Here is a 144179-nt window from a genome sequence, read left to right on the forward strand (position 1 = left end):
ATTTGGTTTTATTAACCTTAGCTTGGCAGTCTGCATTTAAGTGTAGACTGTTTTCACATAGCCTTGTGTTGCTGTAAACAGTACTGCTGTTAGCAAAGTGATAATGACAGAATCACTGTCTCGAATATGCAGGACCTCTTCCAACGCCTTAACTGTCTGGAGTAAGCTGCCCAAGTGTTATCTCTCTGCACCAACCCTGTTATCGATGGTGGCTGTGTAGCAAAAAAAATGTAGTTTCCATTTCAGCTGCTAAGAGCAGTCTGTGGGTGGGGGTGGGATTGGAATGGTCAGACTATACCACGCCATACATTTCTTCACTACTTGGATGGGTATGTGGTGTTTAATGTTGTGCAAGTTTGTCAGTAGTTCCCAGTCTCTCTCAATATTCCCCGACAGAATGAATTTAAGGGTGCTTGACTACTAGCAAGTCTGTGAAATATCTGCGTGTCATTTTACATAGTAGATCAAATCTGCGTTTTCTTTAACTTGTCTTCTGATTTTGCTTTGGGATTTTGCTGTCTTAGTAAAAATTGTGCTTGTACGACAGAATTTGGAGGGTTGCATTTACTAAATAATGTCTGTTAAACAGTCTTCCTTATAACTATGAGTGACTGATGACACATTTGTTTATGATATCCCTAGCATCTGTGAATAATCAACTGTCTCTGCTTGTTAGGTCTGTTCTAAACTTTTCCTCTTAAGTTGATGCAAACCATTTTTAAACCTTTCTATGTGACAGATCATGTAAAATAATATGACACCTTCTGGCTTCACCTACTAATATAGTATTTTTTTTTTGTTCTCATGATATGCACTGTAAAATCAGTTTACATAGAATGTCAATGTATTATTAATAACGATATGTGTTATTTAAAATCATTTTTTTCTGTTATAATCAGTATTCTTTAAATGTATTCTATGAGACTGGTTTTCTTATAAATGTGGATATGCTGACTTCCTTTACATAGTTGGTATGTGTAGTTAATTCTTTGAAATATGTTCTGTTTTCTTGTTGAAGGTTTTCTTCCCTGAGTCCACTGTTTTCATGGGCTTACTTCCAGTAGGGCCAACCTGGTAACCAAAGCATTCGTAAATAAATTATTAAATAAGAGTGCATACCACAAATTGTTCTAGTCTGTGTGTGTGTGTGTGTGTGTGTGTGTGTGTGTGTGTGTGTCTCTGCCACTTAACACTGACCTAGCCCCTTTGCCTACCCTTCTTTATCTTGCATGCATTCCCTATTTCCTTTCTTTCTGTATAAAGAAAAATGAGATCCCTGCCTCCTCACTCCCCGCCAAAAAATGTTGCTCCGGTTTCCTGCTAGCCTGCACATTCTTCTATGTCATTACTGGTTCATGCATTTTGTTTCATTGCCTACTGGAAAAATGTTCAAACTATAAATTTAAAATGCGCTCTAACTTAAGTCTAACAAGTGTGCTGTATTGTACAAGGAATATAATTTAATAAAGTCAGGAAGGTGTATCAAAGAACGCATGTATGTTTTTTTTTTTTGTGTGTACAAGGGGCCTATGATTTGAAAACAGCCCAAAGGTAAACTTTATCCAACACTGGCCAGATGCATTTCCTTTGGATGTGGTATGGGTTTCAATGCTGTTTCAATGAATGTGAGTTTCAAGGGCAGAGTCTATTTTCATTGTGAGACAGTATTGCTTTGTTTAGAAGATACTTATTCCTGTTTGTGCATTGTGCTATAAAATGTAAAAATAAAATCCAAATAGTCATTGTAGAAGTAAAGCAATATGCACACAAGTGTTTATGGTAAATGGGGTGAAATAGCCAGGTAACTGGCCATTGGAATGGCTTCAGGGGGACTCTGGTGCCATATTTTGGTAGTCTGTTCTTCAGTTTGCATTTGAAAGTTATTATCCCACAATTCCATTGGAGTGGGAGGGGTTATGTAATTATGTATGCAAATTTTACATCAATCAGTGTACAGATTTGTACCTATTTTTCATGGGCCTTGTCCAGATTTTTGATGATTCCGGGTTGAGAGGTATGGGTGGATGTAATTTCTAGAATGTTGTAAAAGAGCAGAATGGTTCAAAAAACAAAAGTACATTTACAGAATGTAAGCTTGTAGTGAATTAAGAAGTAATTAATATATTTTTTCAGAGTGTTTGTTCCGTGACTTTGATTGTTTTGTAATTTCACAAGTACTGTCAGGGCACCACTGGAAATCACATTGACAAAGTACTGGTTCATGTGACCCTGAGCAACATAAAATGTAAACTTTAGTACAATATAGCAAAAGCACACATTATGGCACAGGTTGCTTCCCCACCCCCCAAAGAATAAGTCATCATGACACTGTACATACTCTGACATCAGAAAGATTGAGAAAAAGACATGTGACAAGACAGATTCCTAAAAGTGCTATTTTTGCAATGTGTTATGTCGTGCGTATCAGAAAATTACATTATATGTGGTTTCTATATTGGGTATATGCTATTCCCCAAGACGAGTATGCGATTCAAAAATACATCTCCTTACATGACAAACTGTAAGCCTCCACATCCATATATGTTTGTGTGTACAGTTATTGCATATATGGAGTGACATAACTGCGGAGAAAAACTGTACTGATACTGGCTAGAGGCTTTACTAGGGGATTATTGTGTCAATGCAGTGGGCTTACAGCAGCATCTGTGGGGTGTCCCGAGTTGACATGTTGCAATAGTTTCTGTACCTCTTAGCCATTACAGCACTGTTTTAAAGAGAGGGAGTCAAAGCCCCACTGTTCACTAACATGTATAATGTGTGTGTGTGTGTGTGTGTGTGTGTGTCTGCTAGTCAAAGTCCAATGAACAGCAAGATTTGCAGCTGTGGACTGACATGCTGACAAGGTGATGGGTAGCAGGTATCATAAGACTTGGTTTGGAGACAAGTGTAGTGACATTGAACAGATTTGCCAACGTGTGTGTGTGTGTGTGTGTGTGTGTGTGTGTGTGTGTGTGTGTGTGTGTGTGTGTGTGTCTGTGTGTGTGTATTGTAAAAGAACTATGGAGCAAATCTGTACTGACACATGCTTGCTGCCTTGCTGAGGGGTCACTTGTGTAAGTGCAGTGGACTGGCTCCAATAGGTAGGGATGGGAGTCCTGAGCTGACATCCATCAATTGTTTTTGTTTGTCAGAGCCATTACATCAGTGTTTTGCAGAAAGTTGGGAAAAGCCTCATAGCTGACTGGTTTGTTCTATGGGTGTGAGTGGCTTTGGGTTTGTGGGGATTGGCGGTGTGCCTCTGTAAGTATGGTGTGAATGTTATGCACTGTAAAATGGATGGATTATGAGTAAAACTGCTCATTGTTGTTCGTAGCAATTTCATCATTGCTTGATTAAGGCACATTTGTCAATACATTGTTTGGGTGCCCTGTTTAGAGCATATCACTGCTACAGCAGCTGGTACTGTTTCAATACATGTGTCATGAAGTATGTACATACCTGTGCAATTTGTGGTAGTTGCAATGGAGAACAGTGCTGGATCTCTTATCAGCATACCATACAATTGTCAATAATTTTGGCTTATACTTTTTCTGTGACATACTACAATCCATAATGCTTTTTGAAAAAGGTATTGGATTCTCATGAAAAAAATAATTAAATTTATTGCAATTAAATACTTCTTTTTTCAGAAAATGAATGCTAATACATGTCTTATTTTTTGAACTTACTGTATCAGCACTATTGCTATTTTTTTTTCAAAAGTATCTGATTTGTAATCTTTCTCCATGAGTCTGTTGCTGAGAGGATGAGCAATGTACTATACTACAAGTATACAACTAAGACAAGCTACATAAAGCAATATTAACAGAAAGTACTGGGTCACATCAGGGGCTTGGGAGGTCACTATTAAGAAGAAACTGAGAACTGTTTCACTGTTATGTAAAGCTTAGCATTAAACACCATAATTCAGATTATGCTATAACAGAATAACTATACAAAGATAACCACGTGAACAGCCAGAATGCAATTCCAATCAAATATTTTACTGTGCACGTTTTAAGAAATGGATAGATTGAGCCAAACTCTGGACTAATGTGTGTGCTTTTTTGGAAATAATTCCTGACAAATGCTATTCAGAAGTGTAGAGACATATGAGGGAACAGTTTTGCTTGATGTCCATTGTCATGAAAAGTTGACTAATTAGTTGAATCTAGCCAAGCTGGAAATGTGAGACTCTAGCCCACTGAAGGAGGGGAAATGGGAAGAGTAACTTGGCCAGGAAATGACATTTGCAAAACTGCTCTTTTTAACAAGACTTTTTTATCTCAGTAATTTGTTGACACATTTGCAAGCTTCTTTCATGGAATGTGCAATACATCAGTAGGAAGAACATTTGTAAAACCCAGTGCAGACCAGTCAATGGCACATGATCATCAGACTCTCAAACTTGGCAGTTTTTTCAGGTGTTCCATTCTAAGTAAATGGAAGTCTAGTTCATAGGTTCATAGGTTCATAGGTTGGTACTAGGCTATCAGCCCTAGGGTCTATACAAGCCTAGCCATAACAATTCCCTGGCTATTTTTTCCCCACACTATTTACTTCCCTGGACCCCTGTCTAGCAGGCGACTGACGTGATCCCCAGGGTGAATTTCCTTTCTCCCATCCAATCGTCAAGGTTCTTTTTGAAGAGGGCCAAAGAGGCACTCTGCTTGACATGTATTGGCAGTCTATTCCAGAGGCTGGGGAGTCTCTGGGTCAGGATCCTATCCCTCCAGCATGTTTTGTTTATTGTGATGACAAGGTTTAGATCCCTGGAGCGTGTGGCTCTGAGGGATTGGGATTTCTTTAAGTGTTGCATGTCCAATAGCTCTGGGTTTGACATGGCCTTGTATGTTAAGCAGAGATCGCCTCTGAGTAGACGTCTGACAACAAATGATAGGGCTACTTGTTCTCAGAATCTATGGGACAGATTAAGATTTCCATAGGAATCAGGAATCAGGATGTCTGCCACCATGAGGGCAGACAAGGATGAAAAATAATAATAACATTTGGAATGAGTACTTATTGTTACAGGCAGCTTTGGGAGGTGCAGTGATTCATGGCAAAATAAAAAAAAAAAAATATATATATATATATATATATATATATTTTTTTTTTTTTTTTTTTTTCTTTTGCCTCTAGTGGTCCTTTAAGAAACACCAATGCTGTATCTTGGAATTAGAAAGGGAAGGGACTAAATATATTTACATAAACACAATAAATAGTAATATGTGGGATGGATTTATAAAGAATAGTGAAAAACTGAAGCAACTGGAATCATAAATAAAACAGTGAAGGGGGGTTGCATACTGAGTTACAATGTGTGAACAATAAATCGGAGAATATGCATTAACAATGATTTACTGGTTTAAGAAAATTACTGCAGACAACATAGATAAATCCTCCACTTGCCAGAGACAAATTACAAGGAGCAAACACAGATAACAGTACAATAAGAGGTAAATGGCCCAAGACCATGCATCTCAAATGCCCTTGATTTTGCAGAATGCTCATGATTTTTAAATCTTACTTTTGACCTGTCCCTCACAACGTCTCAGGTAAGCAATGGTAATTACTGTTAAGTCAATAACGAGATAGTTTATGCTTGCATTGCTATTTTTTAGAAAATGCACATTGATGCAAAAAGTCTTCTTTTAAGTACATCACAATGCTATATAAAAACAAAATGTTTTATTTTTGTGGTCTTTGTGACACAGTTATTTAAGAATTTTGCTTTCTCAGGAATCCCTGAAAAATGAAGTTGGAAAGTTTGCCAAACAATGTGTTACCAACTATTAGGTAGTAAGGAATAAACTTTGAGGATAGAAAGAAGCTATCGTGCTGCAAAAATAAGTGCCCTACTGTAAGTAGGTGGCTATTTAAAAGTACACAGTACATGAACTTTGTCTCCTACTGTGAGATATTAATCACAGCAGCAAACAGCTCAAATTAACATTGCCACTTTGACAGATACGAAGGAGAGGTGTTTAGGGGAAGGGGAGATGAGTTTAGGGATTACAACTCAGGCATAACAATAAAATGAAAACTAGACACTTTAGAAAGAAAAAGAAGTAGCAGATACTGAGAATACTGTTCTGTGTAATTATCCCTGTTTGTCTTTTAAGTAGTCATTGAAAAGCAATAAATGGTAATTAAACCTGAATAACTAAAAGAAAGCAGGGTATATGTGAACACGCATGTAAAGTCAATGCTAAGAGCTTAGGGGCTATGATATAATATTTTAAAGCCAAACACTGCATTATGGAATACCTAGAGGTAGACTAAAAATCAAGATGCTGAACCCCATGTTGGCAGACTCTGGAATAATATTTAAAAATATTTAAAAAAAGCATATACAGTCCAAAAGTGGTGTTTGAATGTAGGAAACATCAAGACACAATGAAATAAACATTTTTTTTCAGTCTGTGGGTGCAGTTCTCCTTTATGATTAGGGAAGGGGTGGAGTTTTAGGATTAGGGTTGGTAGGAGTTTTGGGGTTAATGAAAGATTTTAAGATTGTTTAGTAATGGGGTTTTATGGTCAAGGAAGGAGATCTAGGGTTTGGCTTTAGTACATTTCAATGCCATTGGTTACTTACAGCAAGCAAGTGTAACTCAAGTTTGCATTTTAGGAACTAGCATATGCAAGCAAGTTGCACCTGCACAAAAAAATAACACCCATAAATCATGCTTCTTAATGAAACATGATCCCAGAATGCTGATTATGTTAAATTTGCTCCTTCCAGCTGCCTGTGGTTTTAGTTACCTTGAAAAAAAAACAATGACAGTATTGCCAGGTCATAACAATTGGAATAGTTGGTGCAGTTTCTAGCCTTGCATCCACTGTGCACTATAATAGGGTTCTGTTCTGTTATGACTCTATAAATGATAAAGCAGATACTCGCAGAATGAAAAAAATGCACAGTAAGGGACTCTGTGTCTTTTGTCGCTCGTCTTGTGTATCTAAATAAGATGATGAGGCTTGGGTGTTCATTTAAGTAGTTTATTACACACAAACACATCAGAAGGGATGACAGGAACATTAAACTTAAGCAAACTAACTGACTGCTACATACATGCATGCATTCATTCTGGCTGCTCACTCAAAATGGCATTCTAGCTTGCACATGCTCAGTACTTATATGTACGTGCCCTTAGACTGGAATGGTTCTTAAAGGTACAACACACACTCTGATCTACATCCTCTCTCTTTGGCTATTCTGTCATACAAAAGAAAAATGACAATTGAATAGGCATGCAAATTATACAAACATATATAAACAAAACAATCATGTCAAGATTGCCGTGTATCTAGGATTAGGTCTTGAGATATGACCTGACCTCGTAATGTAATAATTACTACTGGGTTTAGCAACAGGGACAGTCACTGGGGAATGTTCTATGTCAGGATTTTCAAGGATACTTTCAGGAACAGGAACAGATGATGAAATGTTCCCTGGAACAGGAGCATTGGACAAATCACTCTGAGAATTAGAGTGTCCATTACAGGTAAGATGCTGTAACACTGGCTCGGACACCACTAATAAATGTTTCCAATTCCACCTAAATTCCATCCCTTGTGATTCCACTATGTATGATATCGGTTCTTCACACAAATGTTTCACAAGTCCAATCCAATCAAATCCTTTTGCTGTCTGCATCATCACTATCTATCCTTCTTTCAATGGATTTAGAGGTTTGCTCTTTTTTTTTTTTTTTTTTTGTAGTAGGACTTTTGGGACAAATGCTTTTTCAGAAGTTGAGCTTTTACTGCTTTGCTGTTTTTAGCACTCAGAACCAACAAATTCTTACTGATTGATAGTGTGGTTCTGGTTTGTCTCAACATAAGTCTATGAGCAGGTGAACCAAGTAAATTATCACCTAAAACTATATAATAGAAGGAGGAAGCTACTACATGATGGAGCAAAATCCCAAAAAGGGAAGGCATCATTGATCAGTATTATCAAAAAACTACGGGCACTCATAAAATCGTCTAAGGCCAGCTTCGAGAGAAAAATTGCACAGGACACTAAGGATAATCACAAGGCTTTCTTTAGTTATGTTAGGAACCTAGGTGGGAATTCCCAGATATGCTCAGAATTAGTCCAAAATGACAAAAAATACACCGAACCCACAGACATTGCCAACATCCTAGCTGACAGGTTCAGCGCAAACTTCTCCCTCGCCACCAAAAGGGCAAATATCTATCCCAGCAGAGTGCTGCCCCCCTGACATCTCAGATGCTCAGGTAAGAGCCACCCTCTCCAAAGCAAAAAACACAGCATCAATGGGACCAGGCGGTGTCCCGGCTGTCCTACATGAACTCCAAGAAGAGCTAAACCCAAACATAAAACTACTGTTCAATCTCAGCCTTACTACAGGATATGTACCCAAAGAGTGGCGTACAGCAACAGTGGTCCCTCTCCACAAAGGCGGTGCCTCAACAGATCCTGAAAACTATCGCCCCATAAACCTGACTAGCTTGGTCTGCAAAGCTATGGAAAGGATCATCAGGACCTCATAAATAAAGATATTGGGGACCTATAGACACTGGATCCTACCCAGTTTGGCTTTGTTAAGGGCAGATCCTGCCTCTTAAACCTGGTCGATTTCTTTGAAACAGTCACCAAGGCCATTGACGAGGGGAAGGTGGTCCACACAGCCTACCTGGACCTCGCAAAAGCCTTCGATACAATACCCCACTTGGGCATTATAGATAAGCTCACCAGCTTAAATATAAACCCCTATGTCACTAGATGGGTTGCAAACTGGCTCAAGGACAGAACCCACATGGTTAGAATTGCTGGAGCCATGTCAGACTCCAAACCAGTTACAAGTGGCGTCCCACAAGGCTCAGTCCTGGGACCTCTCCTGTTTGGTATATACTTCTCGGAGGTACAGGCCAACACGGAAGGACTGTGGCTGACCAAGTTTGCAGATGACTGCAAACTAGGCGCCATAATCGACTCTCCAGCCGACACAAGCATCCTGCAAAAGGACGTCACAGAAACAGACAACTGGTGCCAGAGCCATGGCCTCAAGCTAAATGCCAAAAAGTGTATAGTCATCCCCTTTGGCAAAAACAAAGTGCCCACAAATTACCACATAGGTGGTAATTTATTAAGTACGGAAGAAGTAATTAGGGACCTGGGGACCCAAGTTGATAGCAATCTCTCATTTGACAACCATGTGGCCAAAGTGGTTAGAAGAACATTTTATATAGCCCACCTAATCATGAAGGGATTCACATCTAGATCAGGGGAGGTCATCGTGCCTCTTTACTCATCCCTCATCAGGCCCATAATTGAGTACAATGCCCCTTTTGGGATGTACCTTACCAGACACCTGCAGCAACTGGAAAGACCCCAAAAGTACCTCACCAAGAGGATCAAAGGGCTCAAACAGATGCTATATGCTGCCCGGTTAAAGAAACTCCAGCTCTACTCAGTGGCATACCGCCTGCTCAGAGACGATCTGTACCTGACGTATAAAGCCATGTCCAACCCGGAATTAATGGACATGCTACACCTCAGAAAATCCAAATCCCATCGAGCTATGCGCTTGAGAGACTTGAACCTCAGCACTGAAATAAATAGGACATGCTGGAGGGACAGATTCATAACCCAGAGGCTCCCTTCACTCTGGAATAAAATCCCAGTCCAGGTTAGGCAGAGTCCCTCATTGACTCTCTTCAAGAGGAATCTTGATGAGTGGATGGGAGATCATAGGTTTACCCCGGGTATCACTTCTGTGTCACTGTTAGACAGAGGCACAGTATACTAACCTCGAAAAAGGGCATAGCAAAATTAATTTAAAATGGGTGGCGAAAGCCAAACACACTCTGGCTAGGCTTATAAATGCCCTAAGGCAGATAGCCTAGTATGAACCTATGAACCTATGAATGTTTCTGAGATTAAGCAAGTTTAGAAAAGCATCAGTATTGTCATGTGTGGATTTCTCTAACAGCTGTTTTGCACTTTGGAACTGCATGTTCAGTCAAGCTATTTGATCGTGGGTAATCAGGACTACTAGTAACATGTTTCACATTTCAGCAAATCTTTTGAACTGCTGACTTGTAAACTGTACACCATTGTCAGAAATGACTTTGTGTGGACTACCATGGACAGAAAAATGTTTCTTCAACTTTGTAATGACAGTACTGGACATTAGGTTAGGAAGTAGGTTAATCTCGAACCAATATGAATAAGAGTCTACTAATACCAAGTAATGTTGACTATTCCATTCAAAAATATCTGTAGCTACTGTTGACCAAGGTAGTTCAGGCATTTGGCTTAAATGAAGTGGTTCTTGTTGATGTGGTTTAGACTATTACAAACAAAACAAGATGAAAGCACCTTTTCAATATCTTTTGACATAGAAGGCCAAAATACTAGTCCTCTCACCCTTCTTTTGGTAGAATCAGTTCCTGGGTGGTCATGCTACAACATTTTAATATACTCTTGTTGCAAAGATTTTGGAACAATCACTTTTGGATCATTCATGATGATACCATCTTCCATCAAAATCTCATCTCTGTAAGGAAAATACTGCTACACATCTAGTGGCAAACAAGATTGCTTTGAAGGCCGTCCTTGTCTAATAAGGTGGATGAGCTTCTGGAGAGCTGAATCTGAAGTTGTGTGAGATCTAAGCTCATCAACACGCGTGGAAGAAAACATTTTCACTTATATGACTTCAAAATCAGGTTTCTCATTGTCATGCTTTTCAGAGGGTTTTCTGGGAGATCAGGATAAAGTATCAGCAAGATAAAGAAGTTTGCATTTTGTATAGACCATTTTGAAATTGTACTTTTGCAATTTTAACATCATGCATTGCAATCTTGCAGGAGCTGTGTGCATTGGCATTTTCAAAATAGCAACCAAAGGTTGGTGGTCAGTTTCGATTTGAATATGTCAGCCATAAATATAATCATGGAGCTTCAAACATGCAAACACAATTGCCAAAAGTTCTTTTTCAATTTGAGCATACTGCATCTTGGTTTGGGTTAGAGTTCTCGATGCATAAGCTACTGGTCTACCCTTTTGAAGAATGACTGTACCAAGACCAAACTTTGAGGCATCACAGGAAAGAGTTACTGGTTTGTGAACATCGTAATATTTCAAAGTGTGTGGACTGGCAATTTTCTATTTCAGGACATCAAATGCTCTTTGGTGTTGTTCTGACCAGGAGCAGGTTACATCTCTGCATGTCAGCTCTTAGCAGTGCTGAAAGTGGACTTAAACCTGGAATAAAATTTTCCAAATAGTTAACCATGCCAAGAAAACCTTGTAAGACTTGAACATTGTCTGGAGCTGGCATCTCAAGAATTGCTGTTTGCTTGGAAGGATCTGGTCTTAAGCCTGAACTGGTAAACAAATTACCAACATAAGTAACTTCTTTCAGCCTGAATTTACACTTCTGCAGATTCAGCTTAAGATTCACTTCACAAGCATGTTCCAGAACTTTCCTGAGGTTTCTATCATGTTTGACTTCACCATTGCCTCCTACAAGTATACCATCTACTATAATAGCACATGGATAGCCAGAAAAAAAATTGTTCTATTGCAGGTTGAAAGACTTCATTGGCAGAATTTATTCCAAATGGCATTCTCAGAAAACTGTACCTTCCAAATGGTGTACTGAAAGTGGTTAGCAATGAAGATTTTTGATCAAGCATAATTTGTCAAAATGAACTTTTTTCATCTAAGACAGAAAAAAAACAGTGGCATTTGGCATAAGAACAGCAACTTCTTCAATTGTAAGCATTGGATGATGAGGTTATTTTAATGCTTTGTTCAAATCTCTTGGATCAATACATATTCTAATATCATCTGAGCTTTCTTATGAGGTACTACCATAGAAGATACCCATTCAGTTGGGTCTTCTACAGGACAAATTACTCCTAGCTGCACCATTCTGTCTAGCTCAGCTTTGACTCAGTTTTGCATAGCTACTAGAACTTTCTGTGCTGGTCTAATAACTGGGCTGACCTCATGGTCTAATTTCATGGAGTACACAACTGGGAGTTTGCCTAGTTCATCTTTAAAAATATCAACATAGTCAGAAAAAACGGTTTGGACAAAATCAGAGCTGTTCTCACTCATGCTTACATGGTGGACGTCTTTATTAAATGAAAGCAGTCCCATTTCCAAACTGTCTCCGAAGGCTAATAATGACTGCACATGTCTCTTGACTACTTAAAACTGCAAGTCATAGCTGTTCCCAGCAGAATAACATGAAAGCACTACTGAGCCTTCAGGTTGAATCTCTTCACCACCGTAAGCAACAAGCTTTGCACACTTTGCCAAATCAAGTTTCTGACTAGCTTTTACTCTTGCAAACATATCAACTTTGAGCTGTATGGGTCTCCCATTAATCCAAATAGTACAAAATATTTCATTCTTTGCCCACAAATATACTGCATTGACTGTTTCACCAAGGACAGACACATCATCAACATAAAAAGTAGGGTCGGAGCTTTCTAATTGATGAACTTGCCTCTTTGAATGCTCTGTTTTAATAAATGAAAGTGCCGCTTTAGATTTACAGAAACTTTTGAAATGATTCCACTTTTTACATGTGTGAGACTGCTGACCAAAAGCTAAGCACTTTTTTCATTTAGGCTCATGAGTACCTCCGCAATTACAATAGTTGACTATGAGGTTTGTCACAGATTTTGCTGAGTCACCCCTGTGCTGTACTGTGTGTGTCCTGGGTCTTACTGTAGCTGCTCTGGGTTTTGCTGAAGTGACCCCACCCTTAGGCGTGTATCTTTTAACCTTGTGCTGCATACTATCAACATTAGCACTGGAAGAAGCTGCTTGCATGCTTTTCTCATTTGAAAGCATATTTGTGTGCTTTTCTGTGAGCTCATATATCTGAAAAGTCTCTATGGCCTTATTCAAAGTTAAATCACTGTCTCGAAGCAAAATCTTTCTCACTGTATCATTATTAACACCACACACAAGCCTGTCTTTTATCAACTCATCTTTCAGATCACCAAATCTGCACGTTTTAGGTTCATAGGTAGGTACTAGGCTATCGGCCCAAGTGCCTATGTAAGCCTAGCCAACAAGGTTCCCTGGCTTACGCCACCCAAGAAAGTTATTTTCCTGTGCCACTATCGAGCAGAGACACAGAAGTGATCCCCAGAGTGTATTTCCTATTTCCCATCCACTCATCAAGATTTTTCTTGAAGAATGCTAATGAAAAACTTTGCTTGACATAGATGGGTAGCCTGTTCCAGAGTATGGGAAGTCTCTGGGACAGGAATCTATCCCTCCAGCATGTCCTGTTTATTGTGGTGACAAGGTTTAGGTCCTCAGAGCATGTAGCTTGGTGGGATTGGGATTTCTTTAGGTACAGCATAGCCAACAACTCTGGGTTTGACATAGCTTTATACGTTAGGCAGAGATCACCTCGGAGTAGGCGATATGCTACGGAGTAAAGCTGGAGTTTTTTGATACAGTCAGTGTAGGGCATTTGTTTGAGGTCAGTAATCCTCTTTGTCAGGTACTTCTGTGGCCTTTCCAGCTGCTGCAGATGTCTTGTGAGGTACATTCCAAAAGGGGCGTTGTACTCTATAATGGGTCTAATGAGTGTCGAGTAGAGAGGAACAAGTACCTCTTTTTTCCTGGATGAGAACCCTTTTATGATTAGGTGTGCCACGTAGAAGGACTTCCTGACTACTGTGGCAATGTGAATATCAAAGGAGAGACTACTGTCCACCTGGGTCCCAAGGTCTCTTATCACACATTCGGTGTTAAGTAGATTGCTGCCTATGTGGTAGTTCATGGGTACAGAGTTTTTACCAAAGGGAATGACACTGCACTTTTTGGCACTGAGCTTGAGGCCATGGCTTTGACACCAGGCATCTGTCTCAGTGAGGCCCTTCTGTAGGATGTCCACATCATTTGGGGACTTGACTATGGCTCCTAGTTTGCAGTCATCTGTGAACTTCATTAGCCAGAGGCCTTCTGTGTTAGCCTGTACTTCAGAGAAGTAGATACCAAACAGGAGAGGTCCCAGGACGGAACCCTGTGGTACTCCACTTGTCACTGCTTTGAGGTCAGATTTGGAGTCTGCAACTTTTACAGTGTGGGTTCTGTCAGTGAGACAGTTGGCAACCCATCTTGTGACGTAGGGATTTATACCTAGTTTAGTGAGTTTAGCTATAATTCCAGAATGGGGGATGGTGTTGAAAGCCTTGGCGAGGTCAAGATAGGCTGTGTGAACCACCTTACCCTCATCTATGGCTTTGGTGACTGCCTCAAAGAAGTCGATCAGGTTCAGGAGGTATGATCTGCCTTTCACAAACCCACACCGGGTGGGATCCAGAGTTTGGAGGTTACCAATGTCTTTGTTAATAAGTTCCATGATGATACATTCTATGGCCTTGCAGACCAGGCTCATCAGGCTAATAGGTCGATAGTTCCCGGGATCAGTGGTGACTCCCCCTTTGTGGAGTGGGATAACTGTTGCTGTGTGCCATTCAGTGGGCACAAAGCCTGATGCAAGGCTATTATTGAACATGGAGCTTAAGTGGGGAGCCAGTTTGTTTTGAAGTTCATGTAAAATGCAGCCTGGGATGTTGCCCGGTCCAATGGATGCTGTGCTCATAGGTTCATACTAAGCAAACTGCCCTTGGAAACCACTTTAAGCCTAGCCAATTATCCCTTGTGAGTCTCAAACCCTGCACCTTGTGTTTGTATGGCAAACACCTTAACCATTAGGCCACCCTCCCAACCCCTGCTTTAGAGAGTGCAGCTTTTACCTGCGTAGTTGTGATTACAGGGACTCTGCATTCTTCCTGTATAGATATGGTCCCTTTAGGGGGTGAGGGGGGTAAAGTTAGCACTGAACCTATCTGCCAAGATGTTGACAATATCAGTTGGTTCTATAATTTTTGTACTGTTGTGCTGTAACTCAAAGCAGATCTGGGTGTTGCCATCAAGATTCTTGACATAGCTATAGAATGCTTTGTGGTTGTCCTTAGAATTAGTGGTGATTTTGTTTTCGTAGCTAGCTTTGGAGGATCTTATAAGGGATCTCAGCTTCTTACTGTGGCTGACCAGGGAACTCCTCCACTCATGGGATTTTACTCTCTTTTGCAACAGTTTCTTCCTTCTGTTGAACAGTTTGTTTATGGCAGGGGACCACCAAATTGGCTTCCTTTTTTTGGAGGATAGTGCCTTGGTTCTGTTTGGAATAGCATGATCCATGCACTCATGTAAGTGCTTATAGAGTGCATTTGTGTAGGATTCAGCAGTCATAACTGTATTGTCCATCTGCATGGGTGTCATGAAGTTCACCACTTCTGTCTTAAGAAGCATGAAGTTGGCTTTGGAGAAATTTTTTACCGTGGTTTCCTTAATGGGGGGTGGGGGCGGGATGTGGATATCAAGGGTGATTAGCTTATGGTCAGATCGGTCCAAATGAGGAGTTGACTTCAGGTGTGGAACTCATGTTGGTAATGACTAGGTCTAGGATATTGTTGCCCCTGGTGGGGGTGTGGATAAGTTGATCCAGGGCATTGGAGTTTATGAATTCCAGAAAGCGTTGAGCTAAGGAGTTGGTACATGAGTAGTTTTCCCAATTAATGGTGGGGTAGTTGAAGTCACCCCGTTATTAGGGTGTTTGGTTGAACCTTAATATTTTCCAGTACATCAAGAAAAGAGGAGTGGGAATCCTGGGGCATGGTGGGGGATCTGTAGCAAGCTACAATTTGGATTGCAGTTTTGCCTAGAGTTAGTCACACTTGGATAACCTTGGATGCATTATGCTGAACAACCAGCCTGGAGGTGTGGATATCCTTAATGAATATGGCCACACCTGTGCCTTTGGTGTTTTGGTTCAGTTTACATGGCCGAAAAGTGTGGTATGAGTTATAGCCTGGTACTGCAGGGGTGCTCTCTGGAGTCTTGAACCAGGTCTCAGTCACTGCACAGATATCAATGTTCTCCATTTTAAGGAGTGCCTCAAGTGAGTGCATTTTGAGATTTAGACTTCTAGCATTGAGTAGTATTACCCTCAGTTTTTGCTTACCTGTTCCTGCTATGGTGGTGAATTTGTCATTTGAACCTTGCCTAAAAAAGGCACTATAGGGGCAGCAAGAGCCTTAGCCAGTATCCGGAATCCCAGGGGCGACAGGTGCAGGCCATCTGTGGCAAAGCATCGTGGTCTATCGACCATGTCATCCCAAGCAGACAGATACTGGATCCCTTTAGAATGACACCAGAAGCTTAGCCAATTGTTGAAGTCAATCATTTTGTCCTTGTACTGCGGTATCATTCTGGATGATGGCAGAATGCTACTCAGGGAAAGGGTCATACCTGCCTGGGCTACAAGATTGGAGAGCTCTTTCATGTCTCTTTTCATGTAGTCCAGGGAGGAACGTCTCAGGTCATTCACACCAACATGGACAATGACGGAGTCATATTTGTACTTGTTGTGGAGTGACCTGAGTGCGTGGGTTATGTGGCGGATCCTAGCACCCGACAGGCAGCTGACAGTAACCTTCTCCTTGTTTAGCCTGGTGAGTGGGACATCAGTGTGCCTGACTATAGAGTCACCTATAACTAGTGTGGTGGGTACGTTGTTTTGCCTTATTGGCTGTGGTTGAGTGGCACACTGAGTCTGTGGGTTATGTGTCATTTGGGTTGTGTTGGGGGGTGGAGGTTGCTTGCGATTCTGCTTTGGAGGTCTCAGTTGCTTAGATAGATTATTATTGAGAGCCTCCACAAATGTTTTTGTGTTACTATGTGTGGATTTTGGTGGTGTAGATTTAGCGAGACTATGTGATGAGTGTGGTGTGGTGCAAATGTTTACCTTCTCCTTATGACTGTCAAGTTCAGTCTTGGTTGGAGAGAGCTTTACCTCCAGTTTGGCTAGATAAGTGCATCTCTTACAGGTTGTAGTGTTGGGTGGTAGGAGGAGAGGGTTTTCTGTGTACATGAGGCAATTTCTACATTGCCTCAAGATGCCCAGATTCATCAGATAGCCAGGAGAGAACACTGGGAGCTGACCCTTGGACATGCCTGAATAAAAAACTATTTTCCTCTAGATAAGTGAGGAAAGTGAGTACAAGAGCTATTTTTCTCTAAGCAAATGAAAAAAGTAAGTACAAGAACTGTTTTCTTCTAGGTAATGAGGAAGGTTGAGTGCTATAGTAATTAGTAGCAGGTTCCAGCAGTTAAATGCAGGCTGTTACTAACAGGTCTAATTTTATGCAAGTGATCCTTGAGTTAGATAACACACAAGCTGTAAAAAACAATTATACCAACTGAAGACACGGCAGAAAATAGGAGGAGGTGGGACAAACCAGTTTCAACAGAGATCTAAGCAACAATTAACAGTACAAACTCTAAAACCAAAAAAATATACTCAGCTCTGTGTATTTGCAGATAGATTGGAAAACAGTCTCTCAGAACAGGGAGACAACAGTTTCAACAGAGATCTAAGCAACAATTAACAGTACAAACTCTAAAACCAAAAAAAATAGCCTTAGCTTTAGTTTTAGCCTTATTTCTCAATTTAGTTATATATGCTGCAAAAGTTTCACCAGGCTTTTGATCTCATGTGTAAAGTATGTGCCTTTCCATTGTAATATTTGTTTGGCATTGCACATATCTCTAAATTTATGTTTTAAGCACTCAGGGTCTGCCCGCTTTTCAGCCTGTACCATAGCATGGCGGTCTTCCCCCTCCTCTACAAACACAGCAGATGCATACACAAATGAATGCTCACTTTTAATGGCTTTTAAACCAGGTAAATTAAGCAGAATAAATACCTTTGTACATGTGTCTTTGTCAGAAAAAACAGCCTGTATGAAAATATCATATTCTTGCTCAAACACTCTCCAATTTTCTGCAACGTTATTATCAAACACAAGTGGACTGGGTCAGTGAAATCCTTCTGCCATGCCAACAAATTGCTTTTAGACACAGCACAAACCAGGCCCTTGTAATTATGTTCAAAGATACACCAGGTACTTGTAATAATATTCAAATGCACAAATAGTCTCTTTGAAATGACTGTACTTTATGAAATAACTGCACTGTAATACTGCACACACATGCCAACACTTGGCATACTTTGTATATTTCGAATAGCTTTATTTAATGTAAAAAAGTAGCATGTAGTGAAAAATACTGTCATTTTCCATTTTTATACATTTTATGTGATTCAGAAGTTATTTTAAGCATTTTTGTAAGTATTTCGAGTACTTTAATCAATATGTCTCAGTTTCAAACATTTCATTTAATTAGAAATTCGTTCTGAATATTTTGAATGCCTCATTTTATATTTGTTGCAAAAAAAAAATAATTTAAGTGAGTTTTTGTACCTGGAAATTAATTTCAGACCTGTTTGCAAGTTGTTTGAGCTTTGGATGATTCACCCGTGCATATTCCTCCATTACTGACTAGGTGCCTCATGGTTTTGACTCTGGATCCCATTCTGACACCATGTCACTCATCTTGTGTATCTAAGTAAGACGATGAGGCTTGGGTGTTCGTTTAAGTAGTTTATTACACACAAACACATCAGGATAGGTGACATTAAACTTAAACGAACTAACTAAATGACTGACTGCTACACACATACATGCTTTCACTCTGCCTGCTCACTCAAAATGGCACTCTTGCTTGCTGATGCTCAGTACTTAGATGCACGTGCCCATAGACTGGAATGCTTCTTAAAGGTATAGCACACACTCTGAGCTACACCTTTCTTGACTGGGGGTGGGGTGGAGTGTTGTGTCTGAAAAAAAATCTTCTGTCTAACAGTCAAAAAAAAGAATAGTTAAGTAATTATCTTTCAAAACTAACACATACAGTTAAACATATCTGCACTCTTACAGCTTGTGAAGCCTGGCATCCTATTGACTCCTACCTGTATTGGAGGAATTATATTCAGGCTCAGTGGGAAGCACATCCTGAGCTTCTGTCCAGCATGCTGCCTAGTTTAAAATCAGCCTTATTCACAGAGACAGATGTAGCAGAAAGATCAAGAAGGACAAGAACAGAGTAACAACACTGGTCTGTGGTTATTTAGAGTTTATTCACCACTCTAGTAAGTGTGGTTTCAGCGCTATGATGAAAGTGAAAGCCTGACTGGTATAACTCCATGAGTCCACTGACCATAAGATAGCTCAAGCTGTGCTTGGACAACTTTCTTAATAACCTTACTCAGAGCAGAAAGGTTTGAGGTAGGGCTGATGTTGTCAGACATTAGGGTCCAAGAGTGATTTGCTGAGAACAGAAGGTAACAATAGTCTTCTTCAAAGTACTTGGAAAAAAACATACCTCAAGGAGGACTTCAATATCTTGTAGATTATTGGGTCTAACACATCCAGGCTAGTGATAATTAGTCTAAAGGAGCAAGGAAAACTCCTAAGATCACATACCTGAAATCACAGTCAAAAGCTCACCCTTAATTAGGAATATGAAACAATAACCAAGGAGAAGAGTGAGCCCTGTCACAAAACAATGAAGTTTACTTTGCTACTGGTTTCCCATTCTTTGTGTCTGTCACAGCCAATACTGATACATTAAGCTAAAGTTTCTGAAAGTCTAGCACACCTGGGGTCACTGACCTGTAGCCCAAGTCATAGAACTAGAGCTCCGATATTGGCTTTAATTGACTGGATCCTTTTCTAGCTAGTCTGCTTCTTACAACTTGATTTTCCCAACCATCCCACCTTTTTCATGTTGTGGTTTTAAAATACTGGGTCTCTGGCTTCTGCCTTTTTTGGTAATCTGACTTCCAAAGTGCCTCCCTCCCCTCTTTCACTGCTATTGTCTCTTCTGTAAGCTATTTAAATACTTTTACCACTCATTGCTAATGAGTGCTCACCCTGCAAAACAGTATTGCTCCTGAGGAAAGCTCTCTTACTACAAATTGTCTCCTCTCATTTTTCCAGAGCTGCTATCTGCTTGGCATGGCACCCTTGCCACACTCTGAGAGGGTCCTGAAATAATCCTGTTCCATTCTTGGCAGATAAGTGATTTATTTTATTGTTTTGCACTTCAGTTAACTGTTTTAGAGTGTCATTGTTTTATTTTTGCTTTATTTGTTGATTTTGCAATTTAAATCATTTTAATGGTCCCTAAAACTTGAAATCACCTTGTCCAGGTAGTTTAATTTGTTTTGTGATAGCATTATACTTTCAAGAAATCTTTTTTTGGTGTTTTTATATTAAGAGGACTGGGATATTTGATCTAGTGGCAGTAGGCTGTGACCTTGTCTATCAGAATTGGGAAACATATAAGAAAGCTGTAAATATAGTCAGTTTTTTTGGCCAAAGGCCTTAGAAGCCCATTCCCTGCGTTTTAAGTGCCTGTGTAAATATGGCACATTTGCCTGCCCACGGATGATCATGCAGCAGTGGTTAGTAGTGCCCTTTATAGACCCAGACTGTTAGAAACCAAACTTTCACTATAAAACCACCTCTGAAACTGTACCAGTAACTGACTGTAGAGCACCTGCTTTGCTTGTTGAATAGCACAGAGTACCTACTCTGCATGTTGAGGAGCACTGCCTCCTGAATTTAGTATTATATAGCCCAGTCAGGTCTTTGGCCCTAAAAGCACCCTTAGTCAACCCACTATTAATCCCTCGTACACTGCACCCTAGTAGTTCAATGAATAAAGGACCTGACATAATGGACATGCACTTTCCCAATTACTTGAAAGCCAGTTTGGTGGGTATGGAAATATTGAGACAATATAACCATTGTCTAATGTTCACTGACAACCATTTAATCCTCAAAGAAACAAATATATTATGCAAGAGATGTATATACACAATGGACTGGAGTCAAAGTGTACACTAAGTGTACACTATTCTGAGTGAACAGACAACACAGAGATAGCACACACCTTCTTCCTCCTAATTTTAGTTTTCCTACTGATATTTTTGCTGCTCTAAATATTGACTGGGATTCATAAAGGTTACCACAGAGTGCAGACTACATGTGCACTTAGCGTCATCTTTCTGAGTGACTAGAAAACACAAAAAATGAGATAAGAATTTTATGGAATGCATATCATGTACAATTAGTGTAGGCTTTATTAAATCCCGGGGATTGTCTCTGGAGCAAAACTCTCACATACACTCATAAAAACAATCTGGTTGTCAGAGACACACATGTTACACCCACCACACATAATATGCACCTCTCAGATAGACCTACTTATGCTGAAGCACTTAACTGCAATCTTTCCAAACTCCAAAGACCTCCCAGACATTCCCCCTACAAAAACTATCCTCAGTAAACCTGAAAGAACTCAAATGAAACAATACCTCACACTACTCATATAGGCACACACCCAGTGGAGCCTTAACTACCAAAACCATAAGGCATGTAAATACACTACCAAGAACTCTAGTCATGAGGTAATCAATTGTATGACATACCGATACCTCACTCACCAGGCTGAACATACAGCCCATCAGGGGCCAGGATCTCCCAATTTACTCATGCACTCAAGTCAATGCACCACAAGTGCCAGGTGATTCAGTCATAGTCCACATATGTGTAAATGACCTGAGACATACCTCCCTAGACTATATGAAGCGAGAAATTATGGAGCTCTCGGACTATGTGCCTAGCACTGAGCAACATTCTACCTTCACCAAGGATGATGCTACAATATGAACAGAAGAGGATTGACTTTAATCATTGGATTAGTTTTTAGTGTCATTCTAGGGGGATACAATTTTTGTCTGCATAGGTGGACATGGTTAACATTGCTTTGCCAAGGATGGTCTACACCTGCCCCCTCTAGGCGTTTCAATATTGCTTAAAACATTGTCATCCCCATGGAACTTTTTTAGGCAATACCCAACTGACAAACCTTCCAACATAGAAAAATCTACCCAAGGAAATCTAAAGGTGTTACTGCTCAATGCCAGGAGTTTAAACAAGAAGCTCCACTCCCTCCAAGCTCTCCTCAGTTATATAATGCAGACATCTGTGCAGTTACCAATACATGGTTTAAAGCTGCAGAGAGTACCCCAGCAGTGTAAGTCTTCAGTGCCTTCCGCACTTTTAGACCAGCAATTGCGTGGACAGGAACTAAAGGTGGAGGTGTCACAATCTACATCAACAACAAGCATACCTCCGGACAGAATGATGCACTGGAGATCCTCCACATCCAAATTACCATAGACAAACTCCCATACCACATCCTAACAAGCTATGAGTCACCATCTATGTCCCATGAAACCCATATCTCAGACTTAGACCTTATGGAGACATTCACCATTCAACCAAATACCATACTCATGGGGAGCTTTAATTATCACTGTACAAACTGTGAATCCAGCACAACCCCAAATTTGCAGGTGCTGAGATTCTTAGACTTTATACACACAACCCCCCTTGACTAGTTAGTACATATAACATATTGGACATGGTACTCACAAATATAGGATAATGCTGCACTCTCTCCAGTGTCAAGTCCTGTCTGGTAAGGTCAGACCACAAAGTAAACACTGTAGCATTTAGAAACTACTCTAAGGCAAACTACCTTTTATAAAGTGATAAGACCTGTTAAAATTGCAAGCCCCTCCAAACCCAGACAACACAGCAGCCTATGCAGCATTATTCACAGAAGGTCTGTACAACCATGTCAATGACTGTATAGAGGCTGCTTTGCCTGCCAGAAATAACACCAACACTAACTCAAAAAGCAAACCAACCTGGTTAAATCCAAAATCAAACAGGTTGTATAACAAAAGAAAAAAAAAGTCATAGCTAAAATTAGGAAGTATAACATGAAAAAAGATTAAAAACTCTCCCATCAAACTGAACAGACAACTAAGAAGACTAATTAAGTCTAACAAAGGAAATTTTGGGGTAAAGATAGTGTCACAGGCCAAGGACAATGAGAAGGCCTTCTTTAGCTATGTCTGAAACATCAAAGAAAGTAGTGTGCTGAACTGTTGGTAAACGGAGGCACATTCACTGGTATAGCAAATCTCCTGGATGACAAATTCAGCTCTAACTTTACCCTCTTCTCACCCCCAGCTGCACCTCAGGAGATACTATCTAATATAACCCTTCCAACTATCAGTAGTGATCAGTTCTTGATGCACTCTCTAAGCCAAGAATACAGCCTCAGTGGGCTCAGATAATATCCCAGGATACCTTCTAAATAGACTGAAATATGTCTTATCAGGACTACTGGAGTCACTATCCAACCATATCCTCTACACAGGCTTCATGCCACACAAATGAAGGACTGCAACAGTTACTGCTCTACACAAGAGCAGACTATCAAGGGATCGAAGTATTTACAGACTCATTATTCTAACTAGTCTCATATGCAAAGCCATGGAAGGAATTATCATGGAAATGATTAGCAATGACATAGGAAATCTTCAGACACTGGACCCAACCCAGTTTGGTTTTGTCCAAGACAGGTCATGCCTACTGAACCTGGTGGACCTCTAAGAAGGTCACCAGTGCAACAGATGAGAGTAAAATGGTACATAAGGCTTACCTTGACATAGCTAAGGCATTTGATACAATACCCCACTTGGGCATTGTAAGCAAACTCAAGGAATTAGGCATAAACCCCTATGTAACTGACTGAATAGTCAGCTGGCTCACACACAGGACCCAGAAAGCTAGGATTTGAAAGACCACCTCTACAAAGAGGGCAGTTACCAGTGGAATCCCCCATGGCTCTATGCTGGGTCCGCTACTCTTTGGCATCTATTTTTGGAAGTCAAAGTCAATGTAAAAGGCCTCTGGCTTACCAAGTTTCCAAATGTTTGCAAGCTAGGAGCAAGCATATAAGCCCCGCAAGATATTAATATCTTACAGGAAGATTTAACACAGACAAATTACTGGTGCCAAAGCCACAACGTAAAACTCAATGCCAACAGATGTGTAATAGTGCCTTTTTGGTAAGTCAACTACCCAAGGAAAATACCTCCTTGAGAAAACGTCCCTAAACATAGACACAGTAGTCAGAGATCTGAGGACTCATGTAGATAGTAACCTAGCTTTCGACTGACACGGTAAGAAAATAATTTTATGACACAACTCATTATGTAAGGGCATAGAATCTAAGTCCAGGGAAGTCATCATGCCTCATCAGACCCATCACTGAGTATAATGCCTCCTTTGGTGTGTACCTGATCAGGCATATACAACATCTGGAGTGCCCAAAGAGGTTTCCCACAAAAATAATACAGTGTGTAAACACAATGTTACTTGCATATCTCCTCAAAGCCCTATATCTGTAGTCTGTTTCCTACAGACTGTTGACAGGTGATGTATGTCTGTCATACAAGGCATTCTTGGATACCACTGTGATAGACATTTTGCATACCCACAAAATGAACAGCACCAAAACTAGTAGATCAAAGGATTTAAACTTTGTTTGTGACTTAAATAGGACATGGAAGAGGTTTCCTGTCCATGTGAAAAAAGTCCTTCTCTAACCACATTCTTTTTTTCCCCCTAACAATATTCTAGTGCAATCTGGACCAGTGGATAGGAAATTGGAAATTCACCTCTGGTATGACATCTATGTCTCTGATGGATAGAGGCAGCCATAAAATCATGGCTAAACTAATATAGATCCCCTTAAAATTACCTCTAAGGCACAATAACTTGTGGGATGCATTTGAATTACATGCTTAGATTTATAAAGGCTCCAGGGGTCATACGTCTAGTATACACCTTTGAATCTATGAACTCATGGAGTTAGAAGGAGGAAATTCAGATTTTAAAGTGGCAACCCTGACAGTGAAAAACAAAGCAGCCAACTCGTATTGCTGAAAGGATAAGACCCATCAATTAGTCAGGTTCAGCTGCACAGTTTGTCCACTACTTGAGTGAACAAGGCTGTTCAGTTATCCACTGATGAGATCTCTCTAGATAAATAACCCACCTTTTTATGAGAGCGTTCAGTATAGTACAAGGTATAATCCTAATCCAGATCAAGTTTGACACACATCTCCAATGGCATTCCAACTTTCAGTCTTCACGTTGCAAAGAATGTTGCTCTAATCTAAACTACTTCTTATGCACCCTCAATGGAACAGGATGTATATGACTTTAGGCTGGCCTATCAACAGCCAAAGAGAGGGATATGTTAGTCATCTACTAAACCACTGAGACAGTCAGCACCATCCTCAGGTAGGAAGTGAGGAAGTGCAGAGAAAAGTAGCTTGAGAGTAATATTAAAAGTATTAAGACACTCCCTCAGTTCAAGGCTGGGAGAATGAAATGTGATAGCTCTAGGCTACAGTAGACAAGGAAGTGGTCAGACTATGTGACTATCTTCACTAGCAAGTCAGAAGCCTTTACATCCTGATGGATGATCAGGTCTAGTGTATGTCCCTATCTGTGCAGTGCAGAGATAACCCGAGCAAACCCAAATCCATTTGTGATGCAGAAGAATCTTTTAGTAAGAGCCCCTGACTCATCATCAGCTTAGATATTAATGTCACCCAAAACTATGAGGTGCTAGTGACTTAGTACTGAGCCAACAAAAAAGTCAGTAAATTCTTGTAGGAATGTCCTCTCACAACTTGTTCAATGGTAGACCTAGAATTTGCTTTTTGTTGCCAAGACCATATTCTAAAATGTTGAGGATCATGGCAGCAACTTGGGTCAGCTGAAATGCATGGCTATAACAGATGACATTCTGTTCTTGATCTGACCACACCTAAGGCACTGAATGACAGAGAACCCAGGTGGTATAACAGCATCCAGGTGTAGGACAAAGTTATCATAAGCCAAGGCTTTGTAATAAATGTAAGGCCAGTATCAAGCAACATCTCAAAATCATGGACTGAATCTAAACGACAAAAAAATGCATTATTATATCCTTTGGGAAGTCATCTGCCCCATGGAACTGCCACACTGACAGTACACCCCTAAGAGTCGACCTGGTTGTTTAAGATTTGAGAACTTATGTGGACAGTGACCTAACTTCTGACCAACATGTGTCTATTGTTGTAAGAAAGTCAATCTATATTGCACAGCTTGAAAATAAAGGGATTGTTTCTAGATCTAGGGATGTCATTGTCCCTCTTTACTCAACTCTCATTAGGCCAGTCATTGAATATAATGCCCCATTTGGCATGTAGCTGTCCAGACACATCCATCAACTGGAATATCTACAGAGATATTGTACTAAAAGGATACAAGGCCTAAACAACATGTCCTACATGGACCAACTCAAAGCTCTGTCACTATACATGGTATTCTACAGACTGCTAAATGGTGACCTGTGTCTGGTATGCAAGGCATCATCCCACCTATTACTGATGGATTTACTACATATCAGCAAGTCAAATGGCTTCAGAAATACTTCATCTAGGGATCTAAACCTCTTCTGTAACATTAACAGAATAGTTGGGAGGGACAGGTATATCTTTCAGAAGACATCACTGCCGTAGAGCAGACTCCCTATCTACAAAAAACAAAGCTCATCCCTGTCAGTATTCAAGTGTAACTTAGATCTAAGGCTAGGAAAAAAAAATAACTACTGGACTGCTCCCCCTACTACTAATGGATGGAGGCAGCTCTTAAATGCTTTATCCCATGCACTGGTACTCTAAAATTATCTATGGTTTAAAGCTGCAGAGAGTACCCCAGCAGTGTAAGTCTTCAGTGCCTTCCGCACTTTAGACCAGCAATTGCGTGGACAGGAACTAAAGGTGGAGGTGTCACAATCTACATCAACAACAAGCATACCTCCGGACAGAATGATGCACTGGAGATCCTCCACATCCACATTACCATAGACAAACTCCCATACCACATCCTAACAAGCTATGAGTCATCATCTATGTCCCATGAAACCCATATCTCAGACTTAGACCTTATGGAGACATTCACCATTCAACCAAATACCATACTCATGGGGAGCTTTAATTATCACTGTACAAACTGTGAATCCAGCACAACCCCAAATTTGCAGGTGCTGAGATTCTTAGACTTTATACACACAACCCCCCTTGACTAGTTAGTACATATAACATATTGGACATGGTACTCACAAATATAGGATAATGCTGCACTCTCTCCAGTATCAAGTCCTGTCTGGTAAGGTCAGACCACAAAGTAAACACTGTAGCATTTAGAAACTACTCTAAGGCAAACTACCTTTTATAAAGCGATAAGACCTGTTAAAATTGCAAGCCCCTCCAAACCCAGACAACACAGCAGCCTATGCAGCATTATTCACAGAAGGTCTGTACAACCATGTCAATGACTGTATAGAGGCTGCTTTGCCTGCCAGAAATAACTCCAACACTAACTCAAAAAGCAAACCAACCTGGTTAAATCCAAAATCAAACAGGTTGTATAACAAAAGAAAAAAAAGTCATAGCTAAAATTAGGAAATATAACATGAAAAAAGATTAAAAACTCTCCCATCAAACTGAGCAGACAACTAAGAAGACTAATTAAGTCTAACAAAGGAAATTTTGGGGTAAAGATAGTGTCACAGGCCAAGGACAATGAGAAGGCCTTCTTTAGCTATGTCTGAAACATCAAAGAAAGTAGTGTGCTGAACTGTTGGTAAACGGAGGCACATTCACTGGTATAGCAAATCTCCTGGATGACAAATTCAGCTCTAACTTTACCCTCTTCTCACCCCCAGCTGCACCTCAGGAGATACTATCTAATATAACCCTTCCAACTATCAGTAGTGATCAGTTCTTGATGCACTCTCTAAGCCAAGAATACAGCCTCAGTGGGCTCAGATAATATCCCAGGATACCTTCTAAATAGACTGAAATATGTCTTATCAGGACTACTGGAGTCACTATCCAACCATATCCTCTACACAGGCTTCATGCCACACAAATGAAGGACTGCAACAGTTACTGCTCTACACAAGAGCAGACTATCAAGGGATCCAAGGATTTACAGACTCATTATTCCAACTAGTCTCATATGCAAAGCCATGGAAGGAATTATCATGGAAATGATTAACAATGACATAGGAAATCTTCAGACACTGGACCCAACCCAGTTTGGTTTTGTCCAAAACAGGTCATGCCTACTGAACCTGGTGGACCTCTAAGAAGGTCACCAGTGCAACAGATGAGAGTAAAATGGTACATAAGGCTTACCTTGACATAGCTAAGGCATTTGATACAATACCCCACTTGGGCATTGTAAGCAAACTCAAGGAATTAGGCATAAACCCCTATGTAACTGACTGAGTAGTCAGCTGGCTCACACACAGGACCCAGAAAGTTAGGATTTGAAAGACCACCTCTACAAAGAGGGCAGTTACCAGTGGAATCCCTCAGGGCTCTATGCTGGGTCCGCTACTCTTTGGCATCTATTTTTGGAAGTCAAAGTCAATGTAAAAGGCCTCTGGCTTACCAAGTTTCCAAATGTTTGCAAGCTAGGAGCAAGCATATAAGCCCCCCAAGATATTAATATCTTACAGGAAGATTTAACACAGACAAATTACTGGTGCCAAAGCCACAACGTAAAACTCAATGCCAACAGATGTGTAATAGTGCCTTTTTGGTAAGTCAACTACCCAAGGAAAATACCTCCTTGAGAAAACGTCCCTAAACATAGACACAGTAGTCAGAGATCTGAGGACTCATGTAGATAGTAACCTAGCTTTCAACTGACACGGTAAGAAAATAATTTTATGACACAACTCATTATGTAAGGGCATAGAATCTAAGTCCAGGGAAGTCATCATGCCTCATCAGACCCATCAATGAGTATAATGCCTCCTTTGGTGTGTACCTGATCAGGCATATACAACATCTGGAGTGCCCAAAGAGGTTTCCCACAAAAATAATACAGTGTGTAAACACAATGTTACTTCCATATCTCCTCAAAGCCCTATATCTGTAGTCTGTTTCCTACAGACTGTTGACAGGTGATGTATGTGTGTCATACAAGGCATTCTTGGATACCACTGTGATAGACATTTTGCATACCCACAAAATGAACAGCACCAAAACTAGTAGATCAAAGGATTTAAACTTTGTTTGTGACTTAAATAGGACATGGAAGAGGTTTCCTGTCCATGTGAAAAAAGTCCTTCTCTAACCACATTCTTTTTTTCCCCCTAACAATATTCTAGTGCAATCTGGACCAGTGGATAGGAAATTGGAAATTCACCTCTGGTATGACATCTATGTCTCTGATGGATAGAGGCAGCCATAAAATCATGGCTAAACTAATATAGATCCCCTTAAAATTACCTCTAAGGCACAATAACTTGTGGGATGCATTTGAATTACATGCTTAGATTTATAAAGGCTCCAGGGGTCATACGTCTAGTATACACCTTTGAATCTATGAACTCATGGAGTTAGAAGGAGGAAATTCAGATTTTAAAGTGGCAACCCTGACAGTGAAAAACAAAGCAGCCAACTCGTATTGCTGAAAGGATAAGACCCATCAATTAGTCAGGTTCAGCTGCACAGTTTGTCCACTACTTGAGTGAACAAGGCTGTTCAGTTATCCACTGATGAGATCTCTCTAGATAAATAACCCACCAATGTAAAAATAAAATAAATAAATAAAACAGTGCAGAGAAAAGGTATGATCTAGTAAATGTAATGAAGAAACAAGCAAAGCAAGATAACCCAAGTTAAGTGAGAACAATGTAATTTAAGTAAAACTCTAAATAAAAGTTGTTTAAATTCCTTGTATTCAGAGGTGCTCATTGTGGTAGGTTTAGATATCCTAAAGGAGAATATTAGTGATTTGTGATCAGATGTGACAAAAGATGAGAATATTATATGAGCAGTGCAAGTTGGTGCAATGTTAGTGAGGATGAGATCCATGGTGGGTCGGTTAACAATTTGTACAAGGGATTGAACATTTACTAAGTCTTGTAATCTCTGGGAGTACCCATCCTTTCTGCTACAAGCATGCCTCTCAACCTACAGACACTGAAAATAGGAGCAAAGGCCCTTAAAAAGTAGGTACAACCAGTAAAAAATCTGGACATTTAATTAGCATAAAAAATGAGTAACAAATAGCACATAACTCTGCCCACTTCCAGTAGGAATGTGAGATACTACTCAGAAACACACATATAAAAACAGAGTGACAAAAAAGATGGGAAAGCTTGAGAACATTATCAAAGAGACAGTGTACAGTCTTAAGATTTTAATGAAATGTAATGCAAAATTCTACCACACAACACCTCTTGTTTCTGCTTCTGAAAAAGGGTAAGATGTGTGTCCTCTTTCTTTAACGTATTAGTGCTACTAGTATGTGGTCATATAATGTGGTCTTCTGTCTACTATACACCTTCAAAACTCATATGTGATGAGGGGAACTACAGAAAATTGTGTGAAGGAGTAAATCAAGCCTGAAAATATAAATGTTCCTCCAAAACAGGAAACGTTGAGAAATCGGAGTATGTGCTCCAGTAAATCAACTATTAAAAAATGTATTTTATTCTTTGTTGACCAGGTTAGTGGCCTTTTTTCAGTGGAGACCCAAGGTGGTATTTATACCACTAGAGGAAATTTGGCCAGGGCCTCAGGGAATTTCCCCTACTGTTTTAGATAGGTGCCATGGGATCTGTTATATCTACCTGAGCTACCACCATCTCAAGCAGATGGGACATTAATTTAATGGCTCATCCAAGGGACAACACACTCAGGAGTGCATCAACCCTCCCCCCATGTTGCAGTACAGTGTCAGCACCCCAGCCACTTGCTGGGGAATAAAACCCACATGTTTCTAATCTACACCAAAGGCAAGGGTGCTACCTGTTGCACCACTGACATTGATATTCCATTTTATTTATGAGTAGGTCAGTAAGATTACTTAGAAATCTTTCATGGTCCTCTGGGTGCATGGAATGTGACCTAGAATAGGTTACAAATTGATCACTTGCTTTATTTATGGCGATTTTGAGTTCAGCAATTTCTTTTTGTTGTTTGCAGGGAGCCTGAATCAGGCCTGTGATAAATATTGATACTCCTCCACTATTTTCAGCTGGTGTGAATGTGTCATAGATACTGAAACCCAGTAAAGAGGGGAGTGCTGTCTTTACACTGAAACCAAGTCTCCATTATAGAGCAGATAGGGGTATGTTCAAGATGCAGGACAGCCCTGAAGATCTGACAATTTATTGTTAAGACTTCTGGCACAGAGCATAGTAACTCTAATATGATCCAGACTGGCATTAAGCCTTTTTGTTATTTTGGAATATCCAGAATTTGAAATTTTTTTTAAAAAGCTATGTGGAAGCAGCAAGTGCTTCAGCCATTATGTAGAATCCATGGAATGTGGTAACTGTGCAAACAAATGTTTTTTACCTGTAAGATGCAGAAAATCTGGCAGATCTGGCTTCTACAGTTATCATAAGTAATTAATCCTACACATGTGTTAAACAGCCTTATGGTGCCTTCCTTACCCCCCACTCAACCCACCTGCCAAGGTTAGCCTTAATTCCCAACCTGTTGTGACAGCACATCCTCAATATACCCAAACTACTCAGTGAACAATTTGTGCTTCTATTTACTCATAAGTATAATAATTCCCACTACCAGGTAACCAGGGAGGGTGGGAATGAGAGACTGTTGCCAGCTTATCCATCATGGAGGATGGAGACAGTTCTCATCTTTTGTCACTTTAACTTGCACAGTGGACTTGGACTACATTGGGCAGCATAAGACCCAGGATTGTTGTGTACTTTGCTCTGCTACGCCATGATGAATAGTAGCCTCCTTACAAGGGGAGCATGTGTCAGAGTGCACATGCCTGCACTGGAGGTAGAAGGCCTGGCAGGCCTTCAATCAGCTAAGCATGTGTCAAATGCCAAGGGATGGGGACTGAGGCCATCAAGTAGAAAACCCTGATGGCTGCCTGAATGATGACCACCTGTGATAGTGAGAGGCTTATGGTTGACAAAAAATTTGAATAAAAATACCGGCTCCTTCCTAACTTTCTCTACCCTCATAATTTCACTAGATAATTTATTCACCAAACATCGTTGTAAGCATATTGAATCCAACCCACTTTCTTACAAACTCATGGTGCACAAACAATGCAAAGCAATAGTACATAGAGGAAAAACAAATACAGCTTTATTAAAACTAGTTACACAAAAAAGTAAGACCTAAAATGTAAATTGCTTAATACAAAACATAAGTATCATATACAATGAAAAAAAGTTTACGAGAGGTATAGAAACATATTCATGAGAAAGGAAGATAATAACATTTCTGCAACACCAATTTACAACATAATTGAGTCACAATCTGTCACAGCAATAAAAAATCTAGTTATCAAGTTTTGCATTTGATCAAATATTAGAAAAAAACACCCACTTGCTAATCTGAAATGAATTCAAACAAAGCCCTAACAAAACAAATAACTTTACAACCAACAATATTAAAAAAAAAAAAAAACAGCAATACCCAGAATGAAATCCCATGGTATAACCTTCAATGTAATCAATACAGGGAGTGTGTATAACACAACCAGTGAGTTGTTATTGTTATACATAACAGTGACATACGGTGCATCACAAAGAAATTGTTCAAAAGTAAACAGAATTCAGTTCCAGCTGCTAAGAACATACATTTTGGCTGCCAGCTACAATACATAGAAGGATAAGGCCGTGACTATGGTGCAGGTGACCTGTATTCAATCACTGCTTCAGATGTTTGTAGAAACTAGCCAGGGAAGGACTGGAGTGAGTGGCCACTGATGGCTTGCCTGTGTTGGGGAAAAGGGAGGTGGCTCCCAACACACAGGTGACACCTACCTGAAGCATTAGGTGTTATGCCCAATTAAGTCTTACTATACTGAGCCTGTGCTGTCTACTTGATTTTGCACCATACGCTCAGGGCATCTGACTGTATGGAGGCATGCTTCCCTTTTGGAAGACAGTAACAGTGGAGATAGCAACAGCTGCTGAGGGGGAATGAGTACTCCCAGGGGAAGAGGGGAAGAAGGCCTGCTGTTTTAGATTACTTTCTTTTCTGGACACACTCTTCTAGCAGCCTACTAAATGTGACTTAAAAGAAAAAACTACCCAAGCTCTGTGACATGGATGACATGGACAGATGAAACCCTGACTATGACCCAGATGCCCTGAGTTCTGCTAGTGGCTAAATTGTTGGAAGTGCTAGACAGCAGAAAAAATGATGGCCAGGGGCATGAACTTGGCATTCCAAGCCAGTGATTTCAGTACCTGTAATCATGTGTGTGGGAACAAGCATATATCAGGGTAGGCCAATGAGTATCCTTGAAGTGGCATTGACAGTGCAGTTGTTATCTATAGTAAAAGGTAACCTGTTAAATATGTGAACAGCCCCCACCTATAAATCTAAGTACACCATCATGTAAATACTGTAACAGACCTAAGTAACGCCATTATGTAAAACGTTAATAACCACCCCACCCTCTTCTACCTCGCTCTTACTGTTTAATCTTCAGACCCCTCCTAAAATCTATATATCTACTGTTCTTCCTTCCCTCAGCATGCCACTGAACCCTTCAATCACAGACACCAAGGTGTTTGTAATGCTATTGTGTTTTTTTATAATGCCATTAGACTCACATTAAATTATCTCCTCGAATCATGTAACATATCTCCAGTGTTGCTGCACTAGAATCATTAAACTAAACTAAGTAATAAAAAATTCTCATACTAAACTTTGTAGTGAAGTACCTAATACATACTATTCAGATGTTATTATGTCCATACTTTAAGAATGTACTGTCCCAGGAGTATTCTTATGCAAACTGTATTCATATTCCATTTTGCAACTTTCAACTGCATAACACATTTCACTTGCATTGTGTTATGAAGCTTGCATATTCCTATCGTATGTTAGACTCTACTTTCATTATAATATGGAATTTTCTCCTTGGGCTACCACTGAAACTGGGCTCTGCTCAGCTAGGTATATTTACATAGATTAATAAAAAAAAAAAAAAAACTGCATGCTACCTAACATAACATTAACATGTTAAAATAATTCAACTATCCAGTACAGGTGTATGAAGGGATAATTGAAGGTAATAGTTATATCTATTTAATCACTTTGATAAAACCATAGATAAGTGTGAAACAAATTGTAGAGGAAGCAATTTCTGAGATTCAGAAAGGTCTACCACCAGAGGTAATCCCTAACATGAACGGAAAACCTCCAGAGGTAGCCCTTTCCGATACAGAGACAAAATCCTTACAGCATACAGTCTCCACAACTGTGCTAATGAGAAATCTAGGAGAATGAACTAAGTTAATTAGAGATTTACTCACCCCTGGAAATGCCCCCATTTAAGAAGTCACACAGTCAAGTGATTCAGAGAATCATTCAATTGCACAAATTAGCAGAGACGACCATGTTCACGAAGATGGCTGAGAAACTGTATTCCCCCATTTGTAGTCAATGGGAGAGACTGTGTTAAAGGTAAGAAGTGTCTGCAGACAGGCAATAGTGTGGGATGCAAGTATGTGTGCGGCAGCTTGTCTGCATGTTTGCAAGTATAGTTGGGGTCTCAAGTGAGTGTACATGTATGAGTATATAACTGGGAGTTCTTAGTAGTGGGGTTAGTCAGAGGATCATTATAATTGTTGTGCATATGTGTGTGCATAAGTGAATGGGTGAGTATGTTTGTGAGAGTATTGAATGAGGGGGTGTACCTCATGTACTGTGACTCTGTGTGTGTGCGTGTGTGCGTGTGAATGTGTGCATGTGGGTGTGTGTATGCGCACGCGCATATGTGTGTGTGTGTGTATGTGTATGTGTATGTGTACGTGTGTGTGTGTATGTGTATGTGTACATGTGTGTGTGTTCATGTGTGTGTACACGTGTGTGTGCGCGTGTGTGTGCATTTGTTTGTGTGTGTGTATATTTGTGTGTGTGTGTGTCTGTGTGTATTTATTTGTGTGTGTGTGTGTGTGTGCATGCGTGTGTGTGTGTGTGTGTGTGTGTGTGTGTGTGTGTGAATGTGTTTCCATGTGGGGGTATGTAACTGCCATACCTCTCAGCTCCCCAAAGACTTACTTGCAAAGTCTGTAGTACTGGGACAGGGAACACTAGTCACCAGGGGGCATTTAAATATAACTCTTAGTCACTTAAAAATGCAATAAAACAACAGGTTTTGCATCATACAGTATTTTCTAAACAATAAGAAGTATGAAATGCTACTGTCTGAGATTATTGATTGAACAAATTTATTTATTTAGTTGCATTTGGATACCAGGAAGGTCTGACTGGTTCCTCCAAGACCCTTTTTCAGTGAAGGCTGTGGGAGAAAAGCTCCAAAACATATTTAGTAAGAGAAAAAGATACATCGTCATTATAGCAGACCATTTGTGAGTAAAAACTATATTTGATATATATGAACTATATTGGAAGTATAGTGGTTAAAAATTCAGTGTAGACTAGGTGAGTAAGTGTGTAGGCACTTAGCAGTTATCAAAGAAGAAAATGTGAAAAAAGGGTGATTGCAGTGAAGAAGGAAGTAGTTAGTGTATGCCAGTTGTAGAAGAGTGGGAAAAGGAGTACAAGAGGATAAACAGATCAAGAGTTAAATGTTGACAGAGATCCAAAAATACTAAAATGTGTTAAAATCTAGCGGGCTGTGTGCAAAAGTGGGTGTGGGGATTGCATCATTAAACTACATGATTACAAGGTTACAAAAAAGATGAGGTTAAGGATCCACATCAATAGTTATGAAAAGAGCAAAATTCTAGAGTTACTGATGAGAGAAACTCTATGGTGTGAGAGAAGGAATGGTGGGGGTGGGTAACAACTCATTAACCAGGAGAAGAAGTTCAGGTTCAGAAGTTAGAATTTAGGAGATGAGCGTGAAGATTTTTCTTGAAACAGTTTTGAATCTGAAGTTGTCTGAGGGCAGATGGCATCTGGCTCCACAGTTTGGCAATACGGCATGAGTTCAAGGCTTCACCATGTGCATTTGAGGCCTTGTCCTGGTAAGAAAGGTATTTGTCTTTACAGCAGAGTTCTGTCACTGGACAGTACCATTTCATCAATGAGATTAGGGAAGGACATCTGGATTGCTGATGCAGAATAGAATGGGCTACCTTCATTTGGGTGTATTGAAGATAGCTAGGAAATTCCATCCAGTTGATTTTATGTAAAACAATGCAGTGGTGAGTTCTGGGAGACTGGGGACAAACTTTCCTGTTTTGTTGTAGCATTGGTCTGGTCTTTGTTGTTGAATACTATGAAGGTTAGTGTGCAATGGGGTAGCATAAAGTAGACTGGGTAAGAGGCAATCATTGGCTGTATGTTGCCTTTTGGGCTTGTTTTCATTGATAAGTTTTGATTCTGTATAAAGCATCTAGTTTTTTGATAAGTTTGATTTTTTATGACATTGGATTTATTGTTGGAGGAGGTAATGTAAAAACTGATATGTGTGGCAGGACTAGATCTAGGCAGGAGAAACATGACTTCTGTCTTTTTATCACTGAGTATTAGTTCATGTTGTTCTAGCCAGAGTTTGACTGAGAAGTATGATTCCTATGTTTTGGCTTGCAGTTCATTAATGGATAAAGAATAACAAACAAGGTTGGAGTTGTCTGCATACTAAATAAGTGAGGTGGGGCCAGAAGTGGTATGTAGATGTTGTTGTTTGTCTTTCGGCTTTTTCCCAGTAAGGGGTCGCCACAGCAGAACTCCGGTCCACTAATGATTGGCAGTAGATTTTTTTACGAAACGCCGTGGTGCCAGCTCAACACCCAACCTTCAACGAAGGTACGCCCATTTACGCATGCATGTATTTCAAACGCTACCCAACTGCGGGGAGGACATGCAGACTCTACAGAGAGGGCACTCCCAAGCCAAGCCGAGAATCGAACGGGAGAACCTCTTGCTGTGAGGTAACAATGCTACCGCCATACCACCGCGGCATATAGAAGTAGTATGTAGATAATTGACAAATATATTAAATACTAATGGTCCCAGTACAGAACCTTGAGGGACACCTATGTTAACTGGAAGGAAGGAAGAGTATATTGTTTGTCACTTGACACATTTTATTCTGTTCCTTAGGTAGTTATGGAACCATTTATAGTTTTATTAAAGAGATTCAGAGTGGTGAACTTATGAGTAGATTAGAACAACAAACTGCGATGAATGCCTTTGAGTGATCAAGAAAGGAGATAGAAACCAAAGTATTATTACAGCATAAAAAGATGGCATTTACGAAAGATACTAAGGCAGTTGTTGTGCTGTGGTTAAGGCAAAATCCATGCTGGAAACTAGAGAGTAGATTTTGGTCTAAAAAGTACTATAGTAATTATGAGTGAATGCATCTTTTCACTAGCCTTGACAGTGGAGGTGATATGGCAATTGGTTTGATGTTACATAGACCATTAGCTTTACCACATTTACATAGATGTGATATGTAACTTTGAGTCCAGATTTTGGGAACTCCGGATTTAGTTAGGGACCTATTGATGAGTATGGAGCCTGGGACTGCTAGGGCATCTGAGGCTTGTTTAAGATTTCCAGCTGCTAAAGTGGTTGGTTTAAACTTAAGGAGGAGTTTTTGAAGAATATGGTTAAGACAGGGTTTAGGAAAAAGAAGCGAGTCAGAAAATTTGAGTGGTATTGAAAAACAGAGTTACTAGGGTTGTTTTGAAGAAGAGGACTGCTGTGTTGATGAAGTGGAATGTATAAGAGCAGACTACGTTATAGTCAGAGTCAGATGGCATAAGGTTTAGTTAGGGTGATTTGCCAGGGTATAGAAGATGGTTAACTGATACCCAGAAGGCTATTGGGTTTGTTTTTTGGTAATCATGAAAGGTAAAACAGATGCTTTTTTGTCTTTTTTTCACTAAAGTTTTGACTTGATTTCATAGAATTTTATAGTATTGGAAGGCCTTATGTGTTTGATTCTGGTGCCATTGCTTCCAGGCTCTTTTTGTCTCTTTAGATGTTTTGTGTTCTGAGATAATGAAGGTGCTGGGTTGGTTTTGAAATGTTGTCTTCTTAGGGGTGCATGGGCATTTAGAATATCTAAGAAAATTATGCTAAAGTTCTATGTTGCTTCATCTAGGGTGAGATCCTTTAGCTAATGGCAATTAATTAGTTTGAGTGCATCTATGAAGGAGTTGATGCTGAAATTAATTAGGTTGCGGACTGTATTATAGTGGGAAACAGATGTGTTCTTATTGTATTTTCTAATAGCATACATTGAGTGGTAGGCACTAATGTTATCAGACAGTGTGCCAGATAGGAAGATTTTTTTAGTGTGTTTTAAGAATTTAGTCCAGGGGGAAGAAAGAATGTGAATTTTTATTAAAGCAGGTTGGAGCTTCAATAAGGTGAGTAAAGTTATACATTTTGTGAATGCTACTTGACCTGTTAACTGTTGCTCAGTTAATGTTGCCATTACCAAGTATGAGGGGTTCCAATTGATGTGTCTTGAAACCCAGGAGAGAATGTCTTCTAGTATGGTAAGGTTGTTTTTGGGAGGGATGCGTGTGTGTGTGCGTGTGTGTGTTAGTCACCCCTCCTCCTCATTACACTGTGCAATCTAGTCAATGCTATAACCCTATGGGGTAATTTCAGTGTCATTAATGTTTTTTGTAACCAGTTTTCAGTGAGAACAAGAATGTCTGAACCATGTTGTGTTATCCAGTCAGTGCAGTGTTAGTGGCACAACAGGTAACACTCACCCTTGGTGCTGGAAGACCAGAAGGCTGTGGGTTCTATTCCCACTCCAGGTTATTGGATTTCTTTTTTTTTTTCTCAAAAAGTTTTTTTAGTTTTCAAATACATTTGAATGAATTCCATAGTATTTATACATTACATCTTAAATAACTATGTACACTATTTACATTAGCCTGACACTATAACAAATCTTAATGTATACAGTTACTTTATAAGTATGTCCAATCCTTTATCAGAGTGTCTGATCAATTATTGTATAGTGTCAATCAACGATAAGACTTTTCCCCAAGGGTTGTTGATAAACAGCTTTGGATAAATTCTTAGTTCTTTAATTTTAATTTCCAGTAATGCTGTGGTCATCTGTAGGCTATAGAAGTCTTCCAAAGTTGGTATTGTGCTTGTATTCCATCTTCTTGCTATACACTTCCTTGAAATTGCAAGTATAGTCCATACTAGATACATGTTTGACCTATTCAAATGAGGACTTTCATTCATATTTAATAATACAAGAGCTTTAGTTAAATAAAATGAACAGAAAAAAAGTATTGTTAAGGGTCAGATTGTCAGAGCAGCCAGAATGACATCTGAGAGGAGTGACTTAATTTTTGAAATTAAGTACATCTCGGAATTATTTACCTCCAGGGGATACCCAGATAATTTAATAAAGGAGGTTGCAAGTGAGATTTTGGAAGGATGGTGTGTAAAATTTTTGCCCTTGTTAGGTGAAAACTCGAAGACAGTAATCGTTGATGGGATTAGTAAAGAACAGAACTTTAAGAGGGCATTGGTTTTGCAACATAGTGGAGTATCAAGGGATATTAAATATGCTATTGAGAACAACTGGAAAATGTTAAGATTTAATCACAACATTGTGTGTAAGGCAGGGGAGAACCCTAATTTTGTTTATAAGACAGGAGTCAACTTAAAAAAACTTTTTGAAAGGAGTAGTGACTGGAGTGTGGACCACAGTACTAGAAGATGTGGTAGGTGTGGTTATTGTAAATATATTATAGGGGTAGCAAATGTTACTTTGGACAACTACGCAAAAAGTAGAATACAATTCAGAAAAAGTAATTGTATGACTAGGGGTACAGTATATTTAGCCTTATGTAAGGACTGCCCGGCATTTTATGTTGGAAAGTCTGAAAGGGCATTAAAAAAGTGGATCTATGAGCATACTTATAACATTAAAAAGAAAAATTTGAACAGTGCACTATATAGGCACCTGCATACGGAACCCAGTCATGTAGGGTTTCTTTTTGGGATTTTGGTACAGGTATGTGTGGACCCTAGAGGGGGAGATTGGAAGAATTGGTTAGGCTGCAGGGAAACCTTTTGGCAGTTGAAACTAAATGCATCCCAACCCCTTGGGTTAAATGACCATATTTCCATTAAGCCCTTTTTAAAAAAGAAAAGTGAAAAACTGTAACATATCAAATTTTCATACACTTTTGTGTTTTGTGTTGTGAAAAGCTTTTAATGGTTATTAATTTAAAATAATGTATGATTAAATATTTGTAATAAATTTATAATATGTTATTTAATGTATAGGGATGACTGTAAAATGTGCTTTTGATTACATCTACCTTTGGACTGTTGTATAACATTTATGTTTTTAGAGAGTCTCTTAAATTTTTTGGTGCCTTTTTTATGAATGGGAGTATTTATTGATTAGATTTTATACTTGCACTTACACTTGAAAAAGCCCTGTATTGTTGTAAGGGTGAAAGCGCTTGTGGTGAATTTTTAAAAATAAATCTTTCTACTTGCTGACACCTGCTGCTGCCTGGACCATTTGTTTGATTATTAGTTTTTCTTTTGGTCCTGCATCTGTTACCATTAAATAAAATGATTCATTAAATAAAGCTTGTAGAAAGTTATTAATACCATTCCAAAATGGCTTAATTTTAACATAATCAAAGAAAATGTGGTTCCAATCTGCATTGTGTAGTTGCTCACATCTCCAACATATTCCATTTTTGAAAGAACTAATTTTACTGATTCTATCTGGGGTTAAGAATCCTCTGTGCAAATATTTCCAATTAAAAAGTTTCCTGTATTGTGTAAAGAATGCATATTTTATCAATAATAAGATATTTGTTTTAATATCTTCAGTTAACTGTATTGAGTTTCCTTTTGTTATATATTTCCAATATGAGGTTTTGGATGTTGTTTTATAGTTTATCAATATTTTATAAAATTTTGAAATACTTTTTCCCATGTCAAAGTCATTATATATGATTTCATATGTGTATTTCATAAATTTAGGTATTTCTTTAAATGAAGAATTGTTAATTATTCTACTTAAAGCTTGCGAATATGGCAGAATACTCAGTAAAGTCAGCCAGTCCTGTTGTGGAATTTTGTATGTTGTTTTTATTACTTGCATATCAAAAACTTTTAGTTCTTTGATACATTGGAGCCAACAAACAAATCCTTTCTGTTCCCAAGAATTAATAATTTCTCTATGTATTTATGTGGAAAGTGACTATAAATGGTGTTAAAAGATCAAACCAGATTTTTAAATCTATATTTGCATTAATAATTTTTCTAAATGAGTCAATGTAATAATTAATCATATGAGTTTTAGTGGGTTTAGTTATGTTATATTGCATACTGATACATATGTGCCATGGCAAATTGTTTTTATCTGTTATTTAATTTTTTTTTGTAAATCAAATTAATTTATTGATATTACAGTTAGTAATTCTTTCCAATTTGCAGAATAATTTGGACTTTTCCAATCTGAGATTGTTTTAGATATTGATGCTTTTATATATGTTTCTATATCATGAAAGTTTAATCCTTCCTGTTTCCATGGTCTGATATGATGTATTAAAGCTATTATGTTTCTTTTGGGAAACCATAAAAAATTTATTAGGCATGAATTTATTTCTTTAAGTATATTCCTTTCTGGTAACATTGTCATGGCTATAAGTTGGATCTTGGGCAGTAAAATCATTTTTATTAACTACATACATACATACTTACATACAAACATACAAATGTTTCAAGCATGGGTATTAAAGCCCTTCTAGCTTGCCAATATGCCAAAACACTTGTTCCCATAATAAATGTCCAGGCTGTTCTTAAAATATCTAAACTAGTACCTGCTTTAATGTAATTTGATAGTCTGTTCCAAACATCAGCTACTCTGTCAGAGAGTCAATTAGTACACTTCTCATTCCTATAGAATCTTCTACATAGGTTATCTGATGATTCTCTAGTACCTTTTGATAACCCTAAACATTCCCAGAGGTAGTTGTCCCTAAATACCCTATATACCTGAATAAGATCTTCTCTTAAATATCTGTAAGAGACACTGTACAAGTTCAGATATTTTAGTCTTTCATAATAACTTAGATTTTCACATCCATGGATGCCCTTAGTATATTTCCGCTGTACTCTTTCCAGTTTATTCATGCTTGTTTTCTTATAGGGTTTCCAACTGCAGTCTATTTTCAAATGTTAATATTATTTTGTTCCATTTTTCCACTGAGATTGTAATTGTATTGATGATATTATTGTAGTTTTTTAGACTAATTCATTATTATCCTTGCATAACTCAATTCCTAGATATTTAAGGTAGATTCTTGTTTCCCTGTGATGGGATCCTCCTTAGTCTGCATTTTTTTATTTAAAAATAAAAATTTTGATTTTGATTTATTGAAATGGAGTCCTAAAGTCATGTGAAATTTGTCAATTAATATATCTAATTCTTCTAATGTCTCTTTTGTATTAGATAATGTTAGTAATATGTCATCAGCAAATAGCATTACTTTAGAGCTGTATTGTTAATAAACATCTATTCCTTTGCTTTTTATATTGTTACAGGTTGAATCTGCCAATATTTCAATAGCCAGAGCAAATAGAATCAGTGACACGGGGCATCCTTGTTTAGTGCTCTTTGTTATATGTATAGATTCAGATGTAAATGGACCTAACTTGACATACTCTAAATTATTTGTATATATATTCTTTGGGAGATGAACAAAGGATGCAGGAAATTCAAATAGCATTAGGATTTTGAATAAATAGTCCCAATTTAGGGAATCAAAGGCTTTCTCTATATTTAAGCCAATTATGAGTGTTTCTTTATATTCTTTATTAACATAATCCATAAGAGAAATTATCCTTTTAATATTGTCATGGGTGTGTCTATGATATATAAATCCAGTTTGATCATTATGCATTGTTTTGGATAGTGTTATTTTCATTCTGTTAATACTGTCATAAATATATAGTCATTATGTAATAATGATATAGTTCTATATGAGGTACAGAGGTTTGGGGATTTGTTTTCCTTTAGGATTGGTGTGATTAAGGAATATCTCCAAGAGAGTGGTATTAAAGCTTGTGACTGAATTTCTAATAGAGTTTTATGGAAGAGGGATAGTATCTTTGAAGGAAAATGTTTATATATTTCCATAATTTTGCCATCTATACCTGGAGCTTTATTATTTTTACGCTCTTTTATTGTATCTGTAATTTCTTTGTAGGATATGGTTGCTTGCAGATTTAGTTTTAATTTTTCTGTTTTTTTTATATTAGAAAATATTTCATCTAAATTTACTTGATCAATATGTATATTTTATTTTTGGAAATGTTCCATATAGTGATTTCTATAGGTATCAAGAATGTCACCTATATCTGAGACATTTTTCCCTTTCTTTTCATGGAAGATACTTTTAATGTTATTAACTTTTGATTGTATTTTGATTCTTGTGGATAAATTATGTAGATATTTGGGAGAAGTGGCCAAGGTATTAATTTTTAGTTTTAGTTTTTTTTTTAGTTATATTATATTATATGATTTTTATATATATTGCCTTGAATGAAAATTTGGGCTTTTTGAGTGTATTTGCATTTTGAATGCACTTGTTCTTTTAACTCATTTAATTAATTAATTAATTGGTCATAGTCATGTGACACAGGATTCAAGGCTTTTAAAGTTTGGGATGATGTTTTTTTTGTAATCTTTGGTCTGAGGAAGCAACCAAGGCTGGTTGTGAAAGCGCTTACCTACACTAAAGAGCATTGGATTTATACTGGATTTTACAGTGGTTTTTTGCTCCTTCAGTGTGGTTTTAGCATTATTAGGAGTTTACGTTTTTTCTGGATATTTGCCTTGGTGTTTTTACTCCTATACTTCATAACTGGGCCTCTCCTTCTTTTTTACTAAAATCATACATTACATAACTATTGTGTGTGTGTGTTTTTTTTTTTTTTTTTTTGGCTGTTGCTTAGTTATTTGAGAGACCACAAGCTGTAATGCTTATTCTTATTATTAGCTCCTTACAAGCATTTATACAGTCATAGATGTTAAATTATGAGACCCTTCTAGTTTCTTATTTCTTATATTATATTTCCATCCTTACATACACACATATCAGTACTTCAAGCATGGGCAACAATACACATCCAGTTTTGCCAGAATACCATGTGTGTAGTGTGTTTCCAGGCTGTTCTTAAAATATCTAAACCAATATTTGTCCTGCTCCATTTTACCAGCCTGTTCCATGCAATGGCCACTCTGCCAGTGAACCACTCAACACACCTTCCATTCCCACATATATTTCCATGAAGGAAATCTGATGACTCTCTAGCACTTCCTGGCAACCCCAAACAGCCATAGAATCAGCTCTCCCCATATGCCCAACACATCCGAACAAGCTGACCTCCCAAACCACTGCAAAGGGTTCTGCACAAGACCAAGTGCTCTTAGTCTTTCACAATAACTCAGACTTCCACGCTTATGTGAGTTCTTAATGTGTTTGGACCTAAAAACATTTTAAATATAAAATTGCGCTTAATATTTTTTTTTATTTATTTATTTTTTATCAAGAATCAACTTAATCAGCTAAACAAAGTGTTGGTAGACCCTCAATATGTGTACATGTGGTTTAAAACAGCCCTTTTATTTTATATACATATATACACACACACATATATATATATATATATATATATATATATATTTTTTTTTTTTAAACAAAAAACATTGCTGAGAATCATCTCAGAGGCTCCTTACAGCCATTAAGCATTATCGTCACACTGTCTAAATTACCATAGCAACCTGGGAGCATCTGCTTCTGATAGTGTCTGTGTTATGCATACCAGAGGCTCGCAATGCACCTGAAGCAAAGCTTCACTTCACTGCAACTTTAAGCCTAAATTCCCTCCCTTTCAGAAAGGCAGCAGCCAGGAAAAGAACAGAGAGCAAACAGATAAAATAAAAAAACCTCCCAACAAGCTGCCACAAGAGCTAACACATTCTTCCAGCTTTCTCACCTCTCACTCAGCAGATGTATAAACAAACTATACTCTGCCAAAATATCCCAAATCATGGTATTATCCACTCCCTTCAGCTGGATCCAGGCTAAAATACCAGATGTCTCTTCCTAATACACAAGCATCAGTAAACCTCGATCACAAGCCGCAACCCACAGCTTCCCAGAGATGAAAATGGCAACATACAACAGCTGCCAGACACAGCTGCATCCACACACACCATGTCAGGCTTAATCAAACAGCACTTGAAGCTATGATACCTGCCATAATTGATATTAACTATGTTTAGACAGAATAATAATCACATTTGTACTAGCTGCCAGACATGGCTGCATCCACACACACCATATCAGAACTGATCAAACAACACTCGAAGCTATGATACCTGTCATAATTGATATTAACTATGTTTAGACAGAATAATAATGACATTTGTACTAGCTGTCAGACACAGCTGCATCCACACAAACCATATCAGGATTGATCAAACAGCACTCGTAGCTGTTGTACCTGCCATAATTGATATTAACTATATTTAGACAGACTAATGATGACATTTATACTAAGAGTTTGCTACTATTATTTAACCAGGATATACATGACATTTCTAAATCATACTTTAACTGAAGAAGGCATTAGTCTCCATGACAGCATTTTTTTTTCCAAAACACTCTACTGTTACTGCTATTATATATGATAATTTGTTACAGTTGAGTCTGAACTCTGATGAATGGTACCTTGTTGAATTAGTTAATTAATTACTTAAATTATAAGTAAAAACAACAAAAAATGAACAAGATAAGTATTCACTGAGTTCAAATAGGGGAATAGAAACTGTTTATATTATATGTTGCTTTGTTTGGCTTATATATAGTGGGCAGGATTCACGAAGCCTCCGTGTAAGAGTTATAACTCATACACGGAGGCTGCAGTTAAACGGAGTGATGTCAGCATGCTCTGCATATTCATAAGAGCATGCTGAATAACACTTAAGGCCAACATGGTCCATGTAAGACAGTAGGGGGCGTGTCCGTAGGCCGAGCCCTGTAAGCAGACACGCCCCCAGAAGAGGAAAAGTTCCCAAAGTAAACACCCACGACAGAGTCCACGGAAATGTGAATAAACAGAACACAACACATGCCCCCACAGACTATGAACAGAAAACATATAAATAAACATGTTATATATTTTTTTTAAATTGTAAAAATGTTTAACCGTGAGTGCGCTCGTTTGCACGGGCATGCCCGTAGTGCGGCTACAGTTAGCAGTTAGTGGGAAAGCATATAAGAACTAAATATGCAAAATAAATCAAAAAGCAATAGCGTAGCAGTAGAGATGTTGGCTGAAGAGCAGGCATTCATGGTTCGAGCCCCCACAACACCAATTTTTTTTTTAGCAAAATAAGCAGGAAACAAGTCCCTGACAAATATGTACACATAAAACCACAATTTATGTAAAATGTAATGAAATAGCCCATTTATATTGAAGAAATGTGAGGTAACAAAAGAATAAAAAATGCCAGATGTGCCCATAGCTGAGCTACAGTTTAACAGGGTGAGTGCATATGCCTGTAGATGAGCAGTGGTTTAACTGGTGCAAAATGAATGCCAGTAGCTGAGCAGTGGTTTAACATGCTAAATCTATGTGCCCCTAACTGAGCTGAGCATAATATGCGTGCTGATAGCCAAATGAGGCTTAAACCAGCGTACCCCATTTGCGCGGAGCTGCGCACCGCACAAACAAGCTAACCGACAGGCAACGTTGAGCAAGCCGTATCAAAACTGCCTTTACACAGACACACCCCTCAGCATGTCTAGACAGTCATGAAAAATAAAAAGCAGTGGCCAGGTTCGAACCCAGGATACTATACACCATAGTCAAGGTACAGAACCACTAAGCCATGACAGCAGTACCTTTAAATGCAATAATAGCTAATATATAGGAATGAATAGAAACAGGAGCATGACAATGCAGGTTTACTGAAGTTGATACAATTCCAAAATGGCCAATCACAGATATGTGCAGGAAAAACGGACTATATAAGCCCCATAGGTGGGAATACACAGCATAAACTATTGTAGAACTGACCTGCAGGCAGAATGACAGGAGTAGGAGAGGGTAGTTGCTTTCGAGCACAGAGGTGGGGTGTTGAGGAGTCCAGGTACATGGTCTGGCTCCTAGTCCATAATCATGAGGCCCAACTCATGCAGGGCCAGGTCCTCTGGGGAGCATACAGGGCCGAGGCGTGGGACCGGTTGGCTCATGATCTCACCAGTGCCACAGGGATTCAAAGGACTGGTGAGCAGGTCTGTCACCACCATGCGGACCTGAAGAGACGCAAGCAGGACCAACTGAACCTTTGGATCCAGGAGGCCTGGCAAACACCCAACGCCCCACTACTGAGTAAGTTACATTTAATTATGTATGTAAGAAATTAAACTAGCTGATATTATGGAGATGTGTATTCCAATATTACTTCATTTATATTACAGCTGCAGGTGTCCGTTCTGCAAACCGCAGAGCCTATGGCGATAGGCTGGTGCGGTTGCGCCACCAGGCAGGTCAGTAATCCACTACCAGTAACTGTAAAGAAATATAAAAGTATGACAGTCAGCAAAAGAGTGCAGTGTAGTCAGTAAGGAATAAAATGTGCAAGTAACAGTGTGAAAGTGTCTGCAAGTATTGCTTGATTACAAAAGTGTGTTTCAGCCTGTAAGTTAAACCGAAAAATGAAACTGACATATATTCTGAAATAAAAATGCCCTACCTGTAAGAAAATAGTACACAACCTGCAGCAGGCTGAAAAGTATAGCTGCAGAAGATGATGAAATCACATGTGTGAAATATATCCCTGTTGAAATACTGAAACATGACAGAAGTGAGACTGCTGGAAAGGATTGTAATAACTACAGGTAAAACATGTCAATAAAGCCTAGAAGTAAGTACCATCCTGAATAGTAAAATGAAAGCAAGTGAGAGAGTGTGAGAAAGTGTCATGAATCCAGCAATACAGTAGTAATAACCCCTGAATAAAGTATACTGCAGTCAAGACAGAATGAAATGCATGTGAGATTCAAAACCAAACAGCAAAATCTGTTCAAAGTGTTGCTGCATCTGGAATGTGTATCCCAAAATCTGGATATGTTGCTCTCAGTCTGCAATATGCAGATAGGATGATTGTCTGATATACCAAACATCCACACTTGTCTACAGCTATATAAAGCAAATGTAGCAGGATGATGTAGCTGAACAAAGCTAGATATGAATGTGTATGAAGAACAATAAAATGTATATTGATGTTGCAGGAACAGTCCTATCACCAAGTTGAAATAGTTATCATATAGGAAACTGTAGTTAGAACAGTAGTGTGTATATAACTGTAGCTATTAGAAATTTACAGCATATGTATTGTTATTCGAAGGTGTTAATATTATTTTCTTTACCCCACCCTATAACCACATATAACTCATTCCACGTGAAAATGGTATGTGCAATCACAATTAACACCCCTGGACGTTTGTCCTGTTGGGTCATATATATTTGCATGTCCGTTGATGCATCTGCCCTGTTCATACATCCACACCTGATGGCCTGTTGCCATCAACGAGGCACGGGTGGCACAACTAACGGGCATGCCTGTTGCCCAGCCTACACAGCCCCCAGCACAGCCCCGTCCTGGGCAGTGAAGGAACAGTGGCAACTGCCTATGGGTGGGGATATCAGTTCCACTGTTGCCATCTGTGGGCTCATGGGCTCTGGATATCCAAACCTCCATCCCCATCAATTGTGTAACCCCCCCACATGTGTCATACACCGCCCCTGTATGCGTCTTGTTTGTCTTGTCTGTTTACCTACCCAACCTACCTCCCCAGCTGTACCGACTTCCTTCACCTGACATACCACTCTCACCTGAAAAAAAAAAAAAAAAAAGGGCACTCTGTACCCACAAAAAAATTACGCCCCATACATAGCTGCCCATTCCGCACACATGTCTGCTGGACATGGAATCTATCAATTACAACTGGTTGTACAACAAGTATTATTGTTGTCCTGACACCTCTCTCAGGGGTGGAAGGTTTCAAATGTCACACCAAATTACATACATATGCACAGCTATTGCTGATGAAGAAATGGGCAGCTATGGGCCTTACCTACATCTCTCCTGCAAATCCCAAGCTTGTTTCCCTACTGTCTTACCCTCTTTGTGACCCCTTTTTCACCACTTTCCTGTCTCCCCATTTTCTTTTCTTTCAAAGAAAATAGCGCGGGTGTGCGCCAGAGTAAGCACCGTTAAGCGGTTGTAAGTGAGAGTGCGCTTGTGTGCACGGAGCTAAATGCCAGTGCGCATGCGTGAGCTCTGCGCAAACCAGCTAACCGGTTACAACTGCTTAAAAGTGCCTTAGTCACTTTGATTGACAGGTCCTGTACTCAGTTCAAAAGCAAAATAAAATCCCACTGTCAGTCCCGAACCCAGGACCTTGGAAACACTAGTCTGTATGACCTACCACTAAGCCATAACTCTTATACAAAAACATTGTGCTAAAATAAATATAACATGTAATAGTAGGGATGAATGTAAAGGGAATATAGGATGTGTAGTACACAAAGCATGTCATTTAAAATTACTGTCAAAACTACTGGATTTCCATAATAGCAGTGTGTGAACAGAAACAGCCATGCTAGTTGGTAGCTTGTAGATAATAAGGTCAGTTAAAGTACATATATAAATGTATGTATATGTACATATATATATATATAAATATATATCTATATATAGTTGTAGGAGTCATTGTGCATACACACTTGCTACAGGGAACATGAGAGAGGAATGGAGAAATGTGAATATACAACACAGCCTGAATCATGAGAGAGATACTAACCTTTACACTCACAGAACACTGTCCACAGCATACCAGCATGGTTCCCGCCCTTACAATCTGAAAGGGCAACGCCTATCCCACATACCCTTTTATAGCACTGACCTGAAATCACAGTGAGAACTGCAATCAGTACACAACTGGCTGTATGCAATTAGCAAATGCTGGCTTACAATTGGTGCAGAGGCCATCACATGGACCTATGCAGATACCTACAAAAGCATCCAGTACTAACACTCCACACATGCAATACATTCATTGCTTCAGGCCTCCTAGCCTTTACTAACACCATAAACCATACTTGCAACACTAATTATATATCCTCAGCCTTTTTTTGGATCTTTCCAAGGCATACGATATGGTTGATCACCAACTTGTAATACACACCCTGCAAACATTCTGTCTAGATACTGGAGCCTTCCAATGGTTTCAGTCCTACCTGCATGGTCGACAGCAGGCTGGCCTCTGGCAGAACAAACTCTCTAACCTTCTACCTAACACCCTCAGAGTACCACAAGGCTCTATACTAGGGCCCTTGCTGTTCTCCATCTTCATTAACAACCTTTATACTGTCATCCCAAAAGTCAGCTGTATCCAATATGCTGAAGACTCTACTCTGATCTGCTCAGCCACATCTCCAGTAGAGTTATGGTCAGCTACCCAGACCACCTTTAATACAATAGAAAACTGGCTTTCTGAACATCGTCTGATCCTAAATCCCAAATAAACTAAACTGCTGTTATTTCACCAACACGCAGGTCTACCACTTTCACCATTACCATAACATCAACTGATGGCACAATAATCTCCCCTGACCCATCTACTAAACTATTAGGTGTCATCATAGACAATAATCTCAAATGTGACCTACATGTTAACCAGATTATCAAAGCCATCAATAGAAAACTAGGGTCACTTTACAGAATTAAAGCCTTTCTAGCCCCTCCAGCTAAAGGTGCCATAGCTCGCTCACACCTTGTTTCAACCCTTCTGTATGCATCCCCTCTACTCTCGAATATGAACAAGACTGTCCTTAACAAACACTCAATTTGCTACAACCACATTGCCAGGTTTGCCACTGGGCTGCCTTTTAGGACACATCATTGCATCAATCTAAATCAGCTTGGTTGGCTTGCAATACCCAGCCTAATACAGTATAACCAACTGATTATGGCCTATAAAATCCTCTATAATCCAGACAATACTCCTGCACTTCAAATATTATCACCCCCTATAACAATCCTAGACCGCTTCGATCCTCTAACAAATTACTAATTCATACTAGCAAGTTTAATAACACAGCCGGTGATTCTCTCTTTGCAAACCCTGTAAGTAGATCCTGGAACTCACTTCCAGCTGATATTACCCTACTGTCCACCTTAGGTCAATTTAACAGTAGACTCAAACAACATTTGTCACTTAACTGGCTGTGTCAATGTATCAAGCCTGGCTAACTCGAATGTGTAAAATCTGTGAACCACTTTACTGTGTAATTTAATTTAATCCTGACTTGTGCTCAGGACTAACATTAACCTGTGAAACATGTTTGACTTGCTTACTTATGTAATCTCTGTAAATAATCTGTTTGTAATATGTAATGCTAGTATTATGTAATGCTGTATCTGCTACCCTCGTAGCTTGTCTCCACGGGCCTCCCCTGGAAATGGACATGCATCCAGTCGGACTATCCCAGTCAACAAATGTAGGATAAATAAATAAATAAATAAAATATATTACAGGGACTACAATACAAGTCAGACATTGACACGCACTGACAGCATGCTGAACACACTGGGGCATACATGGGGACTCAGAATAGCAGCCTGCCTGGGCATCACACACCTCCGCAGCTGGCACACAGGCATATGTTCCGTCAGAACAGAGCACATGCCACACATGGCACGCACATCCCCTGTGCCACACACTCACAGCCTGTAGGGCTACACAACACACCTGCTACAGACGTGTCAGGTACCTGTCTTGTGTGCTGCACTGGGGTCCCACTCAACAGGCTGTATCTGGTGAAGGTCACAGTGATATGCCTCAGGGGCACTATGGTCCACCACAGAACACATGCATACAGGTCAGTCAGAGGCATGGACACATATGACTCACTCACTGACCATGCCAGTATGGCTGCCTGAGACATACCTCCCTGGACTACATGATAGGGAACATAGAATGGATCTCTCAGCATGTGGCACAGGCCAGTATGAGCCTGATGTTGGTTGCCAACATACCCTCACCAGGTATTCTACCACTATATGTGGGAAGGGTGTTGTATGTCTACATTATGCTCAGTCTCCACTGTCATTCATAGGGTATCCACTGGCTGTCAACGTGTGCTTACATGCTAGGGAAGTCACAATGATGTGCAAGGGTCATCTTGCACGTGACACCCATGGCCCGATGTATAATGGCAAAGCTCCTTGGTACACACATACTGCCTTATGCTGCAGGACATGGTTTACATAGCCACCTCCGTGGGTATCACACAGGTTAGGACACTACCAGTGCTGCTACACAACAACGATAGTGTACACCGGAAGATGCATGCACCAGACACTGCCCTCAGCACGGTGAACTGCAATGTCTGTGCAGTACCAGATTCATGATTCATGGCTCACAGGTGTTACCCATCACTGACAGGTTATGCCCCATACCATGCCTGTTGTCCCCTACACATGTAACACACATGGATAGGGGGGTGGTATCTCAAGGTAACACAGATACACACATCTCCAGGCTGTTGGCACAGCACAAACCATCAGGGCCTACTCATGTGCAGCTAACAGTGTGTCGGACTGCCATCTGGTTCATAGCCTGGCACACACAACCCTCCCATACACAGGAAGACCACCTATCTTCCATAACAACACTGGCAATATGACAGTCTCAAGAACTGTGTTTATATGGCCGGACTGCATCCAGCCAAACATTGTGTGTGAGCATTACTGTAGCTACAACACACTAGTTGAAGGGTTCACAGCATGTGGTCACTGAATTGCAGTGGAATGACATGTTACCACTACCACAACAGGTGGGAACATGCAGCACCTGTACATCGACTACATGTACACTATATGGCCCAGACCAGATGTGTATCCCCTGCTGTAGGTATTTCACCATAGACACCCACACTGTATAGAGACATACCACGTGCGGACCCTGCACAGTAAGACACAGTCATATTGGTATACATTGCAAATACCATTTATCCACTCGAGGCATGTGTCAGACATGGTACCTACTGCAGGTCACAGGTATTTATGTGTATGTGTCACACACATACATGATGTGTGCAATGCCATTGCTGGTTTAGGCAATGGCATGCACTGTTATGTACAAACACCCACACAAGGTCATACTGTGTGACACAACCACACGTGGTAGTTGTGGGTTACCAAAACATACCTATCTGTACTCTGACAATGGTAATAGACACAGTAGCAGAGCACACTATTGGCATTACTAGCCAACTAGCCCTGTTTGGCTGTGCTGATAGTGTGGTGACATCCCCTGTGTTTACTGAGGGAGTATGCAGCATCTGGTGTATTGTAGTATTTGCCAAAAGGATCTGTTCACTCACACTTGCATTTACACTCACCCTACTACCCCCACACACATGCACACTTGCCATTTGCAGGATTCATTCCCCTACCTAACTAAGTCATGACACGTGAGAGAGACGCATTAGCAAAGCGCACTATTCGGTTTACTCGATAGTTCCTCTTCTCTGGCTGTACTTATAGGGTACTGACAACATCAGTATTTTGAAAGAGTAATGTGCATCAGGTAGTGTGATCTCCTGATTGCCAAAACTAACATGTTTATTATATGGAAATGTACACACACAAACTCCCCACATCCAAACACACACACATGCCATTTATAGGTTTCAAACTCCTACCTAACTACATTACGATACTCGGGAAAGACGTATTAGCAGAGTGCGCTATTCACATTACTGGGAGGCTTCCCTTCTCCTGCTGTACTTATAGGGTGCTGACATCATCTGTGTTTAGAAAGGGGAGTGTGCATCCTGTAGTGTGTTCTCCCAGTTGCCAAAAGGGACATTTCCCTCACACACATACTCCCCTCATCCAAACACATACACTTGCCATTTGCAGGATTCAAACCACTACCTAACTATGTTATGACACTCGAGACGGACGCATTAGTAGAGTGCGCTATTTGCATTACTGAGAGGCTTTCCTTCTCCTGCTGTACTTATAGGGTGCTGACATCATCTGTGTTTAGAAAGGGGAGTGTGCATCCTGTAGTGTGTTCTCCCAGTTGCCAAAAGGGACATTTCCCTCACACACACACTAACCCCCCTCATCCAAACACCCACACTTGCCATTTGCAGGATTCAAACCACTACCTAACTATGTTATGACACTTGAGATGGACGCATTAGCAGAGTGCGCTATTCGCATTACTGGGAGGCTTCCCTTCTCCTGCTGTACTTATAGGGTGCTGACATCATCTGTGTTTAGAAAGGGGAGTGTGCATCCTGTAGTGTGTTCTCCCAGTTGCCAAAGGGACATTTCCTCACACACACACTAACCCCCTCAAAACACCCCCCACACTTGCCATTGCAGATTCAAACCACGACATCATCTGTGTTTAGAAAGGGTCATAGTAGTGTGTTCTCCCAGTTGCCAAAAAGGGACATTTTCCTCACACAAATTTGCACACACACACTAACCCCCCTCATCCAAACACACACACTTGCCATTTGCAGGATTCAAACCACTACCTAACTATGTTATGACACCCGAGACGGACGCATTAGCAGAGCGCGCTATTCGCATTACTGGGAGGCTTCCCTTCTCCTGCTGTACTTATAGGGTGCTGACATCATCTGTGTTTAGAAAGGGGAGTGTGCATCCTGTAGTGTGTTCTCCCAGTTGCCAAAAGGGACATTTTTCTCACACACACACACTAACCCCCCTCATCCAAACACACACACACTTGCAGGATTCAAACCACTACCTAACTATGTTATGACACTCGAGACGGACACATTAGCAGAGTGCGCTATTCGCATTACTGGGAGGCTTCCCTTCTCCTGCTGTACTTATAGGGTGCTGACATCATCTGTGTTTAAAAAGGGGAGTGTGCATCCTGTACTGTGTTCCCCCAGTTGCCAAAAGGGACATTTCCCTCACACACACTAACCCCCCTCATCCAAACACACACACTTGCCATTTGCATGATTTAAACCACTACCTAACTATGTTATGACACTCGAGAAGGACGCATTAGCAGAGTGCGCTATTCGCATTACTGGAAGGCTTCCCTTCTCCTGCTGTACTTATATGGTGCTGACATCATCTGTGTTTAGAAAGGGGAGTGTGCATCCTGTAGTGTGTTCTCCCAGTTGCCAAAAGGGACATTCCCCTCTCACAGCCTTTCACACACACAAACCCCACTCACCCACACACACACACACACACAGCATTTGCAGGATTCGAACCCCTACCTAACTATATTATGACACTTGAGGGAGACGCATTAGCAGAGCACACTATCCGAATTACTGGGCATCTGTTCTGCACCTGTAGTATTTCTAGGGTGCTGACATCTTTATTTCTACAGAGGTATGTAGATGTAGTACTACCTGTCAGGTGGGGGATAGCATATATATGCATTTGCAGCCACCTATGTCAGGGTCAGATATGCACATCGCACTGGCAGGTTATGTTCTATACCATGCTTTGGGACCACAGGACCTGTAACACACAACACAACCAGTCCAGAACACCACACCCACATCCAGGACACACACTTAGCTTCCCTGGGAACAGTGCCAGGATATGCAGGTATTCACATACACCATTCCAGTTGTTAACATCAGGTACAGGCATATTGTGTGAGAGACCTACTCAGGCCTCTACCACTTTACCTTACAGCCACTACAATTTGTGGGTCCATGTGCTATGGCAGAACCACACACCACAGCCACATGGGTGAATACATATTGCACCTGTCCATCTGCAACATGGGTACTCACTGTTCCACACCAGAGGTAGACCACCATTGTTGATATCTGACCATACCCACCTTTCCCTGGACATTTATATCTCATCTCCACCCCCAGGCAAGGTTTTCACTGCACACAAACTGTGTTTAGCACAAGCAGACTCTACACTTGTGTAGACTGGGGTGGATGACTTCAGAGGACCCATGCTGGAGGACTATACTGGCCACTCAGCATAATCCTTGACAATTGCATCCTATGAGCATGTGTACAGTTTGCATTGGTCATGCTATTCCACATATATCCATGACTGCTTCACAACAAGACACCTGTCAGCTGTACACCAGCCATATATGCGCCGTTCAACAGACAGAGTGACCTAATACATTGCAAAGCTGTAGCCCACAGAGGGAGGACATCTGTGGACAGTTCCAGCATGGCACTTCATTCACACATAACTCATTACAACACAGTGTTGACAGTGGAATCGTCCAGAGAATGCAGATAGGGCTCCCCTCAGTCAGTTATTGACGGACACCTACTGTCAGAGATCCTCAGCAACCCTCTCACAGCACACACCGACAACATGGCTGTGGCTTAGCGCATTCAATCCCTGAGACCTCCACGGTGCCCCTGCTTGACAGAGGCACAGCTCACTAGCCTCACATGTTGCCTTCTCTGACCTACTTTACAGTGGCACAGTAGCCTACTATCCTGGGGATGCAGATGCCAAGCAGACTCTGGCTGAGCTGTCATTCCTTGGGGCAAGAAGCCTAGTACTGACCTCTACAGCCATACGTTCAATTGTCGGATGCACAATATTTGTTGTGCTGTTCTACTGTTTGCAGGTCTTTATTGCCATAGCATTCCCTGTTCCTATGACCAACTTGTGTATCTGTGGCAGATGTTTGCATATGACGGCGATCCACTATATCACTTATGTCTCTGTGGTTATTTACTGTGTGCACTGGGCTGATTGCTGTGTTGTGGTTGGTTCCTGGACTGACACGTACAAATACCAGATATGTGTGGCCAACTGCTAAACATAGATATGGCCTAAGTGTGTGAGCATGCCCAGTTCAGCCTTTCCATGGCATGTTGTCTGACATATGCCTCATTTATCAAAGTGTGAGAGCATGCCCAGTCTGAGCTTTCCATATGTTGCACTCTGAAGTCCACCACATATTTGGGTGTGTGTGAACTTCGACAATATTGCACGTCTATAATTGTGTGTTGGGTGTCATGTTGTGTACTAACTGGCCAACTGCTTCGTGTCTGCCACAACAGGGATTATACTGTGCCTGCAGGAATTGCATGGGATACTTTGCAGACAGTTCTCAATATACTTTCATAATGACCTAACACTGTAGTACCGTATAGTGTACTGTTTCGGTACTTTCACTGTGGTGGACAGTATCCTGGGCTTTAGTACTATGACTGCTTGACATCTTCATAGTGAGCACAACAGACTGTGTAGGGGCCAGTTGTGCACATATGACCATGTTGCAATATGTTCAGATATGGACTACCTGCACCAGGCTCGTCCAACATTGCTAGTGTATTCCACAACATGGGTGGACATTGGCAAACACTAGCGATGTTCCGTAGGCCATTTCTGATGCTAGTCACAGGGTGTGTTTGTCCTTCGACACACATTGTAACTGGAGTTTGCCATTACATATGTCATGGTTAGTATACTGTGCCTCCGTCTACCTCTGACATAACAGTGATACCCAGGGTAGCCTACCATCTCCCATACACTCATCAGGATGCCTCTTGAGGGGTGTCGATATGTGGCTCTCTGGCTGACCTGTACCAGGAGTTTACTGAAGTGTGGGGGTGCCTTCTATGTTATGGATCATTCTGTACAGCTTGTCCTATGTATGTCAGTGCTGGGGTTCAGGTCTCTCATGTGCATAGCTCACTGCCATTCAGATTGTACAAGGTGCAACATGTTCATTCATTCCAGGTTGGACATGGCTTCATACATCAGGCACAGCTTTCCTGTAGCTGGGAAGGATGGCGGTGTGTGGGGCTGCAGTTTGTTTACTCAGGCAACACATGGCATCTGTTCATGCTCTTTGCTACCCCTGGTGGTACTGTTGTGGACTTTACAGTTGATGGAGGTGTCTGCTGCAGTATATCCCACAGGGGCTATTGTAGTCAGTTGTGATGCTGATGGAGGATGGCTGCAGAGCCACAGTGAGTTCCCCTTATCTACATCTGCCAGCCTTCATGTTTGGGTGGGTATATGGTACATGTTTCTGCGAACACTACAGCCACATGTTTGTCTAGTGCAGGATATTTATCACCTTTTGTACCCAGGTCTCACATTACATGTTAGGTACCTCATGGGTTAACACCTGTGTAGTAATTTGTGGGCACTTACTGTATATCCACGGTGGTTGTCTATACACAATTCGGCAATTAGCTTGCTGACATGGCTATGGCTACAGTTGTCTGTTTGTAGGTGGCCCTTTTGTGGGTTGCTTGTGTCAGCTGGGGATCGGATATGGTGGGCTGTTTGTACTCCTCTGAATACATGCTCAGTCACAGTCCTTCCATGTTGGCCTATACCTATGGGACATGTATACAGAATGGGGGTGGGGGGGGCCAAGACCAGGCCTTGTGGGATGCCACTCATATCCGCTTTGTAGTCTGACATGGATGCGGCATGTCTGACCATGTCAGTTCTGTCTTTGGTCTGCTTTGCAACCCCTCTACTGACATAGGCGTGTATATTTAAGCTGGTGAACATATCCATACTGAACACATACGGTGTTGTCTAGAAGCATGTGCATGGTCCAGCTACGCAGTGTGGACCACATAGCCCTCATCAATTACCTTAATGACTGCTTCAAATGGGTCAGACATGTTTAGAGGCCGGTTCTGCAGTTATAACAGCCACAGTGTGTAGGGTCCAGTATCAGTAGGTCCACATTAGCCTTCTGTCTGCGGTACATACTGATCCTTTCCATAGCTGTGCAGAACAAACTTGTCAGGATCCTGGGGTGGTAGTTTGGAGTATCCATTCAGGCAACACCTTTGTTGTGATGGACCACTGTTGTTGTACACTGCTCTTTGGGTACATATCCTGTGGTAAGGCTGACATTGGCCAGTAGTGTGATTTGGCATTCCATTATTCTTGGGGTCCATGTTGGCCTCAGCACAGGACACCATCACATACCTTTGCTGCTGTGTGTTCTGCTTTGCAGATGATGGCTGTTACCTCAGCATCTGCAATGTCAGGGGACCATCTGCTGGGATAGGTATTTTGCACTCGGGGGGGTGTTTGCACTGCACCTGACAGGTTGTATGTTAGCAATATGTGTCTGTGTTTGGTATGTTGTTTGTAATATCTGTGTGATTCGGAGCATATCTGTGGATGCCCAACATGGTTCCTACCATCAGTTGTGTAAGCCTTGTGATTATCCTTAGTGTCCTGTACGTTTTGTATCTTCATAGGTACATGGGTTCATAGTAGGCTAGACACCCTAGGCCATTAGTAAGCCTAGCTAGAGTGTGTGTGTCTTTCGCCACCCCTTGCTATGTTCAATTATGGCCATTTATGAGGTTCTTCACTGTGCCTCTGTCTGGTCGTGACACAGTGGGGACCCCCAGTATACATGTACGGTCATCCATCCACTTGGAAATATTCCTGTTGAGGGGTGTCAGTGAGGGGCTCTGCCTACCATGGATTGGGATCCTGTTTCTGGGTGTGGGAGCCTATGGGTTATGTATCTGTCCCTCCAGCACATCTTATTTCATTATGTGTTGAGGTTGACATCTGCGACTCTCACAGCTCCAATGGCTTTGATTTCCTGTGGTGTAGCATGTCCATTACTCCTGTGTTGGACATGGCCTTGTACAACAGACATACAATGCCTCTGTGTAGGCAGTGTGTAACTGCAGTCAGCTGGGGTGTCTACAGCCAGGCAGCATATGACATATATTTCACACCCTTTATCCTGTTGGTGGGGTAACTATGAGGTCTTCCGAACCGCTGCAGGTGTCACGTACGGTACATCCCATATGAGTCATTGTACTAGATTATGGGTCTGATAAGGGAACAGTACAGCGGCACAGTGACCCCTGTTGATGTTGATGTGAATCCTTTCATGATACGGTGTCCAGTATCAACAGTCTTCATAGCCACATTGGCATTGTGGCTGTCACATGACAGATTAATGTCGACCTGTGTCCCTAGGTCCCTGATTACTCCTTGCAAACATAATGGTTTGACACCTATGTGGTACTTTGTGTGTACCTTTGTCTGGTATTTGGTGGGACATTCATACTGTCCAGTATCTTTGGATGTCTGTGTGGAGTTCTTGTGTGTGAGAGTGTGGTCTGTTGCATGCTACAGACTGTACAGCAGTTTTGACTACAGTTATGTGCATATGGGTGGTGTCCGCTGCTTTGTGCATTGTCAGTTACCTGGCAATATGGGTGTCTGTGCTGCATATGGATACTCCCCCTCCTTTGATGTTTTGGTGCAGGTGTTGGGGCCATAACACAGGATATGTGGTATAACCTAGTAGTGCTGGTGTGCTATCACTAGGCTTGCAGCAGGCGTCTGTCACTGGACAGACATCAATGTTCTCCATAATGGGAAGTGCCTCAGGGGCATGCATATTGCAGTTTACACATCTGGCATTGGTCAGCATTACCCTTATGTTTCCTACCACTTATGTTTTCTAGGGTGGTGGGTAGTCTTTTTGGCCTTGCCTACATACGGCTCTATGGAGGTGGCAAATGCCTTATCCAGTATCCAGACACACACGGGTAACAGCTGACAGCCATCCCTGTAACAGCAGCATGGCTTGTCATGCTTGACATCTCAAGCAGACACACATTAGACCCTCTTGGACTGACAGCTGTAACAGTGCCAGCTGTTAAACATGAGCATTCTGTGTTTGTACTGTGGCATCATTCTTGGTGAGGGTTGGATGCTGCACACAGCCAGTGTCATCCCGCCCTGGGGTACATACTCGGAGGGACCATCCATGTCTCATTTGATGTTGACCAGGGAGGTACATCTCAGGTAATTCACACCAGCATGGACAGTGAGTGCATCATATTTCTGCATGCTTTGGGGTGACCTGCGTACTTGTGTTATGTGGCATTTTGTGGCAGCCTACAAGCAGCTTACTCTACCCTTTCCCTTGTTCAGTCTGGTGAGTGGGACAGCTGTGTGTCTGCCTATACAGACACCTATTACGACTGTATCAGGCATGTTGCTTCTCCTTCGGGCCTGTGACTGTTTGGCACACTAGCTTTGCATACTATTCATTGCATGTGCTATGTTTGAAGGTTGTGGTTGCTTGTGATCTACTTTGGAGGCTTCTGTTGGTGTGGTGTGTTTGTAATTAAGGCCTCCGGGAATATTTGTCTGTGTTTATGTGTTTGGTTTACAGTTGTGGTAGGTCTATGTGGGACTGGGTTTGTGGTGTATGGGGTTACCCTCTCCTCCTGACTAGTGTTGACAGTACTGAGTCGTTGGAGCTCAACCTCTGGTTTGGATACATGGATGCATCTATCACATATGTTTGTATTTATTGGGGGGTGTTGTGGTTGTCTGTGTACTTCGTACTGGCATCACATTGCCTCTGGATTCACAGATTATACTTGTTGTGGCTGGACTTCGTGGATTGTATGTGTGGACATATGTTGTTGCCATACTACTGGTCAGTGATTACTTCCCTTTTTATGTTTGCTCTATCATGTGGTAACTTCCTCATTCTCTTGCATGGTTTGGTAATGGCAGGAGGCCAGCATGCCAGATGCCTGCATGTATGGCATTGTGTGTTGTTGTTATTTGTGATTGCATACTCCAAGCATTCCTGGCTGTGTTCATGGAATGCCTGTATAAAATGTTCTGTGGTGTGTCCCATATTCTGCACTTGCACAGGGCCTTTTGTGGATTCAACATCGGTTTTGAGGGCTGCAACCTATACTTTACATATGTTTTTCACTGTGGTATTCTGGCCAGGGACTGGGGTCAGGGTGTGTATATCCAGTGTGATTACTCTATGGTCTGGTCTTACCAGTGAGGGGTACACTTCTCATCTTGCCATCCAGTACACATGTTGCTGATTATCACATCCAGTATGCTTACCCTCTTGTGGGAGTAGTACATTGTTCCTGGGCATTTTGGTTTATGGAATCTGGGTAATTTTCTCCTACTGTGTTGGTGCTAGTACAATGCTACCGGTATATGTCTGGGTATTTTCAGTCAAGCAATATAATGTGGTTTGGGGGGCTTGATATATTCATGTATTCCGACATAGGCCAGGTGCTGTTCCTGGTATTAGGACAGTAGTCTGCAGCAGGCTATATACTGCGAGGCAGTTTTAGCCATTGGTATTTGACCATGGCTATTCCATGCTGCTTCTTGTTGTGGTACCAACATGGGGGTGTGGTTATCCTTGCCATTTCTTGCTAGTCACCCTCCTTTTGTAGCTTGTTCCATGTTTTGCTGCTGTACAGCACAGTATGAGGTGTGACCTGGTAGTGTTAGGGTGCTGATGTGAGCCTTGCCCAGTTCTCTATTACAGGACTGGTATCTACATTCTCCTTACTGTGTGCGTTTACACTGCACACATCTTGCTGTTTATACATCTGCCATGGGGTAGTATTACATCTAGGTTCCTATCCCTTGTAGAACCTATGAAGGTGGGTTTGTGTTTTGAGACTTACCTATTCAGGGCATGCTGTGGGTACTGACAGCCTTTGCCAGTATCCATGGGGCATGGCATGATAGGTGCACGCCACCCCTAGCAGGTGGTGCATCATGTCAAGCTCCGCATATCTTCCCAGCCTGTAACACATTGGCTCCCCTTTGACTGACTGCATTACTTCAGCCAATTATTGTACTTGATCTTCTTGTCTTCATAGTGTGGCATCATGCTTGGTGAGGGTGAGATGTTAGGCAGGGTCTTCATGTTTGCATATACTAGATGGTGTTACATTGCTTAATACATGGCAATCATGCCTCAGGTGGTGCTGCAGGGCTGCCTCTGTCGGATGCACATACTACACTCCATGTACATGTTTGAGAGCAGGTTGTGTCATGTTAGGCATCCCTGTTACTATATGAGTGAGTCAGAGAGGGGTATCATTCCCAGAGTTCCTACTGAGCCAGTGTATGTGCTATGCGTTGCCTCTTTGCCAAGGCCAGGGCATACTGGGCACGCCTCCTTCTGCCTACTGGGGCAGGCTCAGGTTGATCCTCCTCCGAGTCACGCTCTGTCTGTGATGGCCTTGGCAATGGTGGGGGGCTGTTTGGCCTGGCCCTATGCTGGTCCTGCTGCAGCTGTTTTCGCAAGATCATATTATGTAGCATAGCACATACCATGACAATTTGGGTACATGTAGTTGGTGTGTACTGCACGGCTCCACCAGATGTGTCCAGACACCGGAACCGTGACTTGAGCAGCCCAAACACAACGCTCTATTACATTACGTGTTTGTGCGTGTGCCTCATTATGGCGTTCCTGTTCAGGTGTGTGTGCGTTTCTGATGGGTGTCATCAGCCACGGCTCCAGTGCATAACCTGCATCCCCCACTAATTGTCCGTGTGGGATGTCCCCATTGGCAAATGTCTGGTACAGCTGCATCGATTGCCAGATGTGGGAATCGTGATAACTCCCAGGGCAGCCAGCACACACATTCATTATTATGCCCTGGGCATCACACGACCTGGCAGTTGATGGAGGGGAAGCCCTTGCAGTTAATGTAGGCCCTACCCCGCTCACCAGTTGGTGCTTTGATGCATATGTGCGTGCAGTCTATTGCACCCAGTACCTCAGGGTATTCCGCTATTTGCTGGAAGAGATGCATATTGCTGGCCAATACCTCACGGGCATTGGGGAAATATACATGATCACCGACATGTGCTGACATGGCATCCAGGAACTGGTGTAGTACCCTGGAGGCTGATGCCTGTGATATCCCCATCATATCACCATTTGGTCTCTGGAAGGTACCTGTTGCTAGTATTCTTAGGCCAACACATACCTTGGTTTCCACTGGGATAGGTTCCTCTCTGTTGGTTCTGTGTGTGAGGCATGGCCTGCACAGCTCAACAATTTGCTGCAGGAGCTCTCTGTCCACTCTATAGCGCTCTACTATCTCCAGCTCATGTAGCCCGTGGTAGGTGACCCTGGGCTTGTACACTCTTCTCCGCCTCCTCACTGTGGATTGTCTGGCACCATCTGCATTGTCACCACCCTCAGCAAGTCGCCTATGTCTCATTATGACAGCTATGGCAGCCCCTAACATTTCTGCTCTGAGTTCAACTTTTTCAGTTTTCACTTCTATTAGCTTACTCCTGTCTTGCAGTGTCTCTTAATGGAAACATCCTGCACTACTGTTTGCAGAGTTTTAAGTGCTGGGCTGGGCTACTATTCTGCCTGTGTAATTGCCTGCTTCTAATTGTTTTCACCTGCTAGCTTCAGCAGTTATCCCTGCTAGCTTCCTATTAATTCTGTTGCTTCCTTTTTCCTCTCTGTTTCCTCAGGGGGGAGCAACGTGCATACTATCTGAAACACGCTCACAGTGGCTTACACATGCGCACACGTGCTTACATGGTTCAGAATCTACTTATTCGGGTTAAAACGCACGTACACCCACGCAAACACTGTTACACGTCTCCCAACAGCCTCCAACATACTCAGCCTGCCCTACACGCACGCACACCCACGCAAACAGTGTTAAACATCTCCCAACACGCTCCCACATGCTCAGACTGCCTTACACACGCGCACACTGTCCTACTCGTGCTTCATGGCGCGCACACGTGCGCATGTACGCCCAGCAAGAAACTTTGGTGTAAGTAACAGTGTACACCTTCCATTTCTTGACTTTACATGACTTATCTAGTGGCACACCTCTTTCCATGATCTGTGCCTGTCATCTGTCATGTTACACTGGCCTCCAATGAACTGCATTTCTTTCTACCATTCCCCCCTGTGATGTCACCTATCTCCTACTCTATTCCTCCCCCTTATGTATCTCTTACACTACTCAGACTGTGCTCATTTGCTATGTGACTGTGAGATTCAGTATCCGAACCCTCATTTACATGAGATTGCCTACTAATGCTTAGTTACATGTCTTAGACTCAGCTTCCCCCCTTAGCAACCACTACACGGTGGCCATGTTGGTTTTGGTCTGCTGGTCCCTGCATTGTCATTCCATGTATTGCATGAAACCCACATTTGTGGGTTTATAACCTTCTTTTTTATGTTTTTATACAGCGCAGCCCGTTTGCGTGGGGCTGCGCTGGGTTTAAACATCGCCGAAAAAAAATATATATAATTTTATCATTTTGGAATCGGGTTGTATTGCCAATGGCCACATATTTGGCCATTGGCATGCTGCCTGAGTCATATGCAACCTTTTTTTGGAGCTGACATCGCTCCATTGTGGAATTTGCAGAAATGTACTCAGTTGTCAACTGAGTACATTTCTGCAGCTAAAATGTCTCCTACACGGACTGGTTTCTGCTTCATGGATCCCTAATATACCTCATTTGCATACCTTTCGGATGCAAGTGAGGTATTTAGCATGTCCACGCCCAATCCGTGTAAGAGACGTTTTAGCTGGTCTCTTACACGGAGCTTAGGGCTGTTCCTGGATCGCGAGGCTTGCATGGAGTGTTGCACGTCTCTTACACTCCGTGCAAGCCTTCGTGAATCTTGCCCAATGTAAATAGTAACCCATCTTGACCTACCTTTGTTTCTGAAGAATTACTGGACTCTTTGAATATTCTGAATAAATCATTACTGTTTCTCAATTGTTTAAGAAACCCTCCTCTTTTTAAAATACAAACAGATGACAAGTGATGCACCATATTAGTTGATACTTTGAGAGATGTAGTTGTAAGAGTTATTTTTTGGGACAGCTATCTTGGAATCAGTTTTTTGTTTCTTCTTTCTATCAGTCCAAGGACTTGTTTCTTTTATTCTTTTAAGAGTAGGGGCCATCCATTTAATTTCTTCTGGGATAGACACTATGTTGTTGTTTTTGATGAATATAGTAGCTTCTTCTAAGTCATTAAAGGTTCTCATCTCTTTGGCAAAAAGTATTTTTATCTTGGCTGGAAAGGCCAGCTGTGCTTTAATGTTGTTTTGTTTCAACAGTTTTATTATAGGCCAGACTTTTTTCCTTTGTTCTAGTATTCTGGAAGAATAATCATTGTCAAACCTTATCTGGCTTTGATTGTATTTTAAGGGTGATTTTCTCCAGGCATATTTTAATATTAGTTCCTTGTCCAGAAATGAAAGAAATTTTATAAATATGGATCTAGGTGGAGTATTTTTTGAGTTAGAAGCAGGTTTCCTCAGTGCCCTATGCGCCCTTTCAATTCCAAATGAAAGTCCTTCTTTCAAGTCTAAAAATTCAGGAATCCACCTTGTTAAGAATGAAATAATGTCTTCAACCTCAAGTGTCTTTAGGCAGACCAAAGATCCTTATGTTGTTTCTCCTTTTTCTGTTTTCCAAGTCATCTATTTTGTTAAGCAGCCATGTATTCTGTTTAAACAGAAATTCTTTTTGGAATTCTTCCTCTTTGAGTCTCCCTTCAATGTCATTTAGAGAAGTCTATATTTGTTATTTTTGTATGGCATTGCTGTAATAGTTTCTTAAGAGTATCATTCTGTTTTTGAGAATTTAATTTGAGGTTTTCTAAGCCATTTTTAAAGCCATCAATCTTCAAATATAGTTACTGTAAGGTAGATGTCATCAATTGCAGTTCTTCTTTCAAAGCAGCATCTGGATGAGAATTCCTTGAGTTGTTCATAGTCAGTGACTTAATATATTTCCAAGTTACTTGACAGGAACATTTTTGTATATCTCCACCAAAACTGATATTTATGTAGTTTAGTAGTTTATCTATAGCTTTCTGACATTTTAAACATGAAAATAACACAATTCACAATTTTCCTGTATTATTATACCAGTTTATGCAGCTCTCAAAATTCACTGCTCTTAGTTGGCCATCTAGGCTCCGCCCTCAGTTGTTGGATTTCTGATACTGCAGTGCAGCATTTGGGGATGCTGTATGCCTAAATGTGCTGATCTTTGGATGAGATATTAAACCAAGGTCCCATCTGCTTCATTTGGTAGTAGTTCCACTGGATGTAAAAGATTCCATGGCATCTATTGAAAAAAGCGTGGGAAGTTCCCAGATGCATTGTCTAAATTTCTCTTAGTAGGGGAAAGTCAGTTGGTAGAGTATGGGACTCTTAATCTCAGGGTCGTCGCTCCTATCCCACATTGGGGGAGGTCCTTTTTAAAACTTTTCCTATGGTGCTTGCCATTAACACACAGTTCTATAGACTCTCTGTGAGTGTAGTGGCATGAAACACTGGCTTATCCAACATTCCTCTCAAATCTTTCCATCCCTTTTTTGTATGCATGGCTAGGCTTAATAAGGCCACAGTGGTTGTTACCCTAGGACACATCTATAAACCTATGAGTAGAAATATCACCTATGGTCTCCTGAAAACAGTCCTCCAGCTTAGTGAGACGAACCCTGTCAACAATGGATAAAAGGATAACTAACCCAGGAATGGAATTCAATTATTTTGTTGCAGACACTTTGTATATTTAAGTGAAAAAGTTTTAAGGCAAGTTGTTTGGAGGACGAGGTAACTTTGTATATTCAATACAGCTTGTGTTGTGGGTGTAAGACATGAGATAGGTAGAAGGGCTAAGGTTAGGATGACTGTCTTCAGACCTTTGAAGTTTACAGAGTAACAAGACTACACAAATGTGAGGAGACATGGATTTGCTATAAATAAGTAGTAGGCATGGATACTGTCTCTTTGGGTTGGGTAAGAGATACCTGTTGCTAAAAAATGTATTGGGGACGTGTAAAATAGCAAAGAAGATATGCAAAATGGATGTTCTGAGGGCATATGATAAATGCATGGTAGGTGTATATGCTTGAAATTTGAGTCAGATAGGCATATGTGGTATGAGGTAGATTGTGCCAATATGAGTAATATGTAATTGTCAGTAAGGTGAACACACTGAAAGGTCAGAAACACTAAAAGTGACATTAAATGTAGAGACTGGATACTGGGGATAGAGGCTGATGTTATTATAAAAGGTGATGAGTTGATGTTTCAACTGTATATGAGAGTAATCTATTTAGCAATTATTTGTTAAAGTTCGTGTAATGTGGTAGTTTGGGATAACTGAAGTTATTTGTCTTTTATAAAGATGTGATTTTGGTGTGGGTGTGCTATGGGAGGAGATAGGAATGCTTATAATAGATTCTTTGGTGGGCTGGCTGGGGAAATGGGTGTGGGAGAAGACCGTAGCTGACAGAGTCACATGCACAAATATAGACAATTAGTTTATTGCACAGCATAGGAAAGTATATATAGTCATTTTCTAGCAGTTTGGATAGGCTGATAAGTGCTACAAAAATAACAAATTTACCACTGAATACTCTTGATATTAATGTTTGTGAATAAATTTTAGTGTATGGTGACCATAGGAGTTCAAACATTCACATAATACCCTTTTAAGTGATGTAGTAAAGTGTGTTGTTTGACATAAGGCCTACACAATTAAGGCAATACTATACTACTAAATTTATATCAAACATTAACATGCCTGCTTTTGACCAGAAATAAAATGTCAGGCAAAGGTGCTGTTTTCACGTGTTTGGGCAAAGGGCTGGGTTGAGGTTTGCAGTTACACTGTATAGTGTTACTTCTTAGCCACAGGACTGGAAAAAGGGCATATTTTAGTTAATAGATGTACAAAGGAACATAAAACATTTTGAATCATACAGTAGGATACAGCAAATCCAGAACTGTAATTACAAACAGCATAAATATTATGTTTGCATAGACTAATCAAACCCTGTCTTTCATAAACACTGACCCTTTAAGAAAAGAAAATGCCAAGCAATAGCTGCTGCTTGAACTCCTACAATTCCAATAGAGTATATACAAGATTTTAGCTAGTGACTGCATAAGAGCATATGACATTCCAAATGTGAAAATTAATAGACAGCACAGTACCGATAAGATTAAGAATTATACATAGTAACAGCTTAAATTCTTATTGCATATACCAAGCAAACCCTGCCTTGCACATACAAACAGTGTACAAATAACACTTGGTTATATAAAAAAAAATCTTGCAGATCTCTCTCTCTTTAAATTTTTAAAGTGACAACTTATAGATGTACTAAGTGAAGCAACGGAAGTAACCGAAAGTAATCAAGAAACAAGCATTCTTAAGCACACACACACACACACACACACACACACACACACACACACACACACACACACACACACACACAAGCTAAAACATCTACCTCTACCTCTTCTTAGGTAAGATTATTACTTTAACCAGCTGGAAAAACAAATGTGAAATTCATATTGAGCTCTAAAAGGCATACAATGCGTTTTTGAAGTTATTCGTCTGCTAAGGGACAGCACTAAAACTGAAATTATAAATTGATTTTCCCCAGATAAGTAAAGACATACTCGTATTTCTTTCAGCTTCCTTCTGAAAATTGTATTCAAGACACACAACAATCACTGTTCATTGACCTACATTCCCAAAATTCACCATGACCTTTAGCATCATCCAACTTTTTCGATTCGTTTGACACTGCTGATTGAAGCTTCACGTGATGGATTAATTTACGGACAATGGCAAACTCCTGAATTTGTTTGCAAAATTAATCTGACAAACTCTACAAAACTTTACTAAAAAATAGAAATAATGAGTTTTTATTACAAAAGCCAGCACATCTATTTGAATTACTTTAGAGTTTGTTTCTGAATTATTACCAGAGATAATAAATACTTTGATGCAGCAATTAACAATATTTATTGCAAACCAGTACAGTGAATTTAATCAGTATTAAAAGCAATAATTATGACTGCTGCAATAAAGTTGTTTGATTAAAAATAAATGATTTACTCAAACCGCTGAGTCATAGTAAGACATCACATCAAACTATAACAGCTTCACACTCTTACTGAGCTCCATAAATTCCTGCACAGGAGCACATTAAATCCAAATTTTCTTTCTAAGATATAGGTAATGACTAGCAGACATAGAATTAAAAGAGGACTATAATATGGATATATTGAAGTTTTCAGTGGCCTCATTCCATTACAAGAGTAATAGATAACCTGAGATAGTCCGAGGGTCACACAAAGTGCTGTCAGATTCTCAAGAGGTAAAAGACACCATTATCCATTTAATTAATATCCAAGGACAAGTAAATTAAAATGCAACTAGATGTATTTTAAATATTAAAAATACAGGTTCATTAAAAAAAATGTTTTAATTCATTGGAAAGCTCTAATGGCAGCTGAAGCTCTACAACATGAATAATAAAAAGAAGGTCATGTAGTTTGTTGTGGTTAAGAATGTGCTTGTAAAATTCTTGCAACTGGTTTCACACATGCAGCTTTCCCAGTTCAGTAGCTCTGATGCAGATGATTTATGGCAAAAGGGTTTGCAGTCAATTAGCAAGATGTCTGGCTCTTGGCCTGTACTACACAGCTTATACCTGCTCTGTTGAAATTGGAATATATCTACTAACTGTATATGCAATGCCAGAGGCTTAGTAAGCAACTATATGTTTGAGTTAAAAAAATAAGGGGATCTGGGATTCATTCCAGCATCAAGTTGCTTGGGATACAAACCATAAATGATCCAGCAGAATGGTGAGAAATACATTTCATACTGGTGAGGTACCACCATCAGATAAGCTGTTTAAACTGAAGTCCTATCCATCTGTTCTTGCTTCCTTTTCCAATGACAGCACATAGCCATCGTTTTTAACTAGGAAAGCAGAGGGGTGACCTTGTTTTAACAATCAATCTTATCAGTGAGCTGGACCATGCACTCCATCCCCTAAGTTGGACCTATAAATCACATACAAGAGTTCAGTAAGCCACTTGCTAAACTGTCAATAAATAAAGCAGTTCGCCCTCACAGAAGCTTTGTTTTTTTTTCTTTTAAAGTGCAGGAAATCAAATGAAATAAGAATGATGCTGACATGAATTTTTTTCATTTAGGAGTGGCAAACATTTATCAAAATATTTGCTCCTACTAACATGAACATTTATATCTATTTCATGCCTGTTTTGGCTCAGACACAAAATATTAAACTTCACAAAAACAAACAGTTAAGTACATGTAAAAAGTACAGTTGTTTAAGTAAAAGTATCATAATAGTAGATGACACTAAACCAAGGCACCAGGAACCAGCCACTTCCAAGACACGGTTTATTAGTAAAAAAAAATTATCCAAAGCATAAAAAAGAACCAAAGCATAAATGCCAAATATACTACTGCATTTTTGTAAATGTCACCTCATCAGATGCTGAAACCTGTAATGAACAATTTCAAAACTACTCACCACGATCCACTATCCACTATCCACAAAACCATTATCTCAGCAGTTAAATGTTTCCTGGGTAACTGTAAGGTTAAAGGGCAGAGGGAATAAGTCACGTCGGCAGGAGAAAGTAAAAGTAAAGATTAGTGTTTTTTACTGGACTTTGGTGCTTGTGTTCCCCATTTATCCTGCTTTTATAATAGTAGATGTCCTAAGAGATCACTGTTGCATTAGCAACCGGCAACAGTGGTCAGTTGGAACATTTACCATTATGTAAAGTTAACTTACACAACTGTACTATGTCTAAACTTTAGATCATTACCACAACTTAGATGTAAGAGAGGAGAAAAATAAACTGTGAATCCAGAAATCCCTGGGGAATGGTTCTAGAAAAGCCTGTTCTGGCCCTGGAAAAGGAAAACAGTTCATAGTGCTTTGTAAAAGTATGCACAGAGTACCAAACTGCTTCTTCTAGAATACTTCTAAAATCCACCCTTTCCAGAAAGCCAGCAAAGAAGCCAAAACACTTGTGGAATGGACCCTAACCCTGCCTGGAAGTGGCTTATTATGGTGAGTATAGCAAAGGCAATAGCAAGAGACAACCCACTGGAAATAGTCTGCTATGACACTGGTTGTCCTTTCCTCTAACCTTCATAGGAGAAAAACAGATAATCAGCTTTTCTGAAGGCTTAGGTTTTATCTAGGTAGTATCTGAGCTGCCTGTGGGCATCCAGAGTGTGAAGAATCTTTTCTCCTTTGTTCTTGGGTTCATGGAGGAAGACAGACAAATAGTCTAGCTAAAGGTAAACCCTGTGACCACTTTAGGCATAAAATAAGGGTAAGTTATCAAAGAAGCCATGTCCTTGCGAAAAATAAGGTAGGTTTGATGCACAGTAAGTGCTTGTAACTCAGACAGTCTCATAGCAGATGTCAGATCAATAAGTAGAACAATCTTCCATGTTAATAACCACAATTCAGCTTGATGAGCTGAGCTGGTACAAATAGAAAAGGAGTTAAGATCCCAAGGAGGAAGCACCTGTTTCCTAGGTGGATGCTTATGCAACACTTCTTCCGAAAACTATTCAACTTGAGAATGATTCGAAAGTGGAATCTAAGGGCAGACAAGCAGAAATGGCCAACAAACAACCCTTGGCAGAGGTGCAAGAAAGACCAGAGGACAGTAACTCACACAAATAATCAACAGCCAGAGGCAGACAGGCCTAAACATAGTCTTGGTTCTTGGACTGGCACCAACTATAAAATCTTTTCTGCTTGCACATATATGATTTTTTAATAGCAGTGTTTTTTTACTCCAGTAGTACCTGCTGCACATCCTCAGAAAAAAGGCACCTTTCCATCATTCAGGCAGTGATCTGAACAGTTTTAAGACTTGGGGTGTATCAAACAACCCATGTCTTGTGTGAGCATATCCAGTCTATGTGGAAGCCTATGGTAATTGCCTTTGACCAGATTGTAAAAAAGGGAGAACCACTGTTACGTTGACCAAAAGGTAGTCCTATCTCCCAGGCTATGCATAGCAAGTCTGCAAAGGGGGTACAATCTGGTAACCCCCCATTTGCTTACATATCACATCACTGTTGTGGTGTTGCAGAAGTGCTCGGGACCAGAGATGATTAAAGCTTTCAAAATGTTGATCGCTGCCAACATCTCTGTGAGGTTTATGTGCATCTGTTTGTCATGAGAGCTCTGCAGACCTTGCACTTTTATCCCTTTGGAGACTACTCCCCAAGACTGGTTTAAAGCATCTGTAGTGACAGACTGGATAGAGGATAGAAGGGAAAATGGTAGACCTGGATTTTAAGAGATCTGGTCTACCCACCAGTGAATTTTCCTTCTTCCAAATCCTAAAATAGAAATCTGAAGAGGAAAAAGAGTAGAGCTACTGATTCCAGACCTTCTTGAGGGATCATTGATTTTTTCTCATGTGGAATCTAGCCAGGGGAATTAAGAGAGTCATCAATGCCATGTGCCCCAATATACAGAGAAATTCCCTTCTGTATACCTGTCTTTGAGTGCATTAATTCAAGAAAAACTGCTGTAACATCTATACTTCCTCTCTGGAGGGGTCCGAATGGACAGATAAGTCAACAAGCAAAGGAGAGTAGTATTTCTGAAAATGAATTCATCCTCAAGTCTTGGTAAGCACTTTCACTTGGTGAACCCTGTTTTTCACAAAATGTCACCAAGATGACACTGATATATAGACTGTATTTATATGACATATATCTTAGACAGAAGTAGGTCAAAAAATAAAAAACATAGCTGGGTGCACAAAACCGAGGATAAAAAAGTGCCCAATTCTGGTAGGCTCACTGGTGCCAGGACTGGAAAATATGACAGTAGAATCCTCAAAAATATGGAAACATTCCTACAATGGAGCCAGGCCAGGCCCAGGGGGAGGATGCCCCCCCTGTTGTAGAAGGAAGTAGCAGTCCACAAAAATCACAAAAACTGATAGGCCAAAGAAGAGCCATAAAGACAATAGAGTGGACTATTAAGGATAAGAAAGAAATTATGTATTGTTACTAGTATGCAAAAAGCCCTGAATTTCCAGACACAAGATATACAAAAAGATTAAGACATAAATTAGAGGAAAGAAAAATGTTTCTACAAGAAAAATTGTCAGAAGCCTCAAATAAAAATTGTGTTCAGTAATACAATAGATTTGTGAAAAACAGTATATAGAACAAGAACCGTTGATCTGTTTGGAAAAAGAAGCATCTGAGGGAGTATAAAAATATAAACAACAAAACCTAGATATTTTTGAAAAGTGAAAAAAAGAAATATGGACATGGGAAAGAAAGAGGGGATTTTATATGGTGCAATATTTATGCAAAGGCGAAAGCCAAATTAATCATTATAAAGAAGGCAGCCCCAAAGACATTTGAAGAGAAATACAAGCAAAGGCATCCAGATATGGAAAATTTCACAATAAAAAATAATATCACAAAGAGGGAATGTAGAAAAGAAGGTTAGTAAAGTAGAAGTTAAAAAAAAGAAGATCAAGTTTATAGAGTCCCTGCAAAGTGAATGATTTTGTGTAAAAGTTCTAGCACAGGTTACATCACAACATGATGGAACGAGTCCTCAGAGTAAGGAGACATCTGAAGAAGAAATATGGACATGTGAAAGATAAAGAGATTTAATATGGTGTAATAGCTATGCAAAGGAGAAAGTGAAACTAATCAATATAAAAAGAGCAGCACCAAATATATTTGAAGAGAAATACAGGCAAAGGAATCTGGACATGGAAAACTTTACGATACAAAAAATATGAAGACAAAGAGGAAATGTACAAAAGGAGATCAGTAATGGAGAAGTTAAAGAAATAGAAACTGAGGTTATGGAATACCTGCGAAGTGAGGGATTCAGTGTAGAAATCTAATTAAGAAAGCACCACCACAGGATAGAGCGATGGACACAGAAATTAAGGGAAAACCAGTGGTACAGGAAGCAATTGGTTAGGTGCAATATGAAGATATTTTGGAGCCTTCCATGGGAAGCCAGTATAAACATTCACTTGAAGCTGGACAGCAAGGGAAAGAACAGAAAGCTGTGGAAACTCTGACACAGTCAATGTTGAGGAGTGATAGGCCAGTGAGTTCCCATATGACAGAGCAATGGATGGTACAGGATGAAACTGAAGAGAATGTGCCACAGGAAGATACTACAGAACATTCTACAGAATGCATGCAGGAAATCTAAAAACAAAAAAATGTGCCATCAATTTAGAAGAAAATGAGCTAAGAGAAGAGTTGCTTTATTTAATAGAGATAGATATATTAAGATCAGTGAAAGTAATAGACTGCAGAAGGTCAATAAAACCCAAAAAGTCAGACGTTTGATAAAACAAATGTACACAGTAATTAGGACTGTCCATAGAGATCCATGTGATATAACAGAAGTAAACAGGATATATTACTGTGCAGCTAAATTAATAACTGATAAAGTTCTACCACAAGAACACAGGGCAGTGAGGGAAAGGAAGGGCAGAAATTGAATGAAACCTCCCACTGTCCAACATTACAAATATAAACATACACACACTCTCCAACTGTTTTCCATGTTACAGCAGTTTTGAGGTTCATAGGTAAATACATAAACTGCAAAACATATCTTGTGGGGCATTTTTAAAGTAACAGTTAATCAACTCGAGCAAAACATATCTTGTGGGGCACTTTTAAAGTAACAGTTCAAGCAAAAACATCCACGTGATTTACACCTTTTCATATCAGTTCCTTTAAGTGACTTTTATTAACCAATTCCACAAAATAAAAAAACTAAGCACTTTTGTCCTTATCTATCGGGACTTCATCATATTGTTGTTGATTCCTGGCTTTACCAACAAGATATGAACAAAGAGATAAAGGTTAGCATAGTGTACTTGCAATTTAGTGTTTTTTGCTACGTTTAGGTTTATGCTGTTTTAGTCCAAGAGTTACTAACATATGGATATAGTGTAGTAATTGAACTTTTGCTGGCTCAAACTATTTTTGCATACTATTTTGGTAAACTTTTGCCTTTTTTAGCAAGCCAAAAATGAAGAGATGTATTGTGGCATAACGTACCCCTAGCAGTCTGGCTGGAGGTAAGGTTGGTTAAATTTTTACAGGGGAGCTAAAAATTAATTCAAGTGTTCTGTCAAACTACAGACAAAATAAGAAATAGACAGGATCGCTAATTGATTGAACCTGACAACTATGTTTTTTCCACAACCTGGACCTCTCAGCACACGCGTTCTGCACAAAACCAAATGTAACAGAGGTGTTAAGGAACAAAAATAATAGGGTCAGAGTTTAAATCTTGTTGTTATCAACAGTGAAAGTTGATGGAATAACTTTTTATAGAAGATATGAAGTCTGAAATGCAAAGATGACTCAGGCTTTATAATAAATAAACACGATCATTAACTGCATGTAAGCTATAACTGCTATATACTAAGACTGTTGACTAGTTTGGACAGCAGCATGTGCTTTTATTGAGTGACTGCAATCCTCAACAAGAAGGAAAAAGTGGGGGAGGTGACAAATTATATCATGGACATAGCTAAATGAAAGCAGTATAGTAAAATTGTTATCCCAAGTGCATGCTGGTGATTATGGGAAGTGAAGCAATGTTTTTGTAATCCACTAAGTATGGATTCAAGGCTCCAGTCTGAGGGAGAAGTAAAAGTTATGTACTTATCATAACTTGGCATCTGTGTTATCCATTTTCATTCTTACTCACTGCTGGCTCTTTGGATCTGACATTGGATTCTATTCGGCCACATTCACAAGACTTTAGGATCAGAGTCTCAAGCTCCTACCTTTCCCATAATGCATCATACCTTCCCCAACTCCTCAGATCGAGTTTGCTGTCCTAATAGTTATACAGCCAGAAGAGATAGAGCAGAACAAGAGATTCTGCAGTCCAAACCATAAACTTATGGGTTTCCAAATTCCTCTAGGTAACTTCTTGATGATACCAAGGCTGGGGGATGGATGGGTGGAAACAGAGGAAGAATGAAAATGGACAACACAGGTGCCAAGTTATGGTATGTGACTTCTATATCTGAAGTTGTCCTTTTCATTTTTCCTCACTGTTGGGTCAGAGTCCCCAGCTACGTAACTCCTGGCTGGACCCTAAGGAAGGATATGCCGGAGCACCGTTGAGCCGAAGGATGCCCTGCTCCTGGAGACAATGTCTCATTTATAATGGGAAACAAATGTATGAGTCTTAGACCAAGTGATTGATGCACATATTTCGTCAATAGCTGAAGAAGTGGCCATGGATCTAGTAGAGTGGGCTTTAGATGGACAAAGCAATTCATTCCCTTGTTGGGAATAAATGGAAGCAATGCAATCTATTATCCATTTAGCCAAAGTAATCTTGGACACTGCTTGGCCCAAATGATTAGCAGAAAAGGATGCAGAGTTGATCAGATTTTTTTGTGCTTCTTTGTCCTGTGTAGATACAAATGCAACTGTCTATGAACATCGAGAAGGTGTAACATGTATTCTCCTTTGTTTGAATAAATTGGAAAGAAAATTGACAACCGAATGGACTGGTTAATGCTGGGTACTGTTGCAACTTTAGGGATAAAGGATGGATTAGTTCTTAGGAAAACTCTGTCTTTATGAAAAATGATGTAAGAAAGTTTAGCTGAAAAGGCTTGCAGTTCAGATACTTTCTTGGCTGACATGCTAGCTACCAAAAAAATCATTTTCCATGAAAGAAATTTCAAGTCACAACTATCTGCTGGTTCAAAAGGGTTTTGAGTTCCAAGGGGGAGAAGGATCTTTTATTGGAGGCCTTAGCGGCAAAATACCCCTCATAACTGCTTTGCATAACTTCAACAAGGAAACAGAGGAAGATCCCTTTCCTGAATGAAAATTAGACATGGCAGCCAGCTGTAGCTTAATGGTAGAGAAACTGGAGCCATCATGATAAAGTGAACTCAGAGAAAGGAGAATAGGTGATGTAGGAGGTGTAAATGATCAATATTCTCCTTCTACACCCAACTCATAAATCTTTGCCATTTACTGTTATAGACCTTTTTTGTGGAAGCTTTCAGCGAGGCCAAGATTATGTCCAAACTGGGGAAGCTAGTCTGGAGTTTCTTATAATCACTGGAAGTGAAGAAACCATGCAGTTAGCTTGGGAGTGTGGAGAATGGGTTTTTGATACTCTGATGGATGGAAGATGAGGTCCTGATTGGGATCCAGTATCCATGGGGGATATTTTAGGTGACACCATAGGAAGGGGAACCATACCTGACAAGTCCAGAAGGGGGCAATGAGGATCACTGAGCACTTCAGCCTGCTGGCTTTCTGTAGAAACTTTGGAATCAAGGGAAGGGGGGGGCAAGCATAAAGGAGACCTGGGGGCCAATCATGGACTAGAGGGTCCCTTGATGACTCCCCTTTTGGGGGATCATAGCAAAGTACTTGCCACATTTGTTGTTTAGGGGAGAAGCAAAGAGATCACAGCAAGGTTTTCCCCAAGGCTGAAAATCTGCTTTGCTACTGCTTGACTGAGGGACCACTCGTGAGGGGTCAGAATGTACCTGCTGAGACTGTTTGCTAGCATGTTGGTTTTCCCAGGAATATGCATTGCAATTCAAAAGCAGCTTGAACAGACCACCCATTTCTAAACTCTCATGGCCTCTCTGCATAATGGGTAAGAAAGGGTTCCTCCTTGTTTGGTTATACACTAAACCAGACATGTTGTCTGTATGAATTGCAATCATCCCTAGAGGGAGAATGTCCTGAAAGGCGAGTAACATTAGAAGGACTGCTCTCATCTCTAGGACACTGATATGCAGGTTGGTCTCATGCTGGGACCACACGCCTTGGACCATCCTTCTGTGTCCTTAATAATGCCCCCCCAATAGGGAAGCATCCGTAATCACTGTGGCTATTGGTGGGGGAAGAGAAAATGACCTGTCCAACAATAGGTTATTTGAGTGCATCTACCATTGCAGATCTTAGTTGAATAAGAGCAGATAGTAGCTGGTATAGAATGGACCACTGAACAGCTAGGGTCCATTGAAGAACTCGCATAAAGTATCTTACTAAGGGAATGAGAATGATGGCCGCTGACATAAAACCCAATGCTCTGAGATCTAACTGTGATGGAGGGGATGTAAGATACAATAAGTCCTGGACTTGCTGCCTCAGAGAAGTTATGCTTTGCAGAAGTGGGGAAGCTACTTGAGTGGAAATGATCAGATGTGTTACTACAAACTCCGGATTCTGCACAGGAATCAGGTTGGATTTTGTCAAGTTTATTGAAATGCCCAGGGAATTGAAGATATGTATCAGGTAATCCCTGGCCTGAATCAGATGATGCCTTGAAAGGGCAGTAAGGAGCCAATCATCTAAATATGGAAACACCTGGAATCTTTTCAGCCTCAAGTGAGCTGTGACAGCTGTCATGTAAATACCTGGGGATCTGTGGTGACACCAAACTGCAGTTCTCTGAATTGGTAATGACTGGCCCACAGTCAAAACTGCAATTGTCTCCTGGAACATTTGTTCATTTTGATATGATAATACGTGTCCTGGAGATTTATAGCGTACATCCAATCATCCCTGCATAGAAGTGGCAGGATGGACTGAACCATAACTATTCGAACTTCGACTTTTTGACATATAGGTTGATGTCTACATGTCTTGTGAGGTATATTATAAAAGGGGCGTTGTACTCTATAATGGGTCTAATGAGTGCCGAGTAGATGGGAACAATGACCTCTTCTTTCCTGGATGAGAACCCTGTTGTGATGAGGTGTGCTACATAGAAGGATTTCCTGACTACTGTGGCGATGTGATTATCAAAGGAGAGACTACTGTGGATCCCAATGTCTCTTATCACACTTTCGGCATTACGTAGACTGCCGTTAATGTTGTAGTTCATGGGTACAAAGTTTTTACCAAAGGGGATGACAATGCACTTTTTGGCATTGAGCTTGAGGCCATAATTCTGACACCAGGCATCTGTCTCATTGAGGCCCTTCTGTAGGATGTCTACATCATTTGGGGACTTGACTATGGGTCCCACTTTGCAGTCATCTTCGAACTTCGTTAGCCAGAGGCCTTCTGTGTTAGCCTGTATGTCAGAGAAGTAGATACCAAACAGGAGAGGTCCCAGGACTGAACACTGTGGTACTCCACTTGTCACTGGTTTGAAGTCATATTTGGAGTCTTTAACTTTTAGTGTGGGTTCTGTCAATGAGCCAGCTGGCAACCCATCTTGTGACATACGGATTTATACCAAGTTTAGTGAGTTTAGCAATAATTCCAGAATGGGGGATGGTGTTGAAAGCCTTGGCGAGGTCAAGATAGGCTGCGTGAACCACCTTACCCTCGTCTACAGCTTTTGTGACTGCCTCAAAGAAGTTGATCAGTTTCAGAACGCATGATCTGCCTTTCACAAACCCGAACTGGGTGGGGTCCAGAGTTTGGAGGTTACCAATGTCTTTGTTTATGAGTTCCATGAAGATACGTTCCATGGCCTTGCAGACTAGGCTCATCAGGCTAATAGGGCAATAGTTCCCAGGATCAGTGGTGGCTCCCCCTTTGTGGAATGGGATAACTGTTGCTAGGTGCCATTCAGTGGGCACAAAGCCTGATGTGAGACTATGACTGAACATGGTGCTTAGGTGGGGAACCAGCTCGTTCTGAAGTGTAAAATGCAGCCTGGGATGTTGTCCGGTCCCATGGATGCTGTGTTTTTGGTTTTAGAGAGTGCAGCTTTTACCTGCATAGATGTGATTACAGGGACTCTGCATTCCTCCTGTATAGATATGGGCCCTTTAGGGGGTGAGAGGGGGGGTAAAGTTAGCACTGAACCTATCTGCCAGGATGTTGGCAATATCAGTTGGTTCTGTAATTTTTGTGCCATTGTGCTGTAACTCAGAACAGATCTGGGCGTTGCCATTGAGATTCTTGACAGAGGTATACAATGCTTTGTGGTTGCATTTAGAATCAGTGGCAATTTTGCTTTCGTAGCTAGCTTTGGAGGATCCTATAAGGGATCTCAGCTTCTTACTGAGGCTGACCAAGCAGCTCCTCCACTCATGGGATTTTACTCTATTTTGCAACAGAAGGATCTCTTCTTCTATGACGTCAGGGGTATAAAACATGCAACCGACACCATTACATCAGTTTTTCTTGCCCCAATGTCACGTGCCCCCACAATGGGAAGCAATTATATGTTATATTACACCTCCATTAAGCTTAAAGCAAGGAGAAAAGATAGAGCCAAGAGAAGTAAGGAGGCTGGAGGGAGGGTAACCAGGACTGCAACAGTGAATACACTTGAACATCTACATTTATGGCAAGTGTACACAACTGTACTATGTTCTTCGTGTTTCACTGTTGCAGTCATTACATTTGATTGATTCCCAAAGCTAAGGAAGGGAGGAGGAAGTTAGAGAGCATTAGGGCCAGCTATTAAGCCCTGCAAGACTGCAGTGGCAAAACCAGCTCTGGATTTAGAAAAAATGGGCATATGGTAATGCTTAGTGAAGGTATGTACAGAGCTCCAGGTAGCAGCTTCTAGAATGTACCTGGTAGGGAATCCTCTGAGAAAGGCTGTATAAGTAGATGCCACCCTGGTGGAATGTGGTCTAATCCCCTGTGGGGTAGGTTTTCCATGGTGCTTATAGCAGAAATGAATGCAATGGGCTATCCATTTACAAATAGTTTGCTTTGAAATGGCTTTACCCTCTGCCCCTGCAGCAAGGCCAACTAGCAGCTGGTCAGATTTTCTGAGAGGCTTAGTCCTGTCCAAATAAAATCTAAGCTGTCTGTGCACACGTTCTCCTTTGTTTTGTGGATTTGGGAAAAGGGTAGGCAAATGAATGGACTGATTTAGGGCCACACTAGACACCATCTTGGACATAAAGGAAGGATTGGTCCTGAGGGAAACTCTGTCTGCATGGAAGATAATGAAGGGCTCCACTGCCATTAGAACCTGTAATTCAGACACTCTTCTTGCTGAAGTGTTGGCTAGAGGTAAGGCAGTTTTCCAAGAAAGGAATTTCAACTCTGCAGTTGCAAATGGTTCAAATGGAGGAAGAGTGAGCTTTTCCAATACAAAGTTAAGGTCCCAGGCTGGAGTAGAGGCTCGCCTGGTGGGGGGGGGGGTGTCTTAAATTTTTGGCCCCTCTGATGAATTGCTTTAAAAGAGGGTGAGAGAAGAGGGGTGGTTCAGTATTATAGTGTGCTGAAATGGCAGAGGCATTAATTTTAATAGATGACAAGGATAGGCACTTGTGAAGCATTTCTGTTAAATACTCAAGAATATGTGGTAAGCTGGGCATAGTTGTGTCAATCTCCTGAGTCTGGCTCCAGGAACAGTATGTTTTCCAATTTTCGGCATAGGATTTTCTAGTACTAGGCCTCCTTGCCTCCAGAATGACATCTAGCACCTGCTTACTAAGGGATGCTATTGGAAAGCTCAAGGAATTAGCCAAGCTGCAAGGTTCAGGGTTTGAAGCTGAGGGTGCAGAATCTGGCCCGCCTGCTGGGACAGCAGGGAAGGTGTCTGAGGTAGGTGCCATGGTTCCAGCAGTGTCATACTGTGCAAAAAAGGGTACCAGTGCTGGCGTGGCCAGTCTGGTGCAATCAGTATCGTCCTTGGCTTGTCCTGTTTGAACTTTAGTAGAACCTTCGAGAGGAGAGGCAGAGGGGGAGGGGAAAGGCATAAACTGAGAGGCTTTCCCAAGTAAAGGACAGGGCATCCACTTTCCAAGCTTGATTGTGGGAAGTCCTTGTGCAGAATTTGTCCAATTGGTAGTCCTGAGGGGAGACAAACAGGCCCATCTCTGGAGTCCCCCATTTGTTCCTCAATAGGTTGAATATTTTTGGTTCCAGTTTCCATTCGTGTGGGTCCATGTGATTTCTGCTTAGGTCTGCCAGTGAATTTAGTTTGCCTGGCAGGAATTGAGCTTGTTGGTGCACTTGGTAGCTCAAGACTGAGTTCCACAGAGCCATGGCTAGTCTGCAAAGAGGGTACGAGTGAGTTTCCCCCACTTGTTTATGTACCACATAACTGTGTTGTCTGTCTTTACCAATAATTGTCCTGAAAGAATGTGGTCTTTGAGGACTGTCAGGGAATTCTGTACAGATAACATCTCTTTTTGGTTGATATGCAGGTGCATCTGTCTCGGGTTCCATTTGCCCTGAATGCACTGCCCTGCCAAGTGAGCCCCCCATGCATAGTCTGATGCGTCTGTGCGTCTGTTGTTAGGGTTTGGGTGGCAGGGGGTAGAGTGAAGGGGAGCTCCTTGTTGTGGTGGCAGACCTCTGACCAACAAAGGAACTCTGTATTTATACAAGGAATGACAGGAATCATTGATTGCAGGTCCTGAGAATGTTGGCACTATAGGCTTTTTAGATACCATTGTAGTTTCCTCATATGCAGTCTTGCATATGGAATTAGTAGAATGCAAGAGGCCATGAACCCCCAGGCTTGCAGAATTTTCCTTGCAGATAGCTGGGTCTTTGTGGCCAGCAGTTTGAAGTAGGCTGTCAAATAAACTTGTTTCTCTGGAGTGAGGAACGCCATCTGGGAAGTTGTGTTCAAACTTGCTCCCAGGAATACAATCTGTTGGCAGGGTACTAAGTGAGATTTCTTTTAACTTGTGGTGTACCCCAGTGAGGTTAGAAGTTTCTTTACGAATGCCAGATGTTTTAATAGCAAGTCTTGGCTTTCTGCCTGAATCAGACAATCATCCAAGTATGGGTATATTTGAATATTTCTCTGTCTGCACAATGCAATGGCTGGAGCTAGACACTTTGTGAAGACCCTGCGTGCAGTAGATAAGCCAAAGGGAAGTGCAGAGAACTGATAGTGCATGGAGCCTGCCTGAAGCGTAGGTATTTCCTCCAAGATTCCCTTATTCGAATGTGCAGGTAAGCTTCCTTTAAGTCTAAGGTTGCCAACCAGGTATCTTTGCCTAGCATAGGAAGCAGCTGTTGAAGTGTCAGCATTTTGAATTTTGGAATTACCAAAAAGGTTTTTAGAATAGAGCGGTCCAGAATAGGATGACAGGAGCTGTCTTTTCTGGGTACCAGGAAAAGTCTTGAATAAAAACCTTGACTCCTTTCTTCTGCTGGGACAGGCTGAATAGCCCTGATACTTAGAAGAGAGAGAACCTGCTGTTGAGTCTCTGCCCACTGATTTGGGGGTAGGTCTGGCCAACCGTTTGGGATTGGTAGGATGTGGAAATGGAATCTGTATCCTTGGGAAAAAAGAAGTTATGTTCTTACCATAATGTTCCATCTGAGTAGTAGACTTCATTCTTCTGCACATATGGGTATACAGATCCGATTCGGATCCGAGCCGGCAAAACTTTTCAAGCATCAGCTCCAAGCTCCAAGCCCCTCCCTTATCTATATGACATCACTTCCTCCTATCTATCCCCAGATCGAGTTTGCTGACACAAGTGGCAACATAATCACAATCCTAAACAGGAAAAACCTGAAAATGAGGGGAAAGGAGGGAGGGAAGGTGCAGAAGAATGAAGTCTACTACTCAGATGGAATGTTATGGTAAGAACATGACTTCTTTATCTGAAGTAGTTGACTTCATTCATTCTGCACATATGGGACAGAGTCCCCAGCTACTATAATTCCTGGAAGGCCCTTGTGGAAGGATATTCCTGAGCATCACAGAGCCAAAGGATGCTCTCCCTCTAGAAATAAGATCCAATTTATAATGAGAAATGAATGTGTGCGAATTGGCCCAAGTCGCTGCCGCACAGATATCGTCTAACGGAACATGTGACCAGAAAGCTGAAGAAGTGGCCATTGCTCTAGTGGAATGAGCCTTCAATACCCCAGGAGGAGATAAACCTTTGTCCTTATAAACCTGTGCAATACAGAGAGTGATCCACCTTACTAAGGATACTTTCAACACTGCTTTGCCCAAAAATGGTTTTGAAAAACAGAGACAAACAATTGATCCGACTTCCGGAAGGGTTTAGTCCTTTGGAGGTAAAAACAAAGCTGTCTATGGACATCTAATAAATGAAGCTTACAGTCAACCTCTATTTTGGAAATTTGGGAAGAAGACTGGCAAATTTATAGACTGATTAATATTGGCTGCTGAGGACACCTTGGGAAGAAAGGAAGGGTTCGTACGCAGCAAAACCCTATCCTTGTGGAAAACCAAATAGGGGGGCAAGGAGGATAAGGCCTGCAACTCTGAAACTCTCTTGGCTGACATGACGGCGACCAAGAAGGCTGTCTTCCACGACAAAAACTTAATCGGAACTGAACCGGCTGGCTCGAAGGGGGGGAGAGGTCAAAGCCTGAAGGACTAAAGTCAGATGCCAGGGGGGCACCGTTTCTTTAACTGGTGGTCGCAATAAAAAAGTGCCCTTCCGAAAAGCTTTACACTATTTGGCAGAAGCCAGAGCAAAGTACAGTTTTGTACCTACCATAAATGTAGATGTTCGAGTGTCTTCACTGCTGCAGTCATTACATTTGGGTTATCCTGCCGTCAGGCGGTCCCGCAGTCGGCCAGAGTTCCAAAGTCTTGGTCCGGCGTCGGTTGCTGTCGCTTCTTCCCTGACGTCAGTGCGCCAGGGGTATATATGATGCAGCCGACGCCATTTTTTTCAGTTTTTCTTGCCCCAGATGTCAGGTGCCCCCAAATAGGTAGGCAATATACATTGCTAATAACCAATACATATAAAATGAAAACTAATTATGTCAAATACAAGCAAATACACCAAATAGGTTGTATAGGTAGTAAGGTACAGATATGTCCCAGGAAGGATAGTGTGGATGGAGGGTGGGTAACCTGGACTGCAGCAGTGAAGACACTCGAACATCTACATTTATGGTAGGTACAAAACTGTACTATGTTCATCGTGTTTCACTGCTGCAGTCATTACACTTGGGTAGAATTCCAAAGCTGAGGTTGGGTGGCTGGTGCTAAAAAGTATTAGGTGTGGCTATAAGGCCCTGCAGCACTGCAGTGGTGAAGCCAGCTCTGGATTTTGAGTAAAGAGGCAGGTGGTAGTGTTTGGTAAAGGTATGCACTGAACTCCAAGTTGCTGCGTCCAAAATATCCTTGGTAGGTACTCCCCTGAGGTAGGCAGTTGAAGTGGCTGCAGCTCTGGTGGAATGAGGCCTGATGTTGCTAGGCACAGTTTTTCCATGTTGAGTGTAACAGAAACATATACAGTTTCCTATCCATTTGGAAATGGTCTGTTTTGAAATTGCTTTCCCCTGTGATCCTGCAGCATATGCCACAAACAATTGCTCAGTTTTTCTGAAGGCTTTTGTTTTGTCCAAATAGTAGCGTAGCTGTCTATGTATGTCCAAAGTATGCAGAAGTCTCTCCCCTTTATTCTGGGGATTTGGATAAAATGTTGGCAAATGTATAGTTTGGTTTAGGGCCACACTTGATACCACCTTTGGCATAAAAGTAGGGTTTGTTCTTAAAGACATCGTCTTGATGAAAAATGATGAAAAGTTCCACTGCCATTAGTGCCTGTAACTCTGAAACTCTTCATGCTGAAGTTATTGCCAAGAGCAGAGCAGTTTTCCATGAGAGATATTTTAGATCTGCTGTATTTGCTGGTTCAAAAGGAGGTAAAGTTAATTTCTCCAAGACAAAGTTGAGGTCCCAAGTTGGAGTTGGAGCTCTACGGGGCGGTCTTATGTTTTTAGCCCCTCTGAGGTACTGTTTAAGCAAAGGATGCGAGAAAATTGGTGGATCTGTGTTGTAATTTGCAGAGATGGCAGAGGTGTGAATTTTAATGGATGAAAAAGAAAGGCCTTTGTCCAGCATCTCAGTTAAATATTGTAGTATCTGAGGAATGTTGGGGACAAGAGGGTCAAGGCCTTGAGTCTGGTTCCAGGCATAGAATCTCTTCCATTTTTCTGAGTATGATTTCCTGGTGCTAGGTCTCCTGGCCTCCAAAATAACATCCAACACAGCTTTAGTGAGAGGTGTAGTCTGCTTTATTAAGTAATCTGCCATGCAGCCAGGTTTAATGTTTTGAGCTGGCTGTGAAATATCTAATTGTTTTGCTGAGACAGGAGGCGTGGAACTTGAGGTAAAATCCATGGTGGGCCCTGAGCTAAGTTCTTTAAGATTGGGTACCAGTGCTGGCGTGGCCAGTCTGGGGCAATCAGAATCATTTTTGACTTTTCTTGTCTGGCTTTTAAGTGTACCTTTGAAAGGAGAGGCAGAGGTGGGAAGGCATATACTTGTAGGTTTTTCCAGCTGAATGAGAGGGCATCCCACTTTCCAGGCTTGTGAGTGGTAGGCCCTTGTGCAGAATTTCTGTAGCTGGCAATTCAGTGGGGAGGCAAACAGATCTATGTCTGGGCTCCACCATTTTTGTGCTATCTTGCTGAATATTTGTAGATTTAATTTCCACTCATGTGGATCCATGATGTTTCTGCTTAAGTCGTCTGCCAGAGTATTTTTCTTTCCTGGCAGGAATTGTGCTTGCAGATGAACTTGAAAGGTTAGAGCTGTATTCCACAAGGTCATGGCTTGCCTGCAGAGGGGGTATGAATGAGTTCTGTGGTGTTGTCTGTCTTTAGTAGAAGTTGTCCTGGATGTAAAATGTCCTTGAAAGCTGTTAGGGCATTTTGTACAGCTAGCATCTCTTTTTGATTGATGTGAAGATGCCTTTGCTCTGCGGTCCACTTGCCCTGAATACATTTTCCTGCCATGTGTGCTCCCCAGGCATAATCCGATGAATCTATTGTCAGTGTCTGACTGGCTGGGGGCTGAGAGAAAGGTTGTCCCTTGTTTAGGTGACATGCCTGTGCCCACCATCGAAACTCTTGTTGTAGGCAGGGAATAAATGGTATTACTGTTTCCAGACTGTGACAGTGTTGAGACCAAACATTCTTTAGGTACCATTGTAATTTCCTCATATGCAGTCTGGCATATGGAATTAGAAGTATGCAAGATGCCATGAATCCCAAGGCCTGCAGAATTTGTTTTGCAGGGAGTTGGGTTTTTGTTGCCATCAATTGAAAGTATTGAGTAAGTTGCCCTTGCTTGTCTGGCGTGAGATAAGCCATCTGGGCCGTTGTATTTAAGCTGGCACCCAGGAATATTGTCTCTTGTGAGGGCACTAGTTTTGATTTCTTTTCGTTTACTGTGTACCCTAGGCAAATCAGCAAGCTTTTTACAAACGCCAGATGTTTTAGAAGAATGTCCTTGCTTTCTGCTTGAATAAGGCAGTCGTCCAAGTATGGGTATATCTGAATCCCCTTTTGTCTGCAAAATGCAATTACTGGCGCCAGGCATTTTGTGAAGACCCTGGGCGCAGTAGATAAGCCAAAGGGCAGTGCAGAGAATTGGTAATGCATGGAACCTGCTAAGAATCTGAGATATCTTCTGCAATTTTGTCTGATAGGGACATGCAGGTATGCCTCCTTGAGGTCCAGAGTAACGAGCCAAGCCTTCTTGCCCAGCATGGGAAGAAGCTGCTGTAGTGTTAACATTTTGAATTTTGGAACATCCAGGTAAGTATTTAGAGAAGAAAGATCCAGAATAGGCCTCCAGGCTTTGTCCTTTCTGGGGACCAGAAAGAGTCTTGAGTAAAATCCTTGCCCTTGTTTCTGCATTGGTACATTTTGAATAGCTTTCATTTCCATGAGGGCTGTAATTTGTTTTTGAGGCTCTGCCCATTGATTTGGTGGCAGGATTGGCATTCCTTTTAGCCTTGGTAAAGTGTGAAAGTGGAACTTGTAACCTTGAGAAACAATATTCAGAACCCATTTGTCTTGGGTGATTATATGCCAATTGTGAGAAAAAAGTGCTAGTTTTCCCCCCAAGGGGGCTGCCAAGAGGGGAGTGCTTGGCAGCTGAAGGGGGAAGTCATTGGGACTGCTTCCTATAAGGTTGTTGCCAGTCTTCCCCTCCTTTTGGGGCGGATGCACCCCATTGTGGAGATCTGTAAGAGCCTTGGGGCTGACCTCTACCTCTTGGATGTCTGCATCTGCCCCTTTGTGGTCTGTTTGTAACTGGAAAGGACCAATTTTTTGTAGGCCAATTTCTGCTAGAGGGGGCTGAACCTTTAAGAAATCCTTTACCGTTTGCATTGATTTTGCCTTATCCTCCATTTTCTTTAATACCTCTTCTGCCTTAACTCCAAATAAAACATCCTGCTGCAAAGGTGCATCCAATAATTTTGCTTTAACATAATCAGGTAAACTTTGCTCTTTTAACCAAGCATGCCTTCGAATTACAGACTCTGTAACTGCTGCTCTACAGGAGGCCTCTAATGAATCAAAACCAGATTGCAAAGTATGTTTTCCCACTTGTTCTGCTGCATGCAGTAAATCCTGCATTAAAGTCAGGTTGTTATGAATTTGGAAACATCTTTTGTTTTGAGACATCAAATATTGCTGATACTTAAGCATATGAAACTGGCAATTTAAGGCCCTCATTGCTAAAGTTGCAGAAGTATATACTTTCTTCCCCCATCTGTCTAATGCTTTAGAATCTCTGTCAGAAGGAACTGGATTTTTAGCTGTAGAAGCCTTTACCCCTTTAGGACGCTGGGAAATAGTTTCAGGGTCAGCAACAGGGCTTTTATAAAGAAATTTGTGAGAGTCAGGGACTCTGTAGTATCTGTCTGGTTTGACTGGTGCAGGAGGCAAACAATCAGGGTTTAAACTGGATTCAGAGTACACATCATCCACAATGTCTAACACTGGCAGAATAGCTAGGGGTCTGTTCTGTGGCAATAAAAGGAAATCTCTGAGCCTTTTCTTGGATTCTGAGTAATCCTGGCCCTCCCAATGGAAATACTCCCTCATGGTATGTAATGTTTCCCCAAAAGAGTAGTCCTCTGGAGGAGAGGCTGAAGGAATTGATTCTTCAGCATCAGAATCCTCATAGGGGGGTAAAGAGTATCCCTGGTCTGAAGAGGAATCCAAAGAAACCTGGTCAGATGAGTCATAATCTGCATCCTGTCTAGGCCTTTTATCAGGAGGGGGATGGGAACCCCTGATCAGAGTAATTAAGTCTTCAGCCATCTTGAGCCATGGAGGCCTATCCTGGTGAATGCTGTACTTGTTTATTAATCTTTAAAGGGGGTTTAGACTTGGCAGAAGGTTTAATGGTAAGTTGGGTAGGTCTGAATACCTCCTCTGAAGCCAAGGGCTGCTCAGCAGCTCCGGATCCCTCTGAAGGGTTAATTTCGGTAGGCCCTAAATCTTGAGTATCCTGAGGCCCAGCCATCTCCGCGTGGGAGTCGGAGGAGGCCTGTGGTTCTAAAGAAGCGGTCGTCAGGGGCTGCGAAAGCGCCGCGCTGAAAACCGGAGAACCGGTGACTGGCCTAGAAGAGGATTTGTCGTCAGTTTTGGGCCTCGGATGTCGGTCCTCGTCTTTGCGTTTTTTGTGCATCCCGGTCATTGGTTGTTCCGACGGCATGGTGTAATTAAATTTTCTGCCAAAATAATGGGCAAAATCAAACCGACGTTTAATAGTGTGTTTGTTAAACCTAGCACAAAACCGACAACTAGTGACGCCGTGGTCTGGGCCTAGGCATGGGATACAATAAGAATGAAAATCCTTATGAAATATTTCTTTCCCACAAGAAATACAATTATTAACTTTTACTGACATCGGTCTGAGGCAAGAAAAAGTTTCCCCAATGGGGTACTTAGCTTTATAGAAGACTTCGGTTCTAAAATTCGAAATGAAACTCTCAGGAGTCGGCCGACCGGCACTTGCGAGCTGATTTTGCTTCAGGCACCGCGCGGCAAAAAAGACTGAAGAAAATGGGGTCAGCTGCATCATATATACCCTTGGAGCACTGACGTCAGAGAAGAAGCGACAGCAACCGACACCGGACCAAGACTTTGGAACTCTGCCCGACTGCGGGACCGCCTGACAGCAGGATAACCCAAGTGTAATAACTGCAGCAGTGAAACACGATGAACATCCTTATTTTCACCCACATGAAAATTGGAGATTGCAGCCAGCTGAACCTTGATAGTAGAAGCACTTGCACCTGATTGAAAAGATCGGCCAGAAAATCCAGTATGACCGGAACAGGGGCTGTAAACGGGTTCAGATTGCGCTGAGAGGCCCAAAAGCAAAAACGTCTCCACTTGCTATTGTAGAGTTTCCTAGTGGAGACTTTAAGAAAAGCCACCAGAATATTCTTTTTTTTTTTTTTTTTTTTAACTAACACGACGATCGTACGCGAAGGGAGGAAAAAAAAGGAAAGGTATTCACACTCAACTAGCACAAAAAGACCAAAAAAACCTTACCACCTTGCTTAGAGCTCAGAGACCACAATGCTGACTCAGAGCGGCAAGCAAGATCTGGGGATAGATAGGAGGAAGTGATGTAATATAGGTAAAGGAGCTGCTTGGAGCTCGGAGCTGATGCCTGAAAAGTTTTGCCGGGTCAGATCCGAATCGGATCCGTATACCCATATGTGCAGAATGAATGAATGAAGTCAACTACTTCAGATCTATATTTAAAACCAATTTGTCCCAGGTAATGAGTTCCCAGTTTTTTGCATGCTGGGCGAGCTTTCCTCCTAAGGGGGAATGCAGTTGAGCAGGGCGTGGAAGTCATTGTGCCATTTTTTTGTAGTGGGGAATCTTACTACTTCCTTTTCATAAGTTGGTACTAGGCTATCGGCCCTAGGGCCTATGCAAGCCTAGCCATAACAATTCCCTGGATATTTCTTCCCACAATATTTACTTCTCCAGGCCCCTGTCTAGCAGGGTGACTGACATGATCCCCGGGGTGAATTTCCTATCTCCCATCCAATCATCAAGGTTCCTTTTGAAGAGGGCCAATGAGGCGCTCTGCTTGATATGTATGGGCAGTCTATTCCAGAGTATGGGGAGTCTCTGGGTCAGGAACCTATCCCTCCAGCATGTTTTGTTCATTGTGATGACAAGGTTTAGATCCCTGGAGCGTGTTGTTCTGAGGGATTGGGATTTCTTTAAGTGGAGCATGTCCAACAGCTCAGGGTTTGACATGGCCTTGTATGTTAAGCAGAGATCGTCTCTGAGTAGACGATATGCCACAGAGTATAGCTGGAGTTTTTTTTAGACGGTCAGTATATGGCATCTGCTTTAGGCCTGTGATTCTTTTAGTGAGGTATTTCTATGGCCTTTCGAGCTGTTGCAGATGTCTAGTGAGGTACACACCAAACGGGGCATTATACTCTATAATGGGTCTATAATGAGGGATGAGTACAGTGGGACAATGACCTCCTTTTTTCTGGATGAAAAGCCCTTAGTGATGAGGTGTGCCACATAGAAGGATTTCCTGACTGTTGTGGCAATGTGGTTATCAAAAGTGAGACTCCTGTCCACCTGTGTCCCTAAATCTCTCATCACACTTTCGATGTTTAGTGTCCTGCCACCTATGTGGTAAATTCATGGGTACATGTTTTTTTCCAAAGGGGATAACTATACATTTCTTGGCATTAAGCTTGAGCCCATGGCTCTGGCACTAGGTATCTGCTTCTGTACGGCCCTTTTGTAGAATATCCACATCATTTGGGGATTCAATAATGGCTCCCAGTTTGCAGTCATCTGCAAACTTTGTTAGCCGGAGTCCCTTAGTGTTGGCCTGTACTTCAGAGAAGTAGATGCCAAACAAGAGTGGTCCCAGGACTGAACCCTGAGGTACTCCACTTGTCACTTGTCTGGAGCTGGATTTGGAGTCGGCTACTTTTGCTGTCTGGGTTCTGTCAGTAAGCCAGTTAGCAACCCATCGAGTGACATAGGGATTTATGCCCAGTTTAGTAAGTTTATCTATGATTCCAGAGTTGGGGATGGTGTCAAAGGCCTTGGCGAGGTCCAGATAGGCTGTGTGGACTGCCTTACTCTCGTCTACAGCTCTGGAAATTGATTTGAAGAAGTCAATCAGATTCAGGAGACGATCAGCCTTTCACAAACCCAAACTGGGTGGGATCCAATGTTTGAAGGTTGCCAATGTCTTTGTTTATAAGTTCCATGATAATGCGTTCCATGCCCTTGCAAACCAGGCTTGTCAGACTGATGGGACGGTAGTTCCCAGGATCCAAGGTGGATCCTCCCTTGTGGAGCGGGATAACAGTAGCTGTGCGCCACTCAGTGGGCACGAAGCCTGAGGTGAGGCTATGATTAAACATGACACAAGTGAGGTGCCAGTTCATTTTGTAGTTCATGTAGTACACAACCTGGGATGTCATCTGGTCCCATGGATGCTGTATTCTTAGCTGTGGAGAGTGCGGTTTCTACCTGTGTGGCTGTGATTATCGGAATTTGGCAATCTTTTGGTATTGAGATGGGCCCTTTAGGGGGTGAGAAGGGGGTGAAGTTGGCACTAAATCGATCTGCCAGGATATTGGCAATATCCTTGGGATCAGTATATTTAATGCCATTCTTTTGTAACTCAGAGCAGATCTGAGCATTGCCATTTAGATTATTGACATAACTATAGAATGCCTTGTGGTTGTCTTTGGAATCTTTGGTAATTTTATTTTCTAACTAGCTTTTGAGGATTTTATGAGGGATCTCAGCTTCTTACTGAGGCTGGTGAGGGAGTTTTTTGCATCCTGGGATTTTCCTCTTTTCTGCAACAGTTTCTTCCTTCTGTTGTATAGTTTGTTTATAGCAGGGGACCACCAGATTGGCTTCCTTTTTTTGGAGAAGAGCATCTTGGTTCTATTTGGGATGGCACGAAACATGCACGAGTGGATGTGCTCGTACAGTGCCTTACTGTAAGATTCTGCAGTTGAACTTCCAGATCCCGTCTGCGTGGGTGTTGTGAAGTTTGTCACTTCTGACTTCAGTAGCTTGAAGTTGGCTTTGGAGAAGTTTTTTAAGGAGGTTTCCTTACTGGGGGGTGGGATGTGGATATCAAGGGTGATTTGCTTATGGTCAGACCTGACCAATGAGGGGGTGACCACTGGTGTGGAGCATCTATCTCCCATGTTGGTAATGACCAGGTCTAGGATATTGGAGCCCCTGGTGGGACAATGGATTAGTTGATCCAGGGCGTTGGAATTTATGAATTCCAGAACTGTTGGGAAAAGGAGTTGGTACCCGAGTAGTTTTCCCAATTAATGGCAGGGTAGTTGAAATCACCCAGTATTAGAGTGTTTGGTTGTATCTTAATATTTTCCAGTATGTTTAGAAAGGTGTAGTGAGAATCTTGGGGCATGGTTGGGGATCTGTAGCAAGCTACAATTTGGATTGCAGTCTTACCTAGTGTTAGTTGCACCTGGAGAATTTCAGATGCATTGTGTTGGGCAACTAGCCTGGAGGTGTGAAAATCCTTGGTGAATATGGACACTCCTCCACCTTTAGTGTTTCGGTCCTGGTTTTGTGGCCGAAAAGTGTGGCAAGAATTGTAGCCTGGTATTGCAGGGGTGCTGCTCTCTGGAGCCTTGAACCAGGTCTCAGCTACTGCACAGATACTGATGTTCTCCATTTTTAGGAGTGCCTCGAGAGAGTGCATTTTGAGGTTTAGACTTCTAGCATTGAGTAGCATTACCTTCAGATTTTGCCTGCTTCTATCTGTTACGGTGGTGGTTTTATCCTTTGAACCTTGCCTAAAAAAGGCACTATAGGAGTGGCAAGAGCTTTAACCAGTAACCTGAATCCCAGGGGTGACAGGTGCAGACCATCTCTGGCAAAGCATCGTGGTTTGTCGATCATGTCTTCCCAGGCAGACAAATACTGGATCCCCTTTGAATGACACCAGAAGCTTAGCCAATTGTTGAAGTCAATCATTTTGTCCTTATACAGTGGTATAATTCTTGGCAAAGGCAGGATGCTACTCAGGGCTAGGGTCATACATACCTGGGTCACATGATCCAAGAGCTCTTACATATCTCTTTTCATGTAGTCCAGGGAGGTACGTCTCAAGTCATTCACTCCAGCATGGACAATGACAGAGTCGTATTTGTACTTGTTGTGGAGTGACCTGAGTGCATGCGTTATGTGGCGGATTCTGGCACCCGACAGGCAGCTGACTGTAATTTTCTCCTTGTTCAGTCTGGTGAGTGGGACATCAGTGTGCCTGACTATAGAGTCACCTATGACTAAAGTGTTGGGTACATTGTCTTGCCTTAGGGGCTGTTGTTGTGTGGCACACTGGTGTTGTGAGCTATGTGTCACTTTGGTTGTGACTGGTGTTTGTTTGCGTTTCGGCTTCGGAGGTCCTTGTTGCTTGGGCAGGTTAATGTTAAGGGCCTCCGCATATGTGGGTTTAGTGTTGCTATGTGTGGGTGGTGATGGTTGAAGGGCTATGAGTAGCTTGAGGTGTGATGCAGGTGTTAACCTTCTCCTCTTGACTGTCTAGCACAATCTTGGCCTGAGAGAGTTTTGCTTCGTTTGGCTATGTAAGTGCATCTCTCGCAGGTTGTAGTGTTGGGTGGTAGGAGGAGAGGATTGTCTGTGTACATGAGGCAGTTGCCACATTGCCCCAGTATGCCCAGATTCACCAGGTGGACAGGAGAAATCACCGGAAGCTGACCCTTGGAGATGCCTGTTTAGGTGCTTTTATGTAAAGTTTAAGAGCTGTTTTCCCTTACCTTTGCAAGGTACATTGCAATTACAGGCTGTTTAGTGCCTATGATTAGTTTCTCCTTATTGACAAGGAGAGCTGAGTGCTTGGTTTTTGTTGCCATCTGTTTGAAGTAAATAGTCAGTTGCCTTTGTTTGTCTGGCATAAGGAAAGCCATCTGGGCAGTTGTATTCAAGCTTGCACCCAGGAATGTTATCTTTTGAGAGGGTACCAGTTGTGATTTCTTTTCGTTTAATGTGTACCCTAGGCATGTTAGAAGACTTTTCACAAACGCCAGATGCTGAAGAAGAATGTCCTTGATTTCTGCTTGAATGAGACAGTCATCCAAGTAAGAATAGATCTGTATACTTCATTGTCTGCAAAATGCAATTACTCGTGCCAGGCACTTTGTAAAGACCCTGGGCGCAGTAGATAAGCCAAAGGGCAGTGCAGAGAATTGGTAATGCATGAAGCCAGCCTTGAAGCAGAGGTATCTTCTGCACGATTCCCCTATTGGGATATGCAGGTATGCCTCTTTTAAGTCTAAAGTCACTAGCCAAGCATTCTTGCCCAGCATGGACAGAAGCTGCTGCAAAGTTAGCATTTTGAATTTTGGTATGTACAAGAATGTGTTCAAAATTGATAAATCCAGTATTGGGCACCAGGCCTTGTCTTTTCTGGGTACCAAGAACAGTCCTGAGTAAAAACCTTTGTCCTTTTTCCTGTTCTGGCACTGGCTGAATAGCCCCCATTATCCATGAGGGACGTAACTTGTTTCTGTGCCTCTGCCCATTGAATTTGTGGCAGATCTGGCCAACCGTTTGGAATTGACAGAGTGTGGAAATGAAATCTGTATCTCTGGGATACTATGTTTAATACCCACTTGTCGTGGGTTATTAACTGCCAATTTTGAGCATGAAGTGCTAGTTTTCACCCTAAGGGGGCTGCCAAAAGATAAGTGCTTGGTGATGGCAGAGGGAAGTCACTGAGACTGTTTACTGTAGGGTTGCGCTTTATTTCCTCCAGATTTGGAGGTAGAGGCACCCCCATTGCTTTGACCTGTAAGAATCTTTGACTGGTATCTAGAGCCCTTAGAGCGCCTGGATTTGCCTCGTGAAGCTCTTTCGGACACAGGAAAGGACCAATTTTGTGTAGGCCAATGTCTACTGAATCTTGGTGGCTGCACTTGTAAAAAGTCTTTTACAGTTTGCATAGACTTAGCTTTGTCTTCCATTTTCTTTAAAACCTCTTCTGCCTTAATACCAAACAGAGTATCATGCTGTAAAGGTGCATCCAACAATTTAGCTTTAACATGATCAGGCCAATTTTGTTCTTTAAGCCAGTTATGCCTTCTAATCACAGATCCAGTAACTCCGGCCCTGCAGGAGGCCTCTAAGGAATCAAAACCACATTGCAAAGTATGCTTTCCAACTTGTTCTGCTGCATGTAATAATTCCTGTAATTCTTTATTTTCCACACATTCAGAAATCAACATTATTTTCTGCTTCAGTAATCCCATAACATGCTGTTGATATTTAAGCATATGAAACTGGCAGTTTAATGCCCTAATTGCCAAGGTTGCAGACGTATAAGCCTTCTTTCCCCATCTATCAAGCACCCTGGAATCTCTATCAGAGGGGGTAGGATTTTTAGCTGTTGAAGCCTTTACACCTTTGGGACCCTGTGAGATAGTTTCAGGGTCAGCAGCAGGGTTTTTAAATAAAAATTTGTGTGAATCAGGAACCCTGTAATATCTGTTTGGCTTGCTAGGAGCCGGAGGTAAGGAGTCTGGAGTCATGCTTGATTCCGAAAACACGTCATCAACAATGTCTAATACAGGAGGTATGGCTAAAGGCCTATGCTGAGGGAGAAGAAGGAAATCCCTAAGCCTCTTTTTTGATTCTGAGAAATCTTGACTCTCCCAATGAAAATGCTCCCTCAAAGTATGCAAGGTTTCTCCAAAGGAATAATCTTCAAGAGGAGATGCAGATGGGATGGATTCCTCTGCATCTGAATCCTCATAGGGTGGTATAGAAAATTCCTGATCAGAAGAGGAATCGGAAGAAATAGAAACCTGATCTGAAGATTCATAATCAGTGTCTTGCCTAGGCCTCTTATCGGGGTGGGTGGGGGTGGGAACCTCTGATCAAGGTAATTAGGTCTTCAGCCATTTTGATCATCTGTTTTTTGGGCATAGAGGCCTGAGCACGGGGCTCATGTGATGGTTTTTTAGCCTTAGATGTTGCTTTTGTCGTTGTGTTTGAAGCTGGCATCGGTTTTATATAGAAATGCTGAGGCCTGAAGACACCCACAGTAGCCAGTGCCTGCTCAGCGGCTCCGGACCCATCCGAGGGAGAGACATCCGCGGGAACAATACTTTGAGAATCTCGCGGCGTGCCGGACTCCATATGGGTCTCGGTAGACGCCTGCGACTCGAAAGTAGTGGGTATGAGGGGCTGCGAAAGCACCTCACTGAGTACCGGCGAACTGGGGACTGGCTTAGGGGAAGCTTCGTCGTCGGTTTTGGACCTCGACGGTCTGTCTCTGTCCTTTTCTTTGCGTTTTTTGCGAACTCCGGTGGTCGGATTGCTATCCGACGACATTTCAGGGTAGTTAAATCTGTTTCTAAAATATTTTGAAGCAAAGATATACCAACGCTTAATAGTGCGTTGGTTAAATCTAGCACAAAACTGACAGCAAGGCACGTTATGATCTGGGCCTATGCAAGGAATACAGTACAAATGGAAATCCTTATGAGGTATTTGCTTCCCACAAGTAATGCAATTATTAACTTTTACTGACATCGGTATGGAGCAAGAAAAAGTTTCCCCAATGCTCTAAGTGAAGACTTCGGTTCTGAAACTCGAATTCAAAAATTTCAGGAGTTGGCCGACCGGCACTTGCGAACTGCTTCTGTTTCGGGCACCGTGCGGCAAGAAAGACTAAAGAAAATGGCGTTGGCTGCCTGTTTTATACCCCTGATTACCTGACATCATGGAAGAGGAGACAACAACCGACGCAGGACCTAAGACTTTGATATTCAGGCCGACTGAGGGCAACCTGCCAGAAGATTACCCAAATGTAATGACTGCAACAGTGAAACATGAAGAACATCTGATTTAGCCATAGAAGGACCGGAAAAAGAAACAAATAACTGGTCTGACTTCCTGAAATCTTCAGTTCTGTTGAGGGAAAAAATGCAATTGTCTGTGGACATCCAATAAATGTAAGCAGTATTTCCCTTTGTTAGAAAAATTAGGGAAGAACAATGTCAACTTAATGGATTGATTAATACTAGTCTCAGATACAACCTTTGGAAGAAAGGATGGACTAGTACTCAGTGATACTCTGCCCTTCTGAAAAATTAAGTATGAAGGTTTTGAAGACAACACCCGAGTCTCTGAAATTCTCCTAGCGGATGTAATAGCTATTAGGAAAATGGTCTTCCATGAAAGAAACTTCAAATGACAGGCGGCAGCTGGCTCAACAGGGAGTTGGGTCAAGGACTGCAAAACCATAGTAAGATCAGAGGGAACGAGAGGCTTCCTATTAGACAGCTTTAACCTTAAAGTTGCTTTTAGAAAGGCATTGCTCAACCTATGCGAAATTGCAGATTGTCCTTCAAAACTATTATGGAAATGAGAAATGGCAGCAAGCTGAACCCTGATAGTAGAAGCAGCAGCTCCTTGTTCTAACAGCATAGACAAAAAATTAAAATCTCTTCAATGGAAGTTGAGAAAGGATCAAGTTTGTTATCGTGTGCCCATAAAGAAAATCGTTTCCATTTGCTGAGGTAGAGTTTCCTTGTGAAAGGTTTATTGCAAGCTAACAAAATGTTTTGAACAGGGGAAGATATTTCACATGACAATCAATGGAATTGGAGCAACCACACTGTAAGCCTGAAGTTTTTCAGGTTGTGGTGAACTAGTTCCTGAGGATGGGAAAGGAGATCTGGATCCAGGTCCAGAGTCCATGGACGTTGAAGTAGGTAAGGCAAAAGAAAGGGGAATCAAACTTGCAGAGGCCAAAATGGGGCAATAAGAATCACTTTGCTCTTCAACCTCACAGCCTTCTTTATGAAAAGGGGTATCACAGGAATGGGGGAAAGAGAGTAGTTCCGAGGGTCAATTGTGAAGGAGAGTATCTCTTGAGGACTCCCCATGAGGGGGAATTACGGTAAAGTAGCTGCTGCACTTGTTATTCTGGGGTATGCAAACAGGTCACAGCAAGGCTGGCCCCAGTGATGGAAAATCTCCTTCGCTACTCTGGGATTGATAGGCAACTAGTGAGGCAAGCAGGATGCAACTACTCAATGTGTCCTCTATCATGTTCGAGCTCCCCCGAATGTGAAAGGCTACCAGAAAGTTTGAAGATATCGCCCATCTCCACACACTGACACCTTCTCGACAGAGGGGGTAAGACTTGGTTCCACATTGCTTGTTGATATACCAGACTACTGACATGTTGTCTGACTGAATAGCCATCGTTCCTAGAGGGAGGACAGTTTGAAAGGCTTGAAATGCTAAGAGAAATGCCCTCAGTTCCAGAAAACGTTGATATGCAGATTGGCCTCTACTGGGGACCAAGTGCCTTGGACAGTCCTTCCCTGTCCACACAATCTGGGTGGAGAAGAGGAGAAACAAACGGTTGGCTCAGAAGAATTTCCTCGGATTCCATCCACCAAGATAAATCCTTCTTGCAAAAATTGGTGATTTGGATGCAATCAGACAGAGGATGAGTTCATAGGTAGGTACAAGGCTATCGGCTCAAGGGCCTAAGTAAGCCTAGCCAACAAGGTTCCCTGGCTTTGCCACTCAAGTTAAATTTCCTGTGCACTGTTGAGCAGAGCCACCAAAGTGATCCCCGGGGTGTATTTCCTATTTTCCATCCACTCAAGATTTTTTTAGAGTATTAATGAGGAACTTTGCTTGACATCGATGGTTAGCTTGTTCCAGAGTATAGGAAGTCTCTGGGACAGGACTCTATCGCTCCAGCATGTCCTGTTTATTGTGGTGACAAGATTTAGGTCCCTAGAGCGTGTTGTTCGGAGGGATTGGGGTTTCTTTAGGTGTAACATGCCCAACAGCTCTGGTTTAACATAGCTTTATATGTTAGGCAGAGATCTCCTCAGAGTAGGCGATATGCTAGAGTAAAACTGGATTTTTTCGAGCTGGTCAGTACAGGGCATCTGTTTGAGGCCAGTAATCCTCTTTGTGGGGTACTTCTGTGGCCTTTTCAGATGCTGCAGATGTCTTGTGAGGTACATTATAAAAGGGGCGTTGTACTCTATAATGGGTCTAATGAGTGCCGAGTAGATGGGAACAATGACCTCTTCTTTCCTGGATGAGAACCCTGTTGTGATGAGGTGTGCTACATAGAAGGATTTCCTGACTACTGTGGCAATGTGATTATCAAAGGAGAGACTACTGTGGATCCCAATGTCTCTTATCACACTTTCGGCATTACGTAGACTGCCGTTAATGTTGTAGTTCATGGCTACAAAGTTTTTACCAAAGGGGATGACAATGCACTTTTTGGCATTGAGCTTGAGGCCATAATTCTGACACCAGGCATCTGTCTCATTGAGGCCCTTCTGTAGGATGTCTACATCATTTGGGGACTTGACTATGGGTCCCACTTTGCAGTCATCTTCGAACTTCGTTAGCCAGAGGCCTTCTGTGTTAGCCTGTATGTCAGAGAAGTAGATACCAAACAGGAGAGGTCCCAGGACTGAACACTGTGGTACTCCACTTGTCACTGGTTTGAAGTCATATTTGGAGTCTTTAACTTTTACAGTGTGGGTTCTGTCAGTGAGCCAGCTGGCAACCCATCTTGTGACATATGGATTTATACCAAGTTTAGTGAGTTTAGCAATAATTCCAGAATGGGGGATGGTGTTGAAAGCCTTGGCGAGGTCAAGATAGGCTGCGTGAACCACCTTACCCTCGTCTACAGCTTTTGTGACTGCCTCAAAGAAGTTGATCAGTTTCAGAACGCATGATCTGCCTTTCACAAACCCGAACTGGGTGGGGTCCAGAGTTTGGAGGTTACCAATGTCTTTGTTTATGAGTTCCATGAAGATACGTTCCATGGCCTTGCAGACTAGGCTCATCAGGCTAATAGGGCAATAGTTCCCAGGATTAGTGGTGGCTCCCCCTTTGTGGAATGGGATAACTGTTGCTAGGTGCCATTCAGTGGGCACAAAGCCTGATGTGAGACTATGATTGAACATGGTGCTTAGGTGGGGAACCAGCTCGTTCTGAAGTGTAAAATGCAGCCTGGGATGTTGTCCGGTCCCATGGATGCTGTGTTTTTGGTTTTAGAGAGTGCAGCTTTTACCTGCATAGCTGTGATTACAGGGACTCTGCATTCCTCCTGTATAGATATGGGCCCTTTAGGGGGTGAGAGGGGGGGGGTAAAGTTAGCACTGAACCTATTTGCCAGGATGTTGGCAATATCAGTTGGTTCTGTAATTTTTGTGCCGTTGTGCTGTAACTCAGAACAGATCTGGGTGTTGCCATTGAGATTCTTGACAGAGGTATAGAATGCTTTGTGGTTGCATTTAGAATCAGTGGCAATTTTGCTTTCGTAGCTAGCTTTGGAGGATCCTATAAGGGATCTCAGCTTCTTACTGAGGCTGACCAGGCAGCTCCTCCACTCATGGGATTTTACTCTATTTTGCAACAGAAGGATCTCTTCTTCTATGACGTCAGGGGTATAAAACAAGCAACCGACACCATTACATCAGTTTTTCTTGCCCCAGATGTCACGTGCCCCCACAATGGGAAGCAATTATATGTTATATTACACCTCCATCAAAAAAAGCAAATACACCAGAAAGCTTAAAGCAAGGAGAAAAGATAGAGCCAAGAGAAGTCAGGAGGCTGGAGGGAGGGTAACCAGGACTGCAACAGTGAATACACTTGAACATCTACATTTATGGCAAGTGTACACAACTGTACTATGTTCTTCATGTTTCACTGTTGCAGGCATTACATTTGGTTGATTCCCAAAGCTAAGGAAGGGAGGAGGAAGTTAGAGAGCATTAGGGCCAGCTATTAAGCCCTGCAAGACTGCAGTGGCAAAACCAGCTCTGGATTTAGAAAAAATAGGTATATGGTAATGCTTAGTGAAGGTATGTACAGAGCTCCAGGTAGCAGCTTCTAGAATGTCCCTGGTAGGGAATCCTCTGAGAAAGGCTGTATAAGTAGATGCCACCCTGGTGGAATGTGGTCTAATCCCCTGTGGGGTAGGTTTTCCATGGTGCTTATAGCAGAAATGAATGCAATGGGCTATCCATTTACAAATAGTTTGCTTTGAAATGGCTTTACCCTCTGCCCCTGCAGCAAGGCCAACTAGCAGCTGGTCAGATTTTCTGAGAGGTTTAGTCCTGTCCAAATAAAATCTAAGCTGTCTGTGCACACGTTCTCCTTCGTTTTGTGGATTCAGGAAAAGGGTAGGCAAATGAATGGACTGATTTAGGGCCACACTAGACACCATCTTGGGCATAAAGGAAGGATTGGTCCTGAGGGAAACTCTGTCTGCATGGAAGATAATGAAGGGCTCCACTGCCATTAGGGCCTGTAATTCAGACACTCTTCATGATGAAGTGATGGCTAGAGGTAAGGCTGTTTTCCAAGAAAGGAATTTCAACTCTGCAGTTGCAACTGGTTCAAATGGAGGAAGAGTGAGCTTTTCCAATACAAAGTTAAGGTCCCAGGCTGGAGTAGAGGCTCGCCTGGTCGGGGGGGGGGGTCTTAAATTTTTGGCCCCTCTGATGAATTGCTTTAACAGAGGGTGAGAGAAGAGGGGTGGTTCAGTATTATAGTGTGCTGAAATGGCAGAGGCATTAATTTTAATAGATGATAAGGATAGGCCCTTGTGAAGCATTTCTGTTAAATACTCAAGAATATGTGGTAAGCTGGGCATAGTTGTGTCCATCTCCTGAGTCTGGCTCCAGGAACAGTATGTTTTCCACTTTTCGGCATAGGATTTTCTAGTACTAGGCCTCCTTGCCTCCAGAATTACATCTAGCACCTGCTTACTATGGGATGCTATTGGAAAGCTCAAGGAATTAGCCAAGCTGCAAGGTTCAGGGTTTGAAGCTGAGGGTGCAGAATCTGGCCCGCCTGCTGGGACAGCAGGGAAGGTGTCTGAGGTAGGTGCCATGGTTCCAGCAGTGTCATACTGCGCAAAAAAGGGTACCAGTGCTGGCGTGGCCAGTCTGGTGCAATCAGTATCGTCCTTGGCTTGTCCTGTTTGAACTTTAATAGAACCTTCGAGAGGAGAGGCAGAGGGGGAGGGGGAAAGGCATAAACCGAGAGGCTTTCCCAAGTAAAGGACAGGGCATCCACTTTCCAAGCTTGATTGTGGGAAGTCCTTGTGCAGAATTTGTCCAATTGGTAGTTCTGAGGGGAGACCCATCTCTGGAGTCCCCCATTTGTTCCTCAATAGGTTGAATATTTTTGGTTCCAGTTTCCATTCGTGTGGGTCCATGTGATTTCTGCTTAGGTCTGCCAGTGAATTTAGTTTGCCTGGCAGGAATTGAGCTTGTTGGTGCACTTGGTAGCTCAAGGCTGAGTTCCACAGAGCCATGGCTAGTCTGCAAAGAGGGTACGAGTGAGTTTCCCCCACTTGTTTATGTACCACATAACTGTGTTGTCTGTCTTTACCAATAATTGTCCTGAAAGAATGTGGTCTTTGAGGACTGTCAGGGAATTCTGTACAGATAACATCTCTTTTTGGTTGATATGCAGGTGCATCTGTCTCGGGTTCCATTTGCCCTGAATGCACTGCCCTGCCAAGTGAGCCCCCCATGTATAGTCTGATGCGTCTGTTGTTAGGGTTTGGGCGGCAGGGGGTAGAGTGAAGGGGAGCTCCTTGTTGTGGTGGCAGACCTCTGACCAACAAAGGAACTCTGTATTTATACAAGGAATGACAGGAATCATTGATTCCAGGTCCTGAGAATGTTGGCACTATAGGCTTTTTAGATACCATTGTAGTTTCCTCATATGCAGTCTTGCATATGGAATTAGTAGAATGCAAGAGGCCATGAACCCCCAGGCTTGCAGAATTTTCCTTGCAGATAGCTGGGTCTTTGTGGCCAGCAGTTTGAAGTAGGCTGTCAAATAAACTTGTTTCTCTGGAGTGAGGAACGCCATCTGGGAAGTTGTGTTCAAACTTGCTCCCAGTAATACAATCTGTTGGCAGGGTACTAAGTGAGATTTCTTTTAACTTGTGGTGTACCCCAGTGAGGTTAGAAGTTTCTTTACGAATGCCAGATGTTTTAATAGCAAGTCCTGGCTTTCTGCCTGAATCAGACAATCATCCAAGTATGGGTATATTTGAATATTTCTCTGTCTGCACAATGCAATGGCTGGAGCTAGACACTTTGTGAAGACCCTGCGTGCAGTAGATAAGCCAAAGGGAAGTGCAGAGAACTGATGATGCATGGAGCCTGCCCTGAAGCGTAGGTATTTCCTCCAAGATTCCCTTATTCGAATGTGCAGGTAAGCTTCCTTTAAGTCTAAGGTTGCCAACCAGGTATCTTTGCCTAGCATAGGAAGCAGCTGTTGAAGTGTCAGCATTTTGAATTTTGAATTTTGGAATTACCAAAAAGGTTTTTAGAATAGAGCTGTCCAGAATAGGATGACAGGAGCTGTCTTTTCTGGGTACCAGGAAAAGTCTTGAATAAAAACCTTGACTCCTTTCTTCTGCTGGGACAGGCTGAATAGCCCTGATACTTAGAAGAGAGAGAACCTGCTGTTGAGTCTCTGCCCACTGATTTGGGGGTAGGTCTGGCCAACCGTTTGGGATTGGTAGGATGTGGAAATGGAATCTGTATCCTTGGGAAAAAAGAAGTTATGTTCTTACCATAATGTTCCATCTGAGTAGTAGACTTCATTCTTCTGCACATATGGGTATACAGATCAGATTCGGATCTGAGCCGGCAAAACTTTTCAAGCATCAGCTCCGAGCTCCAAGCCCCTCCCTTATCTATATGACATCACTTCCTCCTATCTATCCCCAGATCGAGTTTGCTGACACAAGTGGCAACATAATCACAATCCTAAACAGGAAAAACCTGAAAGTGAGGGGAAAGGAAGGAGGGAAGGTGCAGAAGAATGAAGTCTACTACTCAGATGGAACGTTATGGTAAGAACATAACTTCTTTATCTGAAGTAGTTGACTTCATTCATTCTGCACATATGGGACAGAGTCCCCAGCTACTATAATTCCTGGAAGGCCCTTGTGGAAGGATATTCCTGAGCATCACAGAGCCAAAGGATGCTCTCCCTCTAGAAATAAGATCCAATTTATAATGAGAAATGAATGTGTGCGAATTGGCCCAAGTCGCTGCCGCACAGATATCGTCTAACGGAACATGTGACCAGAAAGCTGAAGAAGTGGCCATTGCTCTAGTGGAATGAGCCTTCAATACCCCAGGAGGAGATAAACCTTTGTCCTTATAAACCTGTGCAATACAGAGAGTGATCCACCTTACTAAGGACACTTTCAACACTGCTTTGCCCAAAAATGGTTTTGAAAAACAGAGACAAACAATTGATCCGACTTCCGGAAGGGTTTAGTCCTTTGGAGGTAAAAACAAAGCTGTCTATGGACATCTAATAAATGAAGCTTACAGTCAACCTCTATTTTGGAAATTTGGGAAGAAGACTGGCAAATTATTTATAGACTGATTAATATTGGCTGCTGAGGACACCTTGGGAAGAAAGGAAGGGTTCGTACGCAGCGAAACCCTATCCTTGTGGAAAACCAAATAGGGGGGCAAGGAGGATAAGGCCTGCAACTCTGAAACTCTCTTGGCTGTAATGACAGCGACCAAGAAGGCTGTCTTCCACGACAAAAACTTAATCGGAACTGAACCGGCTGGCTCGAAGGGGGGGAGAGGTCAAAGCCTGAAGGACTAAAGTCAGATGCCAGGGGGGCACCGTTTCTTTAACTGGTGGTCGCAATAAAAAAGTGCCCTTCCGAAAAGCTTTACACTATTTGGCAGAAGCCAGAGCAAAGTACAGTTTTGTACCTACCATAAATGTAGATGTTCAAGTGTCTTCACTGCTGCAGTCATTACATTTGGGTTATCCTGCCGTCAGGCAGTCCCGCAGTCGGCCAGAGTTCCAAAGTCTTGGTCCGGCATCGGTTGCTGTCGCTTCTTCCCTGACGTCAGTGTGCCAGGGGTATATATGATGCAGCCGACACCATTTTTTTCAGTTTTTCTTGCCCCAGATGTCAGGTGCCCCCAAATAGGTAGGCAATATACATTGCTAATAACCAATACATATAAAATGAAAACTAATTATGTCAAATACAAGCAAATACACCAAATAGGTTGCATAGGTAGTACGGTACAAATAAGTCCCAGGAAGGATAGTGGGGATGGAGGGTGGGTAACCTGGACTGCAGCAGTGAAAACACTTGAACATCTACATTTATGGTAGGTACAAAACTGTACTATGTTCATCGTGTTTCACTGCTGCAGTCATTACACTTGGGTAGAATTCCAAAGCTGAGGTTGGGTGGCTGGTGCTAAAAAGTATTAGGTGTGGCTATAAGGCCCTGCAGCACTGCAGTGGTGAAGCCAGCTCTGGATTTTGAGTAAAGAGGCAGGTGGTAGTGTTTGGTAAAGGTATGCACTGAACTCCAAGTTGCTGCGTCCAAAATATCCTTGGTAGGTACTCCCCTGAGGTAGGCAGTTGAAGTGGCTGCAGCTCTGGTGGAATGAGGCCTGATGTTGCTAGGCACAGTTTTTCCATGTTGAGTGTAACAGAAACATATACAGTTTCCTATCCATTTGGAAATGGTCTGTTTTGAAATTGCTTTCCCCTGTGATCCTGCAGCGTATGCCACAAACAATTGCTCAGTTTTTCTGAAGGTTTTTGTTTTGTCCAAATAGTAGCGTAGCTGTCTATGTATGTCCAAAGTATGCAGAAGTCTCTCCCCTTTATTCTGGGGATTTGGATAAAATGTTGTCAAATGTATAGTTTGGTTTAGGGCCACACTTGATACCACCTTTGGCATAAAAGTAGGGTTTGTTCTTAAAGACATTGTCTTGACGAAAAATGATGAAAAGTTCCACTGCCATTAGTGCCTGTAACTCTGAAACTCTTCATGCTGAAGTTATTGCCAAGAGCAGAGCAGTTTTCCATGAGAGATATTTTAGATCTGCTGTATTTGCTGGTTCAAAAGGAGGTAAAGTTAATTTCTCCAAGACAAAGTTGAGGTCCCAAGTTGGAGTTGGAGCTCTACGGGGCGGTCTTATGTTTTTAGCCCCTCTGAGGTACTGTTTAAGCAAAGGATGCGAGAAAATTGGTGGATCTGTGTTGTAATTTGCAGAGATGGCAGAGGTGTGAATTTTAATGGATGAAAAAGAAAGGCCTTTGTCCAGCATCTCAGTTAAATATTGTAGTATCTGAGGAAGGTTGGGGACAAGAGGGTCAAGGCCTTGAGTCTGGTTCCAAGCATAGAATCTCTTCCATTTTTCTGAGTATGATTTCCTGGTGCTAGGTCTCCTGGCCTCCAAAATAACATCCATCACAGCTTTAGTGAGAGGTGTAGTCTGCTTTATTAAGTAATCTGCCATGCAGCCAGGTTTAATGTTTTGAGCTGGCTGTGAAATATCTAATTGTTTTGCTGAGACAGGAGGCGTGGAACTTGAGGTAAAATCCATGGTGGGCCCTAAGCTAAGTTCTTTAAGATTGGGTACCAGTGCTGGCGTGGCCAGTCTGGGGCAATCAGAATCATTTTTGACTTTTCTTGTCTGGCTTTTAAGAGTACCTTTGAAAGGAGAGGCAGAGGTGGGAAGGCATATACTTGTAGGTTTTTCCAGCTGAATGAGAGGGCATCCACTTTCCAGGCTTGTGAGTGGTAGGCCCTTGTGCAGAATTTCTGTAGCTGGCAATTCAGTGGGGAGGCAAACAGATCTATGTCTGGGCTCCACCATTTTTGTGCTATCTTGCTGAATATTTGTAGATTTAATTTCCACTCGTGTGGATCCATGATGTTTCTGCTTAAGTCGTCTGCCAGAGTATTTTTCTTTCCTGGCAGGAATTGTGCTTGCAGATGAACTTGAAAGGTTAGAGCTGTATTCCACAAGGTCATGGCTTGCCTGCAGAGGGGGTATGAATGAGTTCCCCCTTGCTTATGTACCACATAACTGTGGTGTTGTCTGTCTTTAGTAGAAGTTGTCCTGGATGTAAAAGGTCCTTGAAAGCTGTTAGGGCATTTTGTACAGCTAGCATCTCTTTTTGATTGATGTGAAGATGCCTTTGTTCTGCGGTCCACTTGCCCTGAATACATTTTCCTGCCATGTGTGCTCCCCAGGCATAATCCGATGAATCTATTGTCAGTGTCTGACTGGCTGGGGGCTGAGAGAAAGGTTGTCCCTTGTTTAGGTGACATGCCTGTGCCCACCATCGAAACTCTTGTTGTAGGCAGGGAATAAATGGTATTACTGTTTCCAGACTGTGACAGTGTTGAGACCAAACATTCTTTAGGTACCATTGTAATTTCCTCATATGCAGTCTGGCATATGGAATTAGAAGTATGCAAGATGCCATGAATCCCAAGGCCTGCAGAATTTTTTTTGCAGGGAGTTGGGTTTTTGTTGCCATCAATTGAAAGTATTGAGTAAGTTGTCCTTGCTTGTCTGGCGTGAGATAAGCCATCTGGGCCGTTGTATTTAAGCTGGCACCCAGGAATATTATCTCTTGTGAAGGCACTAGTTTTGATTTCTTTTCGTTTACTGTGTACCCTAGACAAATCAGCAAGCTTTTTACAAACGCCAGATGTTTTAGAAGAATGTCCTTGCTTTCTGCTTGAATAAGGCAGTCGTCCAAGTATGGGTATATTTGAATCCCCTTTTGTCTGCAAAATGCAATTACTGGCGCCAGGCATTTTGTGAAGACCCTGGGCGCAGTAGATAAGCCAAAGGGCAGTGCAGAGAATTGGTAATGCATGGAACCTGCTAAGAATCTGAGATATCTTCTGCAATTTTGTCTGATAGGGACATGCAGGTATGCCTCCTTGAGGTCCAGAGTTACGAGCCAAGCCTTCTTGCCCAGCATGGGAAGAAGCTGCTGTAGTGTTAACATTTTGAATTTTGGAACATTAGGGTAAGTATTTAGAGAAGAAAGATCCAGAATAGGCCTCCAGGCTTTGTCCTTTCTGGGGACCAGAAAGAGTCTTGAGTAAAATCCTTGTCCTTGTTTCTGCATTGGTACATTTTGAATAGCTTTCATTTCCATGAGGGCTGTAATTTGTTTTTGAGCCTCTGCCCATTGATTTGGTGGCAGGTTTGGCATTCCTTTTAGCCTTGGTAAAGTGTGAAAGTGGAACTTGTAACCTTGAGAAACAATATTCAGAACCCATTTGTCTTGGGTGATTATATGCCAATTGTGAGAAAAAAAGTGCTAGTTTTCCCCCCAAGGGGTCTGCCAAGAGGGGAGTGCTTGGCAGCTGAAGGGGGAAGTCATTGGGACTGCTTCCTATAAGGTTGTTGCCAGTCTTCCCCTCCTTTTTGGGCGGATGCACCCCATTGTGGAGATCTGTAAGAGCCTTGGGGCTGACCTCTACCTCTTGGATGTCTGTATCTGCCCCTTTGTGGTCTGTTTGTAACTGGAAAGGACCAATTTTTTGTAGGCCAATTTCTGCTAGAGGGGGCTGAACCTTTAAGAAATCCTTTACCGTTTGCATTGATTTTGCCTTATCCTCCATTTTCTTTAATACCTCTTCTGCCTTAACTCCAAATAAAACATCCTGCTGCAAAGGTGCATCCAATAATTTTGCTTTAACATGATCAGGTAAACTTTCCTCTTTTAACCAAGCATGCCTTCGAATTACAGACTCTGTAACTGCTGCTCTACAGGAGGCCTCTAATGAATCAAAACTAGATTGCAAAGTATGTTTTCCCACTTGTTCTGCTGCATGCAGTAAACCCTGCATTAAAGTCAGGTTGTTCTGAATTTGGAAACATCTTTTGTTTTGAGACATCAAATATTGCTGATACTTAAGCATATGAAACTGGCAATTTAAGGCCCTCATTGCTAAAGTTGCAGAAGTATATACTTTCTTCCCCCATCTGTCTAATGCTCTAGAATCTCTGTCAGAAGGAACTGGATTTTTAGCTGTAGAAGCCTTTATCCCTTTAGGACGCTGGGAAATAGTTTCAGGGTCAGCAACAGGGCTTTTATAAAGAAATTTGTGATAGTCAGGGACTCTGTAGTATCTGTCTGGTTTGACTGGTGCAGGAGGCAAACAATCAGGGTTTAAACTGGATTCAGAGTACACATCATCCACAATGTCTAACACTGGCGGAATAGCTAGGGGTCTGTTCTGTGGCAATAAAAGGAAATCTCTGAGCCTTTTCTTGGATTCTGAGTAATCCTGGCCCTCCCAATGGAAATACTCCCTCATGGTATGTAATGTTTCCCCAAATGAGTAGTCCTCTGGAGGAGAGGCTGAAGGAATTGATTCTTCAGCATCAGAATCCTCATAGGGGGGTAGAGAGTATCCCTGGTCTGAAGAGGAATCCGAAGAAACCTGGTCGGATGAGTCATAATCTGCATCCTGTCTAGGCCTTTTATCAGGAGGGGGATGGGAACCCCTGATCAGAGTATTTAAGTCTTCAGCCATCTTGAGCCATGGAGGCCTATCCTGGTGAATGCTGTACTTGTTTATTAATCTTTAAAGGGGTTTTAGACTTGGCAGAAGGTTTAATGGTAAGTTGGGTAGGTCTGAATACCTCCTCTGAAGCCAAGGGCTGCTCAGCAGCTCCGGATCCCTCTGAAGGGTTAATTTCAGTAGGCCCTAAATCTTGAGTATCCTGAAGCCCAGCCATCTCCGCGTGGGAGTCGGAGGAGGCCTGTGGTTCTAAAGAAGCGGTCGTCAGGGGCTGCGAAAGCGCCGCGCTGAAAACCGGAGAACCGGCGACTGGCCTAGAAGAGGATTTGTCGTCAGTTTTGGGCCTCGGATGTCGGTCCTTGTCTTTGCGTTTTTTGTGCATCCCGGTCATTGGTTGTTCCGACGGCATGGTGTAATTAAATTTTCTGCCAAAATAATGGGCAAAATCAAACAGACGTTTAATAGTGTGTTTGTTAAACCTAGCACAAAACCGACAACTAGTGACGCCGTGGTCTGGGCCTAGGCATGGGATACAATAAGAATGAAAATCCTTATGAGGTATTTCTTTCCCACAACAAATACAATTATTAACTTTTACTGACATCCGTCTGAGGCAAGAAAAAGTTTCCCCAACGGGGTACTTAGCTTTATAGAAGACTTCGGTTCTGAAATTCGAAATGAAACTCTCAGGAGTCGGCCGACCGGCACTTGCGAGCTGCTTTTGCTTCAGGCACTGCGCGGCAAAAAAGACTGAAGAAAATGGGGTCAGCTGCATCATATATACCCTTGGAGCACTGACGTCAGAGAAGAAGCGACAGCAACCGACACCGGACCAAGACTTTGGAACTCTGCCCGACTGCGGGACCGCCTGACAGCAGGATAACCCAAGTGTAATAACTGCAGCAGTGAAACACGATGAACATCCTTATTTTCACCCACATGAAAATTGGAGATGGCAGCCAGCTGAACCTTGATAGTAGAAGCACTTGCACCTGATCAAAAAGATCGGCCAGAAAATCCAGTATGACCAGAACAGGGGCTGTAAAGCAAAAACGTCTCCACTTGCTATTGTAGAGTTTCCTAGTGGAGACTTTAAGAAAAGCCACCAGAATATTCTTTTTTTTTTTTTTTTTTTAACTAACACGATGATCGAACGCGAAGGGAGGAAAAAAAAGGTAAAGGTATTCACACTCAACTAGCACAAAAAGACCAAAAAACCTTACCACCTTGCTTAGAGCTCAGAGACCACAATGCTGACTCAGAGCGGCAAGCAAGATCTGGGGATAGATAGGAGGAAGTGATGTAATATAGGTAAAGGAGCTGCTTGGAGCTCGGAGCTGATGCCTGAAAAGTTTTGCCGGGTCGGATCCGAATCGGATCCGTATACCCATATGTGCAGAATGAATGAAGTCAACTACTTCAGATCTATATTTAAAACCAATTTGTCCCAGGTAATGAGTTCCCAGTTTTTTGCATGCTGGGCGAGCTTTCCTCCTAAGGGAGCATGCAGTTGAGCAGGGTGTGGAAGTCAGTGTGCCATTTTTTTGTAGGGGGGAATCTTACTACTTCCTTTTCATACGTTGGTACTAGGCTATCGGCCCTAGGGCCTATGCAAGCCTAGCCATAACAATTCCCTGGATATTTCTTCCCACAATATTTACTTCTCCAGGCCCCTGTCTAGCAGGGTGACTGACATGATCCCCGGGGTGAATTTCCTATCTCCCATCCAATCAAGGTTCCTTTTGAAGAGGGCCAATGAGGCGCTCTGCTTGATATGTATGGGCAGTCTATTCCAGAGTATGGGGAGTCTCTGGGTCGGGAACCTATCCCTCCAGCATGTTTTGTTCATTGTGATGACAAGGTTTAGATCCCTGGAGCGTGTTGCTCTGAGGGATTGGGATTTCTTTAAGTGGAGCATGTCCAACAGCTCAGGGTTTGACATGGCCTTGTATGTTAAGCAGAGATCGCCTCTGAGTAGACGATATGCCACAGAGTATAGCTGGAGTTTTTTTTAGACGGTCAGTATATGGCATCTGCTTTAGGCCTGTGATTCTTTTAGTGAGGTATTTCTATGGCCTTTCGAACTGTTGCAGATGTCTAGTGAGGTACACACCAAACGGGGCATTATACTCTATAATGGGTCTAATGAGGGATGAGTACAGTGGGACAATGACCTCCTTTTTTCTGGATGAAAAGCCCTTAGTGATGAGGTGTGCCACATAGAAGGATTTCCTGACTGTTGTGGTAATGTGGTTATCGAAAGTGAGACTCCTATCCACCTGTGTCCCTAAATCTCTCATCACACTTTGGATGTTTAGTGTCCTGCCACCTATGTGGTAAATTCATGGGTACATGTTTTTTTCCAAAGGGGATAACTATACATTTCTTGGCATTAAGCTTGAGCCCATGGCTCTGGCACTAGGCATCTGCTTCTGTACGGCCCTTTTGTTGAATATCCACATCATTTGGGGATTCAATAATGGCTCCCAGTTTGCAGTCATCTGCAAACTTTGTTAGCCGGAGTACCTTAGTGTTGGCCTGTACTTCAGAGTAGTAGATGCCAAACAAGAGTGGTCCCAGGACTGAACCCTGAGGTACTCCACTTGTCACTTGTCTGGAGCTGGATTTGGAGTCAGCTACTTTTGCTGTCTGGGTTCTGTCAGTAAGCCAGTTAGCAACCCATCGAGTGACATAGGGATTTATGCCCAGTTTAGTAAGTTTATCTATGATTCCAGAGTGGGGGATGGTGTCAAAGGCCTTGGTGAGGTCCAGATAGGCTGTGTGGACTGCCTTACTCTCGTCTACAGCTCTGGAGACTGATTTGAAGAAGTCAATCAGATTCAGGAGACGATCAGCCTTTCACAAACCCAAACTGGGTGGGATCCAATGTTTGAAGGTTGCCAATGTCTTTGTTTATAAGTTCCATGATAATGCGTTCCATGCCCTTGCAAACCAGGCTTGTCAGACTGATGGGACGGTAGTTCCCAGGATCCAAGGTGGATCCTCCCTTGTGGAGCGGGAGAACAGTAGCTGTGCGCCACTCAGTGGGCACGAAGCCTGAGGTGAGGCTATGATTAAACATGACACAAGTGAGGTGCCAGTTCATTTTGTAGTTCATGTAGTACACAACCTGGGATGTCATCTGGTCCCATGGATGCTGTATTCTTAGCTGTGGAGAGTGCGGTTTCTACCTGTGTGGCTGTGATTATCGGAATTTGGCAATCTTTTGGTATTGAGATGGGCCCTTTAGGGGGCAAAGTTGGCACTAAATCGATCTGCCAGGATATTGGCAATATCCTTGGGATCAGTATATTTAATGCCATTCTTTTGTAACTCAGAGCAGATCTGAGCATTGCCATTTAGATTATTGACATAACTATAGAATGCCTTGTGGTTGTCTTTGGAATCTTTGGCAATTTTATTTTCTAACTAGCTTTTGAGGATTTTATGAGGGATCTCAGCTTCTTACTGAGGCTGGTGAGGGAGTTTTTTTGCATCCTGGGATTTACTTCTTTTCTGCAACAGTTTCTTCCTTCTGTTGTATAGTTTGTTTATAGCAGGGGACCACCAGATTGGCTTCCTTTTTTTGGAGAAGAGCATCTTGGTTCTATTTGGGATGGCACGATTCATGCACGAGTGGATGTGCTCGTACAGTGCCTTAGTGTAAGATTCTGCAGTTGAACTTCCAGATCCCGTCTGCGTGGGTGTTGTGAAGTTTGTCACTTCTGACTTCAGTAGCTTGAAGTTGGCTTTGGAGAAGTTTTTTAAGGAGGTTTCCTTACTGGGGGGTTGGATGTGGATATCAATGCTCACCAGTCCCACTGATAGGCAGTAGGACTTCCCTCTACCAATGCAAGGTCTGGATAGCTCTGAGCACAGAAAATAAAGTCCTGAGACAAGCAAAGCTTGGGATATGTACTGGCTAGAAAAGGTGGGAAAGGAGCAAACAAGATAATATTTTTTTTTGGTTGAAACAGGCTAAACAATGTAATAATACTGTAAATAAACACAGAAAAGGCTAACACACGAGTGTGTAGTCCTAGACAGTAAATACAATTAAAACTCTACAAAATTAGCAATTTAAAACTTTTTTAAATGAAGCAAGGCAAGTGCGCAACTGAAAAACAATTTAAGAGGAAGTAACACAGCAGAATAAGTAGCTAGTCTACATATACAGAGAAGTCTATATATACAGAAAAGCAGCTAAAAAGTACAGTTTTGTACCTACCATAAATGTAGATGTTCGAGTGCTAATACAGCTGCAGTCATAACAGATGGGTTCTCCTGCCGTCAGGCGGGTCCTCGGTCGGCCGAATTCCAAAGTCTAGGTCCGGCGTCAGTTGTCGTCGCTTCTTCCCTGACGTCAGTGCGACAGGGGTATAAAGGAACCAGCCGACGCCATTTTCTTCAGTTTTTCTTGCCCCAGATGTCAGGTGCCCCCAGAAGGAAGGCAATACATAAATTTGCGTAATAATGCAGTGCAATATAATCAAAATACAGTAGTTGTAAGCAAATACATCATAAATGAATACCCCAAATCAGGTTGTATGAGGATGTGTTAGCCTATAGGCCTGTCCCAAGAGGGGAAGGAGGGAGGAAAACCTGGACTGCAGCTGTATTAGCACTCGAACATCTACATTTATGGTAGGTACAAAACTGTACTATGTTCATCATGCATACAGCTGCAGTCATAACAGATGGGTAGAATCCCAAAGCTAAGAAAGGGGTGGTAGGCACTAGGTGAAACTAGGAGGAGCCAAAATGCCCTGCAAGACTGCAGTGGCAAAGCCTGCTTTAGATTTGGAGTATAATGGTAGGTTGTAGTGCTTGGAGAAGGTATGCACAGAACTCCAAGTGGCTGCTTCCAAAATATCCTTGGTAGGAACTCCTCTGAGGAAGGCTGCAGAGGTGGCTGTGGCCCTGGCGGAATGAGTTCTAATGCCTGTAGGTACAGTTTTGCCATGAAAGGAATAGCAAAAGCGTATGCAGTGGGCTATCCATTTTGAGATTGTCTGTTTGGAAATTGGCTTTCCTTGAGCTGCTACTGCATAGGCCACAAAGAGCTGTTCTGATTTTCTGAAAGGCTTTGTTCTGTCCAAGGAATGTAGTAATCTCTCCCCTTTGTTTTGAGGATTAGGATAAAAAGTAGGTAAATGTATGGCCTGATTTAAAGCTACCCTGGATACCACTTTAGGCATAAAGGACAGGTTGGTTTGTAAGGAAACTCTGTCCTGATGGAAGATGATAAAAGGCTGGACAGCCATGAGAGCCTGTAGTTCTGAAACTCTACGAGCTGAGGTGATAGCCAGAAGGAAAGCTGTTTTCCAGGACAAATATTGCAAATCTGATGAGGCAGCTGGCTCAAAGGGAGGCAAGGTCAGTTTTTCCAGAATGAAATTAAGATCCCAAGCAGGTATTGGTTGTTTCCTTGGAGGTCTTAAATTCTTAGCCCCTCTGAGGAACTGTCTAAAGAGAGGGTGAGAGAATAAAGGTGGATCAGTGTTGTATTCTGCAGAAATGACTGAGGCATGGATTTTGATGGAGGAGAAAGAAAGTCCACTGCTTAGCAGTTCAGCCAAATATTGTAGTATTAGAGGTAAATTCAGTTTTCCAGGATCCTGGCCCTTTTTCTCATTCCAGACACAAAAACATTTCCATTTTGCGGAGTAAGCTTTTCTAGTTGATGGCCTTCTGGCCTCCAAAATGACATCCTGCACCTCCTTGGAGAGTAGGGCCTGTTGTGATGCTAAGGAATCTTCCATGCGGCTAGATTGAGTGTTTTTAGCTGGCTGTGAAGAGTTTTGAAGCTGTGCTGAGTCAGAAGAAGAGGCATTAGAGGCAGGGTCCATGGTGGGGAATGCGTCAGGCTCCTCAGGAGTGGGTACCAGTGTTGCCTTGGCCAGTCCGGAGCAACGAGAATCATCTTTGGTTTGTCTGCTCTGGTCTTCAATAGAACTTTGGGCAGCAGAGGAAGAGGTGGAAAGGCATAAACTGTCATTGATATCCAACTGAAAGAGAGAGCGTCCACTCTCCAGGCCTTTGGATGGAAAATCCTTGAGCAGAATTTTGTCAATTGATGATTTTTGTGGGAGGCAAAGAGATCTATGTCTGGCCTTCCCCATTCTTGGATTATTTCTGTAAAAACTTTTGGATGCAATTTCCATTCGTGTGGATCTGTCATATTCCTGCTTAGGTTGTCTGCCAGTGTGTTTTCCTTGCCTGGCAAGTACTGTGCTTGTAGTTCCATTTGTAAGTCCATGGCCAAGTTCCAAAGTGACATGGCCAGTCTGCATAGGGGGTAAGAATGTGTTCCTCCCTGTTTGTTTATGTACCACATAACTGTGGTGTTGTCCGTTCTTATCAATAGTTGACCTGGTTGTAGAAGATCCTTGAAAGCTATAATAGCATTTATTACTGCTAGCATTTCGTTTTGATTGATGTGAAGGTGCTTTTCTTTTTAGGACCATTTGCCCTGAATGCACCGATCTGTCATGTGCACCCCCCAGGCGTAGTCTGAGGCGTCTGTTGTGATGACTTGATTTGCTAGAGGCTTGCTGAATGAAGATCTGTGTTTGTTTGACATGCTTGAGCCCACCACAGAAATTCCTTTTGCAGACATGGAATTAGTGGTATTATTGTTTCCAAACTGTGGCTGTGTTGAGACTATATGTTTTTCAGGTACCATTGTAGTTTCCTCATATGCAGCTTTGCACATGGGATTAGTAAGATGCAAGATGCCATGAATCCCAGAGCCTGCAGGATTTTCCTTGCAGTCAGCCTGGTGCAATTTGCTAGTGTTCTGAAGTATTGAATTAGTTGCCCCTGCTTCTCTGGTGTGAGGTAGGCCATCTGGGTGTTTGTGTCCAAATTGGCACCCAGGAAAATTATCTTCCAAGAGGGTATTAGCCTTGATTTCTTTTTGTTGACTGTGTATCCCAGAGAGTTCAACAACATTATTACATAAGCCAGATGTTTCAGAAGAATGTGCTTGCTGTCTGCTTGGATCAGGCAGTCGTCCAAATAGGGGTATATTTGTATCCCTTGAAGTCTGCAGTAAGCAATTACTGATGCCAGGCATTTCGTGAATACTTTGGGCGCAGTAGATAAGCCAAAGGGCAATGTAGAGAATTGATAATGGGTTGAACCTGCAAGAAATCTGAGGCACCTTCTGCAATTTTGTCTGATTGGGACATGCAGGTATGCCTCCTTGAGGTCCAATGTTACCAGCCAAGACTCCTTGCCCAGCATGGGAAGAAGTTGCTGTATAGTGAGCATCTTGAATTTTGGTACGAGTAGAAATGTGTTTAGGATGGATAGGTCCAAAATAGGTCTCCAATCTTTTCCCTTCCTTGGCACCAGAAATAGCCTGGAATAAAAACCTTGACCTTGTTCGTGCGTAGGTACCTCTTGAATAGCTTTCATGTTTATGAGATCTGTAATTTGCCTTTGTGCCTCTGCCCTTTGATTGTGTGGCAGGTTTGGCATGCCTCTCATTTTTGGAAGGGTGTGAAAATGGAATTTGCAGCCTCTGTTTATAATGTCCAGGATCCATTTGTCCTTTGTGACAATATGCCAATTTTTTTGAAAATAATGCCAGCTTTCCTCCTAAGGGGGCCGCCATTTGAGACTTGGTTGGCATGCAAAGGGGAAAGTCATTGGGTTTGCTTTCTGAAAGATTGCGAGTTATCCTCACCACTTGTGTGTAGGAGCTTGCCATTGTCTGCCTCTAAACGATCCTTGGTATTGTCCTCTGCCCCTCGGGCGCCTGTATCTGCCTCTTTGGGGTCTGTCCGTGGCAGGAAAGGACCATTTTTTGGAAGGCCAATTTCTACTAAAGCGTGGGGGTTGTACCTGTAGAAATTCTTTCACAGTTTGCATTGATTTAGCCTTTTCCTCCATTTTCCTTAACACCTCCTCAGCATTAGCACCAAATAGGACATCCTTTTGAAGAGGGGTGTCTAGTAATTTAGCTTTGACATGATCAGGCAAGGCTTGTTCCTTGAGCCAGGCATGCCTACGTATGACTGATCCTGTAACAGCAGCTCTACATGAGGCCTCTAGAGCATCAAAACCACATTGTAAGGTATGCTTACCCACTTGTTCTGCACTATGCATCAAATCCTGCAACTCCTTCAAGTCTGGTTGTTCAGGTTGTGACATTTTACTTTTCAATTGTGATAACAAAAACTGTTGGTATTTTAGCATATGAAACTGACAGTTTAAGGTCCTCATGGATAAGGTAGCCAAGGTATATACCTTTTTTCCCCACCCTTCTAAGGATCTGGAGTCTCTCTCGGAAGGTAATGGATTTTTAGCAATGGAGGCCTTAACTCCCTTGGAGCCCTGTGAGATGGTTTCTGGGTCAGCAGCATGGCTTTTGTATAGAAATTGGTGAGAGTCAGGAACCCTGTAGTACCTGTCAGGCTTAACTGGAGCTGGAGGTACAGAGTCCGAGTTAAGGCAAGCCTCCGAGTAAACATCATCTAGGATGTCCAAGACAGGAGGTATAGCCAGAGGCCTGTGCTGAGGTAGCAAGAGAAATTCCCTGAGCTTTTTCTTGGAATCTGAATAATCTTGGCCTTCCCAGTGGAAGTGTTCCCTTAAAGTATGCAAAGTTTCCCCAAATGAGTAATCCTCGGGGGGGGGGGGACAGAAGGGATGGACTCCTCTGCATCAGAGTCTTCAAAAGGGGAGTAAGAATGCTCCTGATCATCAGAGTGCTCTGAAATAATGGAGCCCTGATCAGAGGAGGGGGAATCTTCCTCCACTCTGGGCCTTTTGTCCGGTGGGGACTGAGAACCTCTGATAAGAGTAATTAAGTCCTCAGCCATTTTAAGCATCTGTTTCTTAGGCATGGGGCCTGGAGATGGGCCCTGTGCAGCTGGTCTCTTAGAGTGCATGGTTGCTTTAGACTTTGTGAAAGCCTTGATGGAGAAAGAAGAGGAAGGTCTGAAGATACCTTGAGTGGAGGTGGACCCGTCCACATTCTGAGTTTCAACGCCAAGAGTGGCTTCGGTATCTGTAGTCGGGGTGTGGGCCAAGGAGCCTATGACCTCGGGTACAGGAGACACCGTCAAAGCAGTGTCGTCGGTAGTCAGGGGCTGCGTAGGCACCTCGCTGAGAACTGGACCACGTGTAGTCGGCTTTGGCATGGTGTCGGTAGAGGCCGCGGACCTCGTGTGTCGGTCCTTGTCTTTGCGTTTTTTAGACAAAACCGTAGTCGGAGTATCCAACGACATAGTATAGTTAAATGCTTTCCCAAAATAATGCTGGGCGAACTCCGCCCGACGCTTAATAGTGCATTTGTTGAATGTAGCACAAAAGCGACAGACCGAGACGTCGTGGTCTGGGCCTAAACAAGGTATACAGAGGGAATGGAAATCCTTATGCGGTATTTGCTTCCCACAAGAAATACAATTATTAACTTTGTCTGACATTGGTCTGAGGTAAGAAAAGTTTCCCCAACGGGGTACTTAGCTTTTAAGAAGACTTCGGTTTCCAAATATTCGTAATCTCAGGAGCTGGCTGACCGGTACTTGCGAACTGCTTCTGCTTCGGGCACCGCGCGGCAAGAAAGACCGAAGAAAATGGCGTCGGCTGGTTCCTTTATACCCCTGTCGCACTGACGTCAGGGAAGAAGCGACGACAACCGACGCCGGACCTAGACTTTGGAATTCGGCCGACCGAGGGTCCGCCTGATCTGTTATGACTGCAGCTGTATGCATGATGAACATCAAACAACACTTCAGATGCAGTGCAACCTAGAGCACTTGAATTGTAGCAATATTAAGGCAAGAAGAAGTTATGTACTCACCATAACGTTCCATCTGAGTAGGAAACTTCATTTGTCTGCAACCTTTGGGTATCGGATCCGATCTCGGATCCGAGCCGGCAACTTGTTTCACAGCTATCAGATCTGAGCTCCTAGCTCCTCCCCTTACCCATAATCCCCTGCCAACCCTGACTGACCTCAGATCAAGTTTCCCCTCATGCAAGCAGCTAAAAAGGTTAAATACATCCCGTAGGGGACTAGAAGGACATCCAGGGACTAAAACTTCTGAAGGTCAGGGGGAAAGGTGGTTGCAGACAAATGAAGTTTTCTACTCAGATGAAACGTTATGGTGAGTACATAACTTCTTAATCTGAAGTAGGTACTTCATTTGTCAGCAACCTTTGGGACAGAGTCCCCAGCTACCTGGATCTTGGGCGGCCATCATGGAAGGATATTCCGGAGCACTGCGGAGCCAAAAGATGCTCTACCTCTGGAGATAACGTCCAGCTTATAATGGTTGATAAAGGTATGAGATGAGGCCCAAGTGGCTGCGGAGCAAATATCATCTAAAGACACTCTAGACCTAAAGGCAGCGGAGGTAGATATAGAGCGAGTAGAGTGTGCATGAACTCCCTGAGGTGTGGGCCTCCCAGAACTTTCATAGGCCGATAGAATACACTGTGAGATCCATCGTGATAAAGTGACCTTAGAGACAGGTTTACCTAAGTTAAATTTGGCAAAGGAGATGAACAACTGATCGGATTGTCTATGACCAGCAGTCCTGTGAATGTAAAAGCGCAGTTGTCTATGCACATCTAACGAATGCAGTTTGTATTCCCCTTTGTTCTGATACTTATGAAAGAAGACTGGCAGGTTAATGGATTGATTGATATTGGCCTCTGAAGCCACCTTGGGAAGAAACGAGGGGTTGGTCCTGTGGTACACTCTATCCTGGTGAAAAGCCAAGTAGGGGGGTTTTACACAAAGGGCCTGAAGCTCAGAAACTCTTTTCGCTGAAGTAATAGCGACAAGGAACGCAGTTATCCAAGATAGGTACTTAAGATCAACCGAAGCAGCAGGTTCAAAAGGGGGAGCGGTCAATGCCTGTAGGACTAGGGATAAATCCCATGGGGGTATAACTTCCTTGACAGGAGATCTGAGCAGGAAGGTACCCTTTAGAAAGGTTTTACACAATTTAGCCGTAATCAAGGGACCTGACTCATGTCCCACATGGTAATGAGAGATAGCTGCCAGTTGAACCTTGACCGTAGAGCAGCTAGCCCCCTGATGAAACAGACCTGTAAGGAAATCCAACACAGTCGGTAACGGCGCTGTGAAGGGATCTAAGTTATGATTCTCCGCCCAGATGGAGAAACGCTTCCACTTACTGCGATAGACCTTCCTAGTGGAAGGTTTATGTGCTGCTACAAGGATGGCTTTAACTGGGGAAGAGATTCCGGGAGTCCTGATTAGGAGTGGAACTGGAGCAGCCAAGCTGTCAACTTGAGGTTGTCCAGATTCGGGATCGGGAGATTCAGGGGATGAGATATTAGATCAGGTAGGGGATCCAGAATCCAAGGAGGATTTACCAGGTGAGACCACAGGTAAGGGAACCACGCTTGACGAGGCCAGAATGGGGCAATGAGGATCATTCTGCTCCCCAACCGACTGGCTTTCTGTATGAGTTTCACCATCAGAGGTAGAGGTGGGTAAGCATAAAGTAGACCAGGAGGCCAAGCATGCACCAGAGCGTCTCTCGGGGATTCCCCGAAGGGGGGAATTAAAGCGAAGTAACTGTTGCATTTTGTATTTGAGGGAGAAACAAAGAGATCGCAACAGGGTTGCCCCCATTCAGCAAAAATCCGCTTCGCTACCTGGGGATTGAGAGACCACTCGTAAGGGGAAAGGATGGTGCGGCTGAGCCTGTCCGCCAGAATGTTGGTCCATCCCGGAATGTGCGTTGCAATAAGAAAGCGGTTGGTGGAGGTCGCCCATTCCCACACTCTCATGGCCTCTCGACAGAGAGGATAGGACCTGGTTCCCTCCTGTTTGTTGATGTACCAGACAACTGACATGTTGTCTGTCTGGATCGCAATAGTTCCTACAGGAAGAAGGTTCTGAAGTGCTTGCAACGCTAACAGCATCGCCCTCATCTCCAGGACATTGATATGCAAAGAGGTCTCTGTGTCATTCCACGTACCTTGGAGAGTCCTGCCTGAGCAATGCCCCCCCCACCCGAGGTGAGAGGCGTCCGTGGTCACCGTGTCGAGGGGAGGAGGCGTGGATAAGGGACGTCCTGTATGGAGGTCCGGAGATTGCAGCAACCATAAGAGAGCCCTCCTGCAAGCCCTGCTGAGTGGAACAGGATGGCTTAGGGGGTAATGTAGAAAGGACCACTGTACTTGAAGGGTCCATTGCAGGACCCTCATATTTAGACGAGCCAATGGCAAAGGAGTGATTGCCGCCGCCATGGAGCCTAGAGCCCTCAGGACCAACTCCGCCGATGAGGCTTCTAATTGGAGGATGGCCCGCACATGAAGCCTCAGGTTTTGTAGTCGTTCCACAGTCAAGAATGCTAGAAGGTTTCTTGTATCCAATTTGGCCCCTATAAACTCTACCACCTGAGTCGGAGCAAAAGAAGATTTGTCCCTGTTGATGGTGATGCCCATCTGGGGAGCAAGCCGGAGGAAGTAGTCCCTGTCTGAGCAAAGTAGATGCCTTGTCGGGGCGGTCAGGAGCCAGTCGTCCAGGTATGGAAAAGCCTGCATTCTCTGGAGTCTCAGGTGGGCCTCTAACACTGCTAATACTTTGGCAAACACCCTGGGGGCTGTGGTGAGGCCAAAGGGAAGGACCCTGAACTGGTAGTGACTGGCTCCCAGCCGGAAGCGGAGGAACCTCCTGGATCATCTGTCCATGAGAATGTGGTAATACGCATCCTTGAGGTCTATTGAGCACATCCAGCCATTCTCCCGCAATAGGGGGAGGATGGATTGAAGAGTGACCAACTGGAATTTTTGTTTGGTTACTGACAGGTTCAAAAGGGAGAGGTCGAGAATTGGCCTCAAGTCCTCCGTCTTTTTTGGCACCAGAAAGAACCTGGAGTAAAAACCTAATCCGCGCTGGTCTGGGGGGGGCAGGTTGGATGGCTCTTTTTTTCTAGGAGCTGCTGAATTTCTGCAGCTGCTTCCTCCCTCTGATCGGGTGGTACATCGGGGAGGTTTCTGAGTTTGGGGACATGATACAGGGGAATTTGGTAACCTCTGGATATGATACGAAGCATCCAGCGATCTGATGTGATTGACTCCCAAGCTGCCAGGTGCCCTGAGAAACGCCCCCGACTGCCTCCAGAGTGGAGCAGTCGGGCAACCACTCAGGGTTGCTGTGTGGGCTGATCAGAGAAGGTTTCTCTGGACGCAAAATTCTTCGGGCCCCCTCTGCCTCTAGGGCGGCGTCCTCCCTGTACTCCTCTGCCACGGAAGGACTGGTTGTCCGGAGCAGGCTGGGAATGTTGCGATTTCCGGAACCACATCTTCTTCTGTCCCTTTTGGTTCTTAGAGAAGGACCTCTGGGGAGCAGAGAAGCGGACTCCGACGGCAGACGTCTTCCCGTCCTTTTCGCTCTGGACTAAAGTCTCGCGAACTGTCTTGCCAAATAAGGCAGAACCATCAAAAGGGGCATTCGCAAATGACGCCTTGAAGGGTTCCGTGAAGTCACAATGTCGGAGCCAGGCCTGGCGTCTCATGACTAGGCCTGCTCCGCTGGCTCTAGCTGCTCCCTCTGTGGCATGGGACAAAAGCCGCATAGAGGTATTCGATATAGATCTTAGAGTGGTCATGCGAGTGGAGTACAATTGTTTGTCCTCCGCCGACATGGACTCCGGGGGGGGGGGGAGCAGCATACTCCTTGATAAGGTCTCGCTGCATCCTAATAATGTGTGCCATGTAGTTCAGGGACCTTACTTAGAAGGTCGCTGAACTAAAGACCCGCTTCCCTAGGCGATCCATCGAGCGGGACTCTTTGCTCGGTGAATGGACCGAGGGGCTCTCCTGAGCTAACTCCCTTTTAGCGGCTGCCGCCACCAACATGGCATCTACGGGGGGACCCTTGCTCCAGTGGGACCTCTCTGAAGGGGGACTCAGAATCCTATCGGGGCATTTGGGAACTGGCTCCACAGTGTCCGGCTCCTTCCACGCCCTGGTGGTAATAAGGTCCACCAGGAGGTCGGGCGGAGGGGACACCCAAGAGGTAGATGGACCTGCTTCGAACACCTCCAGGAACACGGACTTGTCGGAGGAAGCCTTGGGGGCAGACCACCCCCCTAATCTTGAGCATTTCCATGATGTCTCCGAAGGAGACATCCTCGGGGGGTGACCTTGGGGAGCCTTCCCCTTCATCCAAGTCCGTGTCTTCTGTTAAGGACTCAGGGGAGGCCACGTGCCTCCTCTTAAACTTCCGCTTATGAGGAACATCCTCGGGGGGGGCTGTCCGAGGAAGTCTCACCAGCAACATCTTGTTCCAAAGGAACGACCTGAGACATCGAAGCAGGCTGTCCCTATGGCCGGGCAATGGAAGCCAGACCCAGCTGATAGGGAGTGCAGGATGGGGCCAAGGCAAGGGCCGGGGGTCCGGATGCACTCAACAGAGCCCTCTCCACCGCATCGAAGGCCGAGGGAGAGTCGCTCTCTCTCGGATCGAGAGCAGACTCCCACTCGGATCCGATGGGGGGATCAGAACCGGAGCCGAAGGCACACTGAATCCCTCGGATCAGAAGCTCAGCCCACGGCTCCGAGAGCTCTGATCCGACAAGGATGGACCCGACAAACTCGAGGGAAAGGTCGGAGCCAAAGTACCAAGCACTGTCTGCGCCGACCCACCTCCGGCTCCAATGCTGCCCGGCTCTGGGCACTCCAAACCCGGGAAGCGGGTCAGAGAAGGAGTTATTGGGGTAAAAAAAGGCGTTGAGCTCCCCCCTGAAGGGGGGGGAGGTAGGAGCACTCCCATCTGCAGCTAGGCCTGGATGAACATTCGCATCATCCGGTCCAAGTCTGCATCTGACAGGCTATAAGTGGATCTCGACGAGGCCACCGAGGCGGGCTGGGAGTGCTGCCTCGATGACCTCGACAGAGATCAGGTCTCCTCCTCCTCGGGTCCCGGTGAGAAGCATGGGGACCGGAGCCTAGGAGGAGACTTCGAAGCCATGGAGGAAGAAGCCCGCTTAGCCGGGGTGGCCAAAGCGGAGGCCTCGGCCTGCCACTTGTGGTGCTTCTCCCTCTTTTTCTCCCTCCTGGCCTCCCTCTCTTTCTGCGCCGTAGCAGGAGTTTGAGTCCCGGCCGGGGGGAGAGAGGCAGGAGTGGCCACCATCGTGGACTGGGGTGAGGCCACGGGAGCACTGGAGGCCGAAGACGAATCCGGGGGCAAAAGTCCCACCAGGGTCAGCTTCGACCTCCGCTCTTTCAGTGCCCTGGGGTTGAACCCCGTGCAGATAGCACACCCTGAGGACAGGTGTTCAACCCCAAGGCACCGAAAACACAGTGTGGCCATCTGCCGGTGAAAGCTTATGGCCACACTCGGTGCATTTAGAGAAGATCGGTTTTGGGGCCTCTGACATTATACTACAAAAAAAAAAAAAAGCAAACTCACACAAGGCCCCAAACACACACCGACCCACACAAACACTACGCACTAGCGAGGGGAGGAATTTACACTAACAAAAAATACAAGATTCTAAGGCTAAAATAAAAGGGAACCTAACAGACTCAACCTTTTACTAAAAAATTACAACAATAAGTACAATAAGTTGAAAACTTATCTGCATATACTAGGAGCTCTGAATCTAGCTGCTTTCACTAAGCGCGGCAAACTAGATCTGAGGTCAGTCAGGGTTGGCAGGGGATTATAGGTAATGGGAGGAGCTAGGAGCTCGGATCTGATAGCTGTGAAACAAGTTGCCGGCTTGGATCCGATACCCAAAGGTTGCTGACAAATGAAGTACCTACTTCAGATTTACAATTATAATAAATGCTCTGAAATATACTCTATATTTCCAAAATGTTTGAGAAGCACAGTCAGAACACAAGGAGATTCAGGCTATAAAAAAAAAATTTTTTTTTTTTTTTTGAAAGGGGAAAAGGAGAAACAGAAGGCCTTATCAAATGTTCTCTCTGTATTAGGTAGAATAAGCTAATGACACTAGACTGGCAGTAGTGTCCCAGATCAGATTTACAGTAGGGGTGGGCCACTGCAAAGCCACCAAGTATAACAGCAAGACACCAACTGGGAGGGAGGGTGGGGACAAAAAAAAATAGCCTACAGACAGTAAGCACTAGAGAAAAGCCACAAAATGAAAGATTTTAAACAGATAAAGATTTGTAAAGATACAGAATGCTTTTAACTGCAAACAAATAAAAGTGCTATATATAAATTGCTAAAACAATAATCTGTATAAATAAAAAAAACAGGATACTTATATATCTTAGCTAACAGTTGTAGTCAACACCTCTTATCCACTCTGCTCAGTGTGTGTATAGACAGAAACCCTATCAAAGTTAGGGCTTTTACAAAAACACAAAAGAACCAGCCCCCACTAGCCAGCAGACAATTAACACAATCTAGCCAAGGTAAAGAAAGGCTTCTGCTTAGGCCTGTGCGTAGCCTGAGACTGTAACCTAGGTGGTCTACTGTTCCTGGGTTTGGACTGAGAAGGCCTGAAAGAGGCTGGAAGGGACCAATTCTTTGAAGGCCAATGCTTACTAAATTTGGGAGGCTGTACTTGTAAGAAATCTTTCACAGTTTGCATAGATTTAGCTTTTTCCTCAATCTTTTTGAGGACAACTTCTGCTTTGTTGCTAAACAGGCGGTCTTGGTTTAAGGGAGCATCCAGTAATTTAGCTTTAACATGATCTGGCAAGTTTTGCTCCTTAAGCCAAGCATGCCTTCTAAGTACAGACCCAGTGACAGCAACCCTACAAGATGCTTCTAAAAAATCAAAACCACATTGTAAAGTATGTTTACCAACTTGTTCAGCAGAATGCATTAAATCCTGTAATTCTTTGTGTTCAGCACAGTCAGGAATCAACATCATTTTCTGTTTAAGTAGTCCCTTAACATGCTGTTGGTACTTTAACATATGAAACTGGCAACTTAAAGCCCGAATGGCCAAAGTAGCAGAAGTGTATACCTTCTTACCCCATCTGTCCAAGACTCTAGGAATCTCTATCAGAAGGGGTAGGATTTTTGGCAGCAGTAGCCTTAATGCCCTTTGGCCCTTGGGAAATGGTCTCTGGATCAACAGGAAGATTCTTGAAGAGAAACTTGTGAGAGTCAAGTACTCTTAATACCGGTCAGGTTTTCTGGGGGCCGGAGGTAAAGTGTCTGGGGCCAGGCTAGATTCCAAGAAAGCATCATCTACAATGTCCAGAACAGGAGGGATAGCTAAAGGCCTGTGCTGAGGAAAGAGTAAGAATTCCCTAAGCCTCTTTTTGGAGTTAGAGTAATCCTGGCTTTCCCAGCAGAAATGTTCCCTAGGAGTGTGCAAGGTTTCACCAAAAGAAAAAAAATCTTCTGGAGAGGAAGCAGAGGGAATGGAATCCTCTGCATCAGAATCCTCATAGGTAGATAAGGGCAAATCCTGGTAATCAGAAGAAACAGAAATATCAGAATCCTGATCCGAAGAATCAGAAGGACAATCAGTTCTAGGCCTCTTAGAGGGGAAGGCTGGCTTCCCCTAATTAAAGTAATAAGGTCTTCGGCCATTCTAAGCATTTGTTTTTTAGGCATATGGGCCCGACCATGCGGTTTGGATGTCAGTTTTCTAGGCGTGGGACGAGTTTTAGGCCTGGATGTAGAAGATGGTGTTGGTTTAAAATGCAAGTCTGTAGGCCTGAATACACCCTCAGAAGCCAGTGCCTGCACAGCAGCTCTGGACCCATCCAAGGTAGAGACGCAGATTCCATAGTTGAAGAAGCATCTCACGGCATACCGGACTCCGAATGGGTCTCAGTAGAGGCCTGCGAATCTAAAGTAGCAGGTATCAGGGGCTGAGAAAGCACCTCACTGAGTTCCTGCGAACTGGCGACTAGCTTAACGGAAGCGTCGTCGGCAGTTTTGGACCTATGCGGTCTGTCTCTGTCTTTATCCTTACGTTTTTCCGGAATATCGGTAGTCGGATGGCTTACCGAAGCCATTTCTGGATAGTTATACAGAGTACCAAAATAATTAGCTGCAAATATAGACCGAAGACGAATAGTTCGGTGGTTGAACAAGGCACAAAATCGACAGCGAGGGACGTCGTGGTCTGGGCCTAAGCAAGGCCTGCAGTATAAATGAAAATCTTTATAAGGTATTTGCTTTCCACCAGTAAGACAAATGTTATCTTTTACTGACATCGGTTAAGAGCAAGAAAAAGGATCCCCAACAGGGTAACTTTTTTGAAGACTTCGGTTATGCAACTCAAAAATGAAAACTTCAGGAGTGGGTCGAGTGGCACTTGCAAACCGCTTCTGCTTCGGGCACCACGCCACAAGAAAGACTGATGTAATGGCATTGGCTGCATGTTTTATACCCCTGATGACCTGACGTCATGGAAGAAGAGACAGCATCAGACACAGGAATCCAAGACTCTGGTATTCTGGCCGGCTGAGGGCTACCTGCAGGCAGATAACCCAAATGTAATGACTGCAACAGTGAAACACGAAGAACATCCACTCTTGTGGTAGATATGCTACCTAGTGTTTACCATTACCACTGATAAGCTAGAAGGCTTCTTTCCAACACAGAAAGGCATGGGGGGCTCAAAAGCTTACAAACAGTCCTGGATACAGCAAATCTGTATCTGGACTAGAGTATTTACAGGAAAGATGGGAAGCAAGCGCAAACGTGGGCTTTTAAACCAGAAAGTTGAGAGAGATGGAAAAACTGCCAAATGACCAATAAACTACAATTTCTGGGCCAGAAACCACTCTTGTGGTAGATAGGCTACCTAGTGCTTACCACTCCCACTGATAAGCTAGAACGCCTCTCTCCAACACAGAAAGGCTTTGGGGGTTCAGAAGCTTACAAACAGTCCTGGATACAGCAAATCTGTATCTGTGTGAGGATGGACCTTTGGGAGGATAGAATCCACTGTAGGATTCTCATGTGGAATCTTACAAGAGGTACTAATGTGATGGCCGCAGCCATCGATCCCAGTGCCTGTAGACCTAGTAATGTGGGAACACTGTCATTGAAAAGAATCATGTCTACCTGTGATCTTATTTTCTGCAGTCTATGACTAAGAAGGGAGGCTATGCAAAAGGTTATATTCAGGTTGCTCGAATGAATTCCAGTTGTTGTGCGGGACTTAACTGAGACTTGGCGCGATTCACTTTTACCTCTAGGCGAGAGCAAATGTGTAGGGTGAAATTCCTTGTCTGTTCAAGCAGATGCCTGGTGAGGGCGGTAAGAAGCCAATCATCCAGATATGGAAACACCTGGAATCTGTGCAGTCTCATTTGAGCTGCTACCGCTGCCATACATTTGGTGAACACCCAGGTGGCTGTGGTGAGACCGAAGGGCAGGGCTTGGGACTGATGACTGTCCCATAGCCGGAAGCAGATGAACTTCCTGCAGCATTTCTCTATTTTTATGTGGTACTATGCATCCTGGAGGACTACACAGCATATCCAATCGTCTTTACCCAAGAAGGAAAGAACAGACTGAACCGTGACCAACCGGAATTTTGTTGGTTAAACTTGTTTAGAACACTGAGATCCAAAACTGGCCTCCAGTCCCGTTTTTTTGGCACCAAAAAGAACCTTGAGTAGACTCCAAATCCTATCTAGTCTGGTGGGATTTCTTAGATGACTCCTTTTTCTTGCAGCCTTTGAACTTCGAGCCACCTGATCCCTCCAATTGGGTGGAACATCAGGGATCCTTCTTCCTGGTTTTGGGGTCAGTTCAAAAGGAATATGGTAACTTCTGGTAATGATCCTTAGCACCCAAGCATCTGTGGTTATCTTTTGACAGGCCAGTGGGTGTAAGGATAGTCTACCTCTGACTGCCTCCAGAAGCAAGAAATCAGGCCTCCCTTCAGGAGCAATGGTAGGGTTTCCCTGAGAAGAAATCTCTGGAACCCTGACTTTGCAGGCCACCTTTGCCACGTGGGCTGTCTTCTATTACAGCTCCCCCCCTCTGCTCCGAGGGAGTCATTACCATGTGTATCCTGGAAAGGCATTTGGGTTTTCTTGAACCACATTTTCCCACTTCTCTGGTTCTTGGAATAAGAGTGCTGGGGAGTAGAAAAACATATGCCTAAGGCAGAAAGGGTTTTTCCATCTTTTTCACACCTGGCTAAGATATCTTTACGGCCAAAAAGGGAAGATCTGTCTACGGGAGCATTGACAAAGACTTGAATGGCTCCACAAACTCTCACAGACACATCCAGGCATGCCTCTTTATGGCAACGCCTGAACCCACTGACCTAGTCGCCCCTTCGGCTGCATGTGCAATAAGCCTCATGGACAAGTTAAGAGATAGACTCCAGGGTGGCAAGCTGGGAGACTACTTTATCCTAAACTTCAGACACAGCTCTCGCGAAAGTACCCGAGAGCTCCTTGATCAGTTCCTTCTGAAGTCTAGTGAAGTGTGCCAAAAAGTTCAAAGACTGTAAGGTGAAGGTCGAAGAAGTAGACCCACTTCCCAAATCTGTCCATCACACTAGACTCTCGGTTAGGGGGAATGAACAGAACTTTCTTCCACCAATTCTTTATTGGTGGCTGCCGCCACCACCATGGCATCTACTACTAAACCTTTGGCCCAATGCTGATGGTCTTTCAGAGCTGCAACTATTTTATCTGGTCTCCTGAGTATTGTTTTTTTGGAATCAGCGGCCTTCCAAGCCTGCTGGGCAACCATATTGATAAGATCATCAGCTGGCGAGGTCACCCAAGAGGTACATGGGTGAGCATCGAATGCTTGCAGGTACACAGACTCCTTTGAGGATGGGTCTTGGGGCTGCCAGCCACTTCTCTGCTTTAATATTTTGAGAATGTCTCCAAAGGAGATGTCTTCTGGGTGTGACCAGGGGGAACTCTCCCAGTTATCGAAATCTGTGTTTTCTGTGATAGATTCCTCCAGGGAATCAAGGTGTTTCCTCTTGTACAACCTCTTCCAAGGCACATTCTCAGTGGGAGGTTCTATGGAGGAATCAGAAGACATAGAGCCGTGTGCAGGAGTGTCCTACTGTGCTGGTGCTCCCTGTCTAAGTGTGGAGGCTGGTGGAAGCTCTAGACCAGAGAGAATCCTGGGGAAAGGCTCTGATGGGGGAGAGACCAGCTGGGAGCCCGCAGAGGCTAAGGCCCTCTCCATAACTTGAAAGGCATCCCAAAAAAAGGGATGGGTGCCCACAACGGGGAAAGACAGCCTTGTAACCGTGGCCCCACCCTGCTCCGAGGAAACTGCCATCAAGTTCGGACCTGAGGAAGAGCCAACAGACATCATGTAGCTATGACCCTGGGAGTCCATCGGTTCCAAAGCAACTGAGGAACTCAGGGCAGAGACTGGAGCTGAAGACACAAGAGCTGTTGGCACCAGGACAGATGGAAATGAGGGAGTCAGAGCGGAGGTCTCTAAAGCTAGAGTGGTTAGAGGAGGAATTTCTGGTGGAGTCCTTGGAGAAAGATGCCTATCTCTAGTAGGGATTGAAGCCCGGGAACAAGTGGAGAGACCCCTCACCACGAGGAGTTGATCCACCAACCTCAGCATCGACTTCCGTCAGACTCCTGCAGGACCGTACCAACAAGGCTGAAGGGGATTCTGACCTCTCTAAGAAGGGACTAGGCAGTTGACCCATGAAAGGATTGAGTGAAGGGGAGCATTGGATCCTGGGAATCGAAAGGAATAGTGGTTCCTGGGCTATAGGCCTGGGGAGGGAACAGAGTCCGTAAACACTGTTGGCACCATTGTAAACAGCTCCGAAGAATGGGAGGTACTTTCAATGGTCAGCACCAAACGTAGAGGTGCAGAGGGTAGTCACCACCACCAGAACCAATGAAGATGGTTCTGTATGTTTACTTAAATCTATCTTTGGTTCCGCAGAAGCTGTGGGAACAGACAGTTTTGACTTTTATGGTGAAGGAGTCGAAAGAGACATCAGCACCAAGTGACTTCGCTTTTTTGAGGAAGATGAAGTTGAAGACTCCTCGGATTTGGCACCTGTAGACAAGGCGTCTTTAAAGGAAGTTTTCAGTGCACCTTTTAAAATCAACTTGTTCTTTCTCTCAACTAGGGCACAGTTACTAAAGGCATCACAAATGTTGCACTACTGATCTAAGTACACTGGGCCCAAGCAATACACACAGGATACATGACCAGAGTGTGGTATTTTTCTGCCACAACAAAAAACTTGAAACCAGAAAACTTTTTTCTGCCACACTGAAAAACATGGATCAACGGCAGATACACTTGAGCCAAAAGCACGCAAACACAAACGGAAGAAAAAGGCTACCAACGATGGTATGCCAAAAGCTACCAGATGTCAGGGGAAAGGGACAGAACTACCAACAATGGTAGTACAGATAACAAACGGTAAGAAGGAAAGCACTCACTCCAAAGAATAAGATTAAATGGAGAAAAAGAGAGTACTGTAAGTGTATACAAGTAAACCAAATGGGTAGAAGAAATTTAGAAAACAGAACTAGAATAAACAATATATATATATATATATATATATATATATATATATATATATATATATACACACACACACACACACACAAATATATATATATATATATATATGCACACATATATATACATATATATATATATATATATATATATATTTTTTTTTTACTTAGCTCAAGGAGAGTTTGGCTGATGCATCTTTATCAGAAGAGTGACAAATGAGATCTGAGGTAATTTAGAGAGAGGCATTCTGTGTAGGAACTTGGCTCAGGAGATTTTTGCCTTGTGTGAGTTATTTTAACAGCCGAGCCAGTTCCAAGACTCTGGACAGAATCCCATCAGTCAAGGATAAATGAAAACTGACATCAGATTGTAAATCTAATCCTACTCTCTGTCACTTTTGATTCACAAACTATTTTATAATTTCCCTAACTCTGCAGTAACACCGCCAAAATTGTGACATCACAATTGATCACTGAGACAATGCAACTCCAGGAAGTGCTTCAGCTTGCATTCCGCAAACACCTAAGTGCTGCTGTCAGCCATAGAAATATGATTTTGAGCAAAACAGCTTTCAGTTTCCATGTCTACTTAAGAAGCATGATTTAAAGTAGTTGTTAACGTTTAAACCAAGACAAAAACTCACAAATAGTAAATGCTCTGCACTCCCCTCACAGTCCAAATGGTAAAACAGCAGAAATCAGGTATCAGAACGAAACACAGCTGGCAAGTTTTAAAACACATCCAAAGGCAGCAATTCCATCCAGTGTAAGTCTTTTATTGAAACAAATAGATAAATCCAGTAAGCGCTTTCACCCAACAGGGCTTCATCAGACCATAATGCATCACTGATAACAACTCCTTATATAGTAAAAAAAGGCACCAAAAACCTGAATTCAAATATTTTCTTAATGTGACAATATCATAGTCTTATCAAACATCTTATTCTAAAAAGATTAATTACATCACCATCTAAAAAATAACAAAAATATAAAAAATATATATGAAAATATATATAAAGAAATGTGTAAAAAATATATAAAAAAACATATAGGAAATACATAAAAAATATACACATTTTAATACACATACATAAATACTGATAAGAATATATACTCAACTAACAAATACTCTCATTTCATAAGAACACAAATTTCATGTGTCTATTATACACAATATATAATGGTCTTCACCAATCGGTGAACAATTGGTTCTAAGCCTTCTAGACATCAAAAACGGTTTCAGGTGTCCCTTGTCATTAAGACCTGGATGAAAGTCGGCCTTAAACCGAATTATACATTTAGCCTCCTGTGTTTCAGTACGGTTCCTAGTGTTACCTCCTCTAGGACCTGTGAATAACATCTCAATGACTCTGAAGGTGAACATATGTGTGTCACCTCTCTCCAATACATGTTTAGATAGTGCATTGACTGTGGATTTGATTTTAATTTGATAAATGTGTTCACGTATCCTGTCTCTGAGTTTTCTGTCCTGCCCACGTAGAATCCATCATGTGCTACACAAGTAGCAAGGTAAACCACATGTTTTGTTGCCATGTATGGCATCATGCATTAAAAAGTGTATAAAGCACTATTTTAATACAAAAGATAGTTAAAATTATTTTGTTTCAGCACGGTGGATGATTTATACTTTCAAACACCAAATTACTATTAATTGTGCCATGTACAAGTCCATTAAGACAGGGGAACCCATGGCAAATAATGCCCCACTTCACTCCATTCCATCCCTGCAAGCATACACAAGATATGTAATTTTTTTCAGTACTAAGAAGCAAGGTTAACATGTTTTTTTTACTTAATTTCAAACTTAAATAACTTTACTCTAACTAGACTTTCAAATTTCAAAAAAGAAATCCAGTCAGCAAACTGAGGCATTGGAATTATATTTACTGAAAATTTAGACAAAATATTAATACAAAAGAAAAACAGAGAAAGAGAAAATACAAAAGTAGAGTACAAAACACATGAATTTCAAACAGACATAATTTAAGACAGTAGCCCTTTCAAAGTAGAAGTTCTACTTGCAGTTATTATACCAATTTTACTACATAAAAAAGCTAAGTAGCAAAACCTAAAGTTAATTATTTAAAAATAATACATTATAGTACAAAACATAATACAAAGTTATGTTTACTTAGAACATAAACATGGCACATCTTAAAGATGTAATCTAGCCCGTTCCCCGCTCTGAACTGCAAAATCAGTTGGCTAGGTATCTTCAAGCAAGCAGCAGTAGCAGCAGGAATCAAAAGTAGATTTTATATGGTGATTCAGCATCTCCATTCTGAAGTGCAGAAACCCATCAGACAGTATAACAAAGATCGAGTGGTCCACGCAGCATTTACTCTTGATCATTATGTAAATTTATATGTGAGATAATTAAGGAAAACAGTGCAAGGAAACATTTCTATTTGCAATCACAAACAAGCATATCTATACATTTGGCATTCCCATCAACTAAGAGACCCCCATTCGCAAAAAAAAAAAAAAAAAAAAAAAGCAAAGAACATATTACTTGATGAATAAAACAAACAGCACTCTGGACTATAATCTCTACATGCAATATCTTAATAAGCTCACCTATTTGGTTACCAACATGGCAATAAGAGATCTACTTTTCTAAGCTAAACGCTTGAATGCACAAGCTTCAAATTAAGACGTGCATCAATTACTTCAAAAAGCATCAATAACTGCAAAATGTTTATCTTCTGCAGTGGAATGAGTGTTATGGTACAGTCCTCGAGTACATAGCATCCAAAAACTGTAGCTAAACTGTATGCACAGCCAGAATGTCCACAGTTCTTGACTTGTGTTCCGGAAAAACTAGATGACAATCTTACCAGAACTATAAATTTAAAGTTTAAGAAAAAAGCAACAACTTCCCAAAAGCACAATGAAAGGGAAATGGTGCACTCACTACAGGTGGCGTTTTTAAAATCAGTACATACAAGCAATTCTTTCAGAAACCATAACAGCAGACGCCAGACTTTTCCTGTCTACCCCGGTGCTTGCAATATAGGAATAAATATCGACTCCGCTGGCAGAATCCCTGCAATGAATTTAACTATTGGCTACAATATACAGGAGTGGCCATTATATGGCTGCCAACTGATTATTGCAAGCAGAAAGAACAGTTGTATAAAATCTTACCATAACCATGTATGTCCTTCTCTTCCATGTTGCAGTACCTTTGGGTTATCCTTTGCTTAGCTACCCAAATGTTTAGTCACTGGAAGGTATGTGGGACATCTAAAGTTGGCCATAAAAGTAACATCTGCACGCACCTTTACTCAGAACTGAACGCCCCAGTCCCAGGACAGGTGCACAAGTCCTGTGTCATTCAAAAAGGCATTTTATATAGAGGTAGGAGGGAGATACAGAATACTGCAATATAGAAGAGAAGCACATTATGGCTATGGTAAGATTTTACACAACTATTCTATATCCTTCTACTCCCATCTTGCAGTATTCACAACCTTTGGTTGAATCCCAAAGCTCAAAGGGAAGAAGAGGAGGGTGGTATGAAACTACTTTAAGAATCCATGCAGGATTACCCTAGCAAACCCTGCTCTAAAACTGGAAATATGTTCCAGCTTGTAGTGTTTGGTGAAGGTATGGACAAGATGACCAGGCAGCTGCCTCTAGAATGAAAGCAGTGTCCAGCCCTTTGAAGAAGGCCCCAGATGAGGCCATGGCTCTAGAGGAGCGGGATTTAATTTTTGAAGTTAGATGTTTGCCATGGTAGGTGTAACAAAAGGAGATGGCCCTGGAAATCCTAACAGAAATAGTCTGTTTTGTCACTGCTTTTCCCAAAGCTCTGCGGTAAAAGGAGACAATTTCTCTGATCTCTTAAGGGACTTGGTCTTCTCAAGGTAGAATATTAGTTGTCTGTGAACATCAAGGGAATGCAGGACTCTACCAATGTCATTCTGGGGATGTGGGAAAAAGGTGGGGAGGTGAAAAAAGAAGTTATGTTCTTACCTTAACGTTCCATCTGAGTAGTAGACTTCATTCTTCTGCACATATGGGTATACTGATCCGATTTGGATCCGAGTCGGCAAAACTTCAAGCATCAGCTCTGAGCTCCAAGCCCCTCCCTTACCTATATTACATCACTTCGTCCTGTCTATCCCCAGAACGAGTTTGCTGACACAAGTGGCAACATAATCACAATCCTGAACAGGAAAAACCTGAAAGTGAGGGGGAAGGTGCAGAAGAATGAAGTCTACTACTCAGATGGAACGTTATGGTAAGAAAACAACTTCTTTATCTGAAGTAGTTGACTTCATTCATTCTGCACATATGGGACAGAGTCCCCCAGCTACTATAATTCCTGGGAGGTCCTTATGGAAGGATATTCCTGAGCACCACAGAGCCAAAGGATGCTCTCCCTCTAGAAATAATATCCAATTTATAATGAGAAATGAATGTGTGTGAATTGGCCCAAGTCGCTGCCGCACAGATAGCATCTAATGGAACACGTGACCAGAAAGCTGCAGAAGTGGCCATTGCTCTAGTGGAATAAGCCTTCAATCCACCAGGAGGAGATAAATCTTTGTCCTTATAAACCCGTGCAATACAGAGAGTGATCCACCTTGCTAAGGACACTTTCGAAACTGCTTTGCCCAAAAATGGTTTTGAAAAAAAGAGACAAACAATTGCTCCGACTTCCGAAAGGGTTTGGTTCTATGGAGGTAAAAACAAAGCTGTCTATGGACATCTAATAAATGAAGCTTACGTTCACCTCTATTTTGGAAATTTGTGAAGAAGACTGGCAAATTTATAGAATAATTAATATTGGCTGCTGAGGACACCTTGGGAAGAAAGGAAGGGTTCGTACGCAGCAAAACCCTATCCTTGTGGAAAACCAAATAGGGGGGCAAGGAGGATAAGGTCTGCAACTCTGAAACTCTCTTGGCTGACGTGATGGCAACCAAGAAGGCTGTCTTCCATGACAAAAACTTAATCGAAACTGAACTGCCTGGCTCGAAGGGGGGAGAGGTCAAAGCCTGAAGGACTAAAGTCAGATCCCAGGAAGGCACCGTTTCTTTAACTGGTGGTCGCAATAAAAAAGTGCCCTTCAAAAAAGCTTTACACAATTTGGCAGTAGCCAGAGCAACCTTATTTTCACCCACATGAAAACTGGAGATGGCAGCCAGCTGAACCTTGATGGTATGACCGGAACAGGGGCTGTAAACGGGTTTAGATTGCGCTGAGAGGCCCAAATGCAAAAACGTCTCCACTTGATATTGTAGAGTTTCCTAGTGGAGGCTTTAAACAGGAGACGAAAGTCCAGGAGTCCTGATGATCATGAGAACTGGAGCAGCCACGCCGTCAGCTTGAGACTGTCCAGGTTGGGCAGGGGCAAGCCCGACGGGTGAGAAATCAGATCCGGGCATGGATCTAGAGTCCATGGAGGAGCCAACAGGTGAGACCATAGGAAGGGAAACCACACATGACGAGGCCAGAAGGGAGCCATGAGAATGACTTTGCACTGCAGCCGGCAAGCTCTCTGAAGGAACTTGGGAATAAGAGGTAACGGGGATAAGCATACAGTAGCCCGGGAGGCCAAGCATGGACTAGAGCGTCCTTGGGGACATCTCCCAGAGGGGGGATCAGAGCGAAGAAGTTGCTGCACTTCGCGTTGGAAGGAGATGCGAAGAGATCGCAGCAAGGTTGACCCCAAACACGGAAGATCTTCTCCGCCACTGATTGTTTAAGAGACCACTTGTAAGGCAGAAGGATTGCCCTGCTGAGACTGTCCGCTAGAATGTTTGAGCGTCCCGGGATGTGCGCTGCTATGAGAAACCGTCTGGTGGATATGGCCCACTCCCAAACCCTCATGGCCTCGCGACAAACAGGGTAGAATCAGGTCCCTCCCTGTTTGTTTATATACCAGACTACAGACATGTTTGTCTGACTGAATGGCTACCGTCCCCGGAGGTAGGACAGGGTGAAAGGCTCTCAACGCGAAAAGCACCGCCCTCATCTCCAACACATTGACGTGTAGCTTGGTCTCTGGAGGGGACCACGTGCCCCGGACTGTCCTTCCCAGGAAGTGCCCCCTCCTACCCGAGCTGGGAAGCGTCCGTGGTCACAGTGGCTTGAGCCGGAGTGGCTAGAAAGCTGCGCCCCGTGAAAATGTCCACTGATTGAAGCCACCACTGGAGTGACGTTCTGCATGCGAGAGTCTGAGAGTTTCTATCCTTTCCGGGGTGAGAAAATTCTTGGACTGAATCAAATCCAACCGTGCCCCAATGAAGTCTATGATCTGAACTGGAGCCAGGTGGGACTTGTTGATATTGATCGTGATGCCTAACTTGTGAGCCAGACCAAGGAAGTAGTGTAGGGCCTGACACAAGAGACGTTTGGCGGATGCAGCGAAGAGCCAGTCGTCTAGGTAGGGGAATACCTAAATGCCCTGAAGTCTCAGATGAGTCGCTAAGACCGCCATAACCTTGGTGAACACCCAGGGGGCTGTGGTGAGACCGAAGGGTAGGGCTCTGAATTGAAAGTGACTGGCCCCTAGCCGGAAGTGTAGAAACCTCCTGGAGCTCCTGTGGACCTTGATGTGATAGTAACCGTCCAGGAGATCTAACGAGCACATCCAGTCGCATTCTCTCAGACATGGTAGAATGGACTGCAGAGTGACCATCCGGAACTTTTGTTTCTCTACCGACAGGTTGAGGATAGACAGGTCCAGAATGGGCCTGAGGTCCCCCGTCTTCTTTGGGACTAAAAAGAACCTGGAGTAGATGCCTGATCCAGATTGATCTGGGGGGACCGGCTCGATGGCTCATTTTTGCAGCAGCTTCGAAACCTCTAAGGCTGCAGCCTCCCTGTGAGAGGGTGGAACATCTGGAAGGTGTGCTGGGGTTATGGGACATGAAATGAAGGGGATAGAATATCCTCTGGTTATGATGCTTAACACCCAGCGGTCTGCAGTAATGGACTCCCATGCCGCTGGATGCAAGGAAAATCTTCCCCAACTGCCTCCAGAGTAGAGTAGCCGGGCAACCCCTCAGGATTGCTGTGCGGGTCTGTCGGAAAAAGGTTCCCTAGACCCGAAGTTTCTGGGACCCCCCTCTGCCTCTGGGACGGCGTCGGTCTTGTCCCCCTCTGCCTCTGGGGGGACGAGTATTCCTGAGTGTCACGAAAGGACTGTGATTTCCGGAACCACATCTTCTTTTGCCCCTTTTGGTTCCTGGAATAGGACCTCTGGGGGTTAGAGAAGTGGATTCCGACGGCTGACAAAGTCTGTCCGTCCTCCTCACTCTGTGTTAGTGTGTCGCGTACAGTCTTCCCAAAGAGGGATGATCCATCAAAAGGGGCATTGATGAAAGACGCCTTAAAAGGGTCCACAAATTGACACCGCCTGATCCAGGCATGACACCTCAAGGCAACGCCTGTACCAGGAGCTCTAGCGGCTCCCTCCTTAGCATGAGAGAGAAGACGAATAGAGGTATTTGTCACTGATTTCAGTGTAGTCATCTTCGCAGTGAAAGACTGCTTGTCCTGTTGTGACAGAGACTCCGGGGGTGACTCAGTTAATTCCAATATAAGGTCTCGCTGCAGTCGGATGACATGTACCAAGTAATTCAGCGCACAAATAGAAAATGTCGCTGACTAGTACATGCGCTTCCCGAAACAATCCATCAACCTAGACTATTTTTGTCTGGTGGATGAACCGAGGAACTCTCCTGTGCCAGTTCCTTCTTTGTGACAGCTGCAACCATTGTGACAGCTGCAACCACAAAAGCATTTACCTAGGCTCCTTTGGACCATGCCTGCCTGTCTGACGGCGGAGAAAGAATTTTGTCTGGCCTTTTGGGTATAGGCTCTACGGTGTCAGGATCCTTCCATGCCCTAGTGGTGACGTCGTCCACCAAAGGGTCCACTGGAGGGGAGACCCAGGAAGTAGATGGGCCCGCGCCAAAGGCCTCCAGGAATACGGACTCATCCGCAGAGGGTTTGGGGGCTGACCAACCCCCTCTTTGGCGGAGGATCTCCATAATGTCTCCGAATGAGACGTCCTCTGAAGGTGATCTGGGGGAACCCTCTCCTTCCTCCTGGTCTGTATCAGTGGTAATGGACTCAGGGGACTCCAAGTGCCTACTCTTACACTTGCGCTTACGAGGTTCCTCTCCAGTGGGACTCTCTGGAGAGGATTCGTAAGCCTCTGGGGGTTCTGAGGGGAACAACCTGGGGTTGCTTTGGCACGGGCTGTCCCTGAGACAGGGTAATGGGAGCAGAATCCAAAATCAGAGGGGTCTGGGTAGGATCAGAGTAGGTGAGCTGTGGTCTCAAACCCTGGAAGAAAACCCTTTCCACTGCCCTGAACACTGATGGAGAGCACACCTCCGTAGAACATAAGGAAGAGGCTCTCCCCGGCACAGAAGCAGGGACCAGAGCCGAAGGAGGGGTAGTCCGGGCACCGAGGATAGGATCCGAAAGAGCGAGATCTCGACCCTTGGGTCCGACTCCCCGACCACGGCTCCGAGAGTCTCCTAGATCCGAGATCGGATCTGAGGAACTCAAGGTGATGGGCGGAGTCGAGGAAATAAGAACCATTGGCGCCGACCCCACAGCTCCGAAAGGTCTCGGACCCGAGAGCCCCGAAGCGTCAGGTCGGATCGGGGAAGGAACAATAGGGTGGAACATAGTTGAAGAAGAAGGACCCTCTCCAATGGGAGAGGGCCCTGGCAAGACCCCCATCTGAATCTGGTTCTGGATGAACCTCCTCATCAGCCTGTCCATATCCAGGTCGGAGACACTCCCGAGTCGACCTGGAGGAAGCGACCAACTTGGGTCTGGGCCGGATCTGAGGGGAGTGCCTCGGCGCCGATGGCTCCGTCAGCTCCAGCAAGAAACGAGGAGAGCGGAGCTGAGGAGAACGAGATCTGGGTGCCTTTGAAGAGGGGCTGGAGAAAGACTCCCTGTCCGGTGATCTTTTTCTGGGTCTGTCCCTCTCCATGTGGCGCCTCTCCTTGTCCCTTCTGTCCCTACCTCTCTGGGACGACTCCGATGAAGCAGGCCTGACGGGAGGTTGAGTCCCTGCCTGCACAGTGTCACTGGTTGGGGAAGAAACAGAGGCAAACTCTAGGGCAGATGCAGGTAGCAGACCCTTAGCCACAAGCTTAGTGTGTGGCCATCGGCTGGTGAGAGCTTGTGACCACACTCTGTGCACTTTTTAAACAGAACCTTAGGCTGTTCAGCCATACTAGAAACAGTAAAAGCCCACTCACACACGCACTCTAACAGGGATTGGGCCTAGGCGGGAAACCAGAAACACAAACACAAAACACTTATAACTAACTTTTTCTTTTTTTTTTTTTTTTTAACTAACACGACGATCGAACACGAAGGGAGGAAAAAAAGGGAAAGGTATTCACACTCAACAACCACAAAAAGACAAAAAACCTTACCACCTTGCTTAGAGCTCAGAGACCACAATGCTGACTCAGAGCGGCAAATGAGATCTGGGGATAGATAGGAGGAAGTGATGTAATACAGGTAAGGGAGGGGCTTGGAGCTCGGAGCTGATGCTTGAAAAGTTTTGCCGGCTCGGATCCGAATCGGATCCGTATACCCATATGTGCAGAATGAATGAAGTCAACTACTTCAGATCATTGGTTCAGGGACAGCTCATTGATCACCGTAGGCATGAAGGACGGGTTGGTCCTTAGGGTCCACACTATCCTTGTGGAAGATTAGAAAAGGTGGGGTAGCAATGAGGGCCTGGAGCTCTGACACTCTTCTGGCTGATGTCAGGGCCACCAAAAGCACAGTCTTCCAAGTGCAATATTTTAGAGAGGCTTTTGATGCTAGTTCAAAAAGAGCAGCACTGAGCTTCTCTAAAACGTAGTTCAGGTCCCATGGGAGAGGAACTGTCTTCCTGGGGGGCCTGAGGTGCAGTACTCCCGTAATGAATACATTCACTGGAAGTCGGGAGGCAAGAGGAGAGTCAAGAGGCAGGCAAGCTGAAATAGCAGCTAGGTGGGCCTTAACAGAAGAACATGCCAGCCATTCTTGCAACAATTCACACATGTAGGGCAGCACTAAAGGGACCTCTCCCTTGAAAAAGGTCTAGCTGTCTTTGAAGACATCAAATGAAAAATCTTTTCTATATGGACAAATAAGATCTCCTAGTACTGGGTTTTCCTGGCTTCCTGCAGGACTTTATGTAGGAGTGGGAAGGGGGAGGCATAGGAAAACATCCCCTTCTATGAGATAGAAAAGGCATCCATTGCCCTTGCTAAGGGGATGGTACAAAAGGGTAGAAGTCTGTTCAGAGGGGAAGCAAACAGATCTATTTGTGGTGTACCCCACTTGTGGACTATGTCCAGGAACACATCCTGTATAGCATCCATTTGTGAGATTGTGACATGGACCTGCTCAAGATGTCCGCCTGAGTTGTTTTGAGCTTTAGGAAAAAGAAGTTATGTCTTACCATAACATTCCATCTGTATTGCTGATCCTCGTTCAGTCATTACGCATGGGTATCGGTTCCGACCTCGAAACAGAGCTGGCCATTTTCCAAGCTCGTGTCAGCTTCAACCTCTCGAGCTAAACTCTTACCTACAATTCCCCTCTCCATGTTACCTCACATTGAGTTTGCAGGTCAAAGAAGGTAGAGGCTACCTCTGGTCAAATAACCTAAGATAACCGGATGGTGAGCTCCACTAGAAACCACAGGAGGGGGAAGGAGGGAGGGTCGCAATGACTGAACGAGGATCAACAATACAGATGGAACATTACGGTTAGACATAACTTTTAGTTATGTACTTACCATAACTTTAGATGTTTGGGATCCATCTCGCCTACATTCAATACTGATGGGCTCGGAGCCGATCCCTCGGCTCCGACTCGGCATGCTATGCTATATGGCTGAG

The 144179-nt window shown here is 42.8% G+C and overlaps 1 protein-coding gene across 1 annotated transcript in view; it reads right to left on the reverse strand.

The window, feature by feature from the left end:
- Positions 1-135154: 135154 nt before the first annotated feature.
- PAXIP1 (PAX interacting protein 1) overlaps positions 135155-144179 on the reverse strand; it is a gene marked incomplete in the record, with an annotated part of 1449657 nt that continues 1440632 nt past the window's right edge. Inside the window, 1 exon segment of the mRNA XM_044066884.1 lies at positions 135155-135657. Within this exon segment, the coding sequence (XP_043922819.1) occupies positions 135642-135657 (16 nt within the window).

The sequence above is a fragment of the Protopterus annectens genome, chromosome 3.part1 (assembly GCF_019279795.1).
Source record: "Protopterus annectens isolate FY-2018-M chromosome 3.part1, PAN1.0, whole genome shotgun sequence".
Classification (NCBI taxonomy): domain Eukaryota; kingdom Metazoa; phylum Chordata; order Ceratodontiformes; family Protopteridae; genus Protopterus; species Protopterus annectens.